Below are 116,869 nucleotides of genomic sequence, written 5' to 3'. Positions count from 1 at the left end.
TTGTGCTTCCTAGCTGTTTTTTATAAAATCACTTAATTAAATCTAACTCTGATTACGTCAGAGAAGGCCAGGTACCCTACACCATAAGAGGGGGTTTGAAATTTTGACTTGTCTACTTAAAGATCACCAAAATCTGATGACAAGGTCAATTACATCCCTGGGTGGGATTGAACCACCAACCTTTTGGTTAATAGCCCATGTAAGTGCAAGAAATCCTGAAGCACTCACTCATCATGGGAAAGTACCAATGTGTTTCTTACAAAAATTCTCCAGATTATTGACTTTTTAAAGTTTTTCTAGGAAACGTTCTAGATGAATGATTATTAGCCTTTGTCAGTATTGACTTTTGTGGCAAAACTTGGTTTACCCTGCACCAGACTGGTTATAATTGAATGACTAAATCTCAAACAACCAACTAAACAGAAAAAATATATCAAGCCCAAGTGGGCAACTATTCTGACGTTGGAGGTGCTCCCAGGAATAGTGTACCAGATACAGAATGATTTGGTGGGTGTGGAAGAGCCCACATCTTACCAAATAGAAGAAATTCCTATATTTGGAGCACTCTTTTGATGATTAATGATGTGAAAAAGATGAAAACTGTCTATAATTAAAACTTAGCTTTTATTTATCCAATACTCAACTAAAATAAAATAACAGGGGTATATTAGACGTATCAATTACTTATTCCCCTTTAAAACAGTGGTAAAAATATGAATAATTCAAAAAAGAGCAAATATCATCATCTTAAAATTATTTGTATATTTTGCTCAACAATGGATGATAAGAAAAATGATAGTAATCTATCAAACTTATCCAATGAACAGCAGTAATCACAGAAATTAATGACAAAAAATGATAGTAATCTATCAAAAATATCCTGTGAGCAGCAGAGATGATATTGGTGATATAATTAATTACACCTTGCAGAAAAATACTGCTGTGTATGTGAGATCAGCTTCTCCCCATATTTCACAGAGTAAATCTGTGTTTTAACATCTCTTCCATGTTAAAGAGAAAATAATATCCATGTCTGTTAGAGAATACATAGTTACAATTGGGTTTTACTGCAACATTCTGTCTCCAAAATGATTCATTTGTATCTTGAATGAAAAACTGACACATTAGTGTTGTTTGTCAGGTATGTAACAAATGCAAATAAAGAAAAAACAAGATTATGCTGGCATGGATAGTAGAAAATTAGATAGTGACACTCTAGTCTGCTAGTCCCATCTGCTGTCTAACCTCATCCATGAGCGGAGGAAAGATGAGAGTAGGACCGTCGACTGTGTCACAGAAAAAAGATAGAACTGGCACACTGGCTAGAGACCCCAACGTGGTGTTAGATGGGCCCTGATGCTTATGAGCCTTGCAGGGTCCTAAATGCGCCACTTGGGTCTGAGCCAGAGTCCGAAAATGAAATAAAAAGGCCCACAGTAATAGACTAAATCACAATTGTGTTAATAACACTGCATCATTTAACAACATTTATTGTGCAATGAGATTGCACAAAACAGACCTGCTCCTAATAAAAAACATTGCTGTTGCTAGGTAACAATTGATATTATCTTAATAGGCACAAGTTAAAACAAAATCACAGGTGTTTATATCCCCAATAATTGCGCCTTGTTTATTGCCATGTTTTTGTATGCGTTGGTACTTGTTATTTTATCAAAATTACCTGCAGGTAACTGGTCAAGTGTGAGACTGTAACTCTGAGGGCAAAGGATAGTCGGCACTCCAGTTCACTGATCCCATCTGCTGTCTGACCTCATCATTGGAGCGGAGGACAGATGAGAGTGGGATCGTGGGTTGTGCCGTGGAAAGAAAGGCAGCGGACGGCAGCCTGAGAAGCCGTATGTGGTGTTAGGCGGACCCTGTTGCCACTTGCCTTGCAGGGTCCGGATGCGCCACCGGAGACCGGGTGTCTGTCCGTGAAAGTGAAAGTTGACAGGAAGAGAGAGAGTGTGTGGGGAGTGTCGGGTGAGTGAGTCTGACCCGTAGGTTATTGTACATTACCACTCGCGATCTCCCCGAACTCGATGGATCATTGCCGCTCAGCCGTTCTGAATGACTGCTGTTGGTCACGGCTCCTCCTGCAGTGAGGAGTCCGTGCGTGAGGCCGTTAGTTGGACGTACGTTTCACCACCTGGGCTTGCTCACCTGGCAGCCTATGGTGGTGTTCAGATGGTGCATTTAAAAAGGGGATCATCAACCAATCCCTTTCCTGAGTTCTTAATTGCCTAATTATGGCATAGGTTTGTTCAGCGCTTCCATCCACCTGGCTGTGCTTATTCTATTGAAGCTCCATAAGTAATAGTTAATATACGTAGACCACTAATTATGGCATAATTTTTGTTAAACAATTCTATCCACCAGGCAGTGCTTATTCTATTAAACCTCCATAAATGAAAGTTAATATATGTGGATCACAATGGAATCAATTAAAGTAATGTTCAAAGCGTATGGTGTGTTAGATCAAAAATATCGAATAACGGTTTAATTAATAAACAGAATTTTTTTATGGAGGATAATGGTTAATCAAATCACAGTTATATAAGCTGAAAATCCAACAGAAAAATAAGATTAAAGACAATGTGCGTTTTCTAAACATACATTTAACATAATTAGAATCGACAATATGTTTCAGGAGATTTAAGCTATGACATTCTTAATGCAGAAATTAATTGATTAGTAAGAGGAAATATCTCCTGTGATAATACTAATAATAATAGTGATATCAAAATAAAAGTAATAATCATAATAGGGATAATAGGAAATAATAATAAAAAATAATGAAAATAGATATAAACATGACCGACCTGTTAATCAAAATATGCCAGTGACAGAGGTTGGTGACCCAATCGTCGTAAGTAAGATAAAAGTGACTGTAATTTACTAATTAATAGACAGTTATGATAAATAATAAATAAATAAAACTCTATTTAGAGGAACAAATCTTGTTCTGGAGATGGAAATATTGTGCATTATCCTCGCCGAATATTCATCTTTGATAATATAACCTTAAAGTTTAGGCTTTCCCGCCAAAGTCCGTATAGAGTAAAATTATGCACTGATGAATACGAAGTTGAAATTTGGGGAAATACGGAGGAGAGAAAAATGCAAAATAAATAAAAGTAATAATGATAATAATAAAAAATAATAAATAAGAATAAAAATGAGTATAAATTTGAAAATAATAGTAATAATAATGATAAATGTAAATGGGTATGAGATAGGTATAGATAAGACAATAAATATAACTGTAAAATAAAAATAAATATAAAGAATGTAAAAATAAGAATAAATATAAATATAAAATTAGAAATTAAAAATGAAACATGAAAATTAAGGATTAGAGATTATAAAGATAAATATAAATATAAAAATTTTTTTTTTTTATAAAAGGGGGGTGGGGGGGGGGCGGGGGTTTGGGAGGGGGGGGGGGGAAATGGGTATGGAGTGACCAGGGGGAAAAAAGCGGGGGAGGGGGGGGGGAGGAAAAGGGAGGGGGGGGGGGAGGGGGGAAAAAGAGGGGGGAAAGGGGGAGGGGGGGGGGAGGGAAGTGAAAACAAAAGGGGGAGGAGAAAAGGGGGGTGTAATTGAGGGAAGGGAAAATTGGAAGGGGAGGGGGAAGGGATGACAGAATGGGGAAAAAAAGGGTTAAATAATGGGAAATGGGTGACTACAGTGCAGGGGAGGCTTGTTTGGTTGTTGTGTATCATTAGTGTTGGTGCTCTGTATTGTGAATGTTATGAAACCTGATTGTGTAGAAATTGACTGCAGGTGATTAATTTAGGTTCTATGTGTAGGTCTGCTCGAAAAATCATCGAGCAGATGTAATTGTGACCTGATGGTTGTGGTATCAGAGATGAAAAATATGTGAATAAAAGTGACAAAATTGAAAAAAGTGACATTAAACACAAAATTAAAAGTGCACATGTGAGAAAACACAAAACAAATGTTTGTGGGTGATAAAGATGTTACCTTGATAGGTAATGTCAAAAAGTGTACCTAGTTGTTGTTCAAAACGGTCTAAAGAGTGTGTATATTCAAATAATAAGAATACTAATGAGTACAGAATGTGTAAGAATTATAGAAATAAAAATAATGATAATAATAGAACTGGTGAAAAGTGGGGAGGAAAGGGAAAGGACGGTGAGTCAAGGAGGACACCAAGGGGGGAGTAGGTTAAAAATTGGGGTAATAGTTGTATATTGTTGAAATATACTGGTGATTTAATTTGCTATTGCAATTATTATGTTGATACATCTAATGAAAAGTGGCCTGATACACAGCATGTAATGAAAATAGGTCTTGCAGGCCGGGGTAGCACGAATTTGTTGGAGCCTAAGGAAAGGTTGAGTTAAGAAAGGGGAAAGAGAGAAAGAGAGAGAGCGCATACATTGGCGCCATCGAGATCTAAATGGCGTGTCTCAATATCACATGTAAATAATCATCATAGGAACACCGTATAGTTTATGTGTTCGTTGAGACCTGATGGAGCTAAACTTCCCAATAGGTAGGTCCACTGGCTCTCCTTTTTGTTGCCAGGTGAGATACTATGATCATGAAGTTGCTTCTCCCAGGGCAAGGCTCACCCATTGCACTCTGGGTGTGCTGCCCCTGCGATTTCCCCAAATGTGGGAAACTTGACTGCATAATTTGTGTTTCCCCTAGTCGGCTCTCATATAATTCAGATCTCTTTGTCTCAGGTCTCTCTCCAGCCTAGTTTGCTGTCTGTTTCCACTTCTTTTTTCTTGAGCCCCTCCCTTCTACACCCTTGTGCACTATCCTGACTTCTCCTCCTGTCTGCTTACTTTGTGCCTTCCGATGCACAATGCAAACTACAGGTAGTGCTGCAGGGCCCACACCCTTTTACTTGCCTTACAGAGCAGCTCTGGAGCTGTTACAGTGCCAAGCTGCTGCAAGAAATCAGCTTGAATGCTTCAGGGGCTGGGGCATGGCCAACATGAGCCCCACACCGAAGGAGGGTGGGGGTGTTTAATGCGAACTAAGGGTCATTCAAGCGCCGCAAAAGGCCGCCATGCCCTGCATACCCCTTTTCTCTTTTCATATGCAGATGAGGGTTCCAGCCAACTTTGGCCCACTGCTTGGATGACATCACTGTATGCAAATCCGTCTTCTGCAGACCTTCCCCCAGGAATGCTTGTACTAGTTGTTGCATTTGGTTTGTTGTTTGGGGTGCTTCAGTATTAGGCAGCCTTCTGCCCTCCCATGTTCATCTGAAAATATGTGTTCTCCCGGCAGTTGTTGTCCCCAGATGAGAGTTCCCTTGTGCTGCCTCAGTTGAATCTCCTTTACTTGACAGAGATGTGCCTGAGCAGCGGCCCTCCCCAGCCCTATCCCAAATCATACTTATTTTGCATAGGAGATACCATTGTCATGAAGATTGTTCTCCCAGGGTGACGTACATTCATTGCATTCTGGGTATGCTGACCCCTGTGATTTCCCCAAATGTGGGAAACTTGACTGCTTTATTTGTGGTAGTGGGGGACTGTGTTTGTGCTTTCCTCTGGTCAGCTCTGGTTAAAGTCAGATTTCTTTGTCTCAGATCTTCCTCTAGCCTTGTTCTTTTTTTGAGAGTTTCCTTGTGCTGCCTCAGTTTGATCTCCTTCACTTGACAGGGGGGTACCCGAGCAGCGACCCTCCCCAGCTCTAGCCCAACTCCTACATACCTGCCAGGTGAGATACTATGATCATGAAGGTGCTTCTCCCAGGGCAAGGCTCACCCATTGCACTCTGGGTGTGCTGCTCCTGCGATTTCCCCAAATGTGGGAAACTTGACTGCATAATTTGTGTTTCCCCTGGTCGGCTCTCGTATAATTCAGATCTCTTTGTCTCAGGTCTCTCTCCAGCCTAGTTTGCTGTCTGTTTCCACTTCTCTTTTCTTGAGCCGCTGCCTTCTATGCCCTTGTGCACTCTCCTGACTTCTCCTGTCTGCTTACTTTGTGCCTTCCAACGCACAATGCAAACTACAGGTAGTGCTGCAGGGCCCACACCCTTTTACTTGCCTTTCAGAGCAGCTCTGGAGCTGTTACAGTGCCCAGCTGCTGCAAGAAATCAGCTTGAATGCTTCAGGGGCTGGGGCATAGCCAACATGAGCCCCACACCGACGGAGGGTGGAGGTGTTTAATGCAAACTAAGGGTCATCCAAGCGCCGCAAAAGGCCGCCATGCCCTGCATACCCCTTTTCTCTTTTCATATGCAGATGAGGGTTCCAGCCAACTTTGGCCCACTGCTTGGATGACATCACCGTATGCAAATCCGTCTTCTGCAGACCTTTTCCCAGGAATGCTTGTACTAGTTGTTGCATTTGGTTTGTTGTTTGGGGGTGCTTCAGTATTAGGCAGCCTTCTGCTCTCCCATGTTCATCTGAAAATATGTGTTCTCCCTGCAGTTGTTGTCCCCAGATGAGAGTTCCCTTGTGCTGCCTCAGTTGAATCTCCTTTACTTGACAGAGATGTGCCTGAGCAGCGGCCCTCCCCAGCCCTATCCCAAATCATACTTATTTTGCATAGAAGATACCATTGTCATGAAGATTGTTCTCCCAGGGTGAGGTTCATTCATTGCATTCTGGGTATGCTGACCCCTGTGATTTCCCCAAATGTGGGAAACTCGACTGCATTATTTGTGGTAGTGGGGGACTGTGTTTGTGCTTTCCTCTGGTCAGCTCTGGTAAAAGTCAGATTTCTTAGTCTCAGATCTACCTCTAGCCTTGTTCTTTTTTTGAGAGTTTCCTTGTGCTGCCTCAGTTGGATCTCCTTCACTTGACAGGGGGGTGCCCGAACAGCGACCCTCCCCAGCTCTAGCCCAACTCCTACTTACCTGCCAGGTGAGATACTATGATCAGGAAGGTGCTTCTCCCAGGGCAATGCACTCTGGGTGTGCTGCTCCTACGTGTTCCCCAAATGTGGGACACTTGATTACATAATTTGTGTTTCCTCTGGTCGGCTCTCGTATAATTCAGATCTCTTTGTCTCAGGTCTCTCTCCAGCCTAGTTTGCTGTCTGTTTCCACTTCTCTTTTCTTGAGCCGCTCCCTTCTATGCCCTTGTGCACTATCCTGACTTCTCCCGTCTGCTTTCTTTGTGCCTTCCAACGCACAATGCAAACTACAGGTAGTGCTGCAGGGCCCACACCCTTTTACTTGCTTTACAGAGCAGCTCTGGAGCTGTTACAGTGCCCAGCTGCTGCAAGAAATCAGCTTGAATGCTTCAGGGGCTGGGGCATAGCCAACATGAGCCCCACACCGAAGGAAGGTGGAGGTGTTTAATGCGAACTAGGGGTCATCCAAGCGCCGCAAAAGGCCGCCATGCCCTGCACACCCCTTTTTTATTTTCATATGCAGACGAGGGTTGAAGCCAACTTTGACCCACTGCTTGGATGACATCACCATATGCAAATCCATCTGCTGCAGGCCTTCCCCCAGGAATGCTTGCACTAGTAGTTGCATTTGGTTTGTTGTTTGGGGGTGCTTCAGTATTAGGCAGCCTTCTGCCCTCCCATGTTCATCTGAAAATATGTGTTCTCCCTGCAGTTGTTGTCCCCAGATGAGAGTTCCCTTGTGTTGCCTCAGTTGAATCTCCTTTACTTGACAGAGATGTGCCTGAGCAGCGGCCCTCCCCAGCCCTATCCCAAATCATACTTATTTTGCATAGGCGATACCATGGTCATGAAGATTGTTCTCCCAGGGTGAGGTTCATTCATTGCACTCTGGGTATGCTGACCCCTGTGATTTCCCCAAATGTGGGAAACTCGACTGCATTATTTGTGGTAGTGGGGGACTGTGTTTGTGCTTTCCTCTGGTCAGCTCTGGTAAAAGTCAGATTTCTTTGTCTCAGATCTTCCTCTAGCCTTGTTCTTCTTTCGAGAGTTCCCTTGTGCTGCCTCAGTTGAATCTCCTTCACTTGACAGGGGGTGCCCGAGTAGCAATCCTCCACAGCTCTAGCCCAACTCCTACTTACCTGCCAGGTGAGATACTATGATCTTCACTGTTAGGGCAATCAGGATGTGGAATTCCCTGCCAGGGAAGGTGGTAATGGCGGACTCTGTAATTGGATTTAAAAAAGGAATGGATACATTTCTGAATGAAAAAGCTATCCAAGGTTATAATACTTAAAATATCAACATGGTTAATCCGGGGGTAACATGAGTTATAGTAGCTAACTAGTCATAAAACATTATTCAGCAAGTATGTAGAATCATCACAACTTAAAACAGGTTGAACACGATGGGCAATTTGCCTCTATTCAACCTCAAAAACTATGTTACTATATGTTACTATATTACTATGTTACTGTAGTATACAGAACACCACAATGTAATGAGCAGTGATAGTGAGCACTGATGAGGATACTAGAACTGACACTGAGCAGCAAGATGCAGCACTGGACTATTAGTAATGTACTGTAGTATGCTGAGCACCACAATGCAGCACAAGACAATGAGCAGTGATACTGAGCACTGATGAGGATACTACTGAGAACTGACACTGAGCAGGAGAGACACACTACTAGTATTACTGAGCAGCAATAAGTAACCACTGATACTGAGCACTGATATTGAGATTTCCACTGAGAGAACATAGCCACGTCCTCTCCGCTCTCTCTTCAATGCACGAGTAAAAATGGCGGCAACGCGCAGCTCTTTATATGGAATCCGAATCTCGCGAGAATCCGACAGCGGGATGATGACATTTTCCCTTGTTCAGGTTTTCCGAGTCAGGCGGGAACAACTGAGCCTGCCTCGGACCAGTGTAAACCACGTGGAGTTCGTCGGGAATTCGGTTCTCGGAGAACCGAACCCGCTCCTCTCTACCTTATACCCATCAATTTTTTTATTTTCAATCTAAGCCCCTGCAGTTTTCTGTAAGCATCTGCTTCGCTATGATGATCAACAAGTCACAAGGGCAAACACTCAGGGCTTGAGGCGTAGATCTTAGGACCAGCTGCTACAAGCATGGCAGAGGTGTCACTATCACTGGTGACACCCAGAGAGGTGGCGAGGTAGATTGTAATGCAGTGCGCGCAGATAAGCAGTGCAATGGTAAAAAGGAGGCATGGTTTCATAGGTAGGGGCGTGGCCTGGTGGCCTGAATCTACATTTTGTTGCTCCGGGTGTCCCGGGGGTTGGGGGCTGCACCCGGGGACTAGTGTGTGTGCGGTGCTGGCTCCTGCACAGTGACAGGGCATGGCCACCCAGCATGACGCCTCCATTCTTGACCATGCTGTAATTGCAGTCGCACTGCAGTTCAGCGTGATCATAAAAAATGGTGTAGCCTCCTGCTGGTGCAGACTGTATGTGCGCGCAGGAAGCCGCCACCATTTTTGTGATCACAGCGGCTGAATGTGATGTCATACAGCCGCTGTGACCACGCCCCCTGTGTCTCCTCCGCTGCAGACCCCATTTTGAAGCCTTGCCCCCGCACCGCTCCATCCCTGACTTGGAAATGGAGTGTTGTTGACCCCCCTCTCCCCCCCCCCGCCCCGATTGACAGGCAGAGGCGATCGCATTCTCTGCGGGGTGCCGCAGAAAATGCAGGCACATGCGTATGCTCTTAGCAATTTTTGCAGTTGGATCGCTTATTGTGATTGCAATCCAACCTGAATCAGGCCCTATTACCTATCACAATGCGCTGCGGGCAGTACAAAATTGGGATAATATAGGAGTAAAACTCCCAGACCTGTGCTCCTTAACTGTACCTGGTGGCTAGTGGAGCGGCTGCCCAGTAATCAGTGTCCACGCCAGTGCGCACACGGTCCACCCCCTACGGCCACGATCCCCTTCATCAGCGGCCTCGTGATCCGGAAGGGCGGTGTGTGTGTGACTGACCTTAGGAAGAAACTGGAGCCTCCGCTGCAGTGACCCAGCAACCAGGGCACGGGAGTATACAGCGCCGCTGGGAGTGATGAAGCTGCAGTAAAGATGTCTATTAGACCTAGCCTGCTGCAGCCCTTGTAGATTCTCATAAAACAAGTTCTTCTTTTCTTGTCAAAATTAATAGCTAAGATTAGGCTGCCTGAGGCAGGCCCCTGTTAAGTGGCCTGCTACTGAAGGCACCAACTACAAACTGAGCTCCCTGTTCATGGAAGCGGGGTTATAGAGGAGGATGCGCTGAGCATCTTGGGAACAGTCAAAAGCTTTGAGCCGGTTGGTGCCTCAGATCAAGATCCTACTCTACACCCCAATGTGAATCCTTGTGGAGTCCAGTGTACCCCACAGAAGAAATTAATGTGTCACACCCATTGGCAGCAACCTTAGAATAGCTGCTGACGGGCACAATTGAGAAAGGAAGGGGGGGGGGATATTTGAATCCAGCACATAGATGCAATTCAAATATGTAATTTGTACCTTCCTATTTTAAAATATAATGGATGAACCTCACCCTGTGAGAACAATCTTCATGATCAAGAGATCTCATATGCAAAATAAGTATGAGTTGGGATAGGGCTGGGGAGGGTGGCTGCTCGGGCAGCCCCTCCCCCGTCAAGTTAAGGAGATTCAACTGAGGACGCACAAGGGAACTCTCGTCTGGGGACAACAACTGCAGGGAGACCACATCTGTTCAGATGAACATGGGAGGGTGGAAGGCTGCCTAATATTGAAGCACCATCAAATATCAAACCATATGCAACAACTAGTACAAGCATTCCAGGGGGAAGGTCTGCAGAAGACGGATTTGCATACGGTGATGTCATCCAAGCAGTGGGCCAAAGTTGGCTGGAACCCTCATCTGCATATGAAAAGAGAAAAGGGGCATGCAGGGCATGGCGGCCTTTTGCGGTGCTTGGATGACCCCTAGTTCGCATTAAACACCCCCACCCTCCTTTGGTGTGGGGCTCATGTTGGCCATGCCCCATCCCCTGAAGCATTCAAGCTGATTTCTTGCAGCAGCTGGGCACTGTAACAGCTCCAGAGCTGTTCTGTAAGGCAAGTAAAAGGGTGTGGGCCCTGCAGCACCACTGTCATGCCTTCAGCATTTGCTTTGTGTAGATCTGATTACTTTTACTACAGAAAGTTGTATTATTGCCCCATCTAGTGGTCAGTCCCATCAATTAATTTGACCCTCATAGCCTCTTGTAGCCAGTCTTGCAATGCATTCTGGGATGAAGAAGCTGGGATCAGCCTTTCTACTTCCCTCATGGTCCCAGACAGTCATGCTTTACATGGGTCCAACTCTCATATAGCATTCGATGGTGAGTTTGTATATTAAATGTCTCATCTCAACCTGTTTAGCCAGTGAGTAATGTTAGCTGCACTGTAGTTTATACTTGCACATGTAATCACATGTTTGCACAGCCTATGTTATATGTACTTGTGTATATCCATTTTGCTTTTCACATGCATATCATAATTGCATATTCTTGTTTCATTAACAGTTTTACCTCATTATCACATATCATCATATCGTATTGTACATCAAATCAACGCATCATATCTGTGATCCCTTTACTGAATAATAAAACACCGTTCTACAAACACCTCTTCTGAACAGATTATTGAAAAGTAAAGGTGGTTATACTGTAGGCTTCAAATTTGCCAGAAAGGGCTTAGTGAGAGGCTGAACAGTAAAACATCGAATGCTACAAGCAGATGGACTCTCTAACACTGACTCCGTCAGTAAATCATTGCCTGTCAGCAGTGGGGACATATACTGACTTACAGAGCCGTTACACTGCCAGCCACAGCTATCTGCATATGACAGCCACACAGTTTCTATACAGTCTACCAACTATGGCAGCTCAGCAATAGGAGTACCGCCATTTGACTACACAGAAACCTGTACAAGTCAGTGCAGCCACGCTTATAAGGCAACACAACAGTCTCTTCACAGTCAAGCAGCTTCATAACAGTTCAAAGATACTGACTCCTCAGAGATCTGCGACCAGTCTGAACAGTTACTTGCAGACAGCATTACAGCAGTCTCTACACAATCAAACATCTCTACCAGATCACCATGTCACAGAAAACGATATCCTCATACAAAACAAGGTCCCAAGTCTCTGGTTCCTCCAAATCCTTGTCTGTCAGTAATGCAGCCATCATGGCACGTGCAAAAGCGGAAGCCGCAAAAGTAAGGGCTAACTTTGCCGAGCAGGAGATGCAATTAAAAATCGAGAGCAAACGCTTAGAAGCAATCGGCGAGAAGCTCGCTGCAGAGAAGGAGGCAGCGGCTGCCATAGCTGAAGCAGAAATCTTGGAGACTGCAGAACTCCCTGATATAAGAAGAACCAATGTACTTGACACAGAGAATGGATCTCAGGATTCACTGCAACGCACATCAGAATACGTACGTCAAGTCTCAAAAAGGAGTAGCAACCCTCCATCTTTACAAGGTACGCATTCAGACCTCATGCAAACAAATCAAGTACACTCTACAGCGCCACCACCAGTGGACAACAGACCACACATTTGCAAGCAAGAGAATCCTAGACACTGTGAACCTATGAGGGACAACTCTTCCCCACCTCAGATGTCTGAATCTGCAAACTCCAAGAAAGACACAGCCTACTTCACACAGAAGCGGTGTGATACCAACCGTCGGGAACCAGACAACACTAACAGGTATGACTACACACCATATACCTACCGTGTTAATGTACCGACATCTCCAAGAGCCAATCAGGACACATTAGACTTTGCTAAATTTCTCACCCGCCGTGAATTAGTCACGATTAGTATTTCAAAGTTCAATGATCGCCCTGAGAACTTCAGAGCCTGGCAGTCCTCTTTTCAAAACGCTATCAGAGGAATAGACCTTTCACATAGTGAAGAGATAGACCTCTTAATTAAATGGCTTGGGAATGAATCTGCAGAACATGCTAGAAGGATAAGAGTGATTAACATTAACCACCCTGAGAATGGACTTAGGATGATCTGGGATAGACTTAATGAGTGCTATGGCTCACCAGAGATAATAGAGAGTGCTCTGTTCAAAAGAATAGACGATTTCCCCAGGTTACCCAACAAAGGCTATCAGAGACTCAGAGAACTAAGTGACTTACTAAAAGAACTTCAAGTAGCTAAATGTGAGGGAGATTTACCAGGACTTGCCTTCCTTGACACAGCCAGAGGCGTTAACCCTATAGTGCAGAAACTACCGTATAATCTGCAGGAACAATGGATCAACCATGGCTCCAAATATAAGCGGCAGAACAAAGTGCAATTTCCACCATTCTCAGTTTTCGTGGACTTTGTACACCAGCAAGCTATGACCAGGAATGATCCTAGTTTTGCCTTTACCTTGACAAATACTGCACCTATGGTACCTAACCCCCGCAAAACATCAGTTGCAGTTCACAAGACTAATGTGCATTATTCAGATTCTTTCCGCAGGTCTACCAGCTTTAATCGCCAAGAGACCACAGACAAAGATCCAGCCAAGCAATGTCCTCTGCATCACAAACCGCATCCTCTCCTGAAATGCAGAACCTTCAGAGAAAAGTCCCTGGAGAACCGCAAAGCCTTCTTAAAGGAGAATAGGATCTGCTACAAGTGCTGTTCCTCCACATCACACCTCGCCAAGGACTGCAAGGTTAGTGCTAACTGCACAGAATGCCACAGCACAGACCACAATACCGCTCTACACCCTGGTCCTCCCCCATGGGCTTTGCAACACAGTTATACCGATACAGAGCATGGCGGGGAGCACAGTGTAGAACAAAAAGACACTGTTGCAGTCACACCAGAAATAACTTCACAATGTACCGAAGTCTGCAAAGATGCCATTAGCGGTAGATCCTGCTCCAAAATATGTTTAGTCAAAGTTTACCCCAAAGGCCATCCAGACAAAGCCGTTAAACTTTATGCAATCCTAGATGACCAAAGTAACAGGTCTCTAGCCAGATCAATCTTCTTTGAGACCTTTAATGTTAAAGGACCCAGCACTCCTTACTCCTTAAGATCCTGCGCAGGGAGTTTTGAGACAACAGGAAGGAGAGCAACTGGCTATCAAATTGAGTCCTTGGATGGGAAGACATGTCTCTCTTTACCAACTATCACAGAGTGTGACGAGATTCCAGACAATAGGAGTGAGATTCCTACACCAGATGTAGCTAAACACCATACACATTTGAAACGCATAGCACATCTGATACCAGAACTGGATCCACATGCCCAAATAAATCTACTCATTGGGAGGGATATCCTACAAGTCCACAAAGCCAGAAGTCAGATTAATGGTCCACATAACGCACCTTACGCTCAAAGACTGGATCTGGGATGGGTAATAATAGGAGAAGTATGTCTTGGAGATGTGCATAAACCAGATTCTGTCAACAGCATGCTTACCTGTACTTTAGAAAATGGACGCCCTTCTCTATTCCAGCCATGTCATAACCATTTCCTCATAAAGGAATTACCACACTGTACCTTCATAGACTCAACTAGTGACAACCATATCTGTGACAACTATCAAGATCATCTGGGACACGCAGTCTTCCAGAGAACAAAGAAGGATGACCAGGTGGCAATGTCCATAGAGGACAAACTATTCTTGGAAATAATGGAGAAAGGACTAGTCAAGGATGATGCCAACAGCTGGGTTGCTCCTCTACCCTTTAGAACACCCAGACAACGCCTTCCTAATGACAGAGAACAAGTACTCAAACGCTTCTCTTCACTTAAACACAACTTTCACAGGAAACCAGAGATGAAAGATAATTTCTTCTCCTTTATGGCTAAAATATTTGAGAATGGTCACGCCGAGATAGCTCCCATTCTTAAAGACACAGAAGAATGCTGGTACCTGCCAATGTTCGGAGTATATCACCCGAAGAAACCAGGTCAGATAAGAGTGGTGTTCAATTCCAGTGCCCAGTTTGAAGGTGTTTCTTTAAATGACGTACTCCTGACAGGACCAGACCTTAACAACAAACTCCTAGGAGTACTCATCCGTTTCCGAAAAGACTCTATTGCCTTCACAGCTGACATTCAACAAATGTTTCATTGCTTTCTTGTGAGAGAAAAAGACAGGAATTTCCTAAGATTCTTCTGGTTCAGAGACAATGACCCCTCAAAAGACATCACGGAGTATCGCATGAAGGTACACATCTTTGGTAACAGCCCTTCACCTGCAGTTGCCATCTATGGACTCAGACGTTCAGCTCAAGAGGGTGAGCTAGAGTATGGTTCTGATGTTAGACAACTTGTAGATAAAGACTTCTACGTGGATGACTGCCTAAAATCTATGCCAACAGCCGAGACAGCAATCAGCCTCCTCAAAAGAGCTCAGGAAATGCTTGCTTGTTCAAACCTGAGGCTTCACAAAATAGCTTCCAACAGCAAAGTAGTGATGGAAGCCTTCCCTTCCCAAGATCATACCAGCGATTTAAGAGACTTGGATTTAGGAACCGATTCCCCACCAGCTCAACGTAGCCTTGGACTCTTGTGGGACTTAAAATCTGACACCTTTACCTTCCAAGTAAACAGCGAAGAAAGACCCTTCACTCGCAGAGGTGTTCTCTCTACTCTAAACAGCTTGTACGACCCCTTAGGATTTGCAGCTCCTGTCACTATCCAAGGTAAAGCTTTGCTCAGAGACCTAACCTGTGAGTCAATTGACTGGGATGCCCCACTGCCTCCCCAGAAAAGAAACTTGTGGCAAGAGTGGAAAGATTCTCTATCTACCTTAACCAACCTCCGCATTACACGTCCATATGCCCCCGTGCCTTCTACAGCAGTACAAAACCAGAGACTATGTGTATTCTCTGATGCCTCAACCCAAGCAATTGCTGCAGTTGCATATCTTAAGACCATGGACATCAAGGGACAATGTCATATTGGATTTGTCATGGGCAAAGCAAAGTTAGCTCCACGTCCAGAACACACAGTGCCCAGACTTGAACTTTGTGCTGCAGTACTAGCTGTAGAATTAGCTGAGCTCATTTCATCTGAGTTACCAATTGGACTCTCTGAAGCAGATTTCTACACAGACAGTAAGGTAGTATTAGGCTACATATGCAACGAGACCAGACGGTTCCATGTTTATGTCAGCAATCGTGTGCTAAGAATCAGAAGATCCACCAATCCAAAACAGTGGCACTATGTATCTACTGCTCACAATCCAGCAGATCACGCTACAAGAGCTGTCCCAGCCAGTATCCTCAAAGACACTACATGGCTCAGAGGACCTGAATTCCTGTACAAGGCAGATTCGAACAATCCTGAAAGTAGCATATTCAAGCTAGTAGACGCAGACTCAGATGTTGAAATTCGTCCACAAATAACTACAATCCATACCGTAACTTCAGATTGTCAACTTCAGCCTCACAGATTCCAAAGATTTTCAACTTGGAAATCACTTGTCAGAGCCATTACCTGCTTAACTCACATAGTCCATTCATTTAAACGCAACGCATCTGTAAGTGTGAATGGATGTAAAGGTTGGCACCACTGTCAAAATGTTTACGCACCAGAAGAAACACAACGATCCAAGAACCTTATCATCCGTGTTGTGCAGCACCAAATCTTTTCCGGAGAGATCGACTGCATTAACAGTGGAAATCCTATTCCCAAAGACAGCACCTTAAAAAAGCTAGACCCTTTTCTTGATGAAAATCATTTATTGAGAGTAGGAGGCCGTCTTCAAGAAGCAAACTTGGAGACAAATGAGAAAAATCCTTTAATCATTCCTGGGAGTCACCACATAGCTTCTTTAATTGTGCAACACTATCACAACGAAGTCAAACACCAAGGACGATTGTTTACCGAAGGAGCTCTACGATCAGCTGGGTTCTGGATTATTGGAGCGAAAAGGTGTGTAAGCAGCACAATCTTCAAATGTATCATTTGCCGTAGACTTCGTGGTACTTCCCAAACTCAGAAGATGGCTAATCTTCCAACAGACAGACTTAGTACAGACCCTCCTTTCTCCAATGTTGGTCTTGATGTATTTGGTCCATGGACTGTCATCACACGACATACTAGAGGTGCGAATGCGAACAGCAAGCGCTGGGCGGTTGTATTCACTTGTATGAGCATCAGAGCTGTTCACATCGAAGTTATAGAATCAATGGACACTTCAAGCTTCATCAATGCCTTTAGACGCTTCATTGCTATCCGTGGCCCAGTAAAACACATCCGGTCCGACAGAGGTACCAACTTCATTGGAGCAGCCAAAGAATTACAAATTAATTCGAACATTGACACTAAAAGCATAGAGAGATATCTCAGTGAGCAAGGTTGTACATGGACCTTCAACCCGCCTCATTCTTCTCATATGGGAGGTGCCTGGGAAAGGATGATCGGCATGATACGCAGAATCCTTGATTCCATATTCTTGCAAGTGGGAACTGCAAGACTTACTCACGAGAGCTTAACAACCTTCATGGCTGAAGTCTCAGCTATTGTCAACGGAAGACCATTGACTTCAGTGTCTAATGACCCAGAAGACCCACTTCTACTTACTCCGGCCACTCTTCTTACACAGAAGACCGGGATTACCTATGCTCCTCCTGGAGAATTCAATACCAAAGACCTGTTCAAACGTCAATGGAGACAAGTTCAAAGCCTTGCAAACACCCTTTGGGACAGATGGAAAAGACAATACCTTTCTACCCTGCAGTCAAGGAGCAAGTGGCAAGTTGCCAAACCCAACTTAAAACCAGGTGACATTGTGCTCGTCAGAGATTGCCAGTCACAACGCAACGAATGGCCTTTAAGTCTTGTCACCAAGACGTTCCCAAGCAAGGATGGGAAGGTTCGTAAGGTTGAGGTCAAGATCTGTAAGCGAGGAGAGACTAAGTTGTTCCTCAGACCAGTGACTGAACTATTCTTATTGTTATCTGTTTAGAGTTTAAAATATGGTACCAGTGATACCAGACGGGGAGTGTCATGCCTTCAGCATTTGCTTTGTGTAGATCTGATTACTTTTACTACAGAAAGTTGTATTATTGCCCCATCTAGTGGTCAGTCCCATCAATTAATTTGACCCTCATAGCCTCTTGTAGCCAGTCTTGCAATGCATTCTGGGATGAAGAAGCTGGGATCAGCCTTTCTACTTCCCTCATGGTCCCAGACAGTCATGCTTTACATGGGTCCAACTCTCATATAGCATTCGATGGTGAGTTTGTATATTAAATGTCTCATCTCAACCTGTTTAGCCAGTGAGTAATGTTAGCTGCACTGTAGTTTATACTCGCACATGTAATCACATGTTTGCACAGCCTATGTTATATGTACTTGTGTATATCCATTTTGCTTTTCACATGCATATCATAATTGCATATTCTTGTTTCATTAACAGTTTTACCTCATTATCACATATCATCATATCGTATTGTACATCAAATCAACGCATCATATCTGTGATCCCTTTACTGAATAATAAAACACCGTTCTACAAACACCTCTTCTGAACAGATTATTGAAAAGTAAAGGTGGTTATACTGTAGGCTTCAAATTTGCCAGAAAGGGCTTAGTGAGAGGCTGAACAACCACCTGTAGTTCGCATTGTGCGTTGGAAGGCACAAAGTAAGCAGACGGGAGGAGAAGTCAGGATAGTGCGCAAGGGCATCCTTTTCTCTTAGTCCGTAGAGGATGCTGGGGTCACATTAAGAACCATGGGGTATAGACGGGATCCGCAAGAGACATGGGCACTTTAAGACTTTCAAAGGGTGTGAACTGGCTCCTCCCTCTATGCCCCTCCTCCAGACTCCAGTTATAGGAACTGTGCCCAGGGAGACGGACATTTCGAGGAAAGGATTTATTGTTAAACTAAGGTGAGCATCTTACCAGCTCACACCTTAAGCATGCCGCAGAACGTGGCATTCAACAGAACACAAGCCAACGGCATGAACAATTGCAGCAAAAAGCTGACCAGAACCATAACACAACATGTGTATAACCACAAGTAATAACTGCAGACACAGTATGGACTGGGACGGGTGCCCAGCATCCTCTACGGACTAAGAGAAAAGGATTTACCGGTAGGTATTAAAATCCTATTTTCTCATACGACCTAGAGGATGCTGGGGTCACATTAAGAACCATGGGGTTATACCAAAGCTCTTGAACGGGTGGGAGAGTGCGTACGACTCTGCAGCACCGAATGACCCAACTTGAGGTTATCATCAGCCAAGGTATCAAACTTGTAAAACTTAGCAAAAGTGTTTACTAAATAGCTGCTCGGCAAAGTTGCAATGCCGAGACTCCCCGACCAGCTGCCCAGGATGAACCCACCTTTCTAGTAGAATGGGTCTTCACCTAATTCAGTAACGGCAATCCTGCCGTGGAATGAGCATGCTGAATCTTACCACAGATCCAGCGCATAATGGTCTACATGGAAGCAGGACACCCAATCCTGTTGGGAGCATACAGGACAAACAGAGCCTCTGTTTTCCTAATCTGAACTGTTCTGGTGACATAAATTTTCAAAGTTCTGACCACAGCCAGAGACTTTGACTCAACGAAGGTGTCAGTGGCCAAAGGCACCATGTGGAAAGATGAACCACCTTCGGCAGAAATTGTTGACGTGTCCTCAATTCTGCTCTATCTTCATGAAAGATCAAAGATCAAAAGCTCTTGTGATACTGCATGGTTTGTACTGTTTTCCATGTGCTCCCAGATCTTTCAAGCAAGTAGCATGGTCAAGAAAGTTCTGTTTGAAAAGTAACAACATTTACTGTCATTGTTATAGAATTTGGGAGAAAAAACAAGAAGAAATCTGCACTGTTGACGCACTGGACAGAATGAATGAATCATAAAATATAACCTTTATTAAGTATGTATTAAAATTGGATAAATATTAATATTATTATCCCAAACTGCAGTGAAACATAAAGGTTAAAATCACAGAACTAACATACATGTGCATAAGAAGAATAAAGAGATGTGAAAAAAAGGTTTAAAAAGCGTGTCCGTGTGTGATTATTTTTGAAGGCACAACCCTGGCGGGGTTGTTTATATAGATATATATGTTGCTAATAATCACTTTCTAGCGTAATGTTATTAAATAGCTGTTAGTATCTATGTCGTCAGGTACCACTGGGTCATATCCTATATACTCCCTTCACTCAATAGGGGTTACCTCCCGGGAAGCCATCCCCATTGGCGAATTTGTGGGGGTGATTGAGTATAACCGGTAAGCTAGCCTCCAATTTGTGGGGTGCTTAGGTAGATGGGGATCACTTATTTCTCTGTGTCCCCTAAGACTATATTCCTAAATTCAATACCATAGGGGGATAGCTTTCTATATCGGATAAGGAATCACTTGATAGGGAAATCTCTATGCATCATGGAAAGATCATATTTATTAATATCCAAACTAAAAAAAATGATGAATAGCTTTAATTTAGCTGTTTAGATATAGTTAATTGGCGAGATATACCAACAGGTGCGGTTGCCTTAAGGAATATGGCAATTCCAATATAAATAGCAGCCCTCCTTCATATAATCAGCCAGATCTTATTAAATCTGGTCCAGATATAGCCGTTCAGATATACTTAATTGACAACATATATCAATCGGTGGGGTTGCCTTAAGGAATATAGCAATTCCAATTCTCATATAAATAGCAACCTTCCTTCATATATTCAGCCAGATCTTATTTAATCTGATCTAGGCGTAGGCAATAATGCTTTCCTTAGAGGTATAGCCACCTCAATTCTTATTAGGAAGCAAAGTGTCTGTCATAATGGTTTATCCAATTCATCTAAGAAATAATATATTCCATGTGTCAGAGATTCATTACTCTCTATTTACACTGTTAAAGAGTTAATTCTTATTATGTTACAGTGTAATGAAATTATCATATAGGGAGATGTGGCAATTCCATGTGCTATATATATAATAACCCTTAGTGGTCCAGATTCCACAATGAGGAATTTTCTTATAAACCGCTGAAACACACAGCTGTTTGACTGACTTCCAAATATATCTATCTCACTTTGTAACAGTCTTATGATAGAGAAACTGTTACATATTCGGTCACTTAGTTATCTAAAGGTAAACAGACTCAATGTGAGGGTAATATAATATATCAAATGCGCTGTCAATAATCGTGGTAACTGGTGTAATAATGTGGTATATTGAGTATGCTAGTAAGGCATATAACTGCTCTCCAGCCTTTAAGTGTTACCAATCAATTTGTTACACTGTAAAGGATTTATGGTGTCCTGTTAGGACATGCAGCTGCTAGGCTGACTCAAAGATTTATCCATTTGTAACAATTATGTAACAGTTATATACATGTTACTGGTATTACATAGAAATAGTATGACACAGGCCAGCAGTCCCATGTGTCTAGATTCCACAATAGGAGATTTTCTTTGTCTTATAAACTGCTGGAACACACAGCTGCTAGACTGACTTCAAATATATATATTACTTTGTAACAGTCTTATAGTAAAGAGACTGTTACACACTGTCATTTAGTTATCTCAAGGTTAGCAGATTCTGTGTGAGGATAGTGTTCTGTTAGAACATGCAGCTGCTAGGCTGACTCATAGAAAATGTATCCATTTGTAACAAATGACACATACAGCATTAAATTAATATCTATAGCAGCCCATGTGACATCTCTACTCTTATCATAATTGTCTGGTTATTGCCAATCTGGACAGCAGGAGTGATATATATTCACTAGTCCCAATATTCCATCATATAAATATACCCACACTGATATACTTTCTTATCAAGAGTTATTAGTAGCTATCTGTATGCACTTTAGACATTGTAATTGCTAAGTGACATCATATCTAGTGTATTCCTTTCTTATAGCTCAGCTTCTATTCCCTATTAGTGGAGACTAACAGCTAACATCATAATCATATATTTTTGTTTTATAACATTTCACATGAGTCAAATACACGCGGACACGCCGTGCCCTACACGCGTGTTTCACTGCATCTATGGCAACTTACATTAAAGCTAACAAGAAAGCACACTCGTTCTGTCTTTAAACTGATAAAAGAAACCCCAATAATATGGGGCATGCAAAAATTGAGACAAAACTCAGTTTTGCTCCTCTCCACGGAAATCTTTAGTAAAAGGCGAAAGATTTGTTCGTTCTGAAGAGAAACCAGAGCATGACCAAGATTCCACCTGTCGCCTGAGTGCCATGCCAGCAGTCCTCATTCAGCTCAAAGTGAGCACCCAATATGAAAGAAAGAAAGCAGATTTCTCACCAGGCTTCCCCTTGCTATAAGCATGGTTTGTACTCTTTTCCATGTGCTCCCAGATCTTTCAAGCAATTAGTATGGTCAAGAAAGTTCTGCTTGAAAAGAAACAGACATTTACTGTCATTGTTATACAAATTAACTTACATTAAAGCCAACAAGAAAGCACACTCGTTCTGTCTTTAAACTGATAAAAGAAACCCCAATAATATGGGGCATGCAAAAATTGAGATAAAACTCAGTTTTGCTCCTCTCCACGGAAATCTTTAATAAAAGGCGAAAGATTTGTTCATTCTGAAGAGAAACCAGAGCATGACCAAGATTCCACCTGTCGCCTGAGTGCCATGCCAGCAGTCCTCATTCAGATCAAAGTGAGCGCCCAATTTGAAAGAAAGCAGATTTCTCACCTGGCTTCTCCTTGCTATAAGCATGGTTTGTACTGTATTCCATGTGCTCCCAGATCTTTCAAGCAAGTAGCATGGTCAAGAAAGTTCTGTTTGAAAAGAAACAAACATTTACTGTAATTTCTATGCAAATGAGCTTTCATTAAAGCACACTCATTCTATCTTTAAACCGATAAAAGAAACCCCAAAAAGATGGGGCATGCAAAAATTGAGGTAAAACTCAGTTTTGCTCCTCTCCACGGAAATCTTTAGTAAAAGGCGAAAGATTTGTTCGTTCTGAAGAGAAACCAGAGCATGACCAAGATTTTCATCTGAAAATATGTGTTCTCCCTGCAGTTGTTGTCCCCAGATGAGAGTTCCCTTGTGCTGCCTCAGTTGAATCTCCTTTACTTGACAGAGATGTGCCTGAGCAGCGGCCCTCCCCAGCCCTATCCCAAATCATACTTATTTTGCATAGGAGATACCATGGTCATGAAGATTGTTTTCCCAGGGTGAGGTTCATTCATTGCATTCTGGGTATGCTGACCCCTGTGATTTCCCCAAATGTGGGAAACTCGACTGCATTATTTGTGGTAGTGGGGGACTGTGTTTGTGCTTTCCTCTGGTCAGCTCTGGTAAAAGTCAGATTTCTTTGTCTCAGATCTTCCTCTAGCCTTGTTCTTCTTTCGAGAGTTCCCTTGTGCTGCCTCAGTTGGATCTCCTTCACTTGACAGGGGGTGCCCGAGCAGCAATCCTCCACAGCTCTAGCCCAACTCCTACTTACCTGCCAGGTGAGATACTATGATCTTCACTGTTAGGGCAATCAGGATGTGGAATTCCCTGCCAGGGAAGGTGGTAATGGCGGACTCTGTAATTGGATTTAAAAAAGGAATGGATACATTTCTGAATGAAAAAGCTATCCAAGGTTATAATACTTAAAATATCAACATGGTTAATCCGGGGGTAACATGAGTTATAGTAGCTAACTAGTCATAAAACATTATTCAGCAAGTATGTAGAATCATCACAACTTAAAACAGGTTGAACACGATGGGCAATTTGCCTCTATTCAACCTCAAAAACTATGTTACTATATGTTACTATATTACTATGTTACTGTAGTATACAGAAAACCAAAATTCAATGAACAGTGATAGTGAGCACTGATGAGGATACTAGAACTGACACTGAGCAGCAAGATGCAGCACTGGACTATTAGTAATGTACTGTAGTATGCTGAGCACCACAATGCAGCACAAGACAATGAGCAGTGATACTGAGCACTGATGAGGATACTACTGAGAACTGACACTGAGCAGGAGAGACACACTACTAGTATTACTCAGCAGCAATAAGTAACCACTGATACTGAGCACTGATATTGAGATTTCCACTGAGAGAACATAGCCACGTCCATTCCGCTCTCTCTTCAATGCACGAGTAAAAATGTCGGCAACGCACAGCTCTTTATATGGAATCCGAATCTCGCGAGAATCCGACAGCGGGATGATGACATTTTCCCTTGTTCAGGTTTTCCGAGTCAGGCGGGAACAACCGAGCCTGCCTCGGACCAGTGTAAACCACGTGGAGTTCGTGGGGAATTCGGTTCTCGGAGAACCGAACCCGCTCCTCTCTACCTTATACCCATCAATTTTTTTATTTTCAATCTAAGCCCCTGCAGTTTTCTGTAAGCATCTGCTTCGCTATGATGATCAACAAGTCACAAGGGCAAACACTCAGGGCTTGAGGCGTAGATCTTAGGACCAGCTGCTACAAGCATGGCAGAGGTGTCACTATTACTGGTGACACCCAGAGAGGTGGCGAGGGAGATTGTAATGCAGTGCGCGCAGATAAGCAGCGCAATGGTAAAAAGGAGGCATGGTTTCATAGGTAGGGGCGTGGCCTGGTGGCCTGAATCTACATTTTGTTGCTCCGGGTGTCCCGGGGGTTGGGGGCTGCACCCGGGGACTAGTGTGTGAGCGGTGCTGGCTCCTGCACAGTGAAAAGGCATGGCCACCCAGCATGACGCCTCCCTTCTTGACCATGCTGTAATTGCAGTCGCACTGCAGTTCAGCGTGATCATAAAAAATGGTGTAGCCTCCTGCTGGTGCAGACTGTATGTGCGCGCAGGAAGCCGCCACCATTTTTGTGATCACAGCGGCTGAATGTGATGTCATACAGCCGCTGTGACCACGCCCCCTGTGTCTCCTCCGTTGCAGACCCCATTTTGAAGCCTTGCACCCGCACCGCTCCATCCCTGACTTGGAAATGGAGTGTTGCTGACCCACCTATCCCCCCCCCCCCCCGCCCTGATTGACAGGCAGAGGCGATCGCATTCTCTGCGGGGTGCCGCAGAAAATGCAGGCACATGCGTATGCTCTTAGCAATTTTTGCAGTTGGATCGCTTATTGTGATTGCAATCCAACCTGAATCAGGCCCTATTACCTATCACAATGCGCTGCGGGCAGTACAAAATTGGGTTAATATAGGAGAAAAACCCCCAGACCTGTGCTCCTTAACTGTTCCTGGTGGCTAGTGGAGCGGCTGCCCAGTAATCAGTGTCCACGCCAGTGCGCACACGGTCCACCCCCTACGGCCACGCTCCCCTTCATCAGCGGCCTCGTGATCCGGAAGGGTGGTGTGTGTGTGACTGACCTTAGGATGAAAGCGGAGCCTCCGCTGCAGTGACCCAGCAACCGGGGCACGGGAGTATACAGCGCCGCTGGGAGTGATGAAGCTGCAGTAAAGATGTCTATTAGACCTAGCCTGCTGCAGCCCTTGTAGATTCTCATAAAAAAAGTTCTTCTTTTCTTGTCAAAATTTATAGCTAAGAATAGGCTGCCTGAGGCAGGCCCCTGTTAAGTGGCCTGCTACTGAAGGCACCAACTACAAACTGAGCTCCCTGTTCATGGAAGCGGGGTTATAGAGGAGAATGCACTGAGCATCTTGGGAACAGTCAAAAGCTTTGAGCCGGTTGGTGCCTCAGATCAAGATCCTACTCTACACCCCAATGTGAATCCTTGTGGAGTCCAGTGTACCCCACAGAAGAAATAAATGTGTCACACCCATTGGCAGCAACCTTAGAATAGCTGCTGACGGGCACAATTGAGAATGGAAGGGGGGGGGGGGGGACATTTGAATCCAGCACATAAATGCAATTCAAATATGTAATTTGTACCTTCCTATTTTAAAATATAATGGATGAACCTCACCCTGTGAGAACAATCTTCATGATCAAGAAATCTCATATGCAAAATAAGTATGAGTTGGGATAGGGCTGGGGAGGGTGTCTGCTCTGGCAGCCCCTCCCCCGTCAAGTTAAGGAGATTCAACTGAGGAAGCACAAGGGAACTCTCGTCTGGGGACAACAACTGCAGGGAGACCACATCTTTTCAGATGAACATGGGAGGGCGGAAGGCTGCCTAATACTGAAGCACCATCAAATATCAAACCATATGCAACATCTAGTACAAGCATTCCTGGGGGAAGGTCTGCAGCAGACGGATTTGCATACAGTGATGTTATCCAAGCAGTGGGCCAAAGTTGGCTGGAACCCTCATCTGCATATGAAAAGAGAAAAGGGGCGTGCAGGGCATGGCGGCCTTTTGCAGTGCTTGGATGACCCCTAGTTCTCATTAAACACCCCCACCCTCCTTTGGTGTGGGGCTCATGTTGGCCATGCCCCATCCCCTGAAGCATTCAAGCTGATTTCTTGCAGCAGCTGGGCACTGTAACAGCTCCAGAGCTGTTCTGTAAGGCAAGTAAAAGGGTGTGGGCCCTACAGCACCACCTGTAGTTCGCATTGTGCGTTGGAAGGCACAAAGTAAGCAGACGGGAGGAGAAGTCAGGATAGTGCGCAAGGGGCATCCTTTTCTCTTAGTCCGTAGAGGATGCTGGGGTCACATTAAGAACCATTGGGTATAGACGGGATCCGCAAGAGACATGGGCACTTTAAGACTATCAAAGGGTGTGAACTGGCTCCTCCCTCTATGCCCCTCCTCCAGACTCCAGTTATAGGAACTGTGCCCAGGGAGACGGACATTTCGAGGAAAGGATTTATTGTTAAACTAAGGTGAGCATCTTACCAGCTCACACCTTAAGCATGCCGCAGAACGTGGCATTCAACAGAACACAAGCCAACGGCATGAACAATTGCAGCAAAAAGCTGACCAGAACCATAACACAACATGTGTATAACCACAAGTAATAACTGCAGACACAGTATGGACTGGGACGGGTGCCCAGCATCCTCTACAGACTAAGAGAAAAGGATTTACCGGTAGGTATTAAAATCCTATTTTCTCATACGACCTAGAGGATGCTGGGGTCACATTAAGAACCATGGGGTTATACCAAAGCTCTTGAACGGGTGGAAGAGTGCGTACGACTCTGCAGCACCGAATGACCCACCTTGAGGTTATCATCGGCCAAGGTATCAAACTTGTAAAACTTAGCAAAAGTGTTTACTAAATAGCTGCTCGGCAAAGTTGCAATGCCGAGACTCCCCGACCAGCTGCCCAGGATGAACCCACCTTTCTAGTAGAATGGGTCTTCACCTAATTCAGTAACGGCAATCCTGCCGTGGAATGAGCATGCTGAATCTTACCACAGATCCAGCGCATAATGGTCTGCATGGAAGCAGGACACCCAATCCTGTTGGGAGCATACAGGACAAACAGAGCCTCTGTTTTCCTAATCTGAACCGTTCTGGTGACATAAATTTTCAAAGTTCTGACCACAGCCAGAGACTTTGACTCAACGAAGGTGTCAGTGGCCAAAGGCACCATGTGGAAAGATGAACCACCTTCGGCAGAAATTGTTGACGTGTCCTCAATTCTGCTCTATCTTCATGAAAGATCAAATAAAGGCTCTTGTGATACTGCATGGTTTGTACTGTTTTCCATGTGCTCCCAGATCTTTCAAGCAAGTAGCATGGTCAAGAAAGTTCTGTTTGAAAAGAAACAAACATTTACTGTCATTGTTATGCAAATAAACTTACATTAAAGCTAACAAGAAAGCACACTCGTTCTGTCTTTAAACTGATAAAAGAAACCCCAATAATATGGGCATACCTCCCAACTTTGTCGGCTCGCATAGAGGGACACACGCGTGGCGAAGTCGCGCGCGCTCCCAAAAAGGGCGTGGCCTAAGTAAAAGGGGGGGTGGCTTCGCGCGAGGAACCGCGATCGCGAGTCACGCCCCCGTTTTCGGCACTGAGGGGGCATGCCCAGCGCTCTGTGAGCCGCTGGCATGCCACCTCTCCCTCTGACTTCAGTGAATAGACGCTGTGCGCATGCGCACAGCGTCTATTCACCGCTGCTCTGCTAAGCAGGGCAGCGACAGACAGAGCCTCCCAACTGTCCTCCCCACCGCGGGACACTGCGGCCCGCAGGTGGGACAGCGGGACAGTCCCCAAAAAACGGGACTGTCCCGCGAAAATCGGGACAGTTGGGAGGTATGATATGGGGCATGCAAAAATTGAGATAAAACTCAGTTTTGCTCCTCTCCACGGAAATCTTTAATAAAAGGCGAAATATTTGTTAGTTCTGAAGAGAAACCAGAGCATGACCAAGATTCCACCTGTCGCCTGAGTGCCATGCCAGCAGTTCTCATTCAGCCAGGGCCGGCGATACCACTAGGCAGCTTTAGGCAGCTGCCTATGGGCGGCGACCACTGGAGGGCGGCACTGCTTAGTGAACGAAAGTGAAAGAGAACACTTTTTTATCATGTGCCTCAGCAGAAACAGAGGAGCTGCTCGTGTGCGCCCACCACGTCTGTCTGACTCTGCCTTCAAAAGTGAGTTGACTGACTGTGTGCCTACTTCTGCAACCCTGCCGTGCCGCCGCCCCCCCACCTCTGCGATCATAACACATTCCACTATGTTATGTGGGCTATGTGCAGCCTGCTGCCGCCTGTGCTCCTGAGTCCGGGGTCCCGGGTCCCACAGTATCAGCCTATCACTGACTACCCGCCGCTCCCCCACGCGATGGTCTCCCGCGTCCCCCCCCATCACCCCTGCATTTGGGCACAGGGCACATGAAGGAGAGTCACCCGCTGGCCTGGTCCGCTCCGCATCACTGACTACCCGCCGCTCCCCCACGCGATGGTCTCCCGCGCCGCGTCCCCCCCCCCCCATCACCCCTGCATTTGGGCACAGGGCACATGAAGGAGAGTCACCCGCTGGCCTGGTCCGCACTGCTGCCGCATCGGGCGCCGTCTCTCCCTACAATCCAGTGCAAATTGTTATCCGCGCTACCCCCCCAATCCCGCGACCGGCTCCCGCATCAGTACCTGCTGCTGCCTCTTTTTGTGACAAGCGCCCCCACAGCTATTAGGCTCCCGCTGCACCCCCCCCCCTCCCCTCCTGCATCTTGTAGCTTTGTTCACTTCCCCCCCCCCTTCTGCATCTTGTAGCTTTGTTCACTTCTCCCCCCCCTTCTGCATCTTGTAGCTATGTTCACTTCTCCCCCCCCTTCTGCATCTTGTAGCTATGTTCACTTCTCCCCCCCCACCTCTGCCTCTTCTAATTACCAGCTCCCCCACAGCTATTAGGCTCCCGTTGCTCCCCCCCCCCTCCTGCATCTTGTAGCTAGGTTCACTTCTTTCCCCCCCCCCCCCTCTGCCTCTTCTTATTACCAGCTCCCCCACAGCTATTAGGCTCCCGCTGCTCCCCCCCCCCATCCTGCATCTTGTAGCTAGGTTCACTTCTTCCCCCCCCTCTGCCTCTTCTTATTTAATTTATGTGAAAGGCAATAGGTTCTGCAGCAGCTGCGCCTCTCTAGTGCCTGAGAGATGGCAGCTGTCTGTAGGTGGCCACAATAAACGGCCACAGTAATATACACGTGTGTGTGTGTATATATATATATATATACACATATATACACACATATACACACAACACAGTATATCCATCTATGTATAAACACAGTACATCTATCTTGATAGATCTTTTTAGATATATATATATGGACCGGATTAAAGACTTTTTTACTTTACAACAGTCTGCTGAGTGCCGCTGATTTCCTTTCCACTATATATATATATATATATATATATATATATAGTAACCTGTTTCCTCTGTCACTCCATAAGGGTACATGCTCACATGCATATGGTATCCAAATAGCTGGCGGCACTCAGAGGCTTGTACAAAGTGGAAAAAAAACCCTGTGCAGGGTGTGTTGTTTATTAAATGTGACATTTGGGGACCGTTCCCCTTCTTCAAGATAGGGGATACGGTCCCTGAAACGTCACATTTAATAAACACACCACCCTGCAGAGGTTTTTTTTTTTAACTTTGTACAAGCATCTAGGGCTTGGGGGGGACTGGGGAACTGGTGTAGCGGTGTTGGAGGATGTGTCAAAATTATTATGTATGTATATACTATATATATATGTATTTATGGGTGGCACTCCTGTATTTATGGGTGGCACTCCACATGTTTCAAAGAAGTACAGTATGCACATATGCGGAAATACAACTGTAGCTTATCAACTTTTCAGATGCTTTAATGTTGCATCTTTTGACAAAACATCCAATATTAAAGATTCAATATCAAAGCATCCGAAACGTTGTTAAGCTATTTCTGCGCAAGTGCTGCGCACAAGTACAGGAGTATATTGTATATATTTATAAAGCTTAAAAGGAGCTTAGAAGACGCTACCTACGCACTGTTTCACCTGAGAGGCCGGGCATTGGGGGGGGGGGGGGGGGGGGGGGCGATGAAGATTTGCCTAGGGTGCCGAGGAACCTTGCACCGGCCCTGCATTCAGCTGAAAGTGAGCACCCAATTTGAATGAAAGAAAGCAGATTTCTCACCAGGCTTCCCCTTGCTATAAACATGGTTTGTACTCTTTTCCATGTGCTCCCAGATCTTTCAAGCAATTAGTGTGGTCAAGAAAGTTCTGTTTGAAAAGAAACAAACATTTACTGTAATTTCTATGCAAATGAGCTTACATTAAAGCACACTCGTTCTATCTTTAAACAGATAAAATAAAACCCCAATAAGATGGGGCAAGGAAAAAATGAGATAAAACTCAGTTTTGCTCCTCTCCACGGAAATCTTTAGTAAAAGGCGAAAGATTTGTTCGTTCTGAAGAGAAACCAGAGCATGACCAAGATTCCACCTGTCGCCTGAGTGCCATGCCAGCAGTTCTCATTCAGCTCAAAGTGAGCACCCAATTTGAAAGAAAGAAAGCAGATTTCTCACCAGGCTTCCCCTAGCTATAAACATGGTTTGTACTCTTTTCCATGTGTTCCCAGATCTTTCAAGCAATTAGTATAGTCAAGAAAGTTCTGTTTGAAAAGAAACAAACATTTACTGTCATTTCTATGCAAATGAGCTTACATTAAAGCACACTCGTTCTATCTTTAAACCGATAAAATAAAACCCCAATAAGATGGGGCATGCAAAATTTGAGATAAAACTCAGTTTTGCTCCTCTCCACGGAAATCTTTAGTAAAAGGCAAAGATTTGTTCGTTCTGAAGAGAAACCAGAGCATGACCAAGATTCCACCTGTCGCCTGAGTGCCATGCCAGCAGTCCTCATTCAGCTCAAAGTGAGCACCCAATTTGAAAGAAAGAAAGCAGATTTCTCACCAGGCTTCCCCTTGCTATAAGCATGGTTTGTACTCTTTTCCATGTGCTCCCAGATCTTTCAAGCAATTAGTATGGTCAAGAAAGTTCTGCTTGAAAAGAAACAGACATTTACTGTCATTGTTATACAAATAAACTTACATTAAAGCTAACAAGAAAGCACACTCGTTCTGTCTTTAAACTGATAAAAGAAACCCCAATAATATGGGGCATGCAAAAATTGAGATAAAACTCAGTTTTGCTCCTCTCCACGGAAATCTTTAATAAAAGGCGAAAGATTTGCTCATTCTGAAGAAAAACCAGACCATGACCAAGATTCCACCTGTCGCCTGAGTGCCATGCCAGCAGTCCTCATTCAGATCAAAGTGAGCGCCCAATTTGAAAGAAAGCAGATTTCTCACCTGGCTTCTCCTTGCTATAAGCATGGTTTGTACTGTATTCCATGTGCTCCCAGATCTTTCAAGCAAGTAGCATGGTCAAGAAAGTTCTCTTTGAAAAGAAACAAACATTTACTGTAATTTCTATGCAAATGAGCTTTCATTAAAGCACACTCATTCTATCTTTAAACCGATAAAAGAAACCCCAAAAAGATGGGGCATGCAAAAATTGAGGTAAAACTCAGTTTTGCTCCTCTCCACGGAAATCTTTAGTAAAAGGCGAAAGATTTGTTCGTTCTGAAGAGAAACCAGAGCATGACCAAGATTTTCATCTGAAAATATGTGTTCTCCCTGCAGTTGTTGTCCCCAGATGAGAGTTCCCTTGTGCTGCCTCAGTTGAATCTCCTTTACTTGACAGAGATGTGCCTGAGCAGCGGCCCTCCCCAGCCCTATCCCAAATCATACTTATTTTGCATAGGAGATACCATGGTCATGAAGATTGTTCTCCCAGGGTGAGGTTCATTCATTGCATTCTGGGTATGCTGACCCCTGTGATTTCCCCAAATGTGGGAAACTCGACTGCATTATTTGTGGTAGTGGGGGACTGTGTTTGTGCTTTCCTCTGGTTAGCTCTGGTAAAAGTCAGATTTCTTTGTCTCAGATCTTCCTCTAGCCTTGTTCTTCTTTCGAGAGTTCCCTTGTGCTGCCTCAGTTGGATCTCCTTCACTTGACAGGGGGTGCCCGGAGCAGCAATCCTCCACAGCTCTAGCCGAACTCCTACTTACCTGCCAGGTGAGATACTATGATCTTCACTGTTAGGGCAATCAGGATGTGGAATTCCCTGCCAGGGAAGGTGGTAATGGCGGACTCTGTAATTGGATTTAAAAAAGGAATGGATACATTTCTGAATGAAAAAGCTATCCAAGGTTATAATACTTAAAATATCAACATGGTTAATCCGGGGGTAACATGAGTTATAGTAGCTAACTAGTCATAAAACATTATTCAGCAAGAATGTAGAATCATCACAACTTAAAACAGGTTGAACACGATGGGCAATTTGCCTCTATTCAACCTCAAAAACTATGTTACTATATGTTACTATATTACTATGTTACTGTAGTATACAGAAAACCAAAATGCAATAAACAGTGATAGTGAGCACTGATGAGGATACTAGAACTGACACTGAGCAGCAAGATGCAGCACTGGACTATTAGTAATGTACTGTAGTATGCTGAGCACCACAATGCAGCACAAGACAATGAGCAGTGATACTGAGCACTGATGAGGATACTACTGAGAACTGACACTGAGCAGGAGAGACACACTACTAGTATTACTGAGCAGCAATAAGTAACCACTGATACTGAGCACTGATATTGAGAATTCCACTGAGAGAACATAGCCACGTCCATTCCGCTCTATCTTCAATGCACGAGTAAAAATGGCGGCAACGCGCAGCTCTTTATATGGAATCCGAATCTCGCGAGAATCCGACAGCGGGATGATGACATTTTCCCTTGTTCAGGTTTTCCGAGTCAGGCGGGAACAACCGAGCCTGCCTCGGACCAGTGTAAACAACGTGGAGTTCGTGGGGAATTCGGTTCTCGGAGAACCGAACCCGCTCCTCTCTACCTTATACCTATCAATTTTTATATTTTCAATCTAAGCCCCTGCAGTTTTCTGTAAGCATCTGCTTCGCTATGATGATCAACAAGTCACAAGGGCAAACACTCAGGGCTTGAGGCGTAGATCTTAGGACCAGCTGCTACAAGCATGGCAGAGGTGTCACTATCACTGGTGACACCCAGAGAGGTGGCGAGGGAGATTGTAATGCAGTGCGCGCAGATAAGCAGCGCAATGGTAAAAAGGAGGCATGGTTTCATAGGTAGGGGCATGGCCTGGTGGCCTGAATCTACATTTTGTTGCTCCGGGTGTCCCGGGGGTTGGGGGCTGCACCCGGGGACTAGTGTGTGAGCGGTGCTGGCTCCTGCACAGTGAAAGGGCATGGCCACCCAGCATGACGCCTCCCTTCTTGACCATGCTGTAATTGCAGTCGCACTGCAGTTCAGCGTGATCATAAAAAATGGTGTAGCCTCCTGCTGGTGCAGACTGTATGTGCGCGCAGGAAGCCGCCACCATTTTTGTGATCACAGCGGCTGAATGTGATGTCATACAGCCGCTGTGACCACGCCCCCTGTGTCTCCTCCGTTGCAGACCCCATTTTGAAGCCTTGCCCCCGCACCGCTCCATCCCTGACTTGGAAATGGAGTGTTGCTGACCCACCTATCCCCCCCCCCCCGCCCCGATTGACAGGCAGAGGCGATCGCATTCTCTGCGGGGTGCCGCAGAAAATGCAGGCACATGCGTATGCTCTTAGCAATTTTTGCAGTTGGATCGCTTATTGTGATTGCAATCCAACCTGAATCAGGCCCTAATACCTATCACAATGCGCTGCGGGCAGTACAAAATTGGGTTAATATAGGAGAAAAACCCCCAGACCTGTGCTCCTTAACTGTACCTGGTGGCTAGTGGAGCGGCTGCCCAGTAATCAGTGTCCACGCTTGTGCGCACACGGTCCACCCCCTACGGCCACGCTCCCCTTCATCAGCGGCCTCGTGATCCGGAAGGGTGGTGTGTGTGTGACTGACCTTAGGATGAAACCGGAGCCTCCGCTGCAGTGACCCAGCAACCAGGGCATGGGAGTATACAGCGCCGCTGGGAGTGATGAAGCTGCAGTAAAGATGTCTATTAGACCTAGCCTGCTGCAGCCCTTGTAGATTCTCATAAAACAAGTTCTTCTTTTCTTGTCAAAATTTATAGCTAAGAATAGGCTGCCTGAGGCAGGCCCCTGTTAAGTGGCCTGCTACTGAAGGCACCAACTACAAACTGAGCTCCCTGTTCATGGAAGCGGGGTTATAGAGGAGAATGCACTGAACATCTTGGGAACAGTCAAAAGCTTTGAGCCGGTTGGTGCCTCAGATCAAGATCCTACTCTACACCCCAATGTGAATCCTTGTGGAGTCCAGTGTACCCCACAGAAGAAATTAATGTGTCACACCCATTGGCAGCAACCTTAGAATAGCTGCTGACGGGCACAATTGAGAATGGAGGGGGGGGGGGGGGACATTTGAATCCAGCACATAAATGCAATTCAAATATGTAATTTGTACCTTCCTATTTTAAAATATAATGGATGAACCTCACCCTGTGAGAACAATCTTCATGATCAAGAGATCTCATATGCAAAATAAGTATGAGTTGGGATAGGGCTGGGGAGGGTGGCTGCTCGGGCAGCCCCTCCCCCGTCAAGTTAAGGAGATTCAACTGAGGAAGCACAAGGGAACTCTCGTCTGGGGACAACAACTGCAGGGAGACCACATCTTTTCAGATGAACATGGGAGGGCGGAAGGCTGCCTAATACTGAAGCACCATCAAATATCAAACCATATGCAACATCTAGTACAAGCATTCCTGGGGGAAGGTCTGCAGCAGACGGATTTGCATACAGTGATGTTATCCAAGCAGTGGGCCAAAGTTGGCTGGAACCCTCATCTGCATATGAAAAGAGAAAAGGGGCGTGCAGGGCATGGCGGCCTTTTGCAGTGCTTGGATGACCCCTAGTTCTCATTAAACACCCCCACCCTCCTTTGGTGTGGGGCTCATGTTGGCCATGCCCCATCCCCTGAAGCATTCAAGCTGATTTCTGGCAGCAGCTGGGCACTGTAACAGCTCCAGAGCTGTTCTGTAAGGCAAGTAAAAGGGTGTGGGCCCTGCAGCACCACCTGTAGTTTGCATTGTGCGTTGGAAGGCACAAAGTAAGCAGACGGGAGGAGAAGTCAGGATAGTGCGCAAGGGCATCCTTTTCTCTTAGTCCGTAGAGGATGCTGGGGTCACATTAAGAACCATGGGGTATAGACGGGATCCGCAAGAGACATGGGCACTTTAAGACTATCAAAGGGTGTGAACTGGCTCCTCCCTCTATGCCCCTCCTCCAGACTCCAGTTATAGGAACTGTGCCCAGGGAGACGGACATTTCGAGGAAAGGATTTATTGTTAAACTAAGGTGAGCATCTTACCAGCTCACAACTTAAGCATGCCGCAGAACATGGCATTCAACAGAACACAAGCCAACGGCATGAACAATTGCAGCAAAAAGCTGACCAGAACCATAACACAACATGTGTATAACCACAAGTAATAAATGCAGACACAGTATGGACTGGGACGGGTGCCCAGCATCCTCTACAGACTAAGAGAAAAGGATTTACCGGTAGGTATTAAAATCCTATTTTCTCATACGACCTAGAGGATGCTGGGGTCACATTAAGAACCATGGGGTTATACCAAAGCTCTTGAACGGGTGGAAGAGTGCGTACGACTCTGCAGCACCGAATGACCCAACTTGAGGTTATCATCGGCCAAGGTATCAAACTTGTAAAACTTAGCAAAAGTGTTTACTAAATAGCTGCTCGGCAAAGTTGCAATGCCGAGACTCCCCGACCAGCTGCCCAGGATGAACCCACCTTTCTAGTAGAATGGGTCTTCACCTAAATCAGTAACGGCAATCCTGCCGTGGAATGAGCATGCTGAATCTTACCACAGATCCAGCGCATAATGGTCTGCATGGAAGCAGGACACCCAATCCTGTTGGGAGCATACAGGACAAACAGAGCCTCTGTTTTCCTAATCTGAACCGTTCTGGTGACATAAATTTTCAAAGTTCTGACCACAGCCAGAGACTTTGACTCAACGAAGGTGTCAGTGGCCAAAGGCACCATGTGGAAAGATGAACCACCTTCGGCAGAAATTGTTGACGTGTCCTCAATTCTGCTCTATCTTCATGAAAGATCAAATAAAGGCTCTTGTGATACTGCATGGTTTGTACTGTTTTCCATGTGCTCCCAGATCTTTCAAGCAAGTAGCATGGTCAAGAAAGTTCTGTTTGAAAAGAAACAAACATTTACTGTCATTGTTATGCAAATAAACTTACATTAAAGCTAACAAGAAAGCACACTCGTTCTGTCTTTAAACTGATAAAAGAAACCCCAATAATATGTGCATACCTCCCAACTTTGTCGGCTCGCAAAGAGGGACACACGCGCGGCGAAGTCGCGCGTGCTCCCAAAAGGGCGTGGCCTAAGTAAAAGGGGGCGTGGCTTCGCGGGAGGACCCGCGATCGCGAGTCACGCCCCCGTTTTCGGCACTGAGGGGGCATGCCCAGCGCTTTGTGAGCCGCTGGCATGCCACCTCTCCCTCTGACTTCAGTGAATAGACGCTGTGCGCATGCGCACAGCGTCTATTCACCGCTGCTCTGCTAAGCAGGGCAGCGACAGACAGAGCCTCCCAATTGTCCTCCCCACCGCGGGACACTGCGGCCCGCAGGTGGGACAGCGGGACAGTCCCCAAAAAACGGGACTGTCCCGCGAAAATCGGGACAGTTGGGAGGTATGATATGGGGCATGCAAAAATTGAGATAAAACTCAGTTTTGCTCCTCTCCACGGAAATCTTTAATAAAAGGCGAAATATTTGTTAGTTCTGAAGAGAAACCAGAGCATGACCAAGATTCCACCTGTCGCCTGAGTGCCATGCCAGCAGTTCTCATTCAGCTGAAAGTGAGCACCCAATTTGAATGAAAGAAAGCAGATTTCTCACCAGGCTTCCCCTTGCTATAAACATGGTTTGTACTCTTTTCCATGTGCTCCCAGATCTTTCAAGCAATTAGTGTGGTCAAGAAAGTTCTGTTTGAAAAGAAACAAACATTTACTGTAATTTCTATGCAAATGAGCTTACATTAAAGCACACTCGTTCTATCTTTAAACAGATAAAATAAAACCCCAATAAGATGGGGCATGCAAAAATTGAGATAAAACTCAGTTTTGCTCCTCTCCACGGAAATCTTTAGTAAAAGGCGAAAGATTTGTTCGTTCTGAAGAGAAACCAGAGCATGACCAAGATTCCACCTGTCGCCTGAGTGCCATGCCAGCAGTCCTCATTCAGCTCAAAGTGAGCACCCAATTTGAAAGAAAGAAAGCAGATTTGTCACCAGGCTTCCCCTTGCTATAAACATGGTTTGTACTCTTTTCCATGTGCTCCCAGATCTTTCAAGCAATTAGTATGGTCAAGAAAGTTCTGCTTGAAAAGAAACAGACATTTATTGTCATTGTTATGCAAATAAACTTACATTAAAGCTAACAAGAAAGCACACTCGTTCTGTCTTTAAACTGATAAAAGAAACCCCAATAATATGGGGCATGCAAAAATTGAGATAAAACTCAGTTTTGCTCCTCTCCACGGATAATCTTTAATAAAAGGCGAAAGATTTGTTCGTTCTGAAGAGAAACCAGAGCATGACCAAGATTCCACCTGTCGCCTGAGTGCTGTGCCAGCAGTCCTCATTCAGATCAAAGTGAGCGCCCAATTTGAATGAAAGCAGATTTCTCACCTGGCTTCTCCTTGCTATAAGCATGGTTTGTACTGTATTCCATGTGCTCCCAGATCTTTCAAGCAAGTAGCATGGTCAAGAAAGTTCTGTTTGAAAAGAAACAAACATTTACTGTCATTGTTATGCAAATAAACTTACATTAAAGCTAACAGGAGGGGAGGGGGGGGGGGTGTGCAGCGGGAGCCTAATAGCTGTGGGGGCGCTTGTCACAAAAAGAGGCAGCAGCAGGTACTGATGCGGGAGCCGGTCGCGGGATTGGGGGGGTAGCGCGGATAACAATTTGCACTGGATTGTAGGGAGAGGCGGCGCCCGATGCGGCAGCAGTGCGGACCAGGCCAGCGAGTGACTCTCCTTCATGTGCCCTGTGCCCAAATGCAGGGGTGATGGGGGGGGGGACGCGGCGCGGGAGACCATCGCGTGGGGGAGCGGCGGGTAGTCAGTGATGCGGAGCGGACCAGGCCAGCGGGTGACTCTCCTTCATGTGCCCTGTGCCCAAATGCAGGGGTGATGGGGGGGGACGCGGGAGACCATCGCGTGGGGGAGCGGCGGGTAGTCAGTGATAGGCTGATACTGTGGGACCCGGGACCCCGGACTCAGGAGCACAGGCGGCAGCAGGCTGCACATAGCCCACATAACATAGTGGAATGTGTTATGATCGCAGAGGTGGGGGGGCGGCGGCACGGCAGGGTTGCAGAAGTAGGCACACAGTCAGTCAACTCACTTTTGAAGGCAGAGTCAGACAGACGTGTTGGGCGCACACGAGCAGCTCCTCTGTTTCTGCTGAGGCACATGATAAAAAAGTGTTCTCTTTCACTTTCGTTCACTAAGCAGTGCCGCCCTCCAGTGGTCGCCGCCCATAGGCAGCTGCCTAAAGCTGCCTAGTGGTAGCGCCGGCCCTGGCTGAATGAGAACTGCTGGCATGGCACTCAGGCGACAGGTGGAATCTTGGTCATGCTCTGGTTTCTCTTCAGAACTAACAAATATTTCGCCTTTTATTAAAGATTTCCGTGGAGAGGAGCAAAACTGAGTTTTATCTCAATTTTTGCATGCCCCATATCATACCTCCCAACTGTCCCGATTTTCGCGGGACAGTCCCGTTTTTTGGGGACTGTCCCGCTGTCCCACCTGCGGGCCGCAGTGTCCCGCGGTGGGGAGGACAGTTGGGAGGCTCTGTCTGTCGCTGCCCTGCTTAGCAGAGCAGCGGTGAATAGACGCTGTGCGCATGCGCACAGCGTCTATTCACTGAAGTCAGAGGGAGAGGTGGCATGCCAGCGGCTCACAGAGCGCTGGGCATGCCCCCTCAGTGCCGAAAACGGGGGCGTGACTCGCGATCGCGGGTCCTCCCGCGAAGCCACACCCCCTTTTACTTAGGCCACGCCCTTTTTGGGAGCGCGCGCGACTTCGCCGCGCGTGTGTCCCTCTATGCGAGCCGACAAAGTTGGGAGGTATGCCCATATTATTGGGGTTTCTTTTATCAGTTTAAAGACAGAACGAGTGTGCTTTCTTGTTAGCTTTAATGTAAGTTTATTTGCATAACAATGACAGTAAATGTTTGTTTCTTTTCAAACAGAACTTTCTTGACCATGCTACTTGCTTGAAAGATCTGGGAGCACATGGAAAACAGTACAAACCATGCAGTATCACAAGAGCCTTTATTTGATCTTTCATGAAGATAGAGCAGAATTAAGGACACGTCAACAATTTCTGCCGAAGGTGGTTCATCTTTCCACATGGTGCCTTTGGCCACTGACACCTTCGTTAAGTCAAAGTCTCTGGCTGTGGTCAGAACTTTGAAAATTTATGTCACCAGAACGGTTCAGATTAGGAAAACAGAGGCTCTGTTTGTCCTGTATGCTCCCAACAGGATTGGGTGTCCTGCTTCCATGTAGACCATTATGCGCTGGATCTGTGGTAAGATTCAGCATGCTCAATCCACGGCAGGATTGCCGTTACTGAATTAGGTGAAGACCCATTCTACTAGAAAGGTGGGTTCATCCTGGGCAGCTGGTCGGGGAGTCTCGGCATTGCAACTTTGCCGAGCAGCTATTTAGTAAACACTTTTGCTAAGTTTTACAAGTTTGATACCTTGGCTGATGATAACCTCAAGTTGGGTCATTCGGTGCTGCAGAGTCGTACGCACTCTCCCACCCGTTCAAGAGCTTTGGTATAACCCCATGGTTCTTAATGTGACCCCAGCATCCTCTAGGTCGTATGAGAAAATAGGATTTTAATACCTACCGGTAAATCCTTTTCTCTTAGTCCGTAGAGGATGCTGGGCACCCGTCCCAGTCCATACTGTGTCTGCAGTTATTACTTGTGGTTATACACATGTTGTGTTATGGTTCTGGTCAGCTTTTTGCTGCAATTGTTCATGCCGTTGGCTTGTGTTCTGTTGAATGCCACGTTCTGCGGCATGCTTAAGGTGTGAGCTGGTAAGATGCTCACCTTAGTTTAACAATAAATCCTTTCCTCGAAATGTCCGTCTCCCTGGGCACAGTTCCTATAACTGGAGTCTGGAGGAGGGGCATAGAGGGAGGAGCCAGTTCACACCCTTTGAAAGTATTAAAGTGCCCATGTCTCTTGCGGATCCCGTCTATACCCCATGGTTCTTAATGTGACCCCAGCATCCTCTACGGACTAAGAGAAAAGGATGCCCTTGCGCACTATCCTGTCCTGACTTCTCCTCCCGTCTGCTTACTTTGTGCCTTCCAACGCACAATGCGAACTACAGGTGGTGCTGCAGGGCCCACACCCTTTTACTTGCCTTACAGAACAGCTCTGGAGCTGTTACAGTGCCCAGCTGCTGCAAGAAATCAGCTTGAATGCTTCAGGGGATGGGGCATGGCCAACATGAGCCCCACACCAAAGGAGGGTGGGGGTGTTTAATGCGAACTAGGGGTCATCCAAGCACCGCAAAAGGCCGCCATGCCCTGCATGCCCCTTTTCTCTTTTCATATGCAGATGAGGGTTCCAGCCAACTTTGGCCCACTGCTTGGATGACATCACCGTATGCAAATCCGTCTTCTGGTCGACTCTCGTATAATTCAGATCTCTTTGTCTCAGGTCTCTCTCCAGCCTAGTTTGCTGTCTGTTTCCACTTCTCTTTTCTTGAGCCGCTCCCTTCTATGCCCTTGCGCACTATCCTGACTTCTCCCGTCTGCTTACTTTGTGCCTTCCAACGCACAATGCGAACTACAGGTAGTGCTGCAGGGCCCACACCCTTTTATTTGCCTTACAGAGCAGCTCTGGAGCTGTTACAGTGCCCAGCTGCTGCAAGAAATCAGCTTGAATGCTTCAGGGGCTGGGGCATAGCCAACATGAGCCCCACACCGAAGGAGGGTGGAGGTGTTTAATGCGAACTAGGGGTCATCCAAGCGCCGCAAAAGGCCGCCATGCCCTGCATAACCCTTTTCTCTTTTCATATGCAGATGAGGGTTCCAGCCAAGTTTGGCCCACTGCTTGGATGACATCACCGTATGCAAATTCGTCTCCTGCAGACCTTCCCCCAGGAATGCTTGTACTAGTTATTGCATATGGTTTGATATTTGATGGTGCTTCAGTATTAGGCAGCCTTCCGCCCTCCCATGTTCATCTGAAAAGATGTGGTCTCCCTGCAGTTGTTGTCCCCAGACGAGAGTTCCCTTGTGCCTCCTCAGTTGAATCTCCTTAACTTGACGGGGGAGGGGCTTGCCCGAGCAGCCACCCTCCCCAGCCCTATCCCAACTCATACTTATTTTGCATATGAGATCTCTATATCATGAAGATTGTTCTCACAGGGTGAGGTTCATCCATTATATTTTAAAATAGGAAGGTTCAAATTACATATTTGAATTGCATCTATGTGCTGGATTCAAATGTCCCCCCCCCCTTCCTTTCTCAATTGTGCCCGTCAGCAGCTATTCTAAGGTTGCTGCCAATGGGTGTGACACATTAATTTCTTCTGTGGGGTACACTGGACTCCACAAGGATTCACATTGGGGTGTAGAGTAGGATCTTGATCTGAGGCACCAACCGGCTCAAAGCTTTTGACTGTTCCCAAGATGCTCAGTGCATTCTCCTCTATAACCCCGCTTCCATGAACAGGGAGCTCAGTTTGTAGTTGGTGCCTTCAGTAGCAGGCCACTTAACAGGGGCCTGCCTCAGGCAGCCTATTCTTAGCTATTAATTTTGACAAGAAAATAAGAACTTTTTTTATGAGAATCTACAAGGGCTGCAGCAGGCTAGGTCTAATAGACATCTTTACTGCAGCTTCATCACTCCCAGCGGCGCTGTATACTCCCGTGCCCTGGTTGCTGGATCACTGCAGCGGAGGCTCCGGTTTCTTCCTAAGGTCAGTCACACACACACCGCCCTTCCGGATCACGAGGCCGCTGATGAGGGGGAGCGTGGCCGTAGGGGGTGGACCGTGTGCGCACTGGCGTGGACACTGATTACTGGGCAGCCGCTCCACAAGCCATCAGGTACAGTTAAGGAGCACAGGTCTGGGGGTTTTTCTCCCATATTAAACCAATTTTGTACTGCCCGCAGCGCATTGTGATAGGTAATAGGGCCTGATTCAGGTTGGGTTGCAATCACAATAAGCGATCCAACTGCAAAAATTGCTAAGAGCATACGCATGTGCCTGCATTTTCTGCGGCACCCCGCAGAGAATGCGATCGCCTCTGCCTGTCAATCGGGGCAGGGGGGGAGAGGGGGGTCAGCAACACTCCATTTCCAAGTCAGGGATGGAGCGGTGCGGGGGCAAGGCTTCAAAATGGGGTCTGCAACGGAGGAGACACAGGGGGCGTGGTCACAGCGGCTGTATGACATCACATTCAGCCGCTGTGATCACAAAAATGGTGGCGGCTTCCTGCGCGCACATACAGTCTGCACCAGCAGAAGGCTACACCATTTTTTATGATCACGCTGAACTGCAGTGCGACTGCAATTACAGCATGGTCAAGAAGGGAGGCGTCATGCTGGGTGGCCATGTCCTGTCACTGTGCAGGAGCCAGCACCGCTCACACACTAGTCCCCGGGTGCAGCCCCCAACCCCCGGGACACCCGGAGCAACAAAATGTAGATTCAGGCCACCAGGCCACGCCCCTACCTATGAAACCATGCCTCCTTTTTACCATTGCGCTGCTTATCTGCGTGCACTGCATTACAATCTCCTTCGCCACCTCTCTAGGTGTCACCAGTGATAGTGACACCTCTGCCATGCTTGTAGCAGCTGGTCCTAAGATCTACGCCTCAAGCCCTGAGTGTTTGCCCTTGTGACTTGTTGATCATCATAGCGAAGCAGATGCTTACAGAAAACTGCAGGGGCTTAGATTGAAAATAAAAAAATTGATGGGTATAAGGTAGAGAGGAGCGGGTTCGGTTCTCCGAGAACCGAATTCCCCACGAACTCCACGTGGTTTACACTGGTCCGAGGCAGGCTCGGTTGTTCCCGCCTGACTCGGAAAACCTGAACAAGGGAAAATGTCATCATCCCGCTGTCGGATTCTCGCGAGATTCGGATTTCATATAAAGAGCTGCGTGTTGCCGCCATTTTTACTCGTGCATTGAAGAGAGAGTGGAGAGGACGTGGCTATGTTCTCTCAGTGGAAATCTCAATATCAGTGCTCAGTATCAGTGGTTACTTATTGCTGCTCAGTAATACTAGTAGTGTGTCTCTCCTGCTCAGTGTCAGTTCTCAGTAGTATCCTCATCAGTGCTCAGTATCACTGCTCATTGTCTTGTGCTGCATTGTGGTGCTCAGCATACTACAGTACATTACTAATAGTCCAGTGCTGCATCTTGCTGCTCAGTGTCAGTTCTAGTATCCTCATCAGTGCTCACTATCACTGCTCATTACATTGTGGTGTTCTGTATACTACAGTAACATAGTAATATAGTAACATATAGTAATATAGTTTTTGAGGTTGAAAAGAGGCAAATTGCCCATCGTGTTCAACCTGTTTTAAGTTGTGATGATTCTACATACTTGCTGAATAATGTTTTATGACTAGTTAACTACTACAACTCATGTTACCCCCGGATTAACCATGTTGATATTTTAAGTATTATAACCTTGGATAGCTTTTTCATTCAGAAATGTATCCATTCCTTTTTTAAATCCAATTACAGAGTCCACCATTACCACCTTCCCTGGCAGGGAATTCCACATCCTGATTGCCCTAACAGTGAAGATCATAGTATCTCACCTGGCAGGTAAGTAGGAGTTGGGCTAGAGCTGTGGAGGATTGCTGCTTGGGCACCCCCTGTCAAGTGAAGGAGATCCAACTGAGGCAGCACAAGGGAACTCTCGAAAGAAGAACAAGGCTAGAGGAAGATCTGAGACAAAGAAATCTGACTTTTACCAGAGCTGACCAGAGGAAAGCACAAACACAGTCCCCCACTACCACAAATAATGCAGTCGAGTTTCCCACATTTGGGGAAATCACAGGGGTCAGCATACCCAGAATGCAATGAATGAACCTCACCATGGGAGAACAATCTTCATGACCATGGTATCTCCTATGCAAAATAAGTATGATTTGGGATAGGGCTGGGGAGGGCCGCTGCTCAGGCACATCTCTGTCAAGTAAAGGAGATTCAACTGAGGCAGCACAAGGGAACTCTCATCTGGGGACAACAACTGCAGGGAGAACACATATTTTCAGATGAACATGGGAGGGCAGAAGGCTGCCTAAAACTGAAGCACCCCCAAACAACAAACCAAATGCAACTACTAGTGCAAGCATTCCTGGGGGAAGGCCTGCAGCAGATGGATTTGCATATGGTGATGTCATCCAAGCAGTGGGTCAAAGTTGGCTTCAACCCTCGTCTGCATATGAAAAGAAAAAAGGGGTGTGCAGGGCATGGCGGTCTTTTGCGGCGCTTGGATGACCCCTAGTTCGCATTAAACACCTCCACCCTCCTTCGGTGTGGAGCTCATGTTGGCTATGCCCCAGCCCCTGAAGCATTCAAGCTGATTTCTTGCAGCAGCTGGGCACTGTAACAGCTCCAGAGCTGCTCTGTAAAGCAAGTAAAAGGGTGTGGGCCCTGCAGCACTACCTGTAGTTTGCATTGTGCGTTGGAAGGCACAAAGTAAGCAGACGGGAGAAGTCAGGATAGTGCACAAGGGTATAGAAGGAGGGGCTCAAGAAAAAAGAAGTGGAAACAGACAGCAAACTAGGCTGGAGAGAGACCTGAGACAAAGAGATCTGAATTATATGAGAGCCGACCAGGGGAAACACAAATTATGCAGTCAAGTTTCCCACATTTGGGGAAATCGCAGGGGCAGCACACCCAGAGTGCAATGGGTGATCCTTGCCCTGGGAGAAGCATCTTCATGATCATAGTATCTCACCTGGCAGGTAAGTAGGAGTTGGGCTAGAGCTGGGGAGGGTCGCTGCTCGGGCACCCCCCTGTCAAGTGAAGGAGATCCAACTGAGGCAGCACAAGGGAACTCTCGAAAGAAGAACAAGGCTAGAGGAAGATCTGAGACAAAGAAATCTGACTTTTACCAGAGCTGACCAGACGAAAGCACAAACACAGTCCCCCACTACCACAAATAATGCAGTTTAGTTTCCCACATTTGGGGAAATCACAGGGGTCAGCATACCCAGAATGCAATGGATGAACCTAACCCTGGGAGAACAATCTTCATGACCATGGTATCTCCTATGCAAAATAAGTATGATTTGGGATAGGGCTGGGGAGGGCCGCTGCTCAGGCACATCTCTGTCAAGTAAAAGAGATTCAACTGAGGCAGCACAAGGGAACTCTCATCTGGGGACAACAACTGCAGGGAGAACACATATTTTCAGATGAACATGGGAGGGCAGAAGGCTGCCTAAAACTGACGCACCCCCAAACAACAAACCAAATGCAACTACTAGTGCAAGCATTCCTGGGGGAAGGCCTGCAGCAGATGGATTTGCATATGGTGATGTCATCCAAGCAGTGGGTCAAAGTTGGCTTCAACCCTCGTCTGCATATGAAAAGAAAAAAGGGGTGTGCAGGGCATGGCGGCCTTTTGCGGCGCTTGGATGACCCCTAGTTCGCATTAAACACCTCCACCCTCCTTCGGTGTGGGGCTCATGTTGGCTATGCCCCAGCCCCTGGAGCATTCAAGCTGATTTCTTGCAGCAGCTGGGCACTGTAACAGCTCCAGAGCTGCTCTGTAAAGCAAGTAAAAGGGTGTGGGCCCTGCAGCACTACCTGTAGTTTGCATTGTGCGTTGGAAGGCACAAAGTAAGCAGACGGGAGAAGTCAGGATAGTGCACAAGGGTATAGAAGGGAGGGGCTCAAGAAAAAGTAGTGGAAACAGACAGCAAACTAGGCTGGAGAGCGACCTGAGACAAAGAGATCTGAATTATATGAGAGCCGACCAGGGGAAACACAAATTATGCAGTCAAGTTTCCCACATTTGGGGAAATCGCAGGGGCAGCACACCCAGAGTGCAATGGGTGAGCCTTGCCCTGGGAGAAGCATCTTCATGATCATAGTATCTCACCTGGCAGGTAAGTAGGAGTTGGGCTAGAGCTGGGGAGGGTCGCTGCTCGGGCACCCCCCTGTCAAGTGAAGGAGATCCAACTGAGGCAGCACAAGGGAACTCTCGAAAGAAGAACAAGGCTAGAGGAAGATCTGAGACAAAGAAATCTGACTTTTACCAGAGCTGACCAGAGGAAAGCACAAACACAGTCCCCCACTACCACAAATAATGCAGTTGAGTTTCCCACATTTGGGGAAATCACAGGGGTCAGCATACCCAGAATGCAATGAATGAACCTAACCCTGGGAGAACAATCTTCATGACCATGGTATCTCCTATGCAAAATAAGTATGATTTGGGATAGGGCTGGGGAGGGCCGCTGCTCAGGCACATCTCTGTCAAGTAAAGGAGATTCAACTGAGGCAGCACAAGGGAACTCTCATCTGGGGACAACAACTGCAGGGAGAACACATATTTTCAGATGAACATGAGAGGGCAGAAGGCTGCCTAATACTGAAGCACCCCCAAACAACAAACCAAATGCAACAACTAGTGCAAGCATTCCTGGGGGAAGGCCTGCCGCAGATGGATTTGCATATGGTGATGTCATCCAAGCAGTGGGTCAAAGTTGGTTCAAACACCTTTGCAAAGTTCTATAAGTTTGATACCCTGGCTGAGGAGGACCTCCTGTTTGCTCAATCGGTGCTGCAGAGTTATCCGCACTCTCCTGCCCGTTTGGGAGCTTTGGTATAATCCCCATGGTCCTTACGGAGTCCCCAGCATCCTCTAGGACGTAAGAGAAAATAAGATTTTAAACCTACCGGTAAATCTTTTTCTCGTAGTCCGTAGAGGATGCTGGGTGCCCGTCCCAAGTGCGGTCTACTTCTGCAAGACTTGTATATAGTTATTGCTTACATAAGGGTTATATGTTAGTTTTCATCGGTCTTGGACTGATGCTATGTTGTTTTCATACTGTTAACTGGGTAGTATATCACAAGTTATACGGTGTGATTGGTGTGGCTGGTATGAATCTTGACCTTGGATTAACAAAAATCCTTTCCTCGTACTGTCCGTCTCCTCTGGGCACAGTTTCTCTAACTGAGGTATGGAGGAGGGGCATAGAGGGAGGAGCCAGTGCACACCCAGATCTAAAGTCTTTCTTAAAGTGCCCATGTCTGCTGCGGAGCCCGTCTATCCCCCATGGTCCTTACGGAGTCCCCATCATCCTCTACGGACTACGAGAAAAAAAAATTACCGGTAGGTTTAAAATGTTATTTTTTTCTCTGCAACCCACTGCTAAATTGTGCTTCCTAGCTGTTTTTTATAAAATCACTTAATTAAATCTAACTCTGATTACGTCAGAGAAGGCCAGGTACCCTACACCATAAGAGGGGGTTTGAAATTTTGACTTGTCTACTTAAAGATCACCAAAATCTGATGACAAGGTCAATTACATCCCTGGGTGGGATTGAACCACCAACCTTTTGGTTAATAGCCCATGTAAGTGCAAGAAATCCTGAAGCACTCACTCATCATGGGAAAGTACCAATGTGTATCTTACAAAAATTCTCCAGATTATTGACTTTTTAAAGTTTTTCTAGGAAACGTTCTAGATGAATGATTATTAGCCTTTGTCAGTATTGACTTTTGCAAGGTGTCTCTGTGGCGCAATCGGTTAGCATGTTTGGCTATTAACCAAAAGGTTGGTGGTTCAATCCCACCCAGGGATGTAATTGACCTTGTAATCAGATTTTGGTGATCTTTAAGTAGACAAGTCAAAATTTCAAAAACCCCCCTTATGGTGTAGGGTACCTGGCCTTCTCTGATGTAATCAGAGTTAGATTTGATTAAGTGATTTTATAAAAAAACAGCTAGGAAGCACAATTTAGCAGTGGGTTGCAGAGAAAAAAAAATATGCTGGCAGAAAAGTCCAATTGAGTGATTAAACAGCTCTTCATTTTCTGATTTTATGTTTATGCTAACAAATTTGCTCTCTGAAAAGTGTCCACAAAGCCAAGTCTCTGATTAACACCTTTGTAGGAATGGTTTTTCACCTATTACTGAAATAAACTTGCTTCATTGGAAAGGCATCAAAGATGCATCCTCATTTCAATGTCTACTGAAATAATACAGGTTGACACCAGGAAACGTCACTGCATCCTTGCTGCTTCCTCATGGGGAAGTCTGTTTAATGTGAAAACAAGGTGATATCTAATCAGCACACAGGTAAGGAATTAAGAAAATCTTTCTTTATGGGTGAAGATGTTTCTCACAAATTGTTGTCCCAATGCATCATTGAAATTCAAGATGGAAGATGATTTTCATATATCACTTGTACATTTTGCATTGCTCTTCTGGTGACAATGTAGTTTGTTTTTGTCAATTACCATTTCAGTAATAGGGTAAAGAAAATTAAGTGGATTTTTTAAAGAAAACAATGCTGTCAATATACTATTAAAACAAATTAAAATGATAAAAGTTATTGTACTTTAAGTAAAAATAAAAGAGCCAAAATATCAATCCCAGTTTTTGATTACTTTAATTATAAAAAAAAAAATGCACATAGCAGAGGATAGTTTCGATCAATCAACCTCTGGGTTATGGGCCCAGCATGCTTCCATTGCACTACTCTGCTGCTCATGGAAGTGTAAGAGATCCTGAAGACTAAATTGATTAAAGGCCTAAAAGTACTGGACTATAAGGAAAGACTTACTAGGCTGAATATTTATACACTAGAAAAGAGGTGCCTAAGAGGAGATATTATTAATATCTTCAAATATGTAAAGATACATAACAAAGAGTTATCAGAGGAATTATTTATTAAAAGAACACGTGGTCACTCGCTGCGACTGGAGGAAAGTTCAGAACGCAATGGAGGAAAGGTTTCTTCACTGTTAGGGCAATCAGGATGTGGAATTCCCTGCCAGGGAAGGTGGTAATGGCGGACTCTGTAATTGGATTTAAAAAAGGAATGGATACATTTCTGAATGAAAAAGCTATCCAAGGTTATAATACTTAAAATATCAACATGGTTAATCCGGGGTTAACATGAGTTATAGTAGCTAACTAGTCATAAAACATTATTCAGCAAGTATGTAGAATCATCACAACTTAAAACAGGTTGAACACGATGGGCAATTTGCCTCTATTCAACCTCAAAAACTATGTTACTATATTACTATGTTATTGTAGTATACAGAACACCACAATGCAATGAGCAGTGATAGTGAGCACTGATGAGGATACTAGAACTGACACTGAGCAGCAAGATGCAGCACTGGACTATTAGTAATGTACTGTAGTATGCTGAGCACCACAATGCAGCACAAGACAATGAGCAGTGATACTGAGCACTGATGAGGATACTACTGAGAACTGACACTGAGCAGGAGAGACACACTACTAGTATTACTGAGCAGCAATAAGTAACCACTGATACTGAGCACTGATATTGAGATTTCCACTGAGAGAACATAGCCACGTCCTCTCCGCTCTCTCTTCAATGCACGAGTAAAAATGGCAGCAACGCGCAGCTCTTTATATGGAATCCGAATCTCGCGAGAATCCGACAGCGGGATGATGACATTTTCCCTTGTTCAGGTTTTCCGAGTCAGGCGGGAACAACCAAGCCAGCCTCGGACCAGTGTAAACCACGTGGAGTTCGTCGGGAATTCGGTTCTCGGAGAACCGAACCCGCTCCTCTATATATACTATATTACTATGTTACTGTAGTATACAGAACACCACAATGCAATGAGCAGTGATAGTGAGCACTGATGAGGATACTAGAACTGACACTGAGCAGCAAGATGCAGCACTGGACTATTAGTAATGTACTGTAGTATGCTGAGCACCACAATGCAGCACAAGACAATGAGCAGTGATACTGAGCACTGATGAGGATACTACTGAGAACTGACACTGAGCAGGAGAGACACACTACTAGTATTACTGAGCAGCAATAAGTAACCACTGATACTGAGCACTGATATTGAGATTTCCACTGAGAGAACATAGCCACGTCCTCTCCGCTCTCTCTTCAATGCACGAGTAAAAATGGCAGCAACGCGCAGCTCTTTATATGGAATCCGAATCTCGCGAGAATCCGACAGCGGGATGATGACATTTTCCCTTGTTCAGGTTTTCCGAGTCAGGCGGGAACAACCGAGCCAGCCTCGGACCAGTGTAAACCACGTGGAGTTCGTGGGGAATTCGGTTCTCGGAGAACCGAACCCGCTCCTCTCTACCTTATACCCATCAATTTTTTTATTTTCAATCTAAGCCCCTGCAGTTTTCTGTAAGCATCTGCTTCGCTATGATGATCAACAAGTCACAAGGGCAAACACTCAGGGTTTGAGGCGTAGATCTTAGGACCAGCTGCTACAAGCATGGCAGAGGTGTCACTATCACTGGTGACACCCAGAGAGGTGGCGAGGGAGATTGTAATGCAGTGCGCGCAGATAAGCAGCGCAATGGTAAAAAGGAGGCATGGTTTCATAGGTAGGGGCGTGGCCTGGTGGCCTGAATCTACATTTTGTTGCTCCGGGTGTCCCGGGGGTTGGGGGCTGCACCCGGGGACTAGTGTGTGAGCGGTGCTGGCTCCTGCACAGTGACAGGGCATGGCCACCCAGCATGACGCCTCCCTTCTTGACCATGCTGTAATTGCAGTCGCACTGCAGTTCAGCGTGATCATAAAAAATGGTGTAGGCTCCTGCTGGTGCAGACTGTATGTGCGCGCAGGAAGCCGCCACCATTTTTGTGATCACAGCTGCTGAATGTGATGTCATACAGCCGCTGTGACCACGCCCCCTGTGTCTCCTCCGTTGCAGACCCCATTTTGAAGCCTTGCCCCCGCACCGCTCCATCCCTGACTTGGAAATGGAGTGTTGCTGACCCACCTCTCCCCCCCTTCCCCGCCCCGATTGACAGGCAGAGGCGATCACATTCTCTGCGGGGTGCCGCAGAAAATGCAGGCACATGCGTATGCTCTTAGCAATTTTTGCAGTTGGATCGCTTATTGTGATTGCAATCCAACCTGAATCAGGCCCTATTACCTATCACAATGCGCTGCGGGCAGTACAAAATTGGGTTAATATAGGAGAAAAAACCCCAGACCTGTGCTCCTTAACTGTACCTGGTGGCTAGTGGAGCGGCTGCCCAGTAATCAGTGTCCACCCCCTACGGCCTCGCTCCCCTTCATCAGCGGCCTCGTGATCCGGAAGGGTGGTGTGTGTGTGACTGACCTTAGGATGAAACCGGAGCCTCCGCTGCAGTGACCCAGCAACCAGGGCACGGGAGTATACAGCGCCGCTGGGAGTGATGAAGCTGCAGTAAAGATGTCTATTAGACCTAGCCTGCTGCAGCCCTTGTAGATTCTCATAAAACAAGTTCTTCTTTTCTTGTCAAAATTAATAGCTAAGAATAGGCTGCCTGAGGCAGGCCCCTGTTAATTGGCCTGCTACTGAAGGCACCAACTACAAACTGAGCTCCCTGTTCATGGAAGCGGGGTTATAGAGGAGAATGCACTGAGCTTCTTGGGAACAGTCAAAAGCTTTGAGCCGGTTGGTGCCTCAGATCAAGATCCTACTCTACACCCCAATGTGAATCCTTGTGGAGTCCAGTGTACCCCACAGAAGAAATTAATGTGTCACACCCATTGGCAGCAACCTTAGAATAGCTGCTGACGGGCACAATTGAGAAAGGAAGGGGGGGGGGGACATTTGAATCCAGCACATAGATGCAATTCAAATATGTAATTTGTACCTTCCTATTTTAAAATATAATGGATGAACCTCACCCTGTGAGAACAATCTTCATGATCAAGAGATCTAATATGTAAAATAAGTATGAGTTGGGATAGGGCTGGGGAGGGTGGCAGCTCGGGCAGCCCCTCCCCCGTCAAGTTAAGGAGATTCAACTGAGGAAGCACAAGGGAACTCTCGTCTGGGGACAACAACTGCAGGGAGACCACATCTTTTCAGATGAACATGGGAGGGCGGAAGGCTGCCTAATACTGAAGCACCATCAAATATCAAACCATATCCAACAACTAGTACAAGCATTCCTGGGGGAAGGTCTGCAGCAGACGGATTTGCATACGGTGATGTCATCCAAGCAGTGGGCCAAAGTTGGCTGGAACTCTCATCTGCATATAAAAAGAGAAAAGGGGCATGCAGGGCATGGCGGCCTTTTGCAGTGCTTGGATGACCCCTAGTTCGCATTAAACACCCCCACCCTCCTTTGGTGTGGGGCTCATGTTGGCCATGCCCCATCCCCTGAAGCATTCATGCTGATTTCTTGCAGCAGCTGGGCACTGTAACAGCTCCAGAGCTGCTCTGTAAGGCAAGTAAAAGGGTGTGGGCCCTGCAGCACCACCTGTAGTTCGCATTGTGCGTTGGAAGGCACAAAGTAAGCAGACGGGAGGAGAAGTCAGGATAGTACACAAGGGCATCCTTTTCTCTTAGTCCGTAGAGGATGCTGGGGTCACATTAAGAACCATGGGGTATAGACGGGATCCGCAAGAGACATGGGCACTTTAAGACTTTCAAAGGGTGTGAACTGGCTCCTCCCTCTATGCCCCTCCTCCAGACTCCAGTTATAGGAACTGTGCCCAGGGAGACGGACATTTCGAGGAAAGGATTTATTGTTAAACTAAGGTGAGCATCTTACCAGCTCACACCTTAAGCATGCCGCAGAACGTGGCATTCAACAGAACACAAGCCAACGGCATGAACAATTGCAGCAAAAAGCTGACCAGAACCGTAACACAACATGTGTATAACCACAAGTAATAACTGCAGACACAGTATGGACTGGGACGGGTGCCCAGCATCCTCTACGTACTAAGAGAAAAGGATTTACCGGTAGGTATTAAAATCCTATTTTCTCATACGACCTAGAGGATGCTGGGGTCACATTAAGAACCATGGGGTTATACCAAAGCTCTTGAACGGGTGGGAGAGTGCGTACGACTCTGCAGCACCGAATGACCCAACTTGAGGTTATCATCAGCCAAGGTATCAAACTTGTAAAACTTAGCAAAAGTGTTTACTAAATAGCTGCTCGGCAAAGTTGCAATGCCGAGACTCCCCGACCAGCTGCCCAGGATGAACCCACCTTTCTAGTAGAATGGGTCTTCACCTAATTCAGTAACGGCAATCCTGCCGTGGAATGAGCATGCTGAATCTTACCACAGATCCAGCGCATAATGGTCTGCATGGAAGCAGGACACCCAATCATGTTGGGAGCATACAGGACAAACAGAGCCTCTGTTTTCCTAATCTGAACCGTTCTGGTGACATAAATTTTCAAAGTTCTGACCACAGCCAGAGACTTTGACTCAACGAAGGTGTCAGTGGCCAAAGGCACCATGTGGAAAGATGAACCACCTTCGGCAGAAATTGTTGACGTGTCCTCAATTCTGCTCTATCTTCTTGTGATACTGCATGGTTTGTACTGTTTTCCATGTGCTCCCAGATCTTTCAAGCAAGTAGCATGGTCAAGAAAGTTCTGTTTGAAAAGAAACAAACATTTACTGTCATTGTTATGCAAATAAACTTACATTAAAGCTAACAAGAAAGCACACTCGTTCTGTCTTTAAACTGATAAAAGAAACCCCAATAATATGGGGCATGCAAAAATTGAGATAAAACTCAGTTTTGCTCCTCTCCACGGAAATCTTTAATAAAAGGCGAAATATTTGTTAGTTCTGAAGAGAAACCAGAGCATGACCAAGATTCCACCTGTCGCCTGAGTGCCATGCCAGCAGTTCTCATTCAGCTCAAAGTGAGCACCCAATTTGAATGAAAGAAAGCAGATTTCTCACCAGGCTTCCCCTTGCTATAAACATGGTTTGTACTCTTTTCCATGTTCTCCCAGATCTTTCAAGCAATTAGTATAGTCAAGAAAGTTCTGTTTGAAAAGAAACAAACATTTACTGTCATTTCTACGCAAATGAGATTACATTAAAGCACACTCGTTCTATCTTTAAACTGATAAAAGAAACCCCAATAAGACGGGGCATGCAAAAATTTAGATAAAACTCAGTTTTGCTCCTCTCCACGGAAATCTTTAGTAAAAGGCGAAAGATTTGTTCGTTCTGAAGAGAAACCAGAGCATGACCAAGATTCCACCTGTCGCCTGAGTGCCATGCCAGCAGTCCTCATTCAGCTCAAAGTGAGCACCCAATTTGAAAGAAAGAAAGCAGATTTCTCACCAGGCTTCCCCTTGCTATAAGCATGGTTTGTACTCTTTTTCATGTGCTCCCAGATCTTTCAAGCAATTAGTATGGTCAAGAAAGTTCTGCTTGAAAAGAAACAGACATTTATTGTCATTGTTATGCAAATAAACTTACATTAAAGCTAACAAGAAAGCACACTCGTTCTGTCTTTAATCCGATAAAAGAAACCCCAATAATATGGGGCATGCAAAAATTGAGATAAAACTCAGTTTTGCTCCTCTCCACGGAAATCTTTAGTAAAAGGCGAAAGATTTGTTCGTTCTGAAGAGAAACCAGAGCATGACCAAGATTCCACCTGTCGCCTGAGTGCCGTGCCAGCAGTCCTCATTCAGATCAAAGTGAGCGCCCAATTTGAAAGAAAGCAGATTTCTCACCTGTCTTCTCCTTGCTATAAGCATGGTTTGTACTGTATTCCATGTGCTCCCAGATCTTTCAAGCAAGTAGCATGGTCAAGAAAGTTCTGTTTGAAAAGAAACAAACATTTACTGTCATTTCTATGCAAATGAGCTTACATTAAAGCACACTCATTCTATCTTTAAACCGATAAAAGAAACCCCAAAAAGATGGGGCATGCAAAAATTGAGATAAAACTCGGTTTTGCTCCTCTCCACGGAAATCTTTAGTAAAAGGCGAAAGATTTGTTCGTTCTGAAGAGAAACCAGAGCATGACCAAGATTTTTATCTGAAAATATGTGTTCTCCCTGCAGTTGTTGTCCCCAGATGAGAGTTCCCTTGTGCTGCCTCAGTTGAATCTCCTTTACTTGACAGGGGGATGCTCGAGCAGCGACCCTCCCCAGCTCTAGCCCAACTCCTACTTACCTGCCAGGTGAGATACTATGATCATGAAGGTGCTTCTCCCAGGGCAAGGCTCACCCATTGCACTCTGGGTGTGCTGCTTCTGCGATTTCCCCAAATGTGGGAAACTTGACTGCATAATTTGTGTTTCCCCTGGTCGGCTCTCGTATAATTCAGATCTCTTTGTCTCAGGTCTCTCTCCAGCCTAGTTTGCTGTCTGTTTCCACTTCTCTTTTCTTGAGCCGCTCCCTTCTATGCCCTTGCGCACTATCCTGACTTCTCCCGTCTGCTTACTTCGTGCCTTCCAACGCACAATGCAAACTACAGGTAGTGCTGCAGGGCCCACACCCTTTTACTTGCCTTACAGAGCAGCTCTGGAGCAGTTACAGTGCCCAGCTGCTGCAAGAAATCAGCTTGAATGCTTCAGGGGCTGGGGCATAGCCAACATGAGCCCCACACCGAAGGAGGGTGGAGGTGTGTAATGCGAACTAGGGGTCATCCAAGCGCCGCAAAAGGCCGCCATGCCCTGCACGCCCCTTTTCTCTTTTCATATGCAGACGAGGGTTGAAGCCAACTTTGACCCACTGCTTGGATGGCATCACCATATGCAAATCCATCTGCTGCAGGCCTTCCCCCAGGAATGCTTGCACTAGTTGTTGCATTTGGTTTGTTGTTTGGGGGTGCTTCAGTATTAGGCAGCCTTCTGCCCTCCCATGTTCATCTGAAAATATGTGTTCTCCCTGCAGTTGTTGTCCCCAGATGAGAGTTCCCTTGTGCTGCCTCAGTTGAATCTCCTTTACTTGACAGAGATGTGCCTGAGCAGCGGCCCTCCCCAGCCCTATCCCAAATCATACTTATTTTGCATAGGAGAGACCATGGTCTTGAAGATTGTTCTCCCAGGGTGAGGTTCATTCATTGCATTCTGGGTATGCTGACCCCTGTGATTTCCCCAAATGTGGGAAACTCAACTGCATTATTTGTGGTAGTGGGGGACTGTGTTTGTGCTTTCCTCTGGTCAGCTCTTTTAAAAGTCAGATTTCTTTGTTTCAGTTCTTCCTCTAGCCTTGTTCTTCTTTCGAGAGTTCCCTTGTGCTGCCTCAGTTGGTTCTCCTTCACTTGACAGGGGGGTGCCCGAGCAGCGACCCTCCCCAGCTCTAGCCCAACTTCTACTTACCTGCCAGGTGAGATACTATAATCATGAAGGTGCTTCTCCCAGGGCAAGGCTCACCCATTGCACTCTGGATGTGCTGCCCCTGCGATTTCCCCAAATGTGGGAAACTTGACTGCATAATTTGTGTTTCCCCTGGTCGGCTCTCGTATAATTCAGATCTCTTTGTCTCAGGTCTCTCTCCAGCCTAGTTTGCTGTCTGTTTCCACTTCTCTTTTCTTAAGCCGCTCCATTCTATGGCCTTGCGCACTATCCTTACTTCTCCCGTCTGCTTACTTTGTGCCTTCCAATGCACAATGCAAACTACAGGTAGTGCTGCAGGGCCCACACCCTTTTACTTGCCGTACAGAGCAGCTCTGGAGCTGTTACAGTGCCCAGCTACTGCAAGAAATCAGCTTGAATGCTTCAGGGGCTGGGGCATAGCCAACATGAGCCCCACACCAAAGGAGTAGGAGGTGTTTAATGCGAACTAGGGGTCATCCAAGCGCCGCAAAAGGCCGCCATGCCCTGCACGCCCCTTTTCTCTTTTTCATATGCAGACGAGGGTTGAAGCCAACTTTGACCCACTGCTTGGATGACATCACCATATGCAAATCCATCTGCTGCAGGCCTTCCCCAAGGAATGCTTGCACTAGTTGTTGCATTTGGTTTGTTGTTTGGGGGTGCTTCAGTATTAGGCAGCCTTCTGCCCTCCCATGTTCATCTGAAAATATGTGTTCTCCCTGCAGTTGTTGTCCCCAGATGAGAGTTCCCTTATGCTGCCTCAGTTGAATCTCCTTTACTTGACAGAGATGTGCCTGAGCAGCGGCCCTCCCCAGCCCTATCCCAAATCATACTTATTTTGCATAGGAGATACCATGGTCATGAAGATTATTCTCCCAGTGTGAGGTTCATTCATTGCATTCTGGGTATGCTGACCCCTGTGATTTCCCCAAATGTGTGAAACTCGACAGCATTATTTGTGGTAGTGGGGGACTGTGTTTGTGTTTTCCTCTGGTCAGCTCAGGTAAAAGTCAGATTTCTTTGTCTCAGATCTTCCTCTAGCCTTGTTCTTCTTTCGAGAATTCCCTTGTGCTGCCTCAGTTGGATCTCCTTCACTTGACAGGGGGGTACCCGAGCAGCGACCCTCCCCAGTTCTAGCCCAACTCCTACTTACCTGCCAGGTGAGATACTATGATCACGTAGGTGCTTCTCCCAGGGCAAGGCTCACCCATTGCACTCTGGGTGTGCTGCTCCTGCGATTTCCCCAAATGTGGGAAACTTGACTGCATAATTTGTGTTTCCCCTGGTCGGCTCTCGTATAATTCAGATCTCTTTGTCTCAGGTCTCTCTCCAGCCTAGTTTGCTGTCTGTTTCCACTTCTCTATTCTTAAGTGCCTTCCAATGCACAATGCAAACTACAGGTAGTGCTGCAGGGCCCACACCCTTTTACTTGCCGTACAGAGCAGCTCTGGAGCTGTTACAGTGCCCAGCTGCTGCAAGAAATCAGCTTGAATGCTTCAGGGGCTGGGGCATAGCCAACATGAGCCCCACACCGAAGGAGGGTGGGGGTGTTTAATGCGAACTAAGGGTCATCCAAGCGCCGCAAAAGGCCGCCATGCCCTGCATACCCCTTTTCTCTTTTCATATGCAGATGAGGGTTCCAGCCAACTTTGGCCCACTGCTTGGATGACATCACCGTATGCAAATCCGTCTTCTGCAGAACTTCCCCCAGGAATGCTTGTACTAGTTGTTGCATTTGGTTTGTTGTTTGGGGGTGCTTCAGTATTAGGCAGCCTTCTGCCCTCCCATGTTCATCTGAAAATATGTGTTCTCCCTGCAGTTGTTGTCCCCAGATGGGAGTTCCCTTGTGCTGCCTCAGTTGAATCTCCTTTACTTGACAGAGATGTGCCTGAGCAGCGGCCCTCCCCAGCCCTATCCCAAATCATAGTTATTTTGCATAGGAGATACCATGGTCATGAAGATTGTTCTCCGAGGGTGAGGTTCATTCATTGCATTTTGGGTATGCTGATCCCTGTGATTTCCCCAAATGTGGGAAACTCGACTGCATTATTTGTGGTAGTGGGGGGCTGTGTTTGTGCTTTCCTCTGGTCAGCTCTGGTAAAAGTCAGATTTCTTTGTCTCAGATTTTCCTCTAGCCTTGTTCTTCTTTCGAGAGTTCCCTTGTGCTGCCTCAGTTGGATCTCCTTCACTTGACAGGGGGGTACCCGAGCAGCAACCCTCCCCAGCTCTAGCCCAACTCCTACTTACCTGCCAGGTGAGATACTATGATCATGAAGGTGCTTCTCCCAGGGCAAGGCTCACCCATTGCACTCTGGGTGTGCTGCTCCTGCGATTTCCCCAAATGTGGGACACTTGACTGCATAATTTGTGTTTCCCCTGGTCGGCTCTCGTATAATTTAGATCTCTTTGTCTCAGGTCTCTCTCCAGCCTAGTTTGCTGCCTGTTTCCACTTCTCTTTTCTTGAGCCGCTCCCTTCTATGCCCTTGCGCACTATCCTGACTTCTCCCGTCTGCTTACTTTGTGCCTTCCAACGCACAATGCGAACTACAGGTAGTGCTGCAGGGCCCACACCCTTTTACTTGCCTTACAGAGCAGCTCTGGAGCTGTTACAGTGCCCAGCTGCTGCAAGAAATCAGCTTGAATACTTCAGGGGCTGGGGCATAGCCAACATGAGCCCCACACCGAAGGAGAATGGAGGTGTTTAATGAGAACTAGGGGTCATCCAAGCGCCGCAAAAGGCCGCCATTCCCTGCATAACCCTTATTCTCTTTTCATATGCAGATGAGGGTTCCAGCCAACTTTGGCCCACTGCTTGGATGACATCACCGTATGCAAATCCGTCTTCTGCAGACCTTCTCCCAGGAATGCTTTTACTAGTTGTTGCATTTGGTTTGTTGTTTGGGGGTGCTTCAGTATTAGGCAGCCTTCTGCCCTCCCATGTTCATCTGAAAATATGTGTTCTCCCTGCAGTTGTTGTCCCCAGATGAGAGTTCCCTTGTGTTGCCTCAGTTGAATCTCCTTTACTTGACAGAGATGTGCCTGAGCAGCGGCCCTCCTCAGCCCTATCCCAAATCATACTTATTTTGCATAGGCGATACCATGGTCATGAAGATTGTTCTCCCATGGTGAGGTTCATTCATTGCACTCTGGGTATGCTGACCCCTGTGATTTCCCCAAATGTGGGAAACTCGACTGCATTATTTGTGGTAGTGGGGGACTGTGTTTGTGCTTTCCTCTGGTCAGCTCTGGTAAAAGTCAGATTTCTTTGTCTCAGATCTTCCTCTAGCCTTGTTCTTCTTTCGAGAGTTCCCTTGTGCTGCCTCAGTTGAATCTCCTTCACTTGACAGGGGGTGCCCGAGTAGCAATCCTCCACAGCTCTAGCCCAACTCCTACTTACCTGCCAGGTGAGATACTATGATCTTCACTGTTAGGGCAATCAGGATGTGGAATTCCCTGCCAGGGAAGGTGGTAATGGCGGACTCTGTAATTGGATTTAAAAAAGGAATGGATACATTTCTGAATGAAAAAGCTATCCAAGGTTATAATACTTAAAATATCAACATGGTTAATCCGGGGGTAACATGAGTTATAGTAGCTAACTAGTCATAAAACATTATTCAGCAAGTATGTAGAATCATCACAACTTAAAACAGGTTGAACACGATGGGCAATTTGCCTCTATTCAACCTCAAAAACTATGTTACTATATGTTACTATATTACTATGTTACTGTAGTATACAGAACACCACAATGTAATGAGCAGTGATAGTGAGCACTGATGAGGATACTAGAACTGACACTGAGCAGCAAGATGCAGCACTGGACTATTAGTAATGTACTGTAGTATGCTGAGCACCACAATGCAGCACAAGACAATGAGCAGTGATACTGAGCACTGATGAGGATACTACTGAGAACTGACACTGAGCAGGAGAGACACACTACTAGTATTACTGAGCAGCAATAAGTAACCACTGATACTGAGCACTGATATTGAGATTTCCACTGAGAGAACATAGCCACGTCCTCTCCGCTCTCTCTTCAATGCACGAGTAAAAATGGCGGCAACGCGCAGCTCTTTATATGGAATCCGAATCTCGCGAGAATCCGACAGCGGGATGATGACATTTTCCCTTGTTCAGGTTTTCCGAGTCAGGCGGGAACAACTGAGCCTGCCTCGGACCAGTGTAAACCACGTGGAGTTCGTCGGGAATTCGGTTCTCGGAGAACCGAACCCGCTCCTCTCTACCTTATACCCATCAATTTTTTTATTTTCAATCTAAGCCCCTGCAGTTTTCTGTAAGCATCTGCTTCGCTATGATGATCAACAAGTCACAAGGGCAAACACTCAGGGCTTGAGGCGTAGATCTTAGGACCAGCTGCTACAAGCATGGCAGAGGTGTCACTATCACTGGTGACACCCAGAGAGGTGGCGAGGTAGATTGTAATGCAGTGCGCGCAGATAAGCAGTGCAATGGTAAAAAGGAGGCATGGTTTCATAGGTAGGGGCGTGGCCTGGTGGCCTGAATCTACATTTTGTTGCTCCGGGTGTCCCGGGGGTTGGGGGCTGCACCCGGGGACTAGTGTGTGTGCGGTGCTGGCTCCTGCACAGTGACAGGGCATGGCCACCCAGCATGACGCCTCCATTCTTGACCATGCTGTAATTGCAGTCGCACTGCAGTTCAGCGTGATCATAAAAAATGGTGTAGCCTCCTGCTGGTGCAGACTGTATGTGCGCGCAGGAAGCCGCCACCATTTTTGTGATCACAGCGGCTGAATGTGATGTCATACAGCCGCTGTGACCACGCCCCCTGTGTCTCCTCCGCTGCAGACCCCATTTTGAAGCCTTGCCCCCGCACCGCTCCATCCCTGACTTGGAAATGGAGTGTTGTTGACCCCCCTCTCCCCCCCCCGCCCCGATTGACAGGCAGAGGCGATCGCATTCTCTGCGGGGTGCCGCAGAAAATGCAGGCACATGCGTATGCTCTTAGCAATTTTTGCAGTTGGATCGCTTATTGTGATTGCAATCCAACCTGAATCAGGCCCTATTACCTATCACAATGCGCTGCGGGCAGTACAAAATTGGGATAATATAGGAGTAAAACTCCCAGACCTGTGCTCCTTAACTGTACCTGGTGGCTAGTGGAGCGGCTGCCCAGTAATCAGTGTCCACGCCAGTGCGCACACGGTCCACCCCCTACGGCCACGATCCCCTTCATCAGCGGCCTCGTGATCCGGAAGGGCGGTGTGTGTGTGACTGACCTTAGGAAGAAACTGGAGCCTCCGCTGCAGTGACCCAGCAACCAGGGCACGGGAGTATACAGCGCCGCTGGGAGTGATGAAGCTGCAGTAAAGATGTCTATTAGACCTAGCCTGCTGCAGCCCTTGTAGATTCTCATAAAACAAGTTCTTCTTTTCTTGTCAAAATTAATAGCTAAGATTAGGCTGCCTGAGGCAGGCCCCTGTTAAGTGGCCTGCTACTGAAGGCACCAACTACAAACTGAGCTCCCTGTTCATGGAAGCGGGGTTATAGAGGAGGATGCGCTGAGCATCTTGGGAACAGTCAAAAGCTTTGAGCCGGTTGGTGCCTCAGATCAAGATCCTACTCTACACCCCAATGTGAATCCTTGTGGAGTCCAGTGTACCCCACAGAAGAAATTAATGTGTCACACCCATTGGCAGCAACCTTAGAATAGCTGCTGACGGGCACAATTGAGAAAGGAAGGGGGGGGGGATATTTGAATCCAGCACATAGATGCAATTCAAATATGTAATTTGTACCTTCCTATTTTAAAATATAATGGATGAACCTCACCCTGTGAGAACAATCTTCATGATCAAGAGATCTCATATGCAAAATAAGTATGAGTTGGGATAGGGCTGGGGAGGGTGGCTGCTCGGGCAGCCCCTCCCCCGTCAAGTTAAGGAGATTCAACTGAGGACGCACAAGGGAACTCTCGTCTGGGGACAACAACTGCAGGGAGACCACATCTGTTCAGATGAACATGGGAGGGTGGAAGGCTGCCTAATATTGAAGCACCATCAAATATCAAACCATATGCAACAACTAGTACAAGCATTCCAGGGGGAAGGTCTGCAGAAGACGGATTTGCATACGGTGATGTCATCCAAGCAGTGGGCCAAAGTTGGCTGGAACCCTCATCTGCATATGAAAAGAGAAAAGGGGCATGCAGGGCATGGCGGCCTTTTGCGGTGCTTGGATGACCCCTAGTTCGCATTAAACACCCCCACCCTCCTTTGGTGTGGGGCTCATGTTGGCCATGCCCCATCCCCTGAAGCATTCAAGCTGATTTCTTGCAGCAGCTGGGCACTGTAACAGCTCCAGAGCTGTTCTGTAAGGCAAGTAAAAGGGTGTGGGCCCTGCAGCACCACTGTCATGCCTTCAGCATTTGCTTTGTGTAGATCTGATTACTTTTACTACAGAAAGTTGTATTATTGCCCCATCTAGTGGTCAGTCCCATCAATTAATTTGACCCTCATAGCCTCTTGTAGCCAGTCTTGCAATGCATTCTGGGATGAAGAAGCTGGGATCAGCCTTTCTACTTCCCTCATGGTCCCAGACAGTCATGCTTTACATGGGTCCAACTCTCATATAGCATTCGATGGTGAGTTTGTATATTAAATGTCTCATCTCAACCTGTTTAGCCAGTGAGTAATGTTAGCTGCACTGTAGTTTATACTTGCACATGTAATCACATGTTTGCACAGCCTATGTTATATGTACTTGTGTATATCCATTTTGCTTTTCACATGCATATCATAATTGCATATTCTTGTTTCATTAACAGTTTTACCTCATTATCACATATCATCATATCGTATTGTACATCAAATCAACGCATCATATCTGTGATCCCTTTACTGAATAATAAAACACCGTTCTACAAACACCTCTTCTGAACAGATTATTGAAAAGTAAAGGTGGTTATACTGTAGGCTTCAAATTTGCCAGAAAGGGCTTAGTGAGAGGCTGAACAGTAAAACATCGAATGCTACAAGCAGATGGACTCTCTAACACTGACTCCGTCAGTAAATCATTGCCTGTCAGCAGTGGGGACATATACTGACTTACAGAGCCGTTACACTGCCAGCCACAGCTATCTGCATATGACAGCCACACAGTTTCTATACAGTCTACCAACTATGGCAGCTCAGCAATAGGAGTACCGCCATTTGACTACACAGAAACCTGTACAAGTCAGTGCAGCCACGCTTATAAGGCAACACAACAGTCTCTTCACAGTCAAGCAGCTTCATAACAGTTCAAAGATACTGACTCCTCAGAGATCTGCGACCAGTCTGAACAGTTACTTGCAGACAGCATTACAGCAGTCTCTACACAATCAAACATCTCTACCAGATCACCATGTCACAGAAAACGATATCCTCATACAAAACAAGGTCCCAAGTCTCTGGTTCCTCCAAATCCTTGTCTGTCAGTAATGCAGCCATCATGGCACGTGCAAAAGCGGAAGCCGCAAAAGTAAGGGCTAACTTTGCCGAGCAGGAGATGCAATTAAAAATCGAGAGCAAACGCTTAGAAGCAATCGGCGAGAAGCTCGCTGCAGAGAAGGAGGCAGCGGCTGCCATAGCTGAAGCAGAAATCTTGGAGACTGCAGAACTCCCTGATATAAGAAGAACCAATGTACTTGACACAGAGAATGGATCTCAGGATTCACTGCAACGCACATCAGAATACGTACGTCAAGTCTCAAAAAGGAGTAGCAACCCTCCATCTTTACAAGGTACGCATTCAGACCTCATGCAAACAAATCAAGTACACTCTACAGCGCCACCACCAGTGGACAACAGACCACACATTTGCAAGCAAGAGAATCCTAGACACTGTGAACCTATGAGGGACAACTCTTCCCCACCTCAGATGTCTGAATCTGCAAACTCCAAGAAAGACACAGCCTACTTCACACAGAAGCGGTGTGATACCAACCGTCGGGAACCAGACAACACTAACAGGTATGACTACACACCATATACCTACCGTGTTAATGTACCGACATCTCCAAGAGCCAATCAGGACACATTAGACTTTGCTAAATTTCTCACCCGCCGTGAATTAGTCACGATTAGTATTTCAAAGTTCAATGATCGCCCTGAGAACTTCAGAGCCTGGCAGTCCTCTTTTCAAAACGCTATCAGAGGAATAGACCTTTCACATAGTGAAGAGATAGACCTCTTAATTAAATGGCTTGGGAATGAATCTGCAGAACATGCTAGAAGGATAAGAGTGATTAACATTAACCACCCTGAGAATGGACTTAGGATGATCTGGGATAGACTTAATGAGTGCTATGGCTCACCAGAGATAATAGAGAGTGCTCTGTTCAAAAGAATAGACGATTTCCCCAGGTTACCCAACAAAGGCTATCAGAGACTCAGAGAACTAAGTGACTTACTAAAAGAACTTCAAGTAGCTAAATGTGAGGGAGATTTACCAGGACTTGCCTTCCTTGACACAGCCAGAGGCGTTAACCCTATAGTGCAGAAACTACCGTATAATCTGCAGGAACAATGGATCAACCATGGCTCCAAATATAAGCGGCAGAACAAAGTGCAATTTCCACCATTCTCAGTTTTCGTGGACTTTGTACACCAGCAAGCTATGACCAGGAATGATCCTAGTTTTGCCTTTACCTTGACAAATACTGCACCTATGGTACCTAACCCCCGCAAAACATCAGTTGCAGTTCACAAGACTAATGTGCATTATTCAGATTCTTTCCGCAGGTCTACCAGCTTTAATCGCCAAGAGACCACAGACAAAGATCCAGCCAAGCAATGTCCTCTGCATCACAAACCGCATCCTCTCCTGAAATGCAGAACCTTCAGAGAAAAGTCCCTGGAGAACCGCAAAGCCTTCTTAAAGGAGAATAGGATCTGCTACAAGTGCTGTTCCTCCACATCACACCTCGCCAAGGACTGCAAGGTTAGTGCTAACTGCACAGAATGCCACAGCACAGACCACAATACCGCTCTACACCCTGGTCCTCCCCCATGGGCTTTGCAACACAGTTATACCGATACAGAGCATGGCGGGGAGCACAGTGTAGAACAAAAAGACACTGTTGCAGTCACACCAGAAATAACTTCACAATGTACCGAAGTCTGCAAAGATGCCATTAGCGGTAGATCCTGCTCCAAAATATGTTTAGTCAAAGTTTACCCCAAAGGCCATCCAGACAAAGCCGTTAAACTTTATGCAATCCTAGATGACCAAAGTAACAGGTCTCTAGCCAGATCAATCTTCTTTGAGACCTTTAATGTTAAAGGACCCAGCACTCCTTACTCCTTAAGATCCTGCGCAGGGAGTTTTGAGACAACAGGAAGGAGAGCAACTGGCTATCAAATTGAGTCCTTGGATGGGAAGACATGTCTCTCTTTACCAACTATCACAGAGTGTGACGAGATTCCAGACAATAGGAGTGAGATTCCTACACCAGATGTAGCTAAACACCATACACATTTGAAACGCATAGCACATCTGATACCAGAACTGGATCCACATGCCCAAATAAATCTACTCATTGGGAGGGATATCCTACAAGTCCACAAAGCCAGAAGTCAGATTAATGGTCCACATAACGCACCTTACGCTCAAAGACTGGATCTGGGATGGGTAATAATAGGAGAAGTATGTCTTGGAGATGTGCATAAACCAGATTCTGTCAACAGCATGCTTACCTGTACTTTAGAAAATGGACGCCCTTCTCTATTCCAGCCATGTCATAACCATTTCCTCATAAAGGAATTACCACACTGTACCTTCATAGACTCAACTAGTGACAACCATATCTGTGACAACTATCAAGATCATCTGGGACACGCAGTCTTCCAGAGAACAAAGAAGGATGACCAGGTGGCAATGTCCATAGAGGACAAACTATTCTTGGAAATAATGGAGAAAGGACTAGTCAAGGATGATGCCAACAGCTGGGTTGCTCCTCTACCCTTTAGAACACCCAGACAACGCCTTCCTAATGACAGAGAACAAGTACTCAAACGCTTCTCTTCACTTAAACACAACTTTCACAGGAAACCAGAGATGAAAGATAATTTCTTCTCCTTTATGGCTAAAATATTTGAGAATGGTCACGCCGAGATAGCTCCCATTCTTAAAGACACAGAAGAATGCTGGTACCTGCCAATGTTCGGAGTATATCACCCGAAGAAACCAGGTCAGATAAGAGTGGTGTTCAATTCCAGTGCCCAGTTTGAAGGTGTTTCTTTAAATGACGTACTCCTGACAGGACCAGACCTTAACAACAAACTCCTAGGAGTACTCATCCGTTTCCGAAAAGACTCTATTGCCTTCACAGCTGACATTCAACAAATGTTTCATTGCTTTCTTGTGAGAGAAAAAGACAGGAATTTCCTAAGATTCTTCTGGTTCAGAGACAATGACCCCTCAAAAGACATCACGGAGTATCGCATGAAGGTACACATCTTTGGTAACAGCCCTTCACCTGCAGTTGCCATCTATGGACTCAGACGTTCAGCTCAAGAGGGTGAGCTAGAGTATGGTTCTGATGTTAGACAACTTGTAGATAAAGACTTCTACGTGGATGACTGCCTAAAATCTATGCCAACAGCCGAGACAGCAATCAGCCTCGTCAAAAGAGCTCAGGAAATGCTTGCTTGTTCAAACCTGAGGCTTCACAAAATAGCTTCCAACAGCAAAGTAGTGATGGAAGCCTTCCCTTCCCAAGATCATACCAGCGATTTAAGAGACTTGGATTTAGGAACCGATTCCCCACCAGCTCAACGTAGCCTTGGACTCTTGTGGGACTTAAAATCTGACACCTTTACCTTCCAAGTAAACAGCGAAGAAAGACCCTTCACTCGCAGAGGTGTTCTCTCTACTCTAAACAGCTTGTACGACCCCTTAGGATTTGCAGCTCCTGTCACTATCCAAGGTAAAGCTTTGCTCAGAGACCTAACCTGTGAGTCAATTGACTGGGATGCCCCACTGCCTCCCCAGAAAAGAAACTTGTGGCAAGAGTGGAAAGATTCTCTATCTACCTTAACCAACCTCCGCATTACACGTCCATATGCCCCCGTGCCTTCTACAGCAGTACAAAACCAGAGACTATGTGTATTCTCTGATGCCTCAACCCAAGCAATTGCTGCAGTTGCATATCTTAAGACCATGGACATCAAGGGACAATGTCATATTGGATTTGTCATGGGCAAAGCAAAGTTAGCTCCACGTCCAGAACACACAGTGCCCAGACTTGAACTTTGTGCTGCAGTACTAGCTGTAGAATTAGCTGAGCTCATTTCATCTGAGTTACCAATTGGACTCTCTGAAGCAGATTTCTACACAGACAGTAAGGTAGTATTAGGCTACATATGCAACGAGACCAGACGGTTCCATGTTTATGTCAGCAATCGTGTGCTAAGAATCAGAAGATCCACCAATCCAAAACAGTGGCACTATGTATCTACTGCTCACAATCCAGCAGATCACGCTACAAGAGCTGTCCCAGCCAGTATCCTCAAAGACACTACATGGCTCAGAGGACCTGAATTCCTGTACAAGGCAGATTCGAACAATCCTGAAAGTAGCATATTCAAGCTAGTAGACGCAGACTCAGATGTTGAAATTCGTCCACAAATAACTACAATCCATACCGTAACTTCAGATTGTCAACTTCAGCCTCACAGATTCCAAAGATTTTCAACTTGGAAATCACTTGTCAGAGCCATTACCTGCTTAACTCACATAGTCCATTCATTTAAACGCAACGCATCTGTAAGTGTGAATGGATGTAAAGGTTGGCACCACTGTCAAAATGTTTACGCACCAGAAGAAACACAACGATCCAAGAACCTTATCATCCGTGTTGTGCAGCACCAAATCTTTTCCGGAGAGATCGACTGCATTAACAGTGGAAATCCTATTCCCAAAGACAGCACCTTAAAAAAGCTAGACCCTTTTCTTGATGAAAATCATTTATTGAGAGTAGGAGGCCGTCTTCAAGAAGCAAACTTGGAGACAAATGAGAAAAATCCTTTAATCATTCCTGGGAGTCACCACATAGCTTCTTTAATTGTGCAACACTATCACAACGAAGTCAAACACCAAGGACGATTGTTTACCGAAGGAGCTCTACGATCAGCTGGGTTCTGGATTATTGGAGCGAAAAGGTGTGTAAGCAGCACAATCTTCAAATGTATCATTTGCCGTAGACTTCGTGGTACTTCCCAAACTCAGAAGATGGCTAATCTTCCAACAGACAGACTTAGTACAGACCCTCCTTTCTCCAATGTTGGTCTTGATGTATTTGGTCCATGGACTGTCATCACACGACATACTAGAGGTGCGAATGCGAACAGCAAGCGCTGGGCGGTTGTATTCACTTGTATGAGCATCAGAGCTGTTCACATCGAAGTTATAGAATCAATGGACACTTCAAGCTTCATCAATGCCTTTAGACGCTTCATTGCTATCCGTGGCCCAGTAAAACACATCCGGTCCGACAGAGGTACCAACTTCATTGGAGCAGCCAAAGAATTACAAATTAATTCGAACATTGACACTAAAAGCATAGAGAGATATCTCAGTGAGCAAGGTTGTACATGGACCTTCAACCCGCCTCATTCTTCTCATATGGGAGGTGCCTGGGAAAGGATGATCGGCATGATACGCAGAATCCTTGATTCCATATTCTTGCAAGTGGGAACTGCAAGACTTACTCACGAGAGCTTAACAACCTTCATGGCTGAAGTCTCAGCTATTGTCAACGGAAGACCATTGACTTCAGTGTCTAATGACCCAGAAGACCCACTTCTACTTACTCCGGCCACTCTTCTTACACAGAAGACCGAGATTACCTATGCTCCTCCTGGAGAATTCAATACCAAAGACCTGTTCAAACGTCAATGGAGACAAGTTCAAAGCCTTGCAAACACCCTTTGGGACAGATGGAAAAGACAATACCTTTCTACCCTGCAGTCAAGGAGCAAGTGGCAAGTTGCCAAACCCAACTTAAAACCAGGTGACATTGTGCTCGTCAGAGATTGCCAGTCACAACGCAACGAATGGCCTTTAAGTCTTGTCACCAAGACGTTCCCAAGCAAGGATGGGAAGGTTCGTAAGGTTGAGGTCAAGATCTGTAAGCGAGGAGAGACTAAGTTGTTCCTCAGACCAGTGACTGAACTATTCTTATTGTTATCTGTTTAGAGTTTAAAATATGGTACCAGTGATACCAGACGGGGAGTGTCATGCCTTCAGCATTTGCTTTGTGTAGATCTGATTACTTTTACTACAGAAAGTTGTATTATTGCCCCATCTAGTGGTCAGTCCCATCAATTAATTTGACCCTCATAGCCTCTTGTAGCCAGTCTTGCAATGCATTCTGGGATGAAGAAGCTGGGATCAGCCTTTCTACTTCCCTCATGGTCCCAGACAGTCATGCTTTACATGGGTCCAACTCTCATATAGCATTCGATGGTGAGTTTGTATATTAAATGTCTCATCTCAACCTGTTTAGCCAGTGAGTAATGTTAGCTGCACTGTAGTTTATACTCGCACATGTAATCACATGTTTGCACAGCCTATGTTATATGTACTTGTGTATATCCATTTTGCTTTTCACATGCATATCATAATTGCATATTCTTGTTTCATTAACAGTTTTACCTCATTATCACATATCATCATATCGTATTGTACATCAAATCAACGCATCATATCTGTGATCCCTTTACTGAATAATAAAACACCGTTCTACAAACACCTCTTCTGAACAGATTATTGAAAAGTAAAGGTGGTTATACTGTAGGCTTCAAATTTGCCAGAAAGGGCTTAGTGAGAGGCTGAACAACCACCTGTAGTTCGCATTGTGCGTTGGAAGGCACAAAGTAAGCAGACGGGAGGAGAAGTCAGGATAGTGCGCAAGGGCATCCTTTTCTCTTAGTCCGTAGAGGATGCTGGGGTCACATTAAGAACCATGGGGTATAGACGGGATCCGCAAGAGACATGGGCACTTTAAGACTTTCAAAGGGTGTGAACTGGCTCCTCCCTCTATGCCCCTCCTCCAGACTCCAGTTATAGGAACTGTGCCCAGGGAGACGGACATTTCGAGGAAAGGATTTATTGTTAAACTAAGGTGAGCATCTTACCAGCTCACACCTTAAGCATGCCGCAGAACGTGGCATTCAACAGAACACAAGCCAACGGCATGAACAATTGCAGCAAAAAGCTGACCAGAACCATAACACAACATGTGTATAACCACAAGTAATAACTGCAGACACAGTATGGACTGGGACGGGTGCCCAGCATCCTCTACGGACTAAGAGAAAAGGATTTACCGGTAGGTATTAAAATCCTATTTTCTCATACGACCTAGAGGATGCTGGGGTCACATTAAGAACCATGGGGTTATACCAAAGCTCTTGAACGGGTGGGAGAGTGCGTACGACTCTGCAGCACCGAATGACCCAACTTGAGGTTATCATCAGCCAAGGTATCAAACTTGTAAAACTTAGCAAAAGTGTTTACTAAATAGCTGCTCGGCAAAGTTGCAATGCCGAGACTCCCCGACCAGCTGCCCAGGATGAACCCACCTTTCTAGTAGAATGGGTCTTCACCTAATTCAGTAACGGCAATCCTGCCGTGGAATGAGCATGCTGAATCTTACCACAGATCCAGCGCATAATGGTCTACATGGAAGCAGGACACCCAATCCTGTTGGGAGCATACAGGACAAACAGAGCCTCTGTTTTCCTAATCTGAACTGTTCTGGTGACATAAATTTTCAAAGTTCTGACCACAGCCAGAGACTTTGACTCAACGAAGGTGTCAGTGGCCAAAGGCACCATGTGGAAAGATGAACCACCTTCGGCAGAAATTGTTGACGTGTCCTCAATTCTGCTCTATCTTCATGAAAGATCAAAGATCAAAAGCTCTTGTGATACTGCATGGTTTGTACTGTTTTCCATGTGCTCCCAGATCTTTCAAGCAAGTAGCATGGTCAAGAAAGTTCTGTTTGAAAAGTAACAACATTTACTGTCATTGTTATAGAATTTGGGAGAAAAAACAAGAAGAAATCTGCACTGTTGACGCACTGGACAGAATGAATGAATCATAAAATATAACCTTTATTAAGTATGTATTAAAATTGGATAAATATTAATATTATTATCCCAAACTGCAGTGAAACATAAAGGTTAAAATCACAGAACTAACATACATGTGCATAAGAAGAATAAAGAGATGTGAAAAAAAGGTTTAAAAAGCGTGTCCGTGTGTGATTATTTTTGAAGGCACAACCCTGGCGGGGTTGTTTATATAGATATATATGTTGCTAATAATCACTTTCTAGCGTAATGTTATTAAATAGCTGTTAGTATCTATGTCGTCAGGTACCACTGGGTCATATCCTATATACTCCCTTCACTCAATAGGGGTTACCTCCCGGGAAGCCATCCCCATTGGCGAATTTGTGGGGGTGATTGAGTATAACCGGTAAGCTAGCCTCCAATTTGTGGGGTGCTTAGGTAGATGGGGATCACTTATTTCTCTGTGTCCCCTAAGACTATATTCCTAAATTCAATACCATAGGGGGATAGCTTTCTATATCGGATAAGGAATCACTTGATAGGGAAATCTCTATGCATCATGGAAAGATCATATTTATTAATATCCAAACTAAAAAAAATGATGAATAGCTTTAATTTAGCTGTTTAGATATAGTTAATTGGCGAGATATACCAACAGGTGCGGTTGCCTTAAGGAATATGGCAATTCCAATATAAATAGCAGCCCTCCTTCATATAATCAGCCAGATCTTATTAAATCTGGTCCAGATATAGCCGTTCAGATATACTTAATTGACAACATATATCAATCGGTGGGGTTGCCTTAAGGAATATAGCAATTCCAATTCTCATATAAATAGCAACCTTCCTTCATATATTCAGCCAGATCTTATTTAATCTGATCTAGGCGTAGGCAATAATGCTTTCCTTAGAGGTATAGCCACCTCAATTCTTATTAGGAAGCAAAGTGTCTGTCATAATGGTTTATCCAATTCATCTAAGAAATAATATATTCCATGTGTCAGAGATTCATTACTCTCTATTTACACTGTTAAAGAGTTAATTCTTATTATGTTACAGTGTAATGAAATTATCATATAGGGAGATGTGGCAATTCCATGTGCTATATATATAATAACCCTTAGTGGTCCAGATTCCACAATGAGGAATTTTCTTATAAACCGCTGAAACACACAGCTGTTTGACTGACTTCCAAATATATCTATCTCACTTTGTAACAGTCTTATGATAGAGAAACTGTTACATATTCGGTCACTTAGTTATCTAAAGGTAAACAGACTCAATGTGAGGGTAATATAATATATCAAATGCGCTGTCAATAATCGTGGTAACTGGTGTAATAATGTGGTATATTGAGTATGCTAGTAAGGCATATAACTGCTCTCCAGCCTTTAAGTGTTACCAATCAATTTGTTACACTGTAAAGGATTTATGGTGTCCTGTTAGGACATGCAGCTGCTAGGCTGACTCAAAGATTTATCCATTTGTAACAATTATGTAACAGTTATATACATGTTACTGGTATTACATAGAAATAGTATGACACAGGCCAGCAGTCCCATGTGTCTAGATTCCACAATAGGAGATTTTCTTTGTCTTATAAACTGCTGGAACACACAGCTGCTAGACTGACTTCAAATATATATATTACTTTGTAACAGTCTTATAGTAAAGAGACTGTTACACACTGTCATTTAGTTATCTCAAGGTTAGCAGATTCTGTGTGAGGATAGTGTTCTGTTAGAACATGCAGCTGCTAGGCTGACTCATAGAAAATGTATCCATTTGTAACAAATGACACATACAGCATTAAATTAATATCTATAGCAGCCCATGTGACATCTCTACTCTTATCATAATTGTCTGGTTATTGCCAATCTGGACAGCAGGAGTGATATATATTCACTAGTCCCAATATTCCATCATATAAATATACCCACACTGATATACTTTCTTATCAAGAGTTATTAGTAGCTATCTGTATGCACTTTAGACATTGTAATTGCTAAGTGACATCATATCTAGTGTATTCCTTTCTTATAGCTCAGCTTCTATTCCCTATTAGTGGAGACTAACAGCTAACATCATAATCATATATTTTTGTTTTATAACATTTCACATGAGTCAAATACACGCGGACACGCCGTGCCCTACACGCGTGTTTCACTGCATCTATGGCAACTTACATTAAAGCTAACAAGAAAGCACACTCGTTCTGTCTTTAAACTGATAAAAGAAACCCCAATAATATGGGGCATGCAAAAATTGAGACAAAACTCAGTTTTGCTCCTCTCCACGGAAATCTTTAGTAAAAGGCGAAAGATTTGTTCGTTCTGAAGAGAAACCAGAGCATGACCAAGATTCCACCTGTCGCCTGAGTGCCATGCCAGCAGTCCTCATTCAGCTCAAAGTGAGCACCCAATATGAAAGAAAGAAAGCAGATTTCTCACCAGGCTTCCCCTTGCTATAAGCATGGTTTGTACTCTTTTCCATGTGCTCCCAGATCTTTCAAGCAATTAGTATGGTCAAGAAAGTTCTGCTTGAAAAGAAACAGACATTTACTGTCATTGTTATACAAATTAACTTACATTAAAGCCAACAAGAAAGCACACTCGTTCTGTCTTTAAACTGATAAAAGAAACCCCAATAATATGGGGCATGCAAAAATTGAGATAAAACTCAGTTTTGCTCCTCTCCACGGAAATCTTTAATAAAAGGCGAAAGATTTGTTCATTCTGAAGAGAAACCAGAGCATGACCAAGATTCCACCTGTCGCCTGAGTGCCATGCCAGCAGTCCTCATTCAGATCAAAGTGAGCGCCCAATTTGAAAGAAAGCAGATTTCTCACCTGGCTTCTCCTTGCTATAAGCATGGTTTGTACTGTATTCCATGTGCTCCCAGATCTTTCAAGCAAGTAGCATGGTCAAGAAAGTTCTGTTTGAAAAGAAACAAACATTTACTGTAATTTCTATGCAAATGAGCTTTCATTAAAGCACACTCATTCTATCTTTAAACCGATAAAAGAAACCCCAAAAAGATGGGGCATGCAAAAATTGAGGTAAAACTCAGTTTTGCTCCTCTCCACGGAAATCTTTAGTAAAAGGCGAAAGATTTGTTCGTTCTGAAGAGAAACCAGAGCATGACCAAGATTTTCATCTGAAAATATGTGTTCTCCCTGCAGTTGTTGTCCCCAGATGAGAGTTCCCTTGTGCTGCCTCAGTTGAATCTCCTTTACTTGACAGAGATGTGCCTGAGCAGCGGCCCTCCCCAGCCCTATCCCAAATCATACTTATTTTGCATAGGAGATACCATGGTCATGAAGATTGTTTTCCCAGGGTGAGGTTCATTCATTGCATTCTGGGTATGCTGACCCCTGTGATTTCCCCAAATGTGGGAAACTCGACTGCATTATTTGTGGTAGTGGGGGACTGTGTTTGTGCTTTCCTCTGGTCAGCTCTGGTAAAAGTCAGATTTCTTTGTCTCAGATCTTCCTCTAGCCTTGTTCTTCTTTCGAGAGTTCCCTTGTGCTGCCTCAGTTGGATCTCCTTCACTTGACAGGGGGTGCCCGAGCAGCAATCCTCCACAGCTCTAGCCCAACTCCTACTTACCTGCCAGGTGAGATACTATGATCTTCACTGTTAGGGCAATCAGGATGTGGAATTCCCTGCCAGGGAAGGTGGTAATGGCGGACTCTGTAATTGGATTTAAAAAAGGAATGGATACATTTCTGAATGAAAAAGCTATCCAAGGTTATAATACTTAAAATATCAACATGGTTAATCCGGGGGTAACATGAGTTATAGTAGCTAACTAGTCATAAAACATTATTCAGCAAGTATGTAGAATCATCACAACTTAAAACAGGTTGAACACGATGGGCAATTTGCCTCTATTCAACCTCAAAAACTATGTTACTATATGTTACTATATTACTATGTTACTGTAGTATACAGAAAACCAAAATTCAATGAACAGTGATAGTGAGCACTGATGAGGATACTAGAACTGACACTGAGCAGCAAGATGCAGCACTGGACTATTAGTAATGTACTGTAGTATGCTGAGCACCACAATGCAGCACAAGACAATGAGCAGTGATACTGAGCACTGATGAGGATACTACTGAGAACTGACACTGAGCAGGAGAGACACACTACTAGTATTACTCAGCAGCAATAAGTAACCACTGATACTGAGCACTGATATTGAGATTTCCACTGAGAGAACATAGCCACGTCCATTCCGCTCTCTCTTCAATGCACGAGTAAAAATGTCGGCAACGCACAGCTCTTTATATGGAATCCGAATCTCGCGAGAATCCGACAGCGGGATGATGACATTTTCCCTTGTTCAGGTTTTCCGAGTCAGGCGGGAACAACCGAGCCTGCCTCGGACCAGTGTAAACCACGTGGAGTTCGTGGGGAATTCGGTTCTCGGAGAACCGAACCCGCTCCTCTCTACCTTATACCCATCAATTTTTTTATTTTCAATCTAAGCCCCTGCAGTTTTCTGTAAGCATCTGCTTCGCTATGATGATCAACAAGTCACAAGGGCAAACACTCAGGGCTTGAGGCGTAGATCTTAGGACCAGCTGCTACAAGCATGGCAGAGGTGTCACTATTACTGGTGACACCCAGAGAGGTGGCGAGGGAGATTGTAATGCAGTGCGCGCAGATAAGCAGCGCAATGGTAAAAAGGAGGCATGGTTTCATAGGTAGGGGCGTGGCCTGGTGGCCTGAATCTACATTTTGTTGCTCCGGGTGTCCCGGGGGTTGGGGGCTGCACCCGGGGACTAGTGTGTGAGCGGTGCTGGCTCCTGCACAGTGAAAAGGCATGGCCACCCAGCATGACGCCTCCCTTCTTGACCATGCTGTAATTGCAGTCGCACTGCAGTTCAGCGTGATCATAAAAAATGGTGTAGCCTCCTGCTGGTGCAGACTGTATGTGCGCGCAGGAAGCCGCCACCATTTTTGTGATCACAGCGGCTGAATGTGATGTCATACAGCCGCTGTGACCACGCCCCCTGTGTCTCCTCCGTTGCAGACCCCATTTTGAAGCCTTGCACCCGCACCGCTCCATCCCTGACTTGGAAATGGAGTGTTGCTGACCCACCTATCCCCCCCCCCCCCCCCCGCCCTGATTGACAGGCAGAGGCGATCGCATTCTCTGCGGGGTGCCGCAGAAAATGCAGGCACATGCGTATGCTCTTAGCAATTTTTGCAGTTGGATCGCTTATTGTGATTGCAATCCAACCTGAATCAGGCCCTATTACCTATCACAATGCGCTGCGGGCAGTACAAAATTGGGTTAATATAGGAGAAAAACCCCCAGACCTGTGCTCCTTAACTGTTCCTGGTGGCTAGTGGAGCGGCTGCCCAGTAATCAGTGTCCACGCCAGTGCGCACACGGTCCACCCCCTACGGCCACGCTCCCCTTCATCAGCGGCCTCGTGATCCGGAAGGGTGGTGTGTGTGTGACTGACCTTAGGATGAAAGCGGAGCCTCCGCTGCAGTGACCCAGCAACCGGGGCACGGGAGTATACAGCGCCGCTGGGAGTGATGAAGCTGCAGTAAAGATGTCTATTAGACCTAGCCTGCTGCAGCCCTTGTAGATTCTCATAAAAAAAGTTCTTCTTTTCTTGTCAAAATTTATAGCTAAGAATAGGCTGCCTGAGGCAGGCCCCTGTTAAGTGGCCTGCTACTGAAGGCACCAACTACAAACTGAGCTCCCTGTTCATGGAAGCGGGGTTATAGAGGAGAATGCACTGAGCATCTTGGGAACAGTCAAAAGCTTTGAGCCGGTTGGTGCCTCAGATCAAGATCCTACTCTACACCCCAATGTGAATCCTTGTGGAGTCCAGTGTACCCCACAGAAGAAATAAATGTGTCACACCCATTGGCAGCAACCTTAGAATAGCTGCTGACGGGCACAATTGAGAATGGAAGGGGGGGGGGGGGGACATTTGAATCCAGCACATAAATGCAATTCAAATATGTAATTTGTACCTTCCTATTTTAAAATATAATGGATGAACCTCACCCTGTGAGAACAATCTTCATGATCAAGAAATCTCATATGCAAAATAAGTATGAGTTGGGATAGGGCTGGGGAGGGTGTCTGCTCTGGCAGCCCCTCCCCCGTCAAGTTAAGGAGATTCAACTGAGGAAGCACAAGGGAACTCTCGTCTGGGGACAACAACTGCAGGGAGACCACATCTTTTCAGATGAACATGGGAGGGCGGAAGGCTGCCTAATACTGAAGCACCATCAAATATCAAACCATATGCAACATCTAGTACAAGCATTCCTGGGGGAAGGTCTGCAGCAGACGGATTTGCATACAGTGATGTTATCCAAGCAGTGGGCCAAAGTTGGCTGGAACCCTCATCTGCATATGAAAAGAGAAAAGGGGCGTGCAGGGCATGGCGGCCTTTTGCAGTGCTTGGATGACCCCTAGTTCTCATTAAACACCCCCACCCTCCTTTGGTGTGGGGCTCATGTTGGCCATGCCCCATCCCCTGAAGCATTCAAGCTGATTTCTTGCAGCAGCTGGGCACTGTAACAGCTCCAGAGCTGTTCTGTAAGGCAAGTAAAAGGGTGTGGGCCCTACAGCACCACCTGTAGTTCGCATTGTGCGTTGGAAGGCACAAAGTAAGCAGACGGGAGGAGAAGTCAGGATAGTGCGCAAGGGCATCCTTTTCTCTTAGTCCGTAGAGGATGCTGGGGTCACATTAAGAACCATGGGGTATAGACGGGATCCGCAAGAGACATGGGCACTTTAAGACTATCAAAGGGTGTGAACTGGCTCCTCCCTCTATGCCCCTCCTCCAGACTCCAGTTATAGGAACTGTGCCCAGGGAGACGGACATTTCGAGGAAAGGATTTATTGTTAAACTAAGGTGAGCATCTTACCAGCTCACACCTTAAGCATGCCGCAGAACGTGGCATTCAACAGAACACAAGCCAACGGCATGAACAATTGCAGCAAAAAGCTGACCAGAACCATAACACAACATGTGTATAACCACAAGTAATAACTGCAGACACAGTATGGACTGGGACGGGTGCCCAGCATCCTCTACAGACTAAGAGAAAAGGATTTACCGGTAGGTATTAAAATCCTATTTTCTCATACGACCTAGAGGATGCTGGGGTCACATTAAGAACCATGGGGTTATACCAAAGCTCTTGAACGGGTGGAAGAGTGCGTACGACTCTGCAGCACTGAATGACCCACCTTGAGGTTATCATCGGCCAAGGTATCAAACTTGTAAAACTTAGCAAAAGTGTTTACTAAATAGCTGCTCGGCAAAGTTGCAATGCCGAGACTCCCCGACCAGCTGCCCAGGATGAACCCACCTTTCTAGTAGAATGGGTCTTCACCTAATTCAGTAACGGCAATCCTGCCGTGGAATGAGCATGCTGAATCTTACCACAGATCCAGCGCATAATGGTCTGCATGGAAGCAGGACACCCAATCCTGTTGGGAGCATACAGGACAAACAGAGCCTCTGTTTTCCTAATCTGAACCGTTCTGGTGACATAAATTTTCAAAGTTCTGACCACAGCCAGAGACTTTGACTCAACGAAGGTGTCAGTGGCCAAAGGCACCATGTGGAAAGATGAACCACCTTCGGCAGAAATTGTTGACGTGTCCTCAATTCTGCTCTATCTTCATGAAAGATCAAATAAAGGCTCTTGTGATACTGCATGGTTTGTACTGTTTTCCATGTGCTCCCAGATCTTTCAAGCAAGTAGCATGGTCAAGAAAGTTCTGTTTGAAAAGAAACAAACATTTACTGTCATTGTTATGCAAATAAACTTACATTAAAGCTAACAAGAAAGCACACTCGTTCTGTCTTTAAACTGATAAAAGAAACCCCAATAATATGGGCATACCTCCCAACTTTGTCGGCTCGCATAGAGGGACACACGCGTGGCGAAGTCGCGCGCGCTCCCAAAAAGGGCGTGGCCTAAGTAAAAGGGGGTGTGGCTTCGCGCGAGGAACCGCGATCGCGAGTCACGCCCCCGTTTTCGGCACTGAGGGGGCATGCCCAGCGCTCTGTGAGCCGCTGGCATGCCACCTCTCCCTCTGACTTCAGTGAATAGACGCTGTGCGCATGCGCACAGCGTCTATTCACCGCTGCTCTGCTAAGCAGGGCAGCGACAGACAGAGCCTCCCAACTGTCCTCCCCACCGCGGGACACTGCGGCCCGCAGGTGGGACAGCGGGACAGTCCCCAAAAAACGGGACTGTCCCGCGAAAATCGGGACAGTTGGGAGGTATGATATGGGGCATGCAAAAATTGAGATAAAACTCAGTTTTGCTCCTCTCCACGGAAATCTTTAATAAAAGGCGAAATATTTGTTAGTTCTGAAGAGAAACCAGAGCATGACCAAGATTCCACCTGTCGCCTGAGTGCCATGCCAGCAGTTCTCATTCAGCCAGGGCCGGCGCTACCACTAGGCAGCTTTAGGCAGCTGCCTATGGGCGGCGACCACTGGAGGGCGGCACTGCTTAGTGAACGAAAGTGAAAGAGAACACTTTTTTATCATGTGCCTCAGCAGAAACAGAGGAGCTGCTCGTGTGCGCCCACCACGTCTGTCTGACTCTGCCTTCAAAAGTGAGTTGACTGACTGTGTGCCTACTTCTGCAACCCTGCCGTGCCGCCGCCCCCCCACCTCTGCGATCATAACACATTCCACTATGTTATGTGGGCTATGTGCAGCCTGCTGCCGCCTGTGCTCCTGAGTCCGGGGTCCCGGGTCCCACAGTATCAGCCTATCACTGACTACCCGCCGCTCCCCCACGCGATGGTCTCCCGCGTCCCCCCCCATCACCCCTGCATTTGGGCACAGGGCACATGAAGGAGAGTCACCCGCTGGCCTGGTCCGCTCCGCATCACTGACTACCCGCCGCTCCCCCACGCGATGGTCTCCCGCGCCGCGTCCCCCCCCCCATCACCCCTGCATTTGGGCACAGGGCACATGAAGGAGAGTCACCCGCTGGCCTGGTCCGCACTGCTGCCGCATCGGGCGCCGTCTCTCCCTACAATCCAGTGCAAATTGTTATCCGCGCTACCCCCCCAATCCCGCGACCGGCTCCCGCATCAGTACCTGCTGCTGCCTCTTTTTGTGACAAGCGCCCCCACAGCTATTAGGCTCCCGCTGCACCCCCCCCCCTCCCCTCCTGCATCTTGTAGCTTTGTTCACTTCCCCCCCCCTTCTGCATCTTGTAGCTTTGTTCACTTCTCCCCCCCCTTCTGCATCTTGTAGCTATGTTCACTTCTCCCCCCCCTTCTGCATCTTGTAGCTATGTTCACTTCTCCCCCCCCACCTCTGCCTCTTCTAATTACCAGCTCCCCCACAGCTATTAGGCTCCCGTTGCTCCCCCCCCCCCCCCTCCTGCATCTTGTAGCTAGGTTCACTTCTTTCCCCCCCCCCCCCTCTGCCTCTTCTTATTACCAGCTCCCCCACAGCTATTAGGCTCCCGCTGCTCCCCCCCCCCTCCTGCATCTTGTAGCTAGGTTCACTTCTTCCCCCCCCTCTGCCTCTTCTTATTTAATTTATGTGAAAGGCAATAGGTTCTGCAGCAGCTGCGCCTCTCTAGTGCCTGAGAGGTGGCAGCTGTCTGTAGGTGGCCACAATAAACGGCCACAGTAATATACACGTGTGTGTGTGTGTATATATATATATATATACACATATATACACACATATACACACAACACAGTATATCCATCTATGTATAAACACAGTACATCTATCTTGATAGATCTTTTTAGATATATATATATGGACCGGATTAAAGACTTTTTTACTTTACAACAGTCTGCTGAGTGCCGCTGATTTCCTTTCCACTATATATATATATATATATATATATATATATATATATATATAGTAACCTGTTTCCTCTGTCACTCCATAAGGGTACATGCTCACATGCATATGGTATCCAAATAGCTGGCGGCACTCAGAGGCTTGTACAAAGTGGAAAAAAAACCCTGTGCAGGGTGTGTTGTTTATTAAATGTGACATTTGGGGACCGTTCCCCTTCTTCAAGATAGGGGATACGGTCCCTGAAACGTCACATTTAATAAACACACCACCCTGCAGAGGTTTTTTTTTTTAACTTTGTACAAGCATCTAGGGCTTGGGGGGGACTGGGGAACTGGTGTAGCGGTGTTGGAGGATGTGTCAAAATTATTATGTATGTATATACTATATATATATGTATTTATGGGTGGCACTCCTGTATTTATGGGTGGCACTCCACATGTTTCAAAGAAGTACAGTATGCACATATGCGGAAATACAACTGTAGCTTATCAACTTTTCAGATGCTTTAATGTTGCATCTTTTGACAAAACATCCAATATTAAAGATTCAATATCAAAGCATCCGAAACGTTGTTAAGCTATTTCTGCGCAAGTGCTGCGCACAAGTACAGGAGTATATTGTATATATTTATAAAGCTTAAAAGGAGCTTAGAAGACGCTACCTACGCACTGTTTCACCTGAGAGGCCGGGCATTGGGGGGGGGGCGATGAAGATTTGCCTAGGGTGCCGAGGAACCTTGCACCGGCCCTGCATTCAGCTGAAAGTGAGCACCCAATTTGAATGAAAGAAAGCAGATTTCTCACCAGGCTTCCCCTTGCTATAAACATGGTTTGTACTCTTTTCCATGTGCTCCCAGATCTTTCAAGCAATTAGTGTGGTCAAGAAAGTTCTGTTTGAAAAGAAACAAACATTTACTGTAATTTCTATGCAAATGAGCTTACATTAAAGCACACTCGTTCTATCTTTAAACAGATAAAATAAAACCCCAATAAGATGGGGCAAGGAAAAAATGAGATAAAACTCAGTTTTGCTCCTCTCCACGGAAATCTTTAGTAAAAGGCGAAAGATTTGTTCGTTCTGAAGAGAAACCAGAGCATGACCAAGATTCCACCTGTCGCCTGAGTGCCATGCCAGCAGTTCTCATTCAGCTCAAAGTGAGCACCCAATTTGAAAGAAAGAAAGCAGATTTCTCACCAGGCTTCCCCTAGCTATAAACATGGTTTGTACTCTTTTCCATGTGTTCCCAGATCTTTCAAGCAATTAGTATAGTCAAGAAAGTTCTGTTTGAAAAGAAACAAACATTTACTGTCATTTCTATGCAAATGAGCTTACATTAAAGCACACTCGTTCTATCTTTAAACCGATAAAATAAAACCCCAATAAGATGGGGCATGCAAAATTTGAGATAAAACTCAGTTTTGCTCCTCTCCACGGAAATCTTTAGTAAAAGGCAAAGATTTGTTCGTTCTGAAGAGAAACCAGAGCATGACCAAGATTCCACCTGTCGCCTGAGTGCCATGCCAGCAGTCCTCATTCAGCTCAAAGTGAGCACCCAATTTGAAAGAAAGAAAGCAGATTTCTCACCAGGCTTCCCCTTGCTATAAGCATGGTTTGTACTCTTTTCCATGTGCTCCCAGATCTTTCAAGCAATTAGTATGGTCAAGAAAGTTCTGCTTGAAAAGAAACAGACATTTACTGTCATTGTTATACAAATAAACTTACATTAAAGCTAACAAGAAAGCACACTCGTTCTGTCTTTAAACTGATAAAAGAAACCCCAATAATATGGGGCATGCAAAAATTGAGATAAAACTCAGTTTTGCTCCTCTCCACGGAAATCTTTAATAAAAGGCGAAAGATTTGCTCATTCTGAAGAAAAACCAGACCATGACCAAGATTCCACCTGTCGCCTGAGTGCCATGCCAGCAGTCCTCATTCAGATCAAAGTGAGCGCCCAATTTGAAAGAAAGCAGATTTCTCACCTGGCTTCTCCTTGCTATAAGCATGGTTTGTACTGTATTCCATGTGCTCCCAGATCTTTCAAGCAAGTAGCATGGTCAAGAAAGTTCTCTTTGAAAAGAAACAAACATTTACTGTAATTTCTATGCAAATGAGCTTTCATTAAAGCACACTCATTCTATCTTTAAACCGATAAAAGAAACCCCAAAAAGATGGGGCATGCAAAAATTGAGGTAAAACTCAGTTTTGCTCCTCTCCACGGAAATCTTTAGTAAAAGGCGAAAGATTTGTTCGTTCTGAAGAGAAACCAGAGCATGACCAAGATTTTCATCTGAAAATATGTGTTCTCCCTGCAGTTGTTGTCCCCAGATGAGAGTTCCCTTGTGCTGCCTCAGTTGAATCTCCTTTACTTGACAGAGATGTGCCTGAGCAGCGGCCCTCCCCAGCCCTATCCCAAATCATACTTATTTTGCATAGGAGATACCATGGTCATGAAGATTGTTCTCCCAGGGTGAGGTTCATTCATTGCATTCTGGGTATGCTGACCCCTGTGATTTCCCCAAATGTGGGAAACTCGACTGCATTATTTGTGGTAGTGGGGGACTGTGTTTGTGCTTTCCTCTGGTTAGCTCTGGTAAAAGTCAGATTTCTTTGTCTCAGATCTTCCTCTAGCCTTGTTCTTCTTTCGAGAGTTCCCTTGTGCTGCCTCAGTTGGATCTCCTTCACTTGACAGGGGGTGCCCGGAGCAGCAATCCTCCACAGCTCTAGCCGAACTCCTACTTACCTGCCAGGTGAGATACTATGATCTTCACTGTTAGGGCAATCAGGATGTGGAATTCCCTGCCAGGGAAGGTGGTAATGGCGGACTCTGTAATTGGATTTAAAAAAGGAATGGATACATTTCTGAATGAAAAAGCTATCCAAGGTTATAATACTTAAAATATCAACATGGTTAATCCGGGGGTAACATGAGTTATAGTAGCTAACTAGTCATAAAACATTATTCAGCAAGAATGTAGAATCATCACAACTTAAAACAGGTTGAACACGATGGGCAATTTGCCTCTATTCAACCTCAAAAACTATGTTACTATATGTTACTATATTACTATGTTACTGTAGTATACAGAAAACCAAAATGCAATAAACAGTGATAGTGAGCACTGATGAGGATACTAGAACTGACACTGAGCAGCAAGATGCAGCACTGGACTATTAGTAATGTACTGTAGTATGCTGAGCACCACAATGCAGCACAAGACAATGAGCAGTGATACTGAGCACTGATGAGGATACTACTGAGAACTGACACTGAGCAGGAGAGACACACTACTAGTATTACTGAGCAGCAATAAGTAACCACTGATACTGAGCACTGATATTGAGAATTCCACTGAGAGAACATAGCCACGTCCATTCCGCTCTATCTTCAATGCACGAGTAAAAATGGCGGCAACGCGCAGCTCTTTATATGGAATCCGAATCTCGCGAGAATCCGACAGCGGGATGATGACATTTTCCCTTGTTCAGGTTTTCCGAGTCAGGCGGGAACAACCGAGCCTGCCTCGGACCAGTGTAAACAACGTGGAGTTCGTGGGGAATTCGGTTCTCGGAGAACCGAACCCGCTCCTCTCTACCTTATACCTATCAATTTTTATATTTTCAATCTAAGCCCCTGCAGTTTTCTGTAAGCATCTGCTTCGCTATGATGATCAACAAGTCACAAGGGCAAACACTCAGGGCTTGAGGCGTAGATCTTAGGACCAGCTGCTACAAGCATGGCAGAGGTGTCACTATCACTGGTGACACCCAGAGAGGTGGCGAGGGAGATTGTAATGCAGTGCGCGCAGATAAGCAGCGCAATGGTAAAAAGGAGGCATGGTTTCATAGGTAGGGGCATGGCCTGGTGGCCTGAATCTACATTTTGTTGCTCCGGGTGTCCCGGGGGTTGGGGGCTGCACCCGGGGACTAGTGTGTGAGCGGTGCTGGCTCCTGCACAGTGAAAGGGCATGGCCACCCAGCATGACGCCTCCCTTCTTGACCATGCTGTAATTGCAGTCGCACTGCAGTTCAGCGTGATCATAAAAAATGGTGTAGCCTCCTGCTGGTGCAGACTGTATGTGCGCGCAGGAAGCCGCCACCATTTTTGTGATCACAGCGGCTGAATGTGATGTCATACAGCCGCTGTGACCACGCCCCCTGTGTCTCCTCCGTTGCAGACCCCATTTTGAAGCCTTGCCCCCGCACCGCTCCATCCCTGACTTGGAAATGGAGTGTTGCTGACCCACCTATCCCCCCCCCCCGCCCCGATTGACAGGCAGAGGCGATCGCATTCTCTGCGGGGTGCCGCAGAAAATGCAGGCACATGCGTATGCTCTTAGCAATTTTTGCAGTTGGATCGCTTATTGTGATTGCAATCCAACCTGAATCAGGCCCTAATACCTATCACAATGCGCTGCGGGCAGTACAAAATTGGGTTAATATAGGAGAAAAACCCCCAGACCTGTGCTCCTTAACTGTACCTGGTGGCTAGTGGAGCGGCTGCCCAGTAATCAGTGTCCACGCTTGTGCGCACACGGTCCACCCCCTACGGCCACGCTCCCCTTCATCAGCGGCCTCGTGATCCGGAAGGGTGGTGTGTGTGTGACTGACCTTAGGATGAAACCGGAGCCTCCGCTGCAGTGACCCAGCAACCAGGGCATGGGAGTATACAGCGCCGCTGGGAGTGATGAAGCTGCAGTAAAGATGTCTATTAGACCTAGCCTGCTGCAGCCCTTGTAGATTCTCATAAAACAAGTTCTTCTTTTCTTGTCAAAATTTATAGCTAAGAATAGGCTGCCTGAGGCAGGCCCCTGTTAAGTGGCCTGCTACTGAAGGCACCAACTACAAACTGAGCTCCCTGTTCATGGAAGCGGGGTTATAGAGGAGAATGCACTGAACATCTTGGGAACAGTCAAAAGCTTTGAGCCGGTTGGTGCCTCAGATCAAGATCCTACTCTACACCCCAATGTGAATCCTTGTGGAGTCCAGTGTACCCCACAGAAGAAATTAATGTGTCACACCCATTGGCAGCAACCTTAGAATAGCTGCTGACGGGCACAATTGAGAATGGAAGGGGGGGGGGGGGGGACATTTGAATCCAGCACATAAATGCAATTCAAATATGTAATTTGTACCTTCCTATTTTAAAATATAATGGATGAACCTCACCCTGTGAGAACAATCTTCATGATCAAGAGATCTCATATGCAAAATAAGTATGAGTTGGGATAGGGCTGGGGAGGGTGGCTGCTCGGGCAGCCCCTCCCCCGTCAAGTTAAGGAGATTCAACTGAGGAAGCACAAGGGAACTCTCGTCTGGGGCCAACAACTGCAGGGAGACCACATCTTTTCAGATGAACATGGGAGGGCGGAAGGCTGCCTAATACTGAAGCACCATCAAATATCAAACCATATGCAACATCTAGTACAAGCATTCCTGGGGGAAGGTCTGCAGCAGACGGATTTGCATACAGTGATGTTATCCAAGCAGTGGGCCAAAGTTGGCTGGAACCCTCATCTGCATATGAAAAGAGAAAAGGGGCGTGCAGGGCATGGCGGCCTTTTGCAGTGCTTGGATGACTCCTAGTTCTCATTAAACACCCCCACCCTCCTTTGGTGTGGGGCTCATGTTGGCCATGCCCCATCCCCTGAAGCATTCAAGCTGATTTCTGGCAGCAGCTGGGCACTGTAACAGCTCCAGAGCTGTTCTGTAAGGCAAGTAAAAGGGTGTGGGCCCTGCAGCACCACCTGTAGTTTGCATTGTGCGTTGGAAGGCACAAAGTAAGCAGACGGGAGGAGAAGTCAGGATAGTGCGCAAGGGCATCCTTTTCTCTTAGTCCGTAGAGGATGCTGGGGTCACATTAAGAACCATGGGGTATAGACGGGATCCGCAAGAGACATGGGCACTTTAAGACTATCAAAGGGTGTGAACTGGCTCCTCCCTCTATGCCCCTCCTCCAGACTCCAGTTATAGGAACTGTGCCCAGGGAGACGGACATTTCGAGGAAAGGATTTATTGTTAAACTAAGGTGAGCATCTTACCAGCTCACACCTTAAGCATGCCGCAGAACATGGCATTCAACAGAACACAAGCCAACGGCATGAACAATTGCAGCAAAAAGCTGACCAGAACCATAACACAACATGTGTATAACCACAAGTAATAAATGCAGACACAGTATGGACTGGGACGGGTGCCCAGCATCCTCTACAGACTAAGAGAAAAGGATTTACCGGTAGGTATTAAAATCCTATTTTCTCATACGACCTAGAGGATGCTGGGGTCACATTAAGAACCATGGGGTTATACCAAAGCTCTTGAACGGTTGGAAGAGTGCGTACGACTCTGCAGCACCGAATGACCCAACTTGAGGTTATCATCGGCCAAGGTATCAAACTTGTAAAACTTAGCAAAAGTGTTTACTAAATAGCTGCTCGGCAAAGTTGCAATGCCGAGACTCCCCGACCAGCTGCCCAGGATGAACCCACCTTTCTAGTAGAATGGGTCTTCACCTAAATCAGTAACGGCAATCCTGCCGTGGAATGAGCATGCTGAATCTTACCACAGATCCAGCGCATAATGGTCTGCATGGAAGCAGGACACCCAATCCTGTTGGGAGCATACAGGACAAACAGAGCCTCTGTTTTCCTAATCTGAACCGTTCTGGTGACATAAATTTTCAAAGTTCTGACCACAGCCAGAGACTTTGACTCAACGAAGGTGTCAGTGGCCAAAGGCACCATGTGGAAAGATGAACCACCTTCGGCAGAAATTGTTGACGTGTCCTCAATTCTGCTCTATCTTCATGAAAGATCAAATAAAGGCTCTTGTGATACTGCATGGTTTGTACTGTTTTCCATGTGCTCCCAGATCTTTCAAGCAAGTAGCATGGTCAAGAAAGTTCTGTTTGAAAAGAAACAAACATTTACTGTCATTGTTATGCAAATAAACTTACATTAAAGCTAACAAGAAAGCACACTCGTTCTGTCTTTAAACTGATAAAAGAAACCCCAATAATATGTGCATACCTCCCAACTTTGTCGGCTCGCAAAGAGGGACACACGCGCGGCGAAGTCGCGCGCGCTCCCAAAAGGGCGTGGCCTAAGTAAAAGGGGGCGTGGCTTCGCGGGAGGACCCGCGATCGCGAGTCACGCCCCCGTTTTCGGCACTGAGGGGGCATGCCCAGCGCTTTGTGAGCCGCTGGCATGCCACCTCTCCCTCTGACTTCAGTGAATAGACGCTGTGCGCATGCGCACAGCGTCTATTCACCGCTGCTCTGCTAAGCAGGGCAGCGACAGACAGAGCCTCCCAATTGTCCTCCCCACCGCGGGACACTGCGGCCCGCAGGTGGGACAGCGGGACAGTCCCCAAAAAACGGGACTGTCCCGCGAAAATCGGGACAGTTGGGAGGTATGATATGGGGCATGCAAAAATTGAGATAAAACTCAGTTTTGCTCCTCTCCACGGAAATCTTTAATAAAAGGCGAAATATTTGTTAGTTCTGAAGAGAAACCAGAGCATGACCAAGATTCCACCTGTCGCCTGAGTGCCATGCCAGCAGTTCTCATTCAGCTGAAAGTGAGCACCCAATTTGAATGAAAGAAAGCAGATTTCTCACCAGGCTTCCCCTTGCTATAAACATGGTTTGTACTCTTTTCCATGTGCTCCCAGATCTTTCAAGCAATTAGTGTGGTCAAGAAAGTTCTGTTTGAAAAGAAACAAACATTTACTGTAATTTCTATGCAAATGAGCTTACATTAAAGCACACTCGTTCTATCTTTAAACAGATAAAATAAAACCCCAATAAGATGGGGCATGCAAAAATTGAGATAAAACTCAGTTTTGCTCCTCTCCACGGAAATCTTTAGTAAAAGGCGAAAGATTTGTTCGTTCTGAAGAGAAACCAGAGCATGACCAAGATTCCACCTGTCGCCTGAGTGCCATGCCAGCAGTCCTCATTCAGCTCAAAGTGAGCACCCAATTTGAAAGAAAGAAAGCAGATTTGTCACCAGGCTTCCCCTTGCTATAAACATGGTTTGTACTCTTTTCCATGTGCTCCCAGATCTTTCAAGCAATTAGTATGGTCAAGAAAGTTCTGCTTGAAAAGAAACAGACATTTATTGTCATTGTTATGCAAATAAACTTACATTAAAGCTAACAAGAAAGCACACTCGTTCTGTCTTTAAACTGATAAAAGAAACCCCAATAATATGGGGCATGCAAAAATTGAGATAAAACTCAGTTTTGCTCCTCTCCACGGATAATCTTTAATAAAAGGCGAAAGATTTGTTCGTTCTGAAGAGAAACCAGAGCATGACCAAGATTCCACCTGTCGCCTGAGTGCTGTGCCAGCAGTCCTCATTCAGATCAAAGTGAGCGCCCAATTTGAATGAAAGCAGATTTCTCACCTGGCTTCTCCTTGCTATAAGCATGGTTTGTACTGTATTCCATGTGCTCCCAGATCTTTCAAGCAAGTAGCATGGTCAAGAAAGTTCTGTTTGAAAAGAAACAAACATTTACTGTCATTGTTATGCAAATAAACTTACATTAAAGCTAACAGGAGGGGAGGGGGGGGGGGGGTGTGCAGCGGGAGCCTAATAGCTGTGGGGGCGCTTGTCACAAAAAGAGGCAGCAGCAGGTACTGATGCGGGAGCCGGTCGCGGGATTGGGGGGGTAGCGCGGATAACAATTTGCACTGGATTGTAGGGAGAGGCGGCGCCCGATGCGGCAGCAGTGCGGACCAGGCCAGCGGGTGACTCTCCTTCATGTGCCCTGTGCCCAAATGCAGGGGTGATGGGGGGGGGACGCGGCGCGGGAGACCATCGCGTGGGGGAGCGGCGGGTAGTCAGTGATGCGGAGCGGACCAGGCCAGCGGGTGACTCTCCTTCATGTGCCCTGTGCCCAAATGCAGGGGTGATGGGGGGGGACGCGGGAGACCATCGCGTGGGGGAGCGGCGGGTAGTCAGTGATAGGCTGATACTGTGGGACCCGGGACCCCGGACTCAGGAGCACAGGCGGCAGCAGGCTGCACATAGCCCACATAACATAGTGGAATGTGTTATGATCGCAGAGGTGGGGGGGCGGCGGCACGGCAGGGTTGCAGAAGTAGGCACACAGTCAGTCAACTCACTTTTGAAGGCAGAGTCAGACAGACGTGTTGGGCGCACACGAGCAGCTCCTCTGTTTCTGCTGAGGCACATGATAAAAAAGTGTTCTCTTTCACTTTCGTTCACTAAGCAGTGCCGCCCTCCTGTGGTCGCCGCCCATAGGCAGCTGCCTAAAGCTGCCTAGTGGTAGCGCCGGCCCTGGCTGAATGAGAACTGCTGGCATGGCACTCAGGCGACAGGTGGAATCTTGGTCATGCTCTGGTTTCTCTTCAGAACTAACAAATATTTCGCCTTTTATTAAAGATTTCCGTGGAGAGGAGCAAAACTGAGTTTTATCTCAATTTTTGCATGCCCCATATCATACCTCCCAACTGTCCCGATTTTCGCGGGACAGTCCCGTTTTTTGGGGACTGTCCCGCTGTCCCACCTGCGGGCCGCAGTGTCCCGCGGTGGGGAGGACAGTTGGGAGGCTCTGTCTGTCGCTGCCCTGCTTAGCAGAGCAGCGGTGAATAGACGCTGTGCGCATGCGCACAGCGTCTATTCACTGAAGTCAGAGGGAGAGGTGGCATGCCAGCGGCTCACAGAGCGCTGGGCATGCCCCCTCAGTGCCGAAAACGGGGGCGTGACTCGCGATCGCGGGTCCTCCCGCGAAGCCACACCCCCTTTTACTTAGGCCACGCCCTTTTTGGGAGCGCGCGCGACTTCGCCGCGCGTGTGTCCCTCTATGCGAGCCGACAAAGTTGGGAGGTATGCCCATATTATTGGGGTTTCTTTTATCAGTTTAAAGACAGAACGAGTGTGCTTTCTTGTTAGCTTTAATGTAAGTTTATTTGCATAACAATGACAGTAAATGTTTGTTTCTTTTCAAACAGAACTTTCTTGACCATGCTACTTGCTTGAAAGATCTGGGAGCACATGGAAAACAGTACAAACCATGCAGTATCACAAGAGCCTTTATTTGATCTTTCATGAAGATAGAGCAGAATTAAGGACACGTCAACAATTTCTGCCGAAGGTGGTTCATCTTTCCACATGGTGCCTTTGGCCACTGACACCTTCGTTAAGTCAAAGTCTCTGGCTGTGGTCAGAACTTTGAAAATTTATGTCACCAGAACGGTTCAGATTAGGAAAACAGAGGCTCTGTTTGTCCTGTATGCTCCCAACAGGATTGGGTGTCCTGCTTCCATGTAGACCATTATGCGCTGGATCTGTGGTAAGATTCAGCATGCTCAATCCACGGCAGGATTGCCGTTACTGAATTAGGTGAAGACCCATTCTACTAGAAAGGTGGGTTCATCCTGGGCAGCTGGTCGGGGAGTCTCGGCATTGCAACTTTGCCGAGCAGCTATTTAGTAAACACTTTTGCTAAGTTTTACAAGTTTGATACCTTGGCTGATGATAACCTCAAGTTGGGTCATTCGGTGCTGCAGAGTCGTACGCACTCTCCCACCCGTTCAAGAGCTTTGGTATAACCCCATGGTTCTTAATGTGACCCCAGCATCCTCTAGGTCGTATGAGAAAATAGGATTTTAATACCTACCGGTAAATCCTTTTCTCTTAGTCCGTAGAGGATGCTGGGCACCCGTCCCAGTCCATACTGTGTCTGCAGTTATTACTTGTGGTTATACACATGTTGTGTTATGGTTCTGGTCAGCTTTTTGCTGCAATTGTTCATGCCGTTGGCTTGTGTTCTGTTGAATGCCACGTTCTGCGGCATGCTTAAGGTGTGAGCTGGTAAGATGCTCACCTTAGTTTAACAATAAATCCTTTCCTCGAAATGTCCGTCTCCCTGGGCACAGTTCCTATAACTGGAGTCTGGAGGAGGGGCATAGAGGGAGGAGCCAGTTCACACCCTTTGAAAGTATTAAAGTGCCCATGTCTCTTGCGGATCCCGTCTATACCCCATGGTTCTTAATGTGACCCCAGCATCCTCTACGGACTAAGAGAAAAGGATGCCCTTGCGCACTATCCTGTCCTGACTTCTCCTCCCGTCTGCTTACTTTGTGCCTTCCAACGCACAATGCGAACTACAGGTGGTGCTGCAGGGCCCACACCCTTTTACTTGCCTTACAGAACAGCTCTGGAGCTGTTACAGTGCCCAGCTGCTGCAAGAAATCAGCTTGAATGCTTCAGGGGATGGGGCATGGCCAACATGAGCCCCACACCAAAGGAGGGTGGGGGTGTTTAATGCGAACTAGGGGTCATCCAAGCACCGCAAAAGGCCGCCATGCCCTGCATGCCCCTTTTCTCTTTTCATATGCAGATGAGGGTTCCAGCCAACTTTGGCCCACTGCTTGGATGACATCACCGTATGCAAATCCGTCTTCTGGTCGACTCTCGTATAATTCAGATCTCTTTGTCTCAGGTCTCTCTCCAGCCTAGTTTGCTGTCTGTTTCCACTTCTCTTTTCTTGAGCCGCTCCCTTCTATGCCCTTGCGCACTATCCTGACTTCTCCCGTCTGCTTACTTTGTGCCTTCCAACGCACAATGCGAACTACAGGTAGTGCTGCAGGGCCCACACCCTTTTATTTGCCTTACAGAGCAGCTCTGGAGCTGTTACAGTGCCCAGCTGCTGCAAGAAATCAGCTTGAATGCTTCAGGGGCTGGGGCATAGCCAACATGAGCCCCACACCGAAGGAGGGTGGAGGTGTTTAATGCGAACTAGGGGTCATCCAAGCGCCGCAAAAGGCCGCCATGCCCTGCATAACCCTTTTCTCTTTTCATATGCAGATGAGGGTTCCAGCCAAGTTTGGCCCACTGCTTGGATGACATCACCGTATGCAAATTCGTCTCCTGCAGACCTTCCCCCAGGAATGCTTGTACTAGTTATTGCATATGGTTTGATATTTGATGGTGCTTCAGTATTAGGCAGCCTTCCGCCCTCCCATGTTCATCTGAAAAGATGTGGTCTCCCTGCAGTTGTTGTCCCCAGACGAGAGTTCCCTTGTGCCTCCTCAGTTGAATCTCCTTAACTTGACGGGGGAGGGGCTTGCCCGAGCAGCCACCCTCCCCAGCCCTATCCCAACTCATACTTATTTTGCATATGAGATCTCTATATCATGAAGATTGTTCTCACAGGGTGAGGTTCATCCATTATATTTTAAAATAGGAAGGTTCAAATTACATATTTGAATTGCATCTATGTGCTGGATTCAAATGTCCCCCCCCCCTTCCTTTCTCAATTGTGCCCGTCAGCAGCTATTCTAAGGTTGCTGCCAATGGGTGTGACACATTAATTTCTTCTGTGGGGTACACTGGACTCCACAAGGATTCACATTGGGGTGTAGAGTAGGATCTTGATCTGAGGCACCAACCGGCTCAAAGCTTTTGACTGTTCCCAAGATGCTCAGCGCATTCTCCTCTATAACCCCGCTTCCATGAACAGGGAGCTCAGTTTGTAGTTGGTGCCTTCAGTAGCAGGCCACTTAACAGGGGCCTGCCTCAGGCAGCCTATTCTTAGCTATTAATTTTGACAAGAAAATAAGAACTTTTTTTATGAGAATCTACAAGGGCTGCAGCAGGCTAGGTCTAATAGACATCTTTACTGCAGCTTCATCACTCCCAGCGGCGCTGTATACTCCCGTGCCCTGGTTGCTGGATCACTGCAGCGGAGGCTCCGGTTTCTTCCTAAGGTCAGTCACACACACACCGCCCTTCTGGATCACGAGGCCGCTGATGAGGGGGAGCGTGGCCGTAGGGGGTGGACCGTGTGCGCACTGGCGTGGACACTGATTACTGGGCAGCCGCTCCACAAGCCATCAGGTACAGTTAAGGAGCACAGGTCAGGGGGTTTTTCTCCCATATTAAACCAATTTTGTACTGCCCGCAGCGCATTGTGATAGGTAATAGGGCCTGATTCAGGTTGGGTTGCAATCACAATAAGCGATCCAACTGCAAAAATTGCTAAGAGCATACGCATGTGCCTGCATTTTCTGCGGCACCCCGCAGAGAATGCGATCGCCTCTGCCTGTCAATCGGGGCAGGGGGGGAGAGGGGGGTCAGCAACACTCCATTTCCAAGTCAGGGATGGAGCGGTGCGGGGGCAAGGCTTCAAAATGGGGTCTGCAACGGAGGAGACACAGGGGGCGTGGTCACAGCGGCTGTATGACATCACATTCAGCCGCTGTGATCACAAAAATGGTGGCGGCTTCCTGCGCGCACATACAGTCTGCACCAGCAGAAGGCTACACCATTTTTTATGATCACGCTGAACTGCAGTGCGACTGCAATTACAGCATGGTCAAGAAGGGAGGCGTCATGCTGGGTGGCCATGTCCTGTCACTGTGCAGGAGCCAGCACCGCTCACACACTAGTCCCCGGGTGCAGCCCCCAACCCCCGGGACACCCGGAGCAACAAAATGTAGATTCAGGCCACCAGGCCACGCCCCTACCTATGAAACCATGCCTCCTTTTTACCATTGCGCTGCTTATCTGCGTGCACTGCATTACAATCTCCTTCGCCACCTCTCTAGGTGTCACCAGTGATAGTGACACCTCTGCCATGCTTGTAGCAGCTGGTCCTAAGATCTACGCCTCAAGCCCTGAGTGTTTACCCTTGTGACTTGTTGATCATCATAGCGAAGCAGATGCTTACAGAAAACTGCAGGGGCTTAGATTGAAAATAAAAAAATTGATGGGTATAAGGTAGAGAGGAGCGGGTTCGGTTCTCCGAGAACCGAATTCCCCACGAACTCCACGTGGTTTACACTGGTCCGAGGCAGGCTCGGTTGTTCCCGCCTGACTCGGAAAACCTGAACAAGGGAAAATGTCATCATCCCGCTGTCGGATTCTCGCGAGATTCGGATTTCATATAAAGAGCTGCGTGTTGCCGCCATTTTTACTCGTGCATTGAAGAGAGAGTGGAGAGGACGTGGCTATGTTCTCTCAGTGGAAATCTCAATATCAGTGCTCAGTATCAGTGGTTACTTATTGCTGCTCAGTAATACTAGTAGTGTGTCTCTCCTGCTCAGTGTCAGTTCTCAGTAGTATCCTCATCAGTGCTCAGTATCACTGCTCATTGTCTTGTGCTGCATTGTGGTGCTCAGCATACTACAGTACATTACTAATAGTCCAGTGCTGCATCTTGCTGCTCAGTGTCAGTTCTAGTATCCTCATCAGTGCTCACTATCACTGCTCATTACATTGTGGTGTTCTGTATACTACAGTAACATAGTAATATAGTAACATATAGTAATATAGTTTTTGAGGTTGAAAAGAGGCAAATTGCCCATCGTGTTCAACCTGTTTTAAGTTGTGATGATTCTACATACTTGCTGAATAATGTTTTATGACTAGTTAACTACTACAACTCATGTTACCCCCGGATTAACCATGTTGATATTTTAAGTATTATAACCTTGGATAGCTTTTTCATTCAGAAATGTATCCATTCCTTTTTTAAATCCAATTACAGAGTCCACCATTACCACCTTCCCTGGCAGGGAATTCCACATCCTGATTGCCCTAACAGTGAAGATCATAGTATCTCACCTGGCAGGTAAGTAGGAGTTGGGCTAGAGCTGTGGAGGATTGCTGCTTGGGCACCCCCTGTCAAGTGAAGGAGATCCAACTGAGGCAGCACAAGGGAACTCTCGAAAGAAGAACAAGGCTAGAGGAAGATCTGAGACAAAGAAATCTGACTTTTACCAGAGCTGACCAGAGGAAAGCACAAACACAGTCCCCCACTACCACAAATAATGCAGTCGAGTTTCCCACATTTGGGGAAATCACAGGGGTCAGCATACCCAGAATGCAATGAATGAACCTCACCATGGGAGAACAATCTTCATGACCATGGTATCTCCTATGCAAAATAAGTATGATTTGGGATAGGGCTGGCGAGGGCCGCTGCTCAGGCACATCTCTGTCATGTAAAGGAGATTCAACTGAGGCAGCACAAGGGAACTCTCATCTGGGGACAACAACTGCAGGGAGAACACATATTTTCAGATGAACATGGGAGGGCAGAAGGCTGCCTAAAACTGAAGCACCCCCAAACAACAAACCAAATGCAACTACTAGTGCAAGCATTCCTGGGGGAAGGCCTGCAGCAGATGGATTTGCATATGGTGATGTCATCCAAGCAGTGGGTCAAAGTTGGCTTCAACCCTCGTCTGCATATGAAAAGAAAAAAGGGGTGTGCAGGGCATGGCGGTCTTTTGCGGCGCTTGGATGACCCCTAGTTCGCATTAAACACCTCCACCCTCCTTCGGTGTGGAGCTCATGTTGGCTATGCCCCAGCCCCTGAAGCATTCAAGCTGATTTCTTGCAGCAGCTGGGCACTGTAACAGCTCCAGAGCTGCTCTGTAAAGCAAGTAAAAGGGTGTGGGCCCTGCAGCACTACCTGTAGTTTGCATTGTGCGTTGGAAGGCACAAAGTAAGCAGACGGGAGAAGTCAGGATAGTGCACAAGGGTATAGAAGGAGGGGCTCAAGAAAAAAGAAGTGGAAACAGACAGCAAACTAGGCTGGAGAGAGACCTGAGACAAAGAGATCTGAATTATATGAGAGCCGACCAGGGGAAACACAAATTATGCAGTCAAGTTTCCCACATTTGGGGAAATCGCAGGGGCAGCACACCCAGAGTGCAATGGGTGAGCCTTGCCCTGGGAGAAGCATCTTCATGATCATAGTATCTCACCTGGCAGGTAAGTAGGAGTTGGGCTAGAGCTGGGGAGGGTCGCTGCTCGGGCACCCCCCTGTCAAGTGAAGGAGATCCAACTGAGGCAGCACAAGGGAACTCTCGAAAGAAGAACAAGGCTAGAGGAAGATCTGAGACAAAGAAATCTGACTTTTACCCGAGCTGACCAGAGGAAAGCACAAACACAGTCCCCCACTACCACAAATAATGCAGTTGAGTTTCCCACATTTGGGGAAATCACAGGGGTCAGCATACCCAGAATGCAATGAATGAACCTAACCCTGGGAGAACAATCTTCATGACCATGGTATCTCCTATGCAAAATAAGTATGATTTGGGATAGGTCTGGGGAGGGCCGCTGCTCAGGCACATCTCTGTCAAGTAAAGGAGATTCAACTGAGGCAGCACAAGGGAACTCTCATCTGGGGACAACAACTGCAGGGAGAACACATATTTTCAGATGAACATGGGAGGGCAGAAGGCTGCCTAATACTGAAGCACCCCCAAACAACAAACCAAATGCAACAACTAGTGCAAGCATTCCTGGGGGAAGGCCTGCAGCAGATGGATTTGAATATGGTGATGTCATCCAAGCAGTGGGTCAAAGTTGGCTTCAACCCTCGTCTGCATATGAAAAGAATAAAGGGGTGTGCAGGGCATGGCGGCCTTTTGCGGCGCTTGGATGACCCCTAGTTCGCATTAAACACCTCCACCCTCCTTCGGTGTGGGGCTCATGTTGGCTATGCCCCAGCCCCTGAAGCATTCAAGCTGATTTCTTGCAGCAGCTGGGCACTGTAACAGCTCCAGAGCTGCTCTGTAAAGCAAGTAAAAGGGTGTGGGCCCTGCAGCACTACCTGTAGTTTGCATTGTGCGTTGGAAGGCACAAAGTAAGCAGACGGGAGAAGTCAGGATAGTGCACAAGGGTATAGAAGGGAGGGGCTCAAGAAAAAAGAAGTGGAAACAGACAGCAAACTAGGCTGGAGAGAGACCTGAGACAAAGAGATCTGAATTATATGAGAGCCGACCAGGGGAAACACAAATTATGCAGTCAAGTTTCCCACATTTGGGGAAATCGCAGGGGCAGCACACCCAGAGTGCAATGGGTGAGCCTTGCCCTGGGAGAAGCATCTTCATGATCATAGTATCTCACCTGGCAGGTAAGTAGGAGTTGGGCTAGAGCTGGGGAGGGTCGCTGCTCGGGCACCCCCCTGTCAAGTGAAGGAGATCCAACTGAGGCAGCACAAGGGAACTCTCGAAAGAAGAACAAGGCTAGAGGAAGATCTGAGACAAAGAAATCTGACTTTTACCAGAGCTGACCAGAGGAAAGCACAAACACAGTCCCCCACTACCACAAATAATGCAGTTTAGTTTCCCACATTTGGGGAAATCACAGGGGTCAGCATACCCAGAATGCAATGGATGAACCTAACCCTGGGAGAACAATCTTCATGACCATGGTATCTCCTATGCAAAATAAGTATGATTTGGGATAGGGCTGGGGAGGGCCGCTGCTCAGGCACATCTCTGTCAAGTAAAAGAGATTCAACTGAGGCAGCACAAGGGAACTCTCATCTGGGGACAACAACTGCAGGGAGAACACATATTTTCAGATGAACATGGGAGGGCAGAAGGCTGCCTAAAACTGACGCACCCCCAAACAACAAACCAAATGCAACTACTAGTGCAAGCATTCCTGGGGGAAGGCCTGCAGCAGATGGATTTGAATATGGTGATGTCATCCAAGCAGTGGGTCAAAGTTGGCTTCAACCCTCGTCTGCATATGAAAAGAATAAAGGGGTGTGCAGGGCATGGCGGCCTTTTGCGGCGCTTGGATGACCCCTAGTTCGCATTAAACACCTCCACCCTCCTTCGGTGTGGGGCTCATGTTGGCTATGCCCCAGCCCCTGGAGCATTCAAGCTGATTTCTTGCAGCAGCTGGGCACTGTAACAGCTCCAGAGCTGCTCTGTAAAGCAAGTAAAAGGGTGTGGGCCCTGCAGCACTACCTGTAGTTTGCATTGTGCGTTGGAAGGCACAAAGTAAGCAGACGGGAGAAGTCAGGATAGTGCACAAGGGTATAGAAGGGAGGGGCTCAAGAAAAAGTAGTGGAAACAGACAGCAAACTAGGCTGGAGAGCGACCTGAGACAAAGAGATCTGAATTATATGAGAGCCGACCAGGGGAAACACAAATTATGCAGTCAAGTTTCCCACATTTGGGGAAATCGCAGGGGCAGCACACCCAGAGTGCAATGGGTGAGCCTTGCCCTGGGAGAAGCATCTTCATGATCATAGTATCTCACCTGGCAGGTAAGTAGGAGTTGGGCTAGAGCTGGGGAGGGTCGCTGCTCGGGCACCCCCCTGTCAAGTGAAGGAGATCCAACTGAGGCAGCACAAGGGAACTCTCGAAAGAAGAACAAGGCTAGAGGAAGATCTGAGACAAAGAAATCTGACTTTTACCAGAGCTGACCAGAGGAAAGCACAAACACAGTCCCCCACTACCACAAATAATGCAGTTGAGTTTCCCACATTTGGGGAAATCACAGGGGTCAGCATACCCAGAATGCAATGAATGAACCTAACCCTGGGAGAACAATCTTCATGACCATGGTATCTCCTATGCAAAATAAGTATGATTTGGGATAGGGCTGGGGAGGGCCGCTGCTCAGGCACATCTCTGTCAAGTAAAGGAGATTCAACTGAGGCAGCACAAGGGAACTCTCATCTGGGGACAACAACTGCAGGGAGAACACATATTTTCAGATGAACATGAGAGGGCAGAAGGCTGCCTAATACTGAAGCACCCCCAAACAACAAACCAAATGCAACAACTAGTGCAAGCATTCCTGGGGGAAGGCCTGCCGCAGATGGATTTGCATATGGTGATGTCATCCAAGCAGTGGGTCAAAGTTGGTTCAAACACCTTTGCAAAGTTCTATAAGTTTGATACCCTGGCTGAGGAGGACCTCCTGTTTGCTCAATCGGTGCTGCAGAGTTATCCGCACTCTCCTGCCCGTTTGGGAGCTTTGGTATAATCCCCATGGTCCTTACGGAGTCCCCAGCATCCTCTAGGACGTAAGAGAAAATAAGATTTTAAACCTACCGGTAAATCTTTTTCTCGTAGTCCGTAGAGGATGCTGGGTGCCCGTCCCAAGTGCGGTCTACTTCTGCAAGACTTGTATATAGTTATTGCTTACATAAGGGTTATATGTTAGTTTTCATCGGTCTTGGACTGATGCTATGTTGTTTTCATACTGTTAACTGGGTAGTATATCACAAGTTATACGGTGTGATTGGTGTGGCTGGTATGAATCTTGACCTTGGATTAACAAAAATCCTTTCCTCGTACTGTCCGTCTCCTCTGGGCACAGTTTCTCTAACTGAGGTATGGAGGAGGGGCATAGAGGGAGGAGCCAGTGCACACCCAGATCTAAAGTCTTTCTTAAAGTGCCCATGTCTGCTGCGGAGCCCGTCTATCCCCCATGGTCCTTACGGAGTCCCCATCATCCTCTACGGACTACGAGAAAAAAAAATTACCGGTAGGTTTAAAATGTTATTTTTTTCTCTGCAACCCACTGCTAAATTGTGCTTCCTAGCTGTTTTTTATAAAATCACTTAATTAAATCTAACTCTGATTACGTCAGAGAAGGCCAGGTACCCTACACCATAAGAGGGGGTTTGAAATTTTGACTTGTCTACTTAAAGATCACCAAAATCTGATGACAAGGTCAATTACATCCCTGGGTGGGATTGAACCACCAACCTTTTGGTTAATAGCCCATGTAAGTGCAAGAAATCCTGAAGCACTCACTCATCATGGGAAAGTACCAATGTGTATCTTACAAAAATTCTCCAGATTATTGACTTTTTAAAGTTTTTCTAGGAAACGTTCTAGATGAATGATTATTAGCCTTTGTCAGTATTGACTTTTGCAAGGTGTCTCTGTGGCGCAATCGGTTAGCATGTTTGGCTATTAACCAAAAGGTTGGTGGTTCAATCCCACCCAGGGATGTAATTGACCTTGTAATCAGATTTTGGTGATCTTTAAGTAGACAAGTCAAAATTTCAAAAACCCCCCTTATGGTGTAGGGTACCTGGCCTTCTCTGATGTAATCAGAGTTAGATTTGATTAAGTGATTTTATAAAAAAACAGCTAGGAAGCACAATTTAGCAGTGGGTTGCAGAGAAAAAAAAATATGCTGGCAGAAAAGTCCAATTGAGTGATTAAACAGCTCTTCATTTTCTGATTTTATGTTTATGCTAACAAATTTGCTCTCTGAAAAGTGTCCACAAAGCCAAGTCTCTGATTAACACCTTTGTAGGAATGGTTTTTCACCTATTACTGAAATAAACTTGCTTCATTGGAAAGGCATCAAAGATGCATCCTCATTTCAATGTCTACTGAAATAATACAGGTTGACACCAGGAAACGTCACTGCATCCTTGCTGCTTCCTCATGGGGAAGTCTGTTTAATGTGAAAACAAGGTGATATCTAATCAGCACACAGGTAAGGAATTAAGAAAATCTTTCTTTATGGGTGAAGATGTTTCTCACAAATTGTTGTCCCAATGCATCATTGAAATTCAAGATGGAAGATGATTTTCATATATCACTTGTACATTTTGCATTGCTCTTCTGGTGACAATGTAGTTTGTTTTTGTCAATTACCATTTCAGTAATAGGGTAAAGAAAATTAAGTGGATTTTTTAAAGAAAACAATGCTGTCAATATACTATTAAAACAAATTAAAATGATAAAAGTTATTGTACTTTAAGTAAAAATAAAAGAGCCAAAATATCAATCCCAGTTTTTGATTACTTTAATTATAAAAAAAAAAATGCACATAGCAGAGGATAGTTTCGATCAATCAACCTCTGGGTTATGGGCCCAGCATGCTTCCATTGCACTACTCTGCTGCTCATGGAAGTGTAAGAGATCCTGAAGACTAAATTGATTAAAGGCCTAAAAGTACTGGACTATAAGGAAAGACTTACTAGGCTGAATATTTATACACTAGAAAAGAGGTGCCTAAGAGGAGATATTATTAATATCTTCAAATATGTAAAGATACATAACAAAGAGTTATCAGAGGAATTATTTATTAAAAGAACACGTGGTCACTCGCTGCGACTGGAGGAAAGTTCAGAACGCAATGGAGGAAAGGTTTCTTCACTGTTAGGGCAATCAGGATGTGGAATTCCCTGCCAGGGAAGGTGGTAATGGCGGACTCTGTAATTGGATTTAAAAAAGGAATGGATACATTTCTGAATGAAAAAGCTATCCAAGGTTATAATACTTAAAATATCAACATGGTTAATCCGGGGTTAACATGAGTTATAGTAGCTAACTAGTCATAAAACATTATTCAGCAAGTATGTAGAATCATCACAACTTAAAACAGGTTGAACACGATGGGCAATTTGCCTCTATTCAACCTCAAAAACTATGTTACTATATTACTATGTTATTGTAGTATACAGAACACCACAATGCAATGAGCAGTGATAGTGAGCACTGATGAGGATACTAGAACTGACACTGAGCAGCAAGATGCAGCACTGGACTATTAGTAATGTACTGTAGTATGCTGAGCACCACAATGCAGCACAAGACAATGAGCAGTGATACTGAGCACTGATGAGGATACTACTGAGAACTGACACTGAGCAGGAGAGACACACTACTAGTATTACTGAGCAGCAATAAGTAACCACTGATACTGAGCACTGATATTGAGATTTCCACTGAGAGAACATAGCCACGTCCTCTCCGCTCTCTCTTCAATGCACGAGTAAAAATGGCAGCAACGCGCAGCTCTTTATATGGAATCCGAATCTCGCGAGAATCCGACAGCGGGATGATGACATTTTCCCTTGTTCAGGTTTTCCGAGTCAGGCGGGAACAACCAAGCCAGCCTCGGACCAGTGTAAACCACGTGGAGTTCGTCGGGAATTCGGTTCTCGGAGAACCGAACCCGCTCCTCTATATATACTATATTACTATGTTACTGTAGTATACAGAACACCACAATGCAATGAGCAGTGATAGTGAGCACTGATGAGGATACTAGAACTGACACTGAGCAGCAAGATGCAGCACTGGACTATTAGTAATGTACTGTAGTATGCTGAGCACCACAATGCAGCACAAGACAATGAGCAGTGATACTGAGCACTGATGAGGATACTACTGAGAACTGACACTGAGCAGGAGAGACACACTACTAGTATTACTGAGCAGCAATAAGTAACCACTGATACTGAGCACTGATATTGAGATTTCCACTGAGAGAACATAGCCACGTCCTCTCCGCTCTCTCTTCAATGCACGAGTAAAAATGGCAGCAACGCGCAGCTCTTTATATGGAATCCGAATCTCGCGAGAATCCGACAGCGGGATGATGACATTTTCCCTTGTTCAGGTTTTCCGAGTCAGGCGGGAACAACCGAGCCAGCCTCGGACCAGTGTAAACCACGTGGAGTTCGTGGGGAATTCGGTTCTCGGAGAACCGAACCCGCTCCTCTCTACCTTATACCCATCAATTTTTTTATTTTCAATCTAAGCCCCTGCAGTTTTCTGTAAGCATCTGCTTCGCTATGATGATCAACAAGTCACAAGGGCAAACACTCAGGGTTTGAGGTGTAGATCTTAGGACCAGCTGCTACAAGCATGGCAGAGGTGTCACTATCACTGGTGACACCCAGAGAGGTGGCGAGGGAGATTGTAATGCAGTGCGCGCAGATAAGCAGCGCAATGGTAAAAAGGAGGCATGGTTTCATAGGTAGGGGCGTGGCCTGGTGGCCTGAATCTACATTTTGTTGCTCCGGGTGTCCCGGGGGTTGGGGGCTGCACCCGGGGACTAGTGTGTGAGCGGTGCTGGCTCCTGCACAGTGACAGGGCATGGCCACCCAGCATGACGCCTCCCTTCTTGACCATGCTGTAATTGCAGTCGCACTGCAGTTCAGCGTGATCATAAAAAATGGTGTAGGCTCCTGCTGGTGCAGACTGTATGTGCGCGCAGGAAGCCGCCACCATTTTTGTGATCACAGCGGCTGAATGTGATGTCATACAGCCGCTGTGACCACGCCCCCTGTGTCTCCTCCGTTGCAGACCCCATTTTGAAGCCTTGCCCCCGCACCGCTCCATCCCTGACTTGGAAATGGAGTGTTGCTGACCCACCTCTCCCCCCCTTCCCCGCCCCGATTGACAGGCAGAGGCGATCACATTCTCTGCGGGGTGCCGCAGAAAATGCAGGCACATGCGTATGCTCTTAGCAATTTTTGCAGTTGGATCGCTTATTGTGATTGCAATCCAACCTGAATCAGGCCCTATTACCTATCACAATGCGCTGCGGGCAGTACAAAATTGGGTTAATATAGGAGAAAAAACCCCAGACCTGTGCTCCTTAACTGTACCTGGTGGCTAGTGGAGCGGCTGCCCAGTAATCAGTGTCCACCGCAGTGCGCACACGGCCCACCCCCTACGGCCTCGCTCCCCTTCATCAGCGGCCTCGTGATCCGGAAGGGTGGTGTGTGTGTGACAGACCTTAGGATGAAACCGGAGCCTCCGCTGCAGTGACCCAGCAACCAGGGCACGGGAGTATACAGCGCCGCTGGGAGTGATGAAGCTGCAGTAAAGATGTCTATTAGACCTAGCCTGCTGCAGCCCTTGTAGATTCTCATAAAACAAGTTCTTCTTTTCTTGTCAAAATTAATAGCTAAGAATAGGCTGCCTGAGGCAGGCCCCTGTTAATTGGCCTGCTACTGAAGGCACCAACTACAAACTGAGCTCCCTGTTCATGGAAGCGGGGTTATAGAGGAGAATGCACTGAGCTTCTTGGGAACAGTCAAAAGCTTTGAGCCGGTTGGTGCCTCAGATCAAGATCCTACTCTACACCCCAATGTGAATCCTTGTGGAGTCCAGTGTACCCCACAGAAGAAATTAATGTGTCACACCCATTGGCAGCAACCTTAGAATAGCTGCTGACGGGCACAATTGAGAAAGGAAGGGGGGGGGGGGGACATTTGAATCCAGCACATAGATGCAATTCAAATATGTAATTTGTACCTTCCTATTTTAAAATATAATGGATGAACCTCACCCTGTGAGAACAATCTTCATGATCAAGAGATCTAATATGTAAAATAAGTATGAGTTGGGATAGGGCTGGGGAGGGTGGCAGCTCGGGCAGCCCCTCCCCCGTCAAGTTAAGGAGATTCAACTGAGGAAGCACAAGGGAACTCTCGTCTGGGGACAACAACTGCAGGGAGACCACATCTTTTCAGATGAACATGGGAGGGCGGAAGGCTGCCTAATACTGAAGCACCATCAAATATCAAACCATATCCAACAACTAGTACAAGCATTCCTGGGGGAAGGTCTGCAGCAGACGGATTTGCATACGGTGATGTCATCCAAGCAGTGGGCCAAAGTTGGCTGGAACTCTCATCTGCATATAAAAAGAGAAAAGGGGCATGCAGGGCATGGCGGCCTTTTGCAGTGCTTGGATGACCCCTAGTTCGCATTAAACACCCCCACCCTCCTTTGGTGTGGGGCTCATGTTGGCCATGCCCCATCCCCTGAAGCATTCATGCTGATTTCTTGCAGCAGCTGGGCACTGTAACAGCTCCAGAGCTGCTCTGTAAGGCAAGTAAAAGGGTGTGGGCCCTGCAGCACCACCTGTAGTTCGCATTGTGCGTTGGAAGGCACAAAGTAAGCAGACGGGAGGAGAAGTCAGGATAGTACACAAGGGCATCCTTTTCTCTTAGTCCGTAGAGGATGCTGGGGTCACATTAAGAACCATGGGGTATAGACGGGATCCGCAAGAGACATGGGCACTTTAAGACTTTCAAAGGGTGTGAACTGGCTCCTCCCTCTATGCCCCTCCTCCAGACTCCAGTTATAGGAACTGTGCCCAGGGAGACGGACATTTCGAGGAAAGGATTTATTGTTAAACTAAGGTGAGCATCTTACCAGCTCACACCTTAAGCATGCCGCAGAACGTGGCATTCAACAGAACACAAGCCAACGGCATGAACAATTGCAGCAAAAAGCTGACCAGAACCGTAACACAACATGTGTATAACCACAAGTAATAACTGCAGACACAGTATGGACTGGGACGGGTGCCCAGCATCCTCTACGTACTAAGAGAAAAGGATTTACCGGTAGGTATTAAAATCCTATTTTCTCATACGACCTAGAGGATGCTGGGGTCACATTAAGAACCATGGGGTTATACCAAAGCTCTTGAACGGGTGGGAGAGTGCGTACGACTCTGCAGCACCGAATGACCCAACTTGAGGTTATCATCAGCCAAGGTATCAAACTTGTAAAACTTAGCAAAAGTGTTTACTAAATAGCTGCTCGGCAAAGTTGCAATGCCGAGACTCCCCGACCAGCTGCCCAGGATGAACCCACCTTTCTAGTAGAATGGGTCTTCACCTAATTCAGTAACGGCAATCCTGCCGTGGAATGAGCATGCTGAATCTTACCACAGATCCAGCGCATAATGGTCTGCATGGAAGCAGGACACCCAATCATGTTGGGAGCATACAGGACAAACAGAGCCTCTGTTTTCCTAATCTGAACCGTTCTGGTGACATAAATTTTCAAAGTTCTGACCACAGCCAGAGACTTTGACTCAACGAAGGTGTCAGTGGCCAAAGGCACCATGTGGAAAGATGAACCACCTTCGGCAGAAATTGTTGACGTGTCCTCAATTCTGCTCTATCTTCTTGTGATACTGCATGGTTTGTACTGTTTTCCATGTGCTCCCAGATCTTTCAAGCAAGTAGCATGGTCAAGAAAGTTCTGTTTGAAAAGAAACAAACATTTACTGTCATTGTTATGCAAATAAACTTACATTAAAGCTAACAAGAAAGCACACTCGTTCTGTCTTTAAACTGATAAAAGAAACCCCAATAATATGGGGCATGCAAAAATTGAGATAAAACTCAGTTTTGCTCCTCTCCACGGAAATCTTTAATAAAAGGCGAAATATTTGTTAGTTCTGAAGAGAAACCAGAGCATGACCAAGATTCCACCTGTCGCCTGAGTGCCATGCCAGCAGTTCTCATTCAGCTCAAAGTGAGCACCCAATTTGAATGAAAGAAAGCAGATTTCTCACCAGGCTTCCCCTTGCTATAAACATGGTTTGTACTCTTTTCCATGTGCTCCCAGATCTTTCAAGCAATTAGTATAGTCAAGAAAGTTCTGTTTGAAAAGAAACAAACATTTACTGTCATTTCTACGCAAATGAGCTTACATTAAAGCACACTCGTTCTATCTTTAAACTGATAAAAGAAACCCCAATAAGACGGGGCATGCAAAAATTTAGATAAAACTCAGTTTTGCTCCTCTCCACGGAAATCTTTAGTAAAAGGCGAAAGATTTGTTCGTTCTGAAGAGAAACCAGAGCATGACCAAGATTCCACCTGTCGCCTGAGTGCCATGCCAGCAGTCCTCATTCAGCTCAAAGTGAGCACCCAATTTGAAAGAAAGAAAGCAGATTTCTCACCAGGCTTCCCCTTGCTATAAGCATGGTTTGTACTCTTTTTCATGTGCTCCCAGATCTTTCAAGCAATTAGTATGGTCAAGAAAGTTCTGCTTGAAAAGAAACAGACATTTATTGTCATTGTTATGCAAATAAACTTACATTAAAGCTAACAAGAAAGCACACTCGTTCTGTCTTTAATCCGATAAAAGAAACCCCAATAATATGGGGCATGCAAAAATTGAGATAAAACTCAGTTTTGCTCCTCTCCACGGAAATCTTTAGTAAAAGGCGAAAGATTTGTTCGTTCTGAAGAGAAACCAGAGCATGACCAAGATTCCACCTGTCGCCTGAGTGCCGTGCCAGCAGTCCTCATTCAGATCAAAGTGAGCGCCCAATTTGAAAGAAAGCAGATTTCTCACCTGTCTTCTCCTTGCTATAAGCATGGTTTGTACTGTATTCCATGTGCTCCCAGATCTTTCAAGCAAGTAGCATGGTCAAGAAAGTTCTGTTTGAAAAGAAACAAACATTTACTGTCATTTCTATGCAAATGAGCTTACATTAAAGCACACTCATTCTATCTTTAAACCGATAAAAGAAACCCCAAAAAGATGGGGCATGCAAAAATTGAGATAAAACTCGGTTTTGCTCCTCTCCACGGAAATCTTTAGTAAAAGGCGAAAGATTTGTTCGTTCTGAAGAGAAACCAGAGCATGACCAAGATTTTTATCTGAAAATATGTGTTCTCCCTGCAGTTGTTGTCCCCAGATGAGAGTTCCCTTGTGCTGCCTCAGTTGAATCTCCTTTACTTGACAGGGGGATGCTCGAGCAGCGACCCTCCCCAGCTCTAGCCCAACTCCTACTTACCTGCCAGGTGAGATACTATGATCATGAAGGTGCTTCTCCCAGGGCAAGGCTCACCCATAGCACTCTGGGTGTGCTGCTTCTGCGATTTCCCCAAATGTGGGAAACTTGACTGCATAATTTGTGTTTCCCCTGGTCGGCTCTCGTATAATTCAGATCTCTTTGTCTCAGGTCTCTCTCCAGCCTAGTTTGCTGTCTGTTTCCACTTCTCTTTTCTTGAGCCGCTCCCTTCTATGCCCTTGCGCACTATCCTGACTTCTCCCGTCTGCTTACTTCGTGCCTTCCAATGCACAATGCAAACTACAGGTAGTGCTGCAGGGCCCACACCCTTTTACTTGCCTTACAGAGCAGCTCTGGAGCAGTTACAGTGCCCAGCTGCTGCAAGAAATCAGCTTGAATGCTTCAGGGGCTGGGGCATAGCCAACATGAGCCCCACACCGAAGGAGGGTGGAGGTGTGTAATGCGAACTAGGGGTCATCCAAGCGCCGCAAAAGGCCGCCATGCCCTGCACGCCCCTTTTCTCTTTTCATATGCAGACGAGGGTTGAAGCCAACTTTGACCCACTGCTTGGATGGCATCACCATATGCAAATCCATCTGCTGCAGGCCTTCCCCCAGGAATGCTTGCACTAGTTGTTGCATTTGGTTTGTTGTTTGGGGGTGCTTCAGTATTAGGCAGCCTTCTGCCCTCCCATGTTCATCTGAAAATATGTGTTCTCCCTGCAGTTGTTGTCCCCAGATGAGAGTTCCCTTGTGCTGCCTCAGTTGAATCTCCTTTACTTGACAGAGATGTGCCTGAGCAGCGGCCCTCCCCAGCCCTATCCCAAATCATACTTATTTTGCATAGGAGAGACCATGGTCTTGAAGATTGTTCTCCCAGGGTGAGGTTCATTCATTGCATTCTGGGTATGCTGACCCCTGTGATTTCCCCAAATGTGGGAAACTCAACTGCATTATTTGTGGTAGTGGGGGACTGTGTTTGTGCTTTCCTCTGGTCAGCTCTTTTAAAAGTCAGATTTCTTTGTTTCAGTTCTTCCTCTAGCCTTGTTCTTCTTTCGAGAGTTCCCTTGTGCTGCCTCAGTTGGTTCTCCTTCACTTGACAGGGGGGTGCCCGAGCAGCGACCCTCCCCAGCTCTAGCCCAACTTCTACTTACCTGCCAGGTAAGATACTATAATTATGAAGGTGCTTCTCCCAGGGCAAGGCTCACCCATTGCACTCTGGATGTGCTGCCCCTGCGATTTCCCCAAATGTGGGAAACTTGACTGCATAATTTGTGTTTCCCCTGGTCGGCTCTCGTATAATTCAGATCTCTTTGTCTCAGGTCTCTCTCCAGCCTAGTTTGCTGTCTGTTTCCACTTCTCTTTTCTTAAGCCGCTCCATTCTATGGCCTTGCGCACTATCCTTACTTCTCCCGTCTGCTTACTTTGTGCCTTCCAATGCACAATGCAAACTACAGGTAGTGCTGCAGGGCCCACACCCTTTTACTTGCCGTACAGAGCAGCTCTGGAGCTGTTACAGTGCCCAGCTACTGCAAGAAATCAGCTTGAATGCTTCAGGGGCTGGGGCATAGCCAACATGAGCCCCACACCAAAGGAGGGTGGAGGTGTTTAATGCGAACTAGGGGTCATCCAAGCGCCGCAAAAGGCCGCCATGCCCTGCACGCCCCTTTTCTCTTTTTCATATGCAGACGAGGGTTGAAGCCAACTTTGACCCACTGCTTGGATGACATCACCATATGCAAATCCATCTGCTGCAGGCCTTCCCCCAGGAATGCTTGCACTAGTTGTTGCATTTGGTTTGTTGTTTGGGGGTGCTTCAGTATTAGGCAGCCTTCTGCCCTCCCATGTTCATCTGAAAATATGTGTTCTCCCTGCAGTTGTTGTCCCCAGATGAGAGTTCCCTTATGCTGCCTCAGTTGAATCTCCTTTACTTGACAGAGATGTGCCTGAGCAGCGGCCCTCCCCTGCCCTATCCCAAATCATACTTATTTTGCATAGGAGATACCATGGTCATGAAGATTATTCTCCCAGTGTGAGGTTCATTCATTGCATTCTGGGTATGCTGACCCCTGTGATTTCCCCAAATGTGTGAAACTCGACAGCATTATTTGTGGTAGTGGGGGACTGTGTTTGTGTTTTCCTCTGGTCAGCTCAGGTAAAAGTCAGATTTCTTTGTCTCAGATCTTCCTCTAGCCTTGTTCTTCTTTCGAGAATTCCCTTGTGCTGCCTCAGTTGGATCTCCTTCACTTGACAGGGGGGTACCCGAGCAGTGACCCTCCCCAGCTCTAGCCCAACTCCTACTTACCTGCCAGGTGAGATACTATGATCACGTAGGTGCTTCTCCCAGGGCAAGGCTCACCCATTGCACTCTGGGTGTGCTGCTCCTGCGATTTCCCCAAATGTGGGAAACTTGACTGCATAATTTGTGTTTCCCCTGGTCGGCTCTCGTATAATTCAGATCTCTTTGTCTCAGGTCTCTCTCCAGCCTAGTTTGCTGTCTGTTTCCACTTCTCTATTCTTAAGTGCCTTCCAATGCACAATGCAAACTACAGGTAGTGCTGCAGGGCCCACACCCTTTTACTTGCCGTACAGAGCAGCTCTGGAGCTGTTACAGTGCCCAGCTGCTGCAAGAAATCAGCTTGAATGCTTCAGGGGCTGGGGCATAGCCAACATGAGCCCCACACCGAAGGAGGGTGGGGGTGTTTAATGCGAACTAAGGGTCATCCAAGCGCCGCAAAAGGCCGCCATGCCCTGCATACCCCTTTTCTCTTTTCATATGCAGATGAGGGTTCCAGCCAACTTTGGCCCACTGCTTGGATGACATCACCGTATGCAAATCCGTCTTCTGCAGAACTTCCCCCAGGAATGCTTGTACTAGTTGTTGCATTTGGTTTGTTGTTTGGGGGTGCTTCAGTATTAGGCAGCCTTCTGCCCTCCCATGTTCATCTGAAAATATGTGTTCTCCCTGCAGTTGTTGTCCCCAGATGGGAGTTCCCTTGTGCTGCCTCAGTTGAATCTCCTTTACTTGACAGAGATGTGCCTGAGCAGCGGCCCTCCCCAGCCCTATCCCAAATCATACTTATTTTGCATAGGAGATACCATGGTCATGAAGATTGTTCTCCGAGGGTGAGGTTCATTCATTGCATTTTGGGTATGCTGACCCCTGTGATTTCCCCAAATGTGGGAAACTCGACTGCATTATTTGTGGTAGTGGGGGACTGTGTTTGTGCTTTCCTCTGGTCAGCTCTGGTAAAAGTCAGATTTCTTTGTCTCAGATTTTCCTCTAGCCTTGTTCTTCTTTCGAGAGTTCCCTTGTGCTGCCTCAGTTGGATCTCCTTCACTTGACAGGGGGGTACCCGAGCAGCAACCCTCCCCAGCTCTAGCCCAACTCCTACTTACCTGCCAGGTGAGATACTATGATCATGAAGGTGCTTCTCCCAGGGCAAGGCTCACCCATTGCACTCTGGGTGTGCTGCTCCTGCGATTTCCCCAAATGTGGGACACTTGACTGCATAATTTGTGTTTCCCCTGGTCGGCTCTCGTATAATTTAGATCTCTTTGTCTCAGGTCTCTCTCCAGCCTAGTTTGCTGCCTGTTTCCACTTCTCTTTTCTTGAGCCGCTCCCTTCTATGCCCTTGCGCACTATCCTGACTTCTCCCGTCTGCTTACTTTGTGCCTTCCAACGCACAATGCGAACTACAGGTAGTGCTGCAGGGCCCACACCCTTTTACTTGCCTTACAGAGCAGCTCTGGAGCTGTTACAGTGCCCAGCTGCTGCAAGAAATCAGCTTGAATACTTCAGGGGCTGGGGCATAGCCAACATGAGCCCCACACCGAAGGAGAATGGAGGTGTTTAATGAGAACTAGGGGTCATCCAAGCGCCGCAAAAGGCCGCCATTCCCTGCATAACCCTTATTCTCTTTTCATATGCAGATGAGGGTTCCAGCCAACTTTGGCCCACTGCTTGGATGACATCACCGTATGCAAATCCGTCTTCTGCAGACCTTCTCCCAGGAATGCTTTTACTAGTTGTTGCATTTGGTTTGTTGTTTGGGGGTGCTTCAGTATTAGGCAGCCTTCTGCCCTCCCATGTTCATCTGAAAATATGTGTTCTCCCTGCAGTTGTTGTCCCCAGATGAGAGTTCCCTTGTGCTGCCTCAGTTGAATCTCCTTTACTTGACAGAGATGTGCCTGAGCAGCGGCCCTCCCCAGCCCTATCCCAAATCATACTTATTTTGCATAGGAGATACCATGGTCATGAAGATTGTTCTCCCAGGGTTAGGTTCATTCATTGCATTCTGGGTATGCTGACCCCTGTGATTTCCCCAGATGTGGGAAACTCAACTGCATTATTTGTGGTAGTGGGGGACTGTGTTTGTGCTTTCCTCTGGTCAGCTCTGGTAAAAGTCAGATTTCTTTGTCTCAGATCTTCCTCTAGCCTTGTTCTTCTTTCGAGAGTTCCCTTGTGCTGCCTCAGTTGGATCTCCTTCACTTGACAGGGGGGTGCCCGAGCAGCGACCCTCCCCAGCTCTAGCCCAACTCCTACTTACCTGCCAGGTGAGATACTATGATCATGTAAGTGCTTCTCCCAGGGCAAGGCTCACCCAATGCACTCTGGGTGTGCTGCCCCTGCGATTTCCCCAAATGTGGGAAACTTGACTGCATAATTTGTGTTTCCCCTGGTCGGCTCTCATATAATTCAGATCTCTTTGTCTCAGGTCTCTCTCCAGCCTAGTTTGCTGTCTGTTTCCACTTCTTTTTTCTTAAGCCCCTCCCTTCTATACCCTTGTGGACTATCCTGACATCTCCTCCTGTCTGCTTACTTTGTGCCTTCCAATGCACAATGCAAACTACAGGTAGTGCTGCAGGGCCCACACCCTTTTACTTGCCTTACAGAGCAGCTCTGGAGCTGTTACAGTGCCCAGCTGCTGCAAGAAATCAGCTTGAATGCTTCAGGGGCTGGGGCATAGCCAACATGAGCCCCACACCGACGGAGGGTGGAGGTGTTTAATGCAAACTAAGGGTCATCCAAGCACCGCAAAAGGCCGCCATGCCCTGCATACCCCTTTTCTCTTTTCATAGGCAGATGAGGGTTCCAGCCAACTTTGGCCCACTGCTTGGATGACATCACCGTATGCAAATCCGTCTTCTGCAGACCTTTTCCCAGGAATGCTTGTACTAGTTGTTGCATTTGGTTTGTTGTTTGGGGGTGCTTCAGTATTAGGCAGCCTTCTGCTCTCCCATTTTCATCTGAAAATATGTGTTCTCCCTGCAGTTGTTGTCCCCAGATGAGAGTTCCCTTGTGCTGCCTCAGTTGAATCTCCTTTACTTGACAGAGATGTGCCTGAGCAGCGGCCCTCCCCAGCCCTATCCCAAATCATACTTATTTTGCATAGGAGATACCATTATCATGAAGATTGTTCTCCCAGGGTGAGGTTCATTCATTGCATTCTGGGTATGCTGACCCCTGTGATTTCCCCAAATGTGGGAAACTCGACTGCATTATTTGTTGTAGTGGGGGACTGTGTTTGTGCTTTCCTCTGGTCAGCTCTGGTAAAAGTCAGATTTCTATGTCTCAGATCTTCATCTAGCCTTGTTCTTTTTTCGAGAGTTTCCTTGTGCTGCCTCAGTTGGATCTCCTTCACTTGACAGGGGGGTGCCCGTACAGCGACCCTCCCCAGCTCTAGCCCAACTCTTACCTGCCAGGTGAGATACTATGATCAGGAAGGTGCTTCTCCCAGGGCAAGGCTCACCCAATGCACTCTGGGTGTGCTGCTCCTACGATTTCCCCAAATGTGGGACACTTGATTACATAATTTGTGTTTCCTCTGGTCGGCTCTCGTATAATTCAGATCTCTTTGTCTCAGGTCTCTCTCCAGCCTAGTTTGCTGTCTGTTTCCACTTCTCTTTTCTTGAGCCGCTCCCTTCTATGCCCTTGTGCACTATCCTGACTTCCCCGTCTGCTTACTTTGTGCCTTCCAACGCACAATGCAAACTACAGGTAGTGCTGCAGGGCCCACACCCTTTTACTTGCTTTACAGAGCAGCTCTGGAGCTGTTACAGTGCCCAGCTGCTGCAAGAAATCAGCTTGAATGCTTCAGGGGCTGGGGCATAGCCAACATGAGCCCCACACCGAAGGAGGGTGGAGGTGTTTAATGCGAACTAGGGGTCATCCAAGCGCCGCAAAAGGCCGCCATGCCCTGCACACCCCTTTTTTATTTTCATATGCAGACGAGGGTTGAAGCCAACTTTGACCCACTGCTTGGATGACATCACCATATGCAAATCCGTCTGCTGCAGGCCTTCCCCCAGGAATGCTTGCACTAGTAGTTGCATTTGGTTTGTTGTTTGGGGGTGCTTCAGTATTAGGCAGCCTTCTGCCCTCCCATGTTCATCTGAAAATATGTGTTCTCCCTGCAGTTATTGTCCCCAGATGAGAGTTCCCTTGTGCTGCCTCAGTTGAATCTCCTTTACTTGACAGAGATGTGCCTGAGCAGCGGCCCTCCCCAGCCCTATCCCAAATCATACTTATTTTGCATAGGAGATACCATGGTCATGAAGATTGTTCTCCCATGGTGAGGTTCATTCATTGCACTCTGGGTATGCTGACCCCTGTGATTTCCCCAAATGTGGGAAACTCGACTGCATTATTTGTGGTAGTGGGGGACTGTGTTTGTGCTTTCCTCTGGTCAGCTCTGGTAAAAGTCAGATTTCTTTGTCTCCGATCTTCCTCTAGCCTTGTTCTTCTTTCGAGAGTTCCCTTGTGCTGCCTCAGTTGGATCTCCTTCACTTGACAGGGAGTGCCCGAGCAGCAATCCTCCACAGCTCTAGCCCAACTCCTACTTACCTGCCAGGTGAGATACTATGATCTTCACTGTTAGGGCAATCAGGATGTGGAATTCCCTGCCAGGGAAGGTGGTAATGGCGGACTCTGTAATTGGATTTAAAAAAGGAATGGATACATTTCTGAATGAAAAAGCTATCCAAGGTTATAATACTTAAAATATCAACATGGTTAATCCGGGGGTAACATGAGTTATAGTAGCTAACTAGTCATAAAACATTATTCAGCAAGTATGTAGAATCATCACAACTTAAAACAGGTTGAACACGATGGGCAATTTGCCTCTATTCAACCTCAAAAACTATGTTGCCATATGTTACTATATTACTATGTTACTGTAGTATACAGAACACCACAATGTAATGAGCAGTGATAGTGAGCACTGATGAGGATACTAGAACTGACACTGAGCAGCAAGATGCAGCACTGGACTATTAGTAATGTACTGTAGTATGCTGAGCACCACAATGCAGCACAAGACAATGAGCAGTGATACTGAGCACTGATGAGGATACTACTGAGAACTGACACTGAGCAGGAGAGACACACTACTAGTATTACTGAGCAGCAATAAGTAACCACTGATACTGAGCACTGATATTGAGATTTCCACTGAGAGAACATAGCCACGTCCTCTCCGCTCTCTCTTCAATGCACGAGTAAAAATGGCGGCAACGCGCAGCTCTTTATATGGAATCCGAATCTCGCGAGAATCCGACAGCGGGATGATGACATTTTCCCTTGTTCAGGTTTTCCGAGTCAGGCGGGAACAACCGAGCCTGCCTCGGACCAGTGTAAACCACGTGGAGTTCGTCGGGAATTCGGTTCTCGGAGAACCGAACCCGCTCCTCTATATATACTATATTACTATGTTACTGTAGTATACAGAACACCACAATGCAATGAGCAGTGATAGTGAGCACTGATGAGGATACTAGAACTGACACTGAGCAGCAAGATGCAGCACTGGACTATTAGTAATGTACTGTAGTATGCTGAGCACCACAATGCAGCACAAGACAATGAGCAGTGATACTGAGCACTGATGAGGATACTACTGAGAACTGACACTGAGCAGGAGAGACACACTACTAGTATTACTGAGCAGCAATAAGTAACCACTGATACTGAGCACTGATATTGAGATTTCCACTGAGAGAACATAGCCACGTCCTCTCCGCTCTCTCTTCAATGCACGAGTAAAAATGGCAGCAACGCGCAGCTCTTTATATGGAATCCGAATCTCGCGAGAATCCGACAGCGGGATGATGACATTTTCCCTTGTTCAGGTTTTCCGAGTCAGGCGGGAACAACCGAGCCAGCCTCGGACCAGTGTAAACCACGTGGAGTTCGTGGGGAATTCGG

At 46.4% G+C, this 116,869-nt stretch overlaps 64 non-coding genes and 9 pseudogenes across 64 annotated transcripts; 31 read left to right on the top strand and 42 right to left on the bottom strand.

The window, feature by feature from the left end:
- The first annotated feature begins 4,539 nt into the window (after positions 1-4,539).
- LOC135037252 (U1 spliceosomal RNA) lies at positions 4,540-4,674 on the top strand (annotated as a pseudogene).
- A 701-nt stretch (positions 4,675-5,375) lies between these two features.
- LOC135037156 (U1 spliceosomal RNA) lies at positions 5,376-5,539 on the top strand. Its single transcript, XR_010231748.1, has one exon. It is a non-coding gene; the product is annotated as a U1 spliceosomal RNA (small nuclear RNA).
- A 152-nt stretch (positions 5,540-5,691) lies between these two features.
- LOC135037203 (U1 spliceosomal RNA) lies at positions 5,692-5,854 on the top strand. The gene has a single exon (XR_010231789.1). It is a non-coding gene; the product is annotated as a U1 spliceosomal RNA (small nuclear RNA).
- Positions 5,855-6,525: 671 nt separating this feature from the next.
- On the top strand, positions 6,526-6,689 carry LOC135037138 (U1 spliceosomal RNA). Its single transcript, XR_010231731.1, has one exon. It is a non-coding gene; the product is annotated as a U1 spliceosomal RNA (small nuclear RNA).
- Positions 6,690-7,664: 975 nt separating this feature from the next.
- On the top strand, positions 7,665-7,828 carry LOC135037307 (U1 spliceosomal RNA). Its single transcript, XR_010231869.1, has one exon. It is a non-coding gene; the product is annotated as a U1 spliceosomal RNA (small nuclear RNA).
- Positions 7,829-21,934: 14,106 nt separating this feature from the next.
- Positions 21,935-22,050, bottom strand: LOC135037270 (U5 spliceosomal RNA). The gene has a single exon (XR_010231833.1). It is a non-coding gene; the product is annotated as a U5 spliceosomal RNA (small nuclear RNA).
- Positions 22,051-22,336: 286 nt separating this feature from the next.
- LOC135037282 (U5 spliceosomal RNA) lies at positions 22,337-22,452 on the bottom strand. The gene has a single exon (XR_010231845.1). It is a non-coding gene; the product is annotated as a U5 spliceosomal RNA (small nuclear RNA).
- Positions 22,453-22,722: 270 nt separating this feature from the next.
- Positions 22,723-22,838, bottom strand: LOC135037256 (U5 spliceosomal RNA). The gene has a single exon (XR_010231819.1). It is a non-coding gene; the product is annotated as a U5 spliceosomal RNA (small nuclear RNA).
- A 144-nt stretch (positions 22,839-22,982) lies between these two features.
- On the top strand, positions 22,983-23,146 carry LOC135037306 (U1 spliceosomal RNA). Its single transcript, XR_010231868.1, has one exon. It is a non-coding gene; the product is annotated as a U1 spliceosomal RNA (small nuclear RNA).
- Positions 23,147-27,974: 4,828 nt separating this feature from the next.
- Positions 27,975-28,087, bottom strand: LOC135037303 (U5 spliceosomal RNA). The gene has a single exon (XR_010231865.1). It is a non-coding gene; the product is annotated as a U5 spliceosomal RNA (small nuclear RNA).
- A 2,431-nt stretch (positions 28,088-30,518) lies between these two features.
- Positions 30,519-30,634, bottom strand: LOC135037280 (U5 spliceosomal RNA). Its single transcript, XR_010231843.1, has one exon. It is a non-coding gene; the product is annotated as a U5 spliceosomal RNA (small nuclear RNA).
- A 275-nt stretch (positions 30,635-30,909) lies between these two features.
- Positions 30,910-31,024, bottom strand: LOC135037284 (U5 spliceosomal RNA). The gene has a single exon (XR_010231847.1). It is a non-coding gene; the product is annotated as a U5 spliceosomal RNA (small nuclear RNA).
- Positions 31,025-31,310: 286 nt separating this feature from the next.
- On the bottom strand, positions 31,311-31,426 carry LOC135037295 (U5 spliceosomal RNA). Its single transcript, XR_010231857.1, has one exon. It is a non-coding gene; the product is annotated as a U5 spliceosomal RNA (small nuclear RNA).
- Positions 31,427-31,696: 270 nt separating this feature from the next.
- Positions 31,697-31,812, bottom strand: LOC135037255 (U5 spliceosomal RNA). Its single transcript, XR_010231818.1, has one exon. It is a non-coding gene; the product is annotated as a U5 spliceosomal RNA (small nuclear RNA).
- A 144-nt stretch (positions 31,813-31,956) lies between these two features.
- On the top strand, positions 31,957-32,120 carry LOC135037155 (U1 spliceosomal RNA). The gene has a single exon (XR_010231747.1). It is a non-coding gene; the product is annotated as a U1 spliceosomal RNA (small nuclear RNA).
- Positions 32,121-36,944: 4,824 nt separating this feature from the next.
- LOC135037301 (U5 spliceosomal RNA) lies at positions 36,945-37,057 on the bottom strand. Its single transcript, XR_010231863.1, has one exon. It is a non-coding gene; the product is annotated as a U5 spliceosomal RNA (small nuclear RNA).
- Positions 37,058-37,332: 275 nt separating this feature from the next.
- Positions 37,333-37,448, bottom strand: LOC135037259 (U5 spliceosomal RNA). Its single transcript, XR_010231822.1, has one exon. It is a non-coding gene; the product is annotated as a U5 spliceosomal RNA (small nuclear RNA).
- A 286-nt stretch (positions 37,449-37,734) lies between these two features.
- Positions 37,735-37,851, bottom strand: LOC135037293 (U5 spliceosomal RNA). Its single transcript, XR_010231855.1, has one exon. It is a non-coding gene; the product is annotated as a U5 spliceosomal RNA (small nuclear RNA).
- A 1,044-nt stretch (positions 37,852-38,895) lies between these two features.
- LOC135037300 (U5 spliceosomal RNA) lies at positions 38,896-39,008 on the top strand. Its single transcript, XR_010231862.1, has one exon. It is a non-coding gene; the product is annotated as a U5 spliceosomal RNA (small nuclear RNA).
- Positions 39,009-44,298: 5,290 nt separating this feature from the next.
- LOC135037134 (U1 spliceosomal RNA) lies at positions 44,299-44,462 on the bottom strand. The gene has a single exon (XR_010231727.1). It is a non-coding gene; the product is annotated as a U1 spliceosomal RNA (small nuclear RNA).
- A 691-nt stretch (positions 44,463-45,153) lies between these two features.
- Positions 45,154-45,295, bottom strand: LOC135037214 (U1 spliceosomal RNA; annotated as a pseudogene).
- A 152-nt stretch (positions 45,296-45,447) lies between these two features.
- LOC135037152 (U1 spliceosomal RNA) lies at positions 45,448-45,611 on the bottom strand. The gene has a single exon (XR_010231744.1). It is a non-coding gene; the product is annotated as a U1 spliceosomal RNA (small nuclear RNA).
- Positions 45,612-46,302: 691 nt separating this feature from the next.
- Positions 46,303-46,444, bottom strand: LOC135037188 (U1 spliceosomal RNA; annotated as a pseudogene).
- A 152-nt stretch (positions 46,445-46,596) lies between these two features.
- LOC135037304 (U1 spliceosomal RNA) lies at positions 46,597-46,760 on the bottom strand. The gene has a single exon (XR_010231866.1). It is a non-coding gene; the product is annotated as a U1 spliceosomal RNA (small nuclear RNA).
- A 7,260-nt stretch (positions 46,761-54,020) lies between these two features.
- Positions 54,021-54,136, bottom strand: LOC135037286 (U5 spliceosomal RNA). The gene has a single exon (XR_010231849.1). It is a non-coding gene; the product is annotated as a U5 spliceosomal RNA (small nuclear RNA).
- A 274-nt stretch (positions 54,137-54,410) lies between these two features.
- On the bottom strand, positions 54,411-54,526 carry LOC135037272 (U5 spliceosomal RNA). The gene has a single exon (XR_010231835.1). It is a non-coding gene; the product is annotated as a U5 spliceosomal RNA (small nuclear RNA).
- A 286-nt stretch (positions 54,527-54,812) lies between these two features.
- On the bottom strand, positions 54,813-54,928 carry LOC135037261 (U5 spliceosomal RNA). The gene has a single exon (XR_010231824.1). It is a non-coding gene; the product is annotated as a U5 spliceosomal RNA (small nuclear RNA).
- A 270-nt stretch (positions 54,929-55,198) lies between these two features.
- On the bottom strand, positions 55,199-55,314 carry LOC135037264 (U5 spliceosomal RNA). The gene has a single exon (XR_010231827.1). It is a non-coding gene; the product is annotated as a U5 spliceosomal RNA (small nuclear RNA).
- A 144-nt stretch (positions 55,315-55,458) lies between these two features.
- On the top strand, positions 55,459-55,621 carry LOC135037193 (U1 spliceosomal RNA). Its single transcript, XR_010231780.1, has one exon. It is a non-coding gene; the product is annotated as a U1 spliceosomal RNA (small nuclear RNA).
- Positions 55,622-56,292: 671 nt separating this feature from the next.
- Positions 56,293-56,456, top strand: LOC135037311 (U1 spliceosomal RNA). Its single transcript, XR_010231873.1, has one exon. It is a non-coding gene; the product is annotated as a U1 spliceosomal RNA (small nuclear RNA).
- Positions 56,457-56,608: 152 nt separating this feature from the next.
- On the top strand, positions 56,609-56,771 carry LOC135037228 (U1 spliceosomal RNA). The gene has a single exon (XR_010231801.1). It is a non-coding gene; the product is annotated as a U1 spliceosomal RNA (small nuclear RNA).
- Positions 56,772-57,442: 671 nt separating this feature from the next.
- On the top strand, positions 57,443-57,606 carry LOC135037159 (U1 spliceosomal RNA). Its single transcript, XR_010231751.1, has one exon. It is a non-coding gene; the product is annotated as a U1 spliceosomal RNA (small nuclear RNA).
- A 152-nt stretch (positions 57,607-57,758) lies between these two features.
- Positions 57,759-57,921, top strand: LOC135037207 (U1 spliceosomal RNA). Its single transcript, XR_010231793.1, has one exon. It is a non-coding gene; the product is annotated as a U1 spliceosomal RNA (small nuclear RNA).
- Positions 57,922-58,536: 615 nt separating this feature from the next.
- LOC135037144 (U1 spliceosomal RNA) lies at positions 58,537-58,700 on the top strand. The gene has a single exon (XR_010231737.1). It is a non-coding gene; the product is annotated as a U1 spliceosomal RNA (small nuclear RNA).
- A 152-nt stretch (positions 58,701-58,852) lies between these two features.
- LOC135037209 (U1 spliceosomal RNA) lies at positions 58,853-58,994 on the top strand (annotated as a pseudogene).
- Positions 58,995-59,687: 693 nt separating this feature from the next.
- LOC135037135 (U1 spliceosomal RNA) lies at positions 59,688-59,851 on the top strand. The gene has a single exon (XR_010231728.1). It is a non-coding gene; the product is annotated as a U1 spliceosomal RNA (small nuclear RNA).
- Positions 59,852-73,956: 14,105 nt separating this feature from the next.
- Positions 73,957-74,072, bottom strand: LOC135037269 (U5 spliceosomal RNA). Its single transcript, XR_010231832.1, has one exon. It is a non-coding gene; the product is annotated as a U5 spliceosomal RNA (small nuclear RNA).
- Positions 74,073-74,358: 286 nt separating this feature from the next.
- LOC135037281 (U5 spliceosomal RNA) lies at positions 74,359-74,474 on the bottom strand. Its single transcript, XR_010231844.1, has one exon. It is a non-coding gene; the product is annotated as a U5 spliceosomal RNA (small nuclear RNA).
- A 270-nt stretch (positions 74,475-74,744) lies between these two features.
- LOC135037254 (U5 spliceosomal RNA) lies at positions 74,745-74,860 on the bottom strand. Its single transcript, XR_010231817.1, has one exon. It is a non-coding gene; the product is annotated as a U5 spliceosomal RNA (small nuclear RNA).
- A 144-nt stretch (positions 74,861-75,004) lies between these two features.
- LOC135037305 (U1 spliceosomal RNA) lies at positions 75,005-75,168 on the top strand. Its single transcript, XR_010231867.1, has one exon. It is a non-coding gene; the product is annotated as a U1 spliceosomal RNA (small nuclear RNA).
- A 4,830-nt stretch (positions 75,169-79,998) lies between these two features.
- Positions 79,999-80,111, bottom strand: LOC135037299 (U5 spliceosomal RNA). Its single transcript, XR_010231861.1, has one exon. It is a non-coding gene; the product is annotated as a U5 spliceosomal RNA (small nuclear RNA).
- A 2,430-nt stretch (positions 80,112-82,541) lies between these two features.
- LOC135037278 (U5 spliceosomal RNA) lies at positions 82,542-82,657 on the bottom strand. The gene has a single exon (XR_010231841.1). It is a non-coding gene; the product is annotated as a U5 spliceosomal RNA (small nuclear RNA).
- Positions 82,658-82,932: 275 nt separating this feature from the next.
- Positions 82,933-83,047, bottom strand: LOC135037283 (U5 spliceosomal RNA). Its single transcript, XR_010231846.1, has one exon. It is a non-coding gene; the product is annotated as a U5 spliceosomal RNA (small nuclear RNA).
- Positions 83,048-83,333: 286 nt separating this feature from the next.
- LOC135037294 (U5 spliceosomal RNA) lies at positions 83,334-83,449 on the bottom strand. Its single transcript, XR_010231856.1, has one exon. It is a non-coding gene; the product is annotated as a U5 spliceosomal RNA (small nuclear RNA).
- Positions 83,450-83,719: 270 nt separating this feature from the next.
- Positions 83,720-83,835, bottom strand: LOC135037253 (U5 spliceosomal RNA). Its single transcript, XR_010231816.1, has one exon. It is a non-coding gene; the product is annotated as a U5 spliceosomal RNA (small nuclear RNA).
- A 144-nt stretch (positions 83,836-83,979) lies between these two features.
- LOC135037143 (U1 spliceosomal RNA) lies at positions 83,980-84,143 on the top strand. Its single transcript, XR_010231736.1, has one exon. It is a non-coding gene; the product is annotated as a U1 spliceosomal RNA (small nuclear RNA).
- Positions 84,144-88,968: 4,825 nt separating this feature from the next.
- On the bottom strand, positions 88,969-89,081 carry LOC135037298 (U5 spliceosomal RNA). The gene has a single exon (XR_010231860.1). It is a non-coding gene; the product is annotated as a U5 spliceosomal RNA (small nuclear RNA).
- Positions 89,082-89,356: 275 nt separating this feature from the next.
- Positions 89,357-89,472, bottom strand: LOC135037258 (U5 spliceosomal RNA). The gene has a single exon (XR_010231821.1). It is a non-coding gene; the product is annotated as a U5 spliceosomal RNA (small nuclear RNA).
- Positions 89,473-89,758: 286 nt separating this feature from the next.
- Positions 89,759-89,875, bottom strand: LOC135037292 (U5 spliceosomal RNA). Its single transcript, XR_010231854.1, has one exon. It is a non-coding gene; the product is annotated as a U5 spliceosomal RNA (small nuclear RNA).
- A 1,045-nt stretch (positions 89,876-90,920) lies between these two features.
- On the top strand, positions 90,921-91,033 carry LOC135037297 (U5 spliceosomal RNA). Its single transcript, XR_010231859.1, has one exon. It is a non-coding gene; the product is annotated as a U5 spliceosomal RNA (small nuclear RNA).
- Positions 91,034-96,323: 5,290 nt separating this feature from the next.
- LOC135037133 (U1 spliceosomal RNA) lies at positions 96,324-96,487 on the bottom strand. The gene has a single exon (XR_010231726.1). It is a non-coding gene; the product is annotated as a U1 spliceosomal RNA (small nuclear RNA).
- Positions 96,488-97,178: 691 nt separating this feature from the next.
- Positions 97,179-97,320, bottom strand: LOC135037187 (U1 spliceosomal RNA; annotated as a pseudogene).
- Positions 97,321-97,472: 152 nt separating this feature from the next.
- Positions 97,473-97,636, bottom strand: LOC135037302 (U1 spliceosomal RNA). Its single transcript, XR_010231864.1, has one exon. It is a non-coding gene; the product is annotated as a U1 spliceosomal RNA (small nuclear RNA).
- A 692-nt stretch (positions 97,637-98,328) lies between these two features.
- LOC135037186 (U1 spliceosomal RNA) lies at positions 98,329-98,470 on the bottom strand (annotated as a pseudogene).
- A 152-nt stretch (positions 98,471-98,622) lies between these two features.
- Positions 98,623-98,786, bottom strand: LOC135037131 (U1 spliceosomal RNA). Its single transcript, XR_010231724.1, has one exon. It is a non-coding gene; the product is annotated as a U1 spliceosomal RNA (small nuclear RNA).
- Positions 98,787-99,477: 691 nt separating this feature from the next.
- LOC135037185 (U1 spliceosomal RNA) lies at positions 99,478-99,619 on the bottom strand (annotated as a pseudogene).
- A 152-nt stretch (positions 99,620-99,771) lies between these two features.
- Positions 99,772-99,935, bottom strand: LOC135037291 (U1 spliceosomal RNA). Its single transcript, XR_010231853.1, has one exon. It is a non-coding gene; the product is annotated as a U1 spliceosomal RNA (small nuclear RNA).
- A 7,283-nt stretch (positions 99,936-107,218) lies between these two features.
- Positions 107,219-107,334, bottom strand: LOC135037285 (U5 spliceosomal RNA). The gene has a single exon (XR_010231848.1). It is a non-coding gene; the product is annotated as a U5 spliceosomal RNA (small nuclear RNA).
- Positions 107,335-107,608: 274 nt separating this feature from the next.
- On the bottom strand, positions 107,609-107,724 carry LOC135037271 (U5 spliceosomal RNA). Its single transcript, XR_010231834.1, has one exon. It is a non-coding gene; the product is annotated as a U5 spliceosomal RNA (small nuclear RNA).
- A 286-nt stretch (positions 107,725-108,010) lies between these two features.
- Positions 108,011-108,126, bottom strand: LOC135037260 (U5 spliceosomal RNA). Its single transcript, XR_010231823.1, has one exon. It is a non-coding gene; the product is annotated as a U5 spliceosomal RNA (small nuclear RNA).
- Positions 108,127-108,396: 270 nt separating this feature from the next.
- LOC135037263 (U5 spliceosomal RNA) lies at positions 108,397-108,512 on the bottom strand. The gene has a single exon (XR_010231826.1). It is a non-coding gene; the product is annotated as a U5 spliceosomal RNA (small nuclear RNA).
- A 144-nt stretch (positions 108,513-108,656) lies between these two features.
- On the top strand, positions 108,657-108,819 carry LOC135037230 (U1 spliceosomal RNA). Its single transcript, XR_010231803.1, has one exon. It is a non-coding gene; the product is annotated as a U1 spliceosomal RNA (small nuclear RNA).
- Positions 108,820-109,490: 671 nt separating this feature from the next.
- On the top strand, positions 109,491-109,654 carry LOC135037310 (U1 spliceosomal RNA). The gene has a single exon (XR_010231872.1). It is a non-coding gene; the product is annotated as a U1 spliceosomal RNA (small nuclear RNA).
- A 152-nt stretch (positions 109,655-109,806) lies between these two features.
- LOC135037248 (U1 spliceosomal RNA) lies at positions 109,807-109,969 on the top strand. Its single transcript, XR_010231814.1, has one exon. It is a non-coding gene; the product is annotated as a U1 spliceosomal RNA (small nuclear RNA).
- A 672-nt stretch (positions 109,970-110,641) lies between these two features.
- LOC135037158 (U1 spliceosomal RNA) lies at positions 110,642-110,805 on the top strand. The gene has a single exon (XR_010231750.1). It is a non-coding gene; the product is annotated as a U1 spliceosomal RNA (small nuclear RNA).
- Positions 110,806-110,957: 152 nt separating this feature from the next.
- On the top strand, positions 110,958-111,120 carry LOC135037206 (U1 spliceosomal RNA). The gene has a single exon (XR_010231792.1). It is a non-coding gene; the product is annotated as a U1 spliceosomal RNA (small nuclear RNA).
- A 615-nt stretch (positions 111,121-111,735) lies between these two features.
- On the top strand, positions 111,736-111,899 carry LOC135037309 (U1 spliceosomal RNA). The gene has a single exon (XR_010231871.1). It is a non-coding gene; the product is annotated as a U1 spliceosomal RNA (small nuclear RNA).
- A 152-nt stretch (positions 111,900-112,051) lies between these two features.
- On the top strand, positions 112,052-112,193 carry LOC135037208 (U1 spliceosomal RNA; annotated as a pseudogene).
- Positions 112,194-112,886: 693 nt separating this feature from the next.
- LOC135037333 (U1 spliceosomal RNA) lies at positions 112,887-113,050 on the top strand. The gene has a single exon (XR_010231895.1). It is a non-coding gene; the product is annotated as a U1 spliceosomal RNA (small nuclear RNA).
- Positions 113,051-113,202: 152 nt separating this feature from the next.
- LOC135037232 (U1 spliceosomal RNA) lies at positions 113,203-113,344 on the top strand (annotated as a pseudogene).
- A 695-nt stretch (positions 113,345-114,039) lies between these two features.
- LOC135037334 (U1 spliceosomal RNA) lies at positions 114,040-114,203 on the top strand. The gene has a single exon (XR_010231896.1). It is a non-coding gene; the product is annotated as a U1 spliceosomal RNA (small nuclear RNA).
- A 148-nt stretch (positions 114,204-114,351) lies between these two features.
- On the top strand, positions 114,352-114,514 carry LOC135037251 (U1 spliceosomal RNA). Its single transcript, XR_010231815.1, has one exon. It is a non-coding gene; the product is annotated as a U1 spliceosomal RNA (small nuclear RNA).
- Positions 114,515-115,184: 670 nt separating this feature from the next.
- On the top strand, positions 115,185-115,348 carry LOC135037331 (U1 spliceosomal RNA). The gene has a single exon (XR_010231893.1). It is a non-coding gene; the product is annotated as a U1 spliceosomal RNA (small nuclear RNA).
- The last annotated feature ends 1,521 nt before the right edge of the window (positions 115,349-116,869 follow it).

This window comes from Pseudophryne corroboree, unplaced genomic scaffold, assembly GCF_028390025.1.
Source record: "Pseudophryne corroboree isolate aPseCor3 unplaced genomic scaffold, aPseCor3.hap2 scaffold_670, whole genome shotgun sequence".
Taxonomy (NCBI): Eukaryota; Metazoa; Chordata; class Amphibia; order Anura; family Myobatrachidae; genus Pseudophryne; species Pseudophryne corroboree.
The sequence above is the reverse complement of the archived record's forward strand: the minus strand, read 5'-3'. Positions and strand labels throughout refer to the sequence as shown.